Source organism: Cryptomeria japonica, chromosome 9 (assembly GCF_030272615.1).
Source record: "Cryptomeria japonica chromosome 9, Sugi_1.0, whole genome shotgun sequence".
In the NCBI taxonomy this organism is placed as follows: domain Eukaryota; kingdom Viridiplantae; phylum Streptophyta; class Pinopsida; order Cupressales; family Cupressaceae; genus Cryptomeria; species Cryptomeria japonica.
The window spans coordinates 738995903-739140081 of record NC_081413.1 but is presented as its reverse complement, the minus strand read 5'-3'; the positions used below and the strand labels follow the sequence as shown (position 1 = coordinate 739140081).

General features: G+C 38.1%; 3 protein-coding genes across 6 annotated transcripts; all 3 read left to right on the top strand.

The window, feature by feature from the left end:
- Window positions 1–39000: 39000 nt before the first annotated feature.
- On the top strand, window positions 39001–39570 carry LOC131858620 (secreted RxLR effector protein 161-like). The gene has a single exon (XM_059211917.1). It carries the CDS (start codon window positions 39001–39003, stop codon window positions 39568–39570), a length of 570 nt encoding a protein of 189 aa, XP_059067900.1.
- A 2874-nt stretch (window positions 39571–42444) lies between these two features.
- LOC131038652 (F-box protein At3g58530) lies at window positions 42445–115425 on the top strand. 4 transcript variants are annotated; one of them, XR_009358864.1, is made up of 11 exons: window positions 42445–42594; window positions 42706–42827; window positions 43021–43096; window positions 46510–46580; window positions 111835–111921; window positions 112013–112085; window positions 112274–112341; window positions 112456–112524; window positions 112635–112740; window positions 112874–112993; window positions 115093–115425. XR_009358864.1 is itself a non-coding variant. In XM_059210961.1 (10 exons), exons 1-10 carry the CDS (start codon window positions 42592–42594, stop codon window positions 112937–112939), a joined length of 741 nt encoding a protein of 246 aa, XP_059066944.1. In that variant the 5' UTR covers window positions 42445–42591; the 3' UTR covers window positions 112940–113210. The 4 variants fall into 4 exon arrangements, 2 of the variants coding, with proteins under 2 accessions (XP_059066944.1, XP_059066946.1); XR_009358865.1 differs by lacking the exon at window positions 115093–115425 and adding an exon at window positions 113319–113702; XM_059210961.1 differs by lacking the exon at window positions 115093–115425 and having other exon boundaries at window positions 112874–113210.
- A 20394-nt stretch (window positions 115426–135819) lies between these two features.
- LOC131858619 (uncharacterized) lies at window positions 135820–136245 on the top strand. The gene has a single exon (XM_059211916.1). It carries the CDS (start codon window positions 135820–135822, stop codon window positions 136243–136245), a length of 426 nt encoding a protein of 141 aa, XP_059067899.1.
- The last annotated feature ends 7934 nt before the right edge of the window (window positions 136246–144179 follow it).

The following is a 144179-nucleotide window of genomic DNA, read 5'->3' as shown; positions in this document are numbered from 1 at the left end:
CCAAAGAGGCATCTCATGGAGACCCAACCTTGGGCATGATCAAACCTCCTAAAAAGTAGGAACTGCCTCCTAGAAACAAGGAATGTCTCCCAATTGATCAATAACTGCTAGAACACCAAGTCTCCGACACTGAATAACCATACCGGGTCTCTGTCCAACCCTGTCAGCCTACACGACCCCATAATAAGCTGACTCACATGTCTCTGCTAGACAGAGCTAAAGAGGGGACATGACATATTACAATGTCGGTTTTCATCAACAAAAAACGGCAAAAAATTTTTTCTCGGGGGTGGCCGCCCCCGAACCCCGGCGAGTATACGTGTTGAGTGTACAGTACTTTGCCGATCAGTCGCCACATTTCAACAATCTCCCACTTGGAGACTAATCAAGCTCCACACCCAACAATCTCCCACTTGGAGACTGATACTACACAACACCACTGTACATGCAACATCCGCTGGATAAAACACTAGGACTTGACTGGTATAAATTCCACAATTATCAATCAAGAAGACCAACAGAAACTGATGAAGAAATCAGCTTCTCCTGTGGAACTGCTTTTGTGAACATATCGGCAGGATTCTCACTTGTGTGAATCTTCTCAAGCCGTAACTGACCCTCCTCTAAAATAGTCCGGATGAAGTGGTACCTGAGCTGAATGTGCTTTGTCCTTGAATGAAAAGCAGAGTTCTTCACAAGATGAATGGCACTCTGGCTATCAGTATACAATGGGCTATGCTCTTGTGTCTGACCCAATTCCTTCAGAAAACATTGCAACCAAATCATCTCCTTGCTGGCTTCTGTAGCAGCAACATACTCAGCTTCAGTGGTTGAAAGTGCAACAATTTTTTGCAGCCTAGAAATCCAACTGACTGCAGTTCCCCCTATAGTAAAAACATACCCTGTAGTACTCCTCCGTGAATCAATATCACCCGCTAAATCAGAGTCAACAAATCCACTCAGAGCAGCATTAGATCCTTTGAAACATAATGCCTTCGTAGTAGTTCCTTTCAAATATCGAAGAATCCATTTCACAGCATTCCAATGTTCCATACCCGGATTACTCATAAACCTGCTCACAACTCCCACTGCATGTGCAATATCTGGCCTTGTGCATACCATTGCATACATCAGACTGCCAACAGCTGATGAATACGGGATGTTAGACATTTTATTAACCTCTTCCTGTGCCTTTGGGCACATCTCCTTAGTCAATTTGAAATGACTAGCCAAAGGTGTACTAACTGCTTTTGCATCCTACATGTTAAATCTTTTCAACACCTTCTTTATATACTCATTTTGGGACAAATTCAAGGTTCTATTTTTCTTGTCCCGTGTAATCCTCATACCGAGAATTTGCTTAGCTGCACCCAAATCCTTCATAGCAAATGACCTGGCTAATTTCTGTTTAAGATCATTTATATGTTGCATGTTAGACCCAGCAATAAGCATGTCATCAACATAAAGCAACAGGATAATATAACTGCCATTATCAAATCTCTTAAAATATACACAATGATCAGAATGACATCTATGATAACCGTGTTCAGCCATGAAACTATCAAATTTTAAATACCATTGTCGGGGTGCTTGCTTTAGGCCATACAAACTTTTCTTCAACCTGCACACCAAGTTCTCCTTACCTTTGACCTCATATCCCTGTGGTTGCAACATGTAAATTTTTTCCTCCAAATCTCCATGGAGAAAAGTTGTTTTGACATCTAATTGTTCAAGATGTAAATCATCTGCATCCACAAGATTTAGTACAGTTCTAATTGAAGTCATTTTTACAAATGGAGAAAATATTTCATCATGATCTATACTCTTTTTCTGTGCAAAACCTTTTACCACAAGTCTAGCTTTATATCTTTTCTGACCTCCTTCCTCCTCCTTCAGCCTATAAACCCATTTGTTAGGTAAAGCTCTTTTTTCTACAGGTAAAGGGACTAAGTCCCAAGTCTTATTTTTCATCAAGGAGTCCATCTCCTCTTTCATGCCTAGCTCCCACTGTTGTTTGGCATCTACCTGCATTGCTTCTTCATATTCTTCTGGTTCACCAGAATTCGTTAATAAAATAGAATACAAAGAAGGAGAAAATCTTTCAGGGGGTCTACTTGTCCTCGTAGAACGTCTAACACTTGCAGGAGTTTGTGGGACAATCTGTTGTTGCTGAGCATCAGGTACCTGTGGCATTTCATTTTCAGGAATCTCATCCAACACCACATATTCTTGTTTTTCCTGTTCATTTTTCTTTTCCTGCATCTGTTCTTTATACATAACCTTCTCATTGAATATAACATTTCTACTTCTAATTATTTTCTTATTTTCAAAATCCCATAACCGATAGCCATATTCATCTATCCCATATCCAATGAAGGTACATTTCTGAGATTTAGCATCAAGCTTGGTTCTGTTTTCTTTATCAACATGGACAAAAGCTTCGCAACCAAAAGTTTTTAGAAAAAAATAATTTTCCTTTTTACCAGTCCATGCATCCTCTGGAATACCACCATCCAAAGGGGTTGAAGGTCCTCTATTTATCAAATAGACAACAGTATGTACAACATCTGCCCAAAAATGTAAGGGCAATCCAGCATGCAATCTCATGCTCCTCGCACGTTCCATGATAGTCCTATTCATTCTCTCTGACACACCATTTTCCTGTGGAGTTCTTGGAACTGTCTTCTGCTTTCGAATCCCATTTAAGGAGCAGTAATCTTCAAATGCTTTGCTGCAATACTTACCTCCATTATCTGATCTGAGACACATCAACCTTTTTCCTGTCTCATTCTCAACCAAAGCTTTCCATTTCTTAAAAGTTTCAAAAACATCTGATTTTTGCTTTAGGAAATATACCCATGTTTTTCTGGTTGAGTTATCAATAAAAATAACATAATAACAAGAGCCACCAAGAGATGATACCTGAGCCGGTCCCCATACATTTGAATGTACAAGCTCTAACTTCTCACTCTTCTTCTCTTTCCCAACCTTGAGAAATCTGACTCTTTTCTGTTTACCATAAACACAGTTTTCACAGAACTCTAAATCAATCTTTTTGAGTCTTGGCAATAGATTTTTGGAGTGAAGGATTTTCATCCCTTTCTCACTCATGTGCCCAAGCCTATGGTGCCACATTATCGAATCTATTCTTGCAACATTTATTGTTGTTGTTCCTGCAGTAACTTTATCTATAGCAGTTAAGGTAGAGTAAGTGTTACCAGTACACAGATATAATGTGCCTACCTTTGCACCTTTAGCTACTACTAATGATCCTTTAGTGACCTTCCACATACTATCTGAGAAGGTAACTATGTAGCCTTCACTACCTAATTGCCCTGTAGAAATTAAATTTCTTCTTAAATTAAGAACATGTCTTACCTCCTGCAGAAACTAGTCATTACCATTCTGCAACTTGATCTTTATCTTTCCTTTTCCAACAATTTGACAGGGCTCATCATCACCCAAATATACCTGTCGAAAATCACCTTGAACATAATCTAGAAAATATTTTCTATGGGGTATAGCATGAAATAAAGCCCCAGAATCTATTACCCAGGAATCATTAACATTATCCAAACATAAGATTAAAGCATCTTGTAAAGTATTACTTGCAATATTAGCTTCCTTACTGTCATTTTCATTTTTGTCTCCTTCTTTGTTTTTCCGAGACGAACAGTCTTTCTTTAGATGACCAGGCTTTCCGCAGTACCAGCAATCTTTCTTTCCTCTAGACTGAGAGCGTCCTTTCTTTGACTTCCCTCGTGACTTCTCATTCCCAGGGCCTTTTCCTCTTTCCTTTGATCTTCCTCTATTCTCCACATTCAAAACACTACCCGATGATGTTGGAGTCTCACCTGTGCTTTTCCTTCACATTTCCTCGCTTAGGATAACACCAACAATATCATCAAATACCAAAGTATTTTTACCAGAGACAGAGTTACTTACAGCCATAACCAAGCTATTCCAGCTTTTTGGCAAAGAACATAAAATCAAGGGAGCCCTAACCTCTTCTGCAAAGGTAATTTTTACCGAAGACAATTGACTGGTAATTGTATTAAATTCATTTAAGTGCTCCGCTATAGATCCTCCCTCACTCATTTTCAAATTAAACAAACGCTTCATAAGAAATACCTTATTCGAAGCCGAGGGTTTCTCATACAGCTTAGCCAATGTTGCCATCAAATCTATAGTCGTTTTTGCATCCTTTTGATACAGGTAATCCTCCATCTGCATTTTCCATAACTGATAATTATGGCCGTTAGACTTTTTGACCTTGAATTTGAAATCCTCCATTGCTCCCAGTCAAATCTGAAAGTCCTGCCAATTTACAGAAAACCTCGCTCTGATACCAATTGTTAGGGTTTCAAGCAGATCCGAAGCAAATATGAACTAACAATTATATGCAGATTTAAATACAAAAAGATAAAGAAATAAAACAGGACACAGATAACACAGAGATTTAACGTGGTTCACCCAGAATGGGTTACGTCCACCATACACAACCGTCCAATCTTTCTTATTGTCCAGCAAAAATAGTACATCAACCTTACAATGCCTTAAGCATCCCAGCCGCTTATAACATGCATTTTTAGGGCAACAAACAAAGTCGGCCTTTTTAGGGTTTTATTACAATGTCGGTTTTCATCAACAAAAAACGGCAAAATTTTTTTTCTCGGGGGCTGCCGCCCCCAAATCCCTGCCCGGCCCTTGACCCCGGATAGGATACGTGCTGAGTGTACAGTACTTTGCCGATCAGTCGCCACATTTCAACATTTATGTGGAGAATTTAGATTATATATATATCAAAAAATCTGTATATTGAGATAATATAATAGACAATTCAAGAATATAGTTTGGAGCATTAAAGTAAATTGTATGTATATATAGAGAATATTTGATAAAGCATTTGCAATGATATTCATGTGATTTTGGGGCAAACTTATGCAGAAATTGAAGAGGTACATGTGCAAATGAAGAGAAGGTATTATGAGGACTGGCTGCAGATTATACAAGGAAATTGTGAGAGTTGGTAGAAGTGAATTTGATATATTCTTTGATTTTATGTGTTTTGCAGGTTTGATAAGAGGATTTAGAGAAAAACCGCTCTCATGAAGGAGCACTTGAAGTTGTTTTTCGCTCTTAGAGAGGAGCACTTGAAGTTCGCTCCAAACTTAGTCCAATTCTGCCCTTCATCACTTCAGGTCTGAATATTTTGCCCTTAATGCAAGTGGAGGCATCAAATTAACTTGGAAGAAGGCTCTACAAGCAATTTCGCTCCAAGGTGGTGTTGATGTATTTTTCATGCACATGCAAACACATAATAAAATACCCAAAAAATATCTTATCTTGTCTTGAACAAAGTTGCTCAAATGCTGAAGATTAGCTTAAGGATCACTTGAGATAACTCCAAGGTTCTGGTATGTCAGGTCACGATGTGTGGATAAGCTCATTGGTTTGATGTGATTATGCTGGAATCGGAAAGGGGACTTACGTTGAATTGTTGAATGCTTGAATCGTTGGAACTTAGATCCTAACTACTTGCTTGGAGAATCAAAAAGGGCAAAAGAGAAGGGTTGAGGAACTCGATCTTAATCCTAAGAACGCAAGAAAATGGGTGAATGATTCAATGGAATCCTATTGAGCAAGGTCTCACCATCAAACTAAACAATTTGACACAAGCTCAGTGCAATCTTCTAAGGACATTTCAATGATGTTCAAATCATTACCATCAAACATTGATCACCATTCAAGTTAATGTATAAACAATGGACGCATAACAATTTGAAGTTAAGCTCATATCATTCGAATTGACAACGCAAGGCACACTTACAATCAGCAAGAGGCTAGTGGTATGGACTAAACAGATTCAACATAAATGCATTCAACAATTTCCTCCATCGAATCTAATCAACATGAAAATAAATTGAGAAGCAAAGATCATGCAAGTTATTGAAGCAACAAATCAAATTCACTTTAACTTCAATGAAATCAATTGTTCTTTACAACAAGGTTTGGCAACGATCTTTGCCTTTTCCTAATCTAACTTCTATTCTATTACTATTCTCCTAACTATTTATTAACTATTCCCCTTTGCAAATGAAGAGCTTGAGCTTTATCTAGAGAGCTCATTACAATGAACGATCAGGATCAAATCTCCATCAACGACCAAGATTTTACAATGAAAACCCTAATTAGGGTTTATTACAACAAACTCAACTCTAGCCAATGAAATAATTACAACACTTTGACACATGTCATCTCTGGAATATTCGACCAATGGATAACTGGGGTAGGTGCCTCGAAGTTTGTGCCATCATGGATGAGTCAAGTTCATTGCATCTAGATGTGCTGAGGTGAAACTTCTTTGATTGGTGGAGGCAGTGACTGGGATGATGACTAGGAAGCCACTTCAACTTGCACTTGTAAACTTGGTTCATCACCATGAAAGGATGTTGAGAAATATCTCTTGATATTCAACCTTTCAAGCTCGCTCAAAGTAGTGGTGATGGGAAACATTGAGGTAGCTGAGTCCTTCCTTCATCCTCGCCTGCTTGCCTTGGGGTGATTGTATAACTTCTCCTTCGCGCTCCTTTGATCTCTTCATTTCTCCATAGTGCGATGGGAATTGAGATTCTTAGTTCCTTGGTACCCTTGTGCTTGCTGATGAAGTTTTCTTCTTGAACTTGCATGGTGGTGTAGATTTTGCAATTTCCTTTCTCCCATTCTTTCAAGGTGCTGCTTTGCAATTTGTATCATCCTCCTTTTATATCTGCAAAACAAAACAAGTATGGTATCAAACACTTATGACATATAGCTTTTACACACCTTAATATAATTTCTGATTTCTCTTGTGTTGTAGGTCTAATAGGTGGATTTGGAGAGAGTTCATTCTCATGAAGGAGCGATTGAAGTGTTTTTGCTCCTAGAGAAAAGCACTTGAAGTCCTCCCAAACTTAGTCCAATTCTGCCCTTAATCACTTCAGGTTTGAATATTTTGCCCTTCATGCAGGTGGAGGCATCAAATTAATTTGGAAGAAGGCTCTACAAGCAATTTCGCTCCAAGATGGGAGCACATGAAGTTCGCTCCAACCTTGGTGCTCATGAAGTTCACTCTCCTTGCCTTGGACACGAAGTTCGCTCTCCTTGCCTTGGACATGAAGTTCGCTCCCCTAGGCTTGTAGATGAAGTTCGCTCTCCTTGCCTTGGACATGAAGTTCGCTCTCGTTGCCTTGAACATGAAGTTCGCTCCAAGATGGGGGCACATGAAGTAACCTTCTATCTTGCCTATTCATCTTCTTAACTCAAAATCATTCCTTCCAAGCATTAAATCGGTTCAAAGCAATGTTCTCATAAACAATCTTGCAAATTTGCTCTTGATCACATGCACATGAAGTTCACTCCCCTTGGCCTGGACATGAAGTTCGCTCCCCTAGGCTTGGACATGAAGTTCGCTCTCCTTGGCTTGAACATGAAGTTTTCTCTTGAGGCTAAGCACATGAAGTTCACTCCTGAAGCTAAGCATATGAAGTGAATTTCAAATCGGAACTCTGACTCACCTTTGCTCACTTTCACTCACTCTCTCAACTCTAATGCGTGATGCCATGTCCAACATGAATTCTTAGGATGAATTTTGCTTCAAGGGAAGAGCAGAGGAAGTTGGTTCCACAAGAGGTACACATGAAATGAAGTTAGCTCCAAAGTGAATGCACATGAAGTGAAGTCCAAATCAATGTGGATGCACTTGAAGTTTGCTCCAAAACTCATGCACCCGTAGTGGATTGAAACTTGACACTTAGTGTTTTCTTGCTCCCCTCTTCCATTCCATTGATTCAAGCATGTTGAAACAAGGTTCATGGTGCGTTCTAGGGGCACTTTGCTCTCATCTAAGGGCGCTTGAAATGAATTTCGCTCCTCAAGAGGACTTGAAGCTTTTTCACCATCAACCTCAATCACTTGAAGTTTGTGAAAATGTACTCTTAAGTTGCATCTCACTACTTCATTCCTTAGTTCATGTTTCTATATACTATAGGACCTTAAAAATCACCTTAAATGTGACTTTGCCTTCAACCTGATGCAATGAGAGTGAAATTCACTCTGGGAGAGGGGCACTTGAAGTGAATTTCGCTTCAAAAGAGGAGTACTTGAGGCATCCCTAACTAGCAATCTCTCATTCATTCTTCGTTTGAACCCATGATAGGCTTTACTCCTCATGTGATCTAGACGTTATTGGAGGCTAACAAACTCATTCATTTCACACCTCACACAAGGCTATCCACCGGGCTCCTGGCCTCTTAACCAACTATACCCCTCTAATGCAAAGGCTAATAGCTAAGGACTTTAAAGCCATCCTAGAAAGCAGAAAAAAGTGGGGGTCACAACAGGTGGGAGCACATGAAGTTCGCTCCAAGATGGGAACACATGAAGTTCGCTCCAACCTTGGTGCTCATGAAGTTCTCTCTCCTTGCCTTGGACATGAAGTTCTCTCTCCTTGGGTTGGACATGAAGTTTGCTCTCCTTGCCTTGGACATGAAGTTCGCTCCCCTTGCCTTGGACATGAAGTTCGTTCTCCTTGCCTTGGACATGAAGTTCGCTCTCCTTTCTCAGCACATGAAGTTCGCTCTTCAAGGCAAGCACATGAAGTGAATTTCAAACTAAAACAAACTTTTCTTCAATCACTTCATTGTTTCATCAACTCAATCCTTAGGTTTCTCAGACTTTCATTCACAAAAATATGTCAAATTTACCTCATGAAGGCCTAAAAGGGAAATTTGCTCCTATTAAAGAGCACATGAAGTGGAATTCGCTCCAAAGAAGGAGCACTTGAAGTGAATTTCAAAATCAACATTTGTACGCTCTAATTCACACTCAAACAAAGCTCCTAGGGGAAATTCACTCCAAAAGTGATGGTCATGAAGTGGATTGAATTTCAAGACTTAGTGCTTGCTTGCTCATTCTCCTTCATTCCATTCATTCAAGCTTGTTGAAACTAGGCTCATGGTGTGTTGTAGGAACAACTTCGCTCTCAACTAAGAGCATGTGAAATTTTCTCCTCAAGAGGAGCACTTGAAGTTGCCTACGTACTTGACCCAATTGATGTTTCCTTGCATTGCTTGATTGGGCTTGATTCTTGAAGAGTTCCTCCATCAGGCCTCTTTCTCTTTATGTTCATTTTGACTTCATTTCACTCCCAAAAGAAGAGCTATCCTCCTGACTCCTGGATCCTTGACCATCTATACCTCTTCAATGCAAAGGCTAATAGCCAAGGACTCTAACACTACCCAGAAAGTAGGAAAAAAACTGGGGGTCCCCATTCGCAATGGGGCAATGTGTGAATACCTCACAACATCTAGTGCCACCTCGAATAAATGTTCCTGAACGTTTCAAAGATAAAGATCCAATCCATACTTAGAGCCTCCGGAAAATTCAACCCAACCTATCAAGAGACTAGAAAGTGTACTCAAAGTGGAAGAAGAATCCCAAACCGGATCAAGGCACCTCGTCTTTGATTACCCATGTGTGTGCAAGTGTATTCATTCCCCTCAACAAGAACACTATGACTTCCAAGTTCCGTCATGATTAGCTACATAGTTTGTCTAAACTTCATAAGCATCTTGGATAGAGCCTCGTTGCCAACGTTTATAGCCTCGACGAGGTTATTGTTGTAATCTCATGAATATTGCTCCATTGCCAGCCGAGCGTCCATAGCCCCAATGGAGTTACTCGCATGTTCCCATAACCAATTTTGATATTTCATTTCATTCTACTTTTTATTTTCTCTTGATTTTTTCTTTTTTTTTTATGTTCTCATTTTCTCTCTTTTGATATTGCTTTCTTTTCTTTTATTCCATCAATTCCTTTGGCTCGTAAGCAATGAAGCTCACTTGGGTTTGATGATTACAGTGGCGTTGAAGCTAGACTTTGGAATTTTTGCTAATCATAGCTTCGCTTGAAAAGCCACAATGACTCTGAGTTTATTAGTGTGTAAAATACAGTAATCAAAAGATGTCGGTATCAAGACACAAAAAGTGATTCTCTTCCAAGTCAAGTACAAGCCCTAACCAAATGATAGAGCTAAAGGAATAACCTCGGATTCAAAGCACTTCATGAATAGATATCTAAGAAATGGACCGAACATAAGATCCACAATGTTGCTAGTGTGTGAGAAAACAACACAAACACCTTTCTCTCAAGTGAAGGCTCCCACTTAGGACACCTAAACTAAGCAAATGATTGACTTGAGAGCAAACTAAACCCGAACCAAATAATAAGCTAAAGCGAACAAAAGCAAACTAAACTAAGCTAAACCAAAAGAAAACGAACCAAAGAAAGCAAACAACTAAACTATCCGAGCCACTTAAAAATCATGAGTCAAATGACTCAAGGCAAATCAACACATGGCTTAATAAGACCTCTAACTAAAACACACGAAAGGAAAACCTACTCTAAAGCTATATACAAGACTCCTAGACTTGACACGACTCAAAGAAGAGAAATATATACATGACTTTACATGATTTCTCAAGTTGTACAACAAGAGCGTAGTAAAGGTGATGGTTCGCAATCGAGCAAATTCATCCTTAAATATGGAAAAGCAAGCTCTCACCATGCATCTCTCATATTCAAGCAAGGTTTCGTGTAAGATAATCAATTGAGGCAACTCATTAGGACCGTGATCTATCCAAATGCAAGTTGTTTTTCCTAACCCCCCACAATCAAATTCATAGTATTCAAAATTGAGAGCCAGGAAAGAGACAACCTAGTGTCGTTCATGTTCAAATGGGAGTGCTTGCTCGAATGGAAGTGCTTGCTTGCCATTCAGTGCATTGTTGGAAGCGAGATCATCAACTGCTTCAGGAGGTCACCACTGGTGATGTACCATTCCACGAGCATTCACAACATGTTGATCCCCACTTGCAAGTTCTTGAAATAAACTTAGCGCCCCTTTGAATAGCTCAACCTTCTTTGTTTTTACCATGACATCTTGCTCATCTCTATGCATAAATCCCACATCTTTATGAAATTCCATGAGCATATCTTCGAAAATTAGGGACTCCTTGATAGATTGAGCTTCAAAAGTTTCCTCTAGTTGATCAAATACAATCTTTGGTGGTATTTCCTGCTCAAGCATTATCTTGGGATTTGTTGATGTGTTTTAAAACACATGCTAACACAGAATAAAATACCCAAAAGTATCTTATCCTCTCTTGAACAAAGTTTCTCAAATGCTGAAGATTGGCTTAAGGATCATTTGAGATAACTCCAAGGTTCTTGTATGTTAGGTCACGACGGGTGGATAAGCTCGTTGGTTTGATGTGATTATACTGGAATCACGAGGGGACTTACGTTGAATTGTTGAATGCTTGAATCGTTGGAACTTAGATCCTAACTACTTGCTTGGGTTGAAAAAAAGGGCAAAAGAAAAGGGTTGAGAGAGTTTATTCTAAGACCTAGAATGCAAGAAGATGGGTGAATGATTAGATGGAATCCTACTGGGCGAGGTCTCACCATCAAATTGAACAATTTGACACAAGCTCAGTGCAATCTTCTAAGGGCATTCCAAAGATGTTCAAATCATTATCATCAAAGATTGATCACCATTGAAGTTAATGTATAAACAATGGATGCATAACAATTCGAGGTTAAGCTCTGTTGTGACGTTTTCACACATCGCCCCATTGCAAATGGGGACCCCTGTTTTTTGCTTTTTAGGGTTTTTTTTTTTTAGGTCTTTTAGGGTTTTGTCAGTTGGCTTTTGCATTTTTGAGTACTGTCGGGGAGATCAATAGGATAGCAGGTCTTGCTGGAGTGAAGTCCTGATCCTGAAAATTTGGCTAAGTCTGGAAGTCCTAATCCTGAAATTTGGCTAAGTCTGGAATGTCCTGATCCTGAAATTTGACTAAGTCTGGAAACTGAAAAACCTCAAAAAACTAGATTTTGCAATACAACTCCTGGAGGTCTGAAACCACTCTCAAACATCCTGAAAGTATATATGGAATATAACTTAAAGTATAAGTGACATTTCCTTTCTTATACTTAAATGTTATATTCCATAAAAATTATCCTGATAGAGAGTTCAAAAAGTCAAATTTCGCTCCTGTCCTTCACTGAGGATCCAGAGCGAATTTCGCTCCTGTCCCTCTCCAAGGGACCAAGGCAAAGCGCTCCTATCCCTCACCAAGGGTCCAGGGCGAAAAGGCTTATTTGAGTCATTCCTGACCTTGTTTGGTCAAATTGGAACATCAAAGGCATGGTGGAGGACGAAAGAGAGCATCCAGATTTGATTAAAAACAATGAAATGATGAAGTTTTTGCTTAGAAGGTCAAAAGTGCTCCTGTCCCTCACTGAAGGACTACAGCGCTTTTCTTTATTTGCACAATTTTAGACCTTTTTTGGACATTAACTTTTATTCATAGCATGAAGTAAGGTGAAATCTTCCCTAGCAAAGGAATTTCGAGATGAAAAGTGAAAAGATTTGGCCTAGAGGGCAAAATTCGCTCTTGTCCCTTGCTGAAGGACCGGAGCTTGAATTTCAAAATTTGCATTATCCTTGCAAGATTAAAGTGATTTTATGATTTGAAGAGGTCAAGGGAGGCGTGTTTTGTTCGTTGAATATAACTTGAGTGGACCACAAAGGAGGGAATCAACCCAAAAGGCAATGATCGCTCCTGTCCTTCATTGGAGGACCAGGGCGAAAATCTTGGGAGAGCCTATTTTGCCTTGAGGAAACGAGTTAAGCATGCATAGAATGAACAATGGGGATCATTGCTTACCCCCACAACATGAATTGGCAATTTAAAAGATAAAGATCAAGGACAAAAGTAGAAAATCGCTCCTGTCTCTTACTAAGGGACCAGGGCGAAAATGTCCTAAGGCACACTCCTCCTAAAGATCAAGTGAATTAAACTCAAAGTTCCAAATAACAATGCCATTTTGGACGCCAAGGATGAGGTTTTGAGCGTGAAAGCAAGGAATACAAGGTTTAAAATGCAAGAGCGCTCCTGTCCCTCTCCAAGGGACCAGAGCGAGGTTATTGACATTCGTTATTTTTTACCATGCTTGGGCGTTAATATCCTCCAAATCGCATTAGATGCCAAGTTCGCTAAAAACTTCGAAATATTTTAAAAATTTTAATTAAATTGGCATTTAATAAAGGTGCATGGGTATTTAATAATTAATTTGAGCCTTAGAAAATCGATTTTTTTTATTATTAAGTGAGGCATTTGAAATTAATTATTATTAAATTAAAATTAAAAGATAGAGCGCTTGAGGTATCATTTTAATATTTTGTCAAGTCGGCCTTCTTCTTTTATTAATTTTTGTTTATTTTGGGTTCTATTTTACCAAGTCGGCCTATGGAAAATGAAGTAGTAAGCGCCTATATAGTAGGGGTGTTTTGAGCAATTTTAATCAATCATTCATTCATTACTTCAAGCGCGATTTGGAAGAGCAAGAAAGAAGTGCGAAAACTGGTCTAGTTGGAGCGAATTTTGTTGGAGGCTAGAGGTGGTGGAATTGATGCTTGTGAAGACTAGAGGAAGTACATTTTGCTAAAGGGAGGACTTCGATCTATCTTTCGCCTAGCAAATTCTCCTATTTTTGCGTCATTTCTTAGAATTAATTCTCAAGTGGAGGTATGGCGAGATCATCCTAGTCCCAATGTTGAAATTTTGAATTTTGAACTTCAAGTTTTGAAAATTGCGTAGTTAATTAGGAAATGATAACTCAAGATTTATCATGAAGTTTCCTAATTAAAATCTTGAATCTTCCTTTTAAAGTTTATTTTTTAGATTTCAAGATATATTACTAATTTTGAAATGTTGTGTAGGTATCAAGATGGCGACTCTGTTAATGCATGGTAGCTTATGCAAGATAAGATCTTCCTAACCTTCCTTGTTCTGTTATTTACATGCTTCATGTCAGATTTATATTGCATATGATTATCGGATTGTACAAACATCACTTATCATTATGCTATCGGGCTAACAACCCGATAGCATATTAATGTCAATTATTAATTGGCATTAATATGCTATTGGGGTATTAACCCGATAGCATATTAAATGCTATAAGTCATCGGGTTATTAGCCGATACATACTTGCTATCGGGTGCATAACCATTGGCACCGGTTCACATCTGTTATCAGGCGTAATTATATCGGGCATATTTGTTATCGGGTTTAATGAATACACCGCTTCATTTGGAATTAACATTAGTTAACAACTGCACCGGTTGGATTACATACATCGTGCACTTTGAATCATCGGTGTTTATATGAACCGATTCATTACATTGATCAGTCATTATATTATGATATTACAATATGCTATCGGGTGTTTTGAACCGATAATCAGCATTGTGTTAATGGTATAATTACAAAGGCACCGATCAATGGGTGCATTGATCGGTCATGCCTAAAAGGCATGACCGGTCAATACACCAATTGACCGGTTGCCTAAATGATATATATGCCAATTGAATTCATTTGGAGTAGACATAGAAAAATTAAATGATCTCTCTCCTTCAGACCTGCAGATAAAATCAGAATTATCAGACATTGACATAATTCCTCATATCCATTTATAGCATACATAGTTCATAACTTGTTCTTTAATTGAAATTGAAATAACTTTACAGACTCCAAAGCCTGGAGGATCTACAAGTCGGCAGGTTCTCATCAAGGACGATCAAGCAAGGACAAGGGCAACCTCCTCCAGCCTAGCATCGACAAGGACAACCTTCTTTGGACTAACGTCATCAAGGGCGACTTCTCCAATCTAATATTCCAAGGCGAGGTACATCAATCATCCTGCACATCAAGGACACAAGAAGTTAGAACAAGGGTTTGTTGAAGAAGCAGATAGTTCCAGATGAATTAATTAAAGCTAGCTTCTCAACAACATCAAGTTGAATATTTACCAAGTTACAAGTGTCAGACGAGGTTGCATCCTAGTCATCACTTCTCCAGTCAGTGTGGTCCACCTCAACATTTTCAGATTCAATGTACCTAATTCATGGAAGGTGGCACAAACTCCGATGTACCTACCCCAGCTATCCATTGGTGGAATTTTCTAGAGAGGACATGTGTCCAAGTAATACAATTTTATCATTGGTCAAGCATTAAATGTTATGTAATGGTTGTAACAAACCCTAATTAGGGTTTTCATTGTTGAATCTTGGCCATTGATCTCGAATTGATCTAAGCCATCGAATTGTATTGAGGGCACTATATAAGCCCTAGCATTTCATTTTGTAAAGGCAGTTGGGATATATAGAAGCAGTTAATAGAAGATAGATAGAGAGTAATTAGAAGGTGATTAGCTAGTTGATAGAATAGCAATTAGAGTAGAGTAGAGAGAGAAGGCAATGATTGTTGCCAAGATGTTGTTGTAAAAGACTTGTAACTTCATTGAAGAAATGGTGAAATTTATGGGTCGATTCGACAATTTGCATGGTCTTTATACTTCTCATATTTGATTTCATGTTATTAGATGAGTGGAAGAAATGTGCTTGATTGATGGTGGAATTCGTACATCCATACTACTAGCAGTTTGTTGATTGCAGACTTGCCTTGCGTAGTCAACTGGAATCGTTCAGCTTAAGCCTAACTTCAATTATCGCTTCTTCATTGATATGCATCAACTTGATGGTCTCTATGCCTGCAGTGATGATTTGAACATCATAAAGCTTTCCTTCGAAGATCGCACTAACCTTGTGGAGATGTTCCTGTGATGTCAAAACAAGACTTAGTTGGAATTTCATCAAAGATCATTCATTGCTCTTACATTCTTAGTGTTAGGATTAGATTCTTTCCTCGCCCTCATCTTTTTTCCTTTTTTTCAAGTTAAAGCTAGTAAGAGCCTGTGTTCCAACAATATTCAAAGCAAATCAGAAGTTCACTCATCAAGTGTAAGTCCCCTTGTGATTCCAGCAAATCACATCATACCACAGAGAGCTTATCCACCTGTAGAGACCCTACATACAAGAACCTTGAAGTCATCCTGATTGAACTTTTTCGCGACATCTTCAGCATTCGGAGGCTTTATTCGAGAGAGGATAAGGTACCCTTGGGTATTTTATTCTGTGTTTGATAGTGTACAAAATACACGTCAACAAGCTCATATCATTCTAGTTGACCACGCAAGGCACTCTTACAATCAACAAGCGGCTAGTGGTATGGACTAAACGGATTCCACAAAAATACATTCAACAAATTCTTCCATTCAATTTAATCAACATGAAAGTAAATTGAGAAGTAAAGACCATGCAAGTTGTTGAAGTAACAAATCAAAGTCACCATAACTTCAATGAGATCAATTGCTCTTTACAACAAGGTTTGGCAACAATCTTTGCCTTTTCCTAATCTAACTTCTATTCTAATTGCTATTCTCCTAACTATCTATTAACTATTCACTATTCTATTTACTAACTATTAACCTTTACAAATGAAGAACTTGAGCCTTATATAGAGAGCTCATTACAATGAATGGCCGAGATTGAATCTCCATCAATGGCCAAGATTCTACAATGAAAACCCTAATTAGGGTTTGTTACAACAAACTCTTTTCTGGCCAATGAAATAATTGCAATATTTGGACACATGTCCTCTTTGGAATATTTGACCAATGGATAATAGGGGTAGGTGCCTTGAAGTTTGTGCCATCATGGATGAGTCAAATTCATTGTATCTAGACGTGCTGAGGTGGAACTTGTTTGATTGGTGGAATGTCGATTGGGATGATGACTAGGATGCCTCTTCAATTTGCACTTGTAGACTTGATTCATCACCATGAAGGGATGTTGAGAGATATGAGATATCTCTTAATACTTAACATTTCAAGCTCGCTCAAACTAGTGGTGATGGGAAGCATTGATGTAGCTGAGTCATTCCTCCATCCTCGCTTGCTTGCCTTGGGGTGATTGTATGACTTCTCCTTCGCACTCCTTTGATCTTTTCATGTCGTTAGTGTTGTGGATCATGTCTTTGTGTAAGTGAATGCTTCTTGTGTAATCACCTTCTTGTGCTTGTTTATGAAGTTTGCATCTCCCTTGTATCTTGACCTTGATGTTGAAATTTCCTCCTTGAGATACTTGTTCCAATCTTCATCCAACCTGGTCCTTTTGATTTCTTTCTTCACCTTGCAAAACAAACAAATGAGCATCAAACACACATGATATATACCTTTTGTATAACTTCCTAATTTGATATAATTTCTGATTTTGTGTAGTCTGCAAGTCTGATAAGAAGAGGTCACTGTCTTTGTGATGAAGTTTGCTGCTATCCCTTGATGAATTTCGCTACTTTGCTGATCAGATTCGCTGGCAAGAGGAATGAAGTGCTTTGAGATAATGTTTGAAATGAATGCTTGAATATCCTCTTATAGGCGATTATGGAAAGGTTGTGTCTTTTCCTATGAAAACCGACCTGACTTAATAAAATTAAGTTTGCTTTACCCTTGGTGGCCGACTTGATACAATTAAACACATTTTGATTCAAATTTGAATTTTGTTTTTGGTGCCGAAGTAGTGTTTGATTAATCTTTGAAAGTGCATTGAAACATAAGGGATTTTGCTCTCTAAACAAGGATCTCATGAAGTTCGCTCCTAATGATGTGCACATGAAGTTCGCTTCTAAACCATTGCTCATGAAGTTCGCTCCCCTTGGGGGGCACATGAAGTTCGCTCCCCTTGGCTTGTACATGAAGTTCGCTCTCCAACCTCAGCACATGAAGTTACTTTTAAATTTCACCTTTCATCTTCGCTTTGACTCAAAATCATTCTTTTCAAGCATCACATTAGCTCAAAGCAATGGTCTTTTAAGCAATCTTGCAAATTCGCTCTTGATCCCATACACATGAAGTTCGCTCCTAGAGGCCATCACATGAAGGTCGCTCCATTTGCCCAACACATGAAGTTCGCTCTTGGAGGCCATCACATGAAGTTCACTCCATTTGCCCAGCGCATGAAGTTCGCTCCTGAAGGTGTGCACCTGTAGTTGATTTCAAAGTGACACTTAACACTTACTTGTTCACTCTTTTTCATTCCATCCATTCAAGTGCTTCATATTATACTTAATGTGCAGTGTGGGAACAAATTCGCTCTCAATAAGTAGCACCTGAAGTGGAATTCGCTCCAAAAGTGGAGCACCTGAAGTGAATCAAAATCAAAATCATGCTCACTATCTTTCCTTCATGGCAACTCAAATGCGCTAACTCAGATTCATTCAAAGAGACTTCTAAGGCAAATTCGCTCTAAAGGAAAAGCACATGAAGTGAATTTCTCATGAAGATTGTTCAAATTCTGAGGCAAGGAATGCTTTTCAAGAGGAAATCGCTCAAATTTACCATCTCCAGCAGCTTTTTAATCAAAATATCCATTAATTCGATCCCTTTAAATGGCTATCTCCAGCCTGCTCTCATCAATACCTTCCTTGATTCAATCTTCAGTCCAGCCCTTATGCCAATTGTTCATGTCTATGAGCAAAGGAAAGGTTGTATTTGCATCAAGGCAAAGAAACCTTTCAGGAGTCTTAATTGGCATTTAGTCCTTCAATTGCCTTCATCAAACAGATCAGGTTATTGAATTTTGTTTGCACAAGAGAAAAAGTGTCCAACATATTACCTATATCCTCTAACATTAATACTATGATTGAGAATCGATGATTTTATCTTCATTTGTATTCTTTACCAAGACTGATCGGTATTTTGTGTTCATTTGTACAAAGTCAAAGTATTCTTATCCTTACATAAACAAAATCTTCACTCCCAGATAGGTGATCAGAGCTTCATTTGTATTTGAGGATTTGATCAATCAAATTTTGCTTGCCTTCACCTTTCGAACCCTGCTTGATTTGGGGTTGCTGCCTTCTATCTCCTGCAATTCAACACCTTAAGTTACAGTATCAACATTTAAACCAAAAATGAAGGGTAATTAGATTCTGGAAATCAGAGAATTAATATAAAATCTGATAACTATTCTTATTTCCAGCCTTGACTCATACCATAGCCCTTTATTAAACTCAGATTCTACTTGATAGTGACCATGTCAACACAATTTCATCAACAAAAACAAAATTTGATAATTAAAAGCCCAAAAATGAATCATCCTGTTGACGTGGCTAAAGTCAGATTACCAACTCCATCCGGTCAACGCAAAATAGAATGTTCTTGCTGAGTATTCTATCCTCTCTTGTATAAGGAATCCCTAATGCTGTTTTAGTTGATCAAAGGGGACAACCTCAAGGTTCCAAATGTCAGTTCATGACTGTAGGATAGCTCAACGGTTTGATGTGTTTTGTTGGTAACACAAGGGGCCTTACGTTTACAACAAGCTGTTTTGCATCTAACGATGCTGCGTTTCTCAGACTGCGAAATAAAATCAAAAGGGAAGGGTTTAGGAATCCTAAGGACAATGATGATAACAACTAATGTAACGGGTAGATAGATTTCGATAAACCAGTTCTTGTTTTGCTAGAGACACCCTCACAAGTCGACAAGAATGGTGCAAGCTCGAAAGGATAAATGGATTTTCAGACTATTGGGATTCATCTAGGCACCCAACTTTGGCGCAACCTAAAACGAATACTTACAGTTGAACTAAGCACAGTTTTGGGTTCAGACTAACCATGCACAGTGACCTATAATCAACAGGTCCCCAATGATATGAACCTGAAATGCATCAAATACCCCCCACAATTTGCCATTAAAACCATTGAACTCTAACTAACCAATTGAAGGGAAACCATACAAATAGAAGAAAACAAAGACAACAAACACCATATTTCAATGTTCATATATTTGCTTTCGCTGCCATTACAACAATTTCTTCAGCAATTCTATGCTACTAATCTGAAAACTGCAACTACTATTCTAACTGTCTAAAAATCTAACTACTAAAATCTAACTATCTAACCCTTTACAATGAGAGGCATCCTGCCTTTTATAGATTTTACAAATTGAACTAGAGGCCAGGATTGACTGCATCCAGGGCCCTGATCTGCCTTCTAGAACTTGGCAGCTTTAACCCATGTCTAGTTATTCTTTAGTTATTCTCCCAACCATATTCTCAACTACCTACCACCGTTTGGCATCAATTTAGTTCAATCTGGTAGTTGGAAATAACTGACCTGTGTCCCTTCATTTTAAATACATTAGACGGGGCCCACACGTAGTTCTTTCTTCATTTAAATAGTTCAGTTTTGGAAACTGACTTTCTGGAATTAATTTCAGCTGTGTATTTCTGAGTTTGCACATTTTGAGTGTTCTTTTATCTTCAATCTTGCTAGTTCAAGCGGTGGCACGCTTCGTTGTGCTTCATTTTATGCTCAGCGGTGCGTTCTTCATTGGCAGCGCCTGGGATCGTCTTTTTGATCTTGCACTTTGTGTCTTCGCTTTCGACGTCGATCGCGATCCCATCTTCTCGATGTCATCGATCTGCAAACAATCAATTTCAACCCGGATTAATCATTTGAAAAATTAAATAAATTAATTTAACAAATATTAAATTTTAGGCGATGTTGGGTTTTGTTGAGGAAACTTGGCTTTATGAGTGAAAATGCGAACTTTAAGTGACTCGACCCTTTGGGCAAAGTGTGAACTTTAAATTTCTCACAAAAGCAATAAAAATGCCGATTTTCCTAGGCGATTCTTTTCTTTTTACTTTGCCTCGCCATTTTATAGAAATGTGCAAACTTTATGCCAAGCTTTGTTGTTTTAGGTGCTTTTCCATTTGGTAGTCAAATTCGGCATTTTCAACTAAAATGCACGATTTTTCATTTCATTCCTTTCGCCCAATAAAAAGGGGATGAGTTGGCTTTCATCCAAAATTTGGCGATTTTTTGGTTTAACTGAGCGGACTTCATGCTTTATTCCCCTCTTTGCAAATGGAACTCGGCCATCTTGGATGTATTGTGCGATTTTATGCTCCGGATTTCATGCAAAATGAGCAATTTTACATGACTCGACTCTGGGATGCAAAGACTAGTGCTTCGTTTCCCCTTTCCAAGTAATTTCGGGTTTGCAAGGGAAAATGTGCGATTTTATTGAAGGCGTTTTTGACTTGCGATTTTATTTGTTCTTTCCTTGTAAAAGGGGGGGAAATCGTCGAACTTAAACCTCTTTATGTGCTCCAAATGAAATTCGGCTACTTTGTTAAAATGGTGCGATTTTGCTTGCTTTTTAAATGCATCTTACCATTGGAGAAAACTCGGCCTTTTTTAGGCATTTTGTAAAAAGTCGCTTGTCATTTCAAAACCCCACTCTCTATTTTCTTTTAACTCAACATTCAACACTTTAAAGGATAAAATTCGGCCCTTTCATACCAAATGCATGACCTCTCTCTAGGCAAATACTTGAGCTACTTAAAAGAAATGTGAGGATGCCCTCATCACAAAAACTCGCAACCTTTTGCTCATGAGAATTCGGGCTTTTGTACATAAATATGCGAATTTCTTTTAAACCCCACTCCTTTGTACTTTGCAAAATTTGTCCATTCAAAGGAAAATGCACGATTGTCATTGGCATCTTGCAAAACAAACAAAAATGCCAAACTTCCCCTTTCCATGGCGTTGACTTGGGATTTTTACGGGATTAGAAGGCCAGATTTCACTTGAAATTGAAACACAAAGCCCTTTATTCGGGATTTTGTGGAGTTTTCGGGTTTGAAAGGTATTTTGTGCGAAATGGGGGACAAATTCGGCAATTCGAAGGATTCTAAAAACATTGGAAGGCTTCATCGTGCTACCTTCGGCATTGGGAGGCGTTTTGACCGGCATTTTGAGAGGAATGCGCAAATTGCCTTTAAACACACGAACCTCAATACTTTGCATCGACCCACTGATATTGAACATGGCCTTTGCTTGGGATTTTTCTAGTGATTTTGGACATGATAGCGACCTACGATTTTGCCATCCTTCATCTCTATGATTTGCGACTTCGAGCCTACTTTCAAGCTTAGACTATACTCAGCAAATATCAGGCGATTGTAGGGAGTTTTGCCAGTATTTGCAGACACAGTTTCAAACATGGGGCTCTATCTCATGGAGCGGATTGAGTGCAAAAAGGGGGGTCCCCGTCACAGACGGGGTGGGTTTGCATAACGCACAACACATCCCAAGGCCATTATAATGTTCAAGACTCAACATATGTCTGATCCCAAACCTGCATTAAAGAGGTTAACTTAATTTAAGCTGAGATTTAATGAAAATATCTTAGAAATCACAGCAAATGATGCTTCCAGGTCTGAGATTGCTCATAAATTCATTTAAATTCACCTTAATGCTTCTGCTTTCTGCTTTCTGTTTTCTCTTCTTATGATCTGATAGGCAGATATTTGTCCTTGCTTAGGCCTGCAATACTGGCTCCAATGTTTGACAAGACCCCTTTTTATGTCTGATTTTGCCTTATGCTGAATTAAATATCTAGTGTTTTATTTATGTGACACATCTTTGCTCAAAGGCCAGCTCCCTATCTTTTTAGAGCCACACCTTGCCTTATGGTTCAACGTGGACTAAAGGGGCTTAGGCATGTGATGAGGATGCTGAGGTGGATTCTCTCCCTTTAAAAAAAATAAAATGTCTGAAAAACTTTTTCCTTCACCTTAGAGTTTGGTGGGGCCCAATCAAGGCTACGGTAGTAAAGGAAGTCAAAGGATATACTATGCCTTAAAACAAGCTTTTAAAATCTCCATTTCAGATTTTGTGTGGCCTAGCATGTGTGAGAGGAATGTGAGGGAAGTGGTAAGGGAAGCTGCTACGTGGGGAAAGAAGAGGAATGGTATGTTGGAGGAAAGGGAGACATAAGGGTCTGGATGATGAAGGTAGGAGATACATGGGGTAAGGAGGTTTAGGATGTGTGAGGTAAAAGTGGTTCGTGAAAGGAGTTAAGATATATGCGAAGTAAAATGGAGCGGGAGGTATAAGGGGTAATAAAAGGGTAAGGGGGTAGGGTGGTAGTTAACGGAAAGGGTAGGAAATGGAAGGTGGGTTAGGATAGGACAGGGGTAGGAGGTAGAGTGGTAGGTAAAGGGGAAGGGTAGGCTAAGGGAAGTAGAAGGGTAAGGGGCATGAGATGGAGGGTAGAAGATGTAGGTGTGAGTGTAGGTGAAGGGTAGGGAGGTATAGGTAAGTGTAACTGTAGGTGAAGGGTACTGGATGAGTATGCTAGAATGAGAAGAGTGTTAGGTAGGTGAGGGTATAGGTGAAGGTAGGGAGATGAATGAGATGGAAGGGGTAGTGGAGCTAAAGGTAAAGGTAGTGGTAGGGGTCGGTTAAGGATGTGGGATGGCTAGGAAATATAAGGTAGGTTATGCAGGTGAAGTGGGTTAGGATATGGGGATGGGTCGAAGGAAGGGTAGATGGAGTATAGAAAAAGGCATGTGGGTAGAGGATATTGAGCGAAATGGAAGGCAGCAAGGAGAAGTGAAAATGGTGGTGGCAACGGTGAGGAATGGAAATGAGAGTGATCGGGTTTGGTCACCCACTGACAGGACTTGGAGAAGTGGAAGGGATTATGCCTTGGCTGGGCAAAGGGAGTGTTGAACCTCACTTCATCTCAAAGAGAGAGACTTGGCCAACTTCTGAGCAACTACAAACAAAAAGTTAATAGCAAAGACTCGACAACAACTAACAACTAAGCTAAGACGACTTGCAATGTTCCTAGACCGTACGGTGGTGTGACAACCGTAAGAGGGAGTGGTCGTACGATGGCGTGAGGGTGAGTGGCCGTATGGTGGAGAAGTTGTACGGTGGTGTGTAGGGGAGCTGTATGACGTACGGTGGTGGGAAGAGGAATTGGCTGTATGGTGGAGAAACTGTACGGTGGTGTAAAGGGGAAAGGTCGTACGAAGGGGAAGATGTACGGTGGTGTAACCGTACTATGGATTTCAGTCACCGTGTGGTGAAGGAGATGGTAGCCGTATGGTGGTTCAGTGGACTATCTTCAGTTTCAAGGGTTGATCTTCCGCATGCATATCAAGTTGTGAGCTCTTAATTAACACACATTTATACCAGATTACCAGATATGAAACTAGAAGTAAAATTTGATTCAATAATGATGAGGTTCTAGATTTGCCAGATCCGGAACAAGTACACAGAGCAGAATAGGGTGTGGGATGAATCCCACTGAAACTGCGGATACCAAGTAGGGAGGGTCTTCCACCTCTGAAATGGCCGACCACGAAACTCCAACTGGAATTCACACAAACAAAGAAAAATACCAAATTCGCATACCTACAACAATGACTAACTCGGCCATATATATGGGCTCCAGGAAGTTTACCGAAGGGTTACAAACAGGTCGACACCAAAATGTTTATAACTAATTAATAAAAAGGGCCCAAAATATATTATGAAGTATGGGGCTGTACAATAAATTATTTAAATTGACTATTTAATTATATCAGGGACATTACAGTCCTCCCAACCCCAAAATTGCTTGCCCTCAAGCAATTGCAGACTCCGATGCTCCCTGATTTGTTCATTCTCCGAGACGATGTCATCATGTTTGAAGATTGCGTCCATCCGTCTGGCCGAAATTTCCCTTAGTACCACCTTCTTGCCATCCACTTCGAATGAGAATTCCATCCTCTTGAAGCTTTGTGTGTACTGGTCAAGGGTCTCCACCCATTGAATGCCCAAGATGACATCTGTATCATCCAAATCAATCACGAAAAAATCGTCTGTCACTGTGTAGTTTCCCATGGTGATGCTGAGTTGTGGAACCAGATGAGTACATGACAATAGATTTCCTCCCGCTACCTTGACTTCGAACCCCTCATGCTCCTCTATATGCAAACCCCTCTTGGTGACGATTGATGAGTTGATAGAGTTGAGAGTGGGCCCACTTTCCAACATGACTATGACCCGTTGCCCTTGGAGTGTACCGCGAACCCAAAACACACTGCACTCTGGAGTGTTGGTCAGAGCGGTAATGGCACTTCCCCTACGGACTAGTGTGGAAATTCTCTCTACACGATCTATGTTTTCTTTAGCCTCCCCCGTGCTTTGTTGACCATCTTCCTCATTCTCTTCTTCGTTGTTGGACACCACTTCAATGGCTAAGCATCGGTGCCTTGGTCCCCACGACTTCTTGCAGGTAAAGCAGAGGCTCCTTCTCTTGAGTTCTTGCCTTGTGGCTTCATCTAATGATGGCTTCTTTAGGGCTAGGGGTGGTTTGTCATGCGAGTAACTCTCGGAGGAAGAAGATGAAGTCGCCATGTCACGCGTCTTCTTAATCGCTTTAGAGAGTGTGTTGGGATTGAACCCTTTTACCCGACCCTTCAGTGGTTCCATCAATCCGTCCATGAATAGAACCACCAATCTCCTCTCCGAGATATCTGTTACCAACACGGACTATCTCTGGAATTCTGCAATGTGACTGTCCACAAGCCCAAATTGCTTTATTTGAGCCAGTTCCTTGAAGTTGAGTTCTAGGTCATTTCCGTCAAAACGGTCTATAAGCCTCTCTGTGAATTCGGCATATGAAGTTATTTGATCGTGGCCGAGGGTGACCATTCCATGATGCCACCATTCGTGAGCGACTCCTTCCAGGTGAAGTGTTGCAAATTTGATAGCTTCATCTTCAGGCATTGGGTTGAGTTGGAAGTAGGTATCTGCTTTTTCTACCCAAGCTCGTGCCGAGGTTGCTCCGATCCCATCAAAGGATGACAAATTAATCTTACCAACCTTCTGTTTGATATCATAATTGTAGTAGCCATGACTTCTACTGCTCGATTATTTCATCCGGAGTTCAACATAATCCTTGAAGGATATGTCTCCCTTGAGATTTGCATCCTTCCAATCTTGATTCAACTGTTCTTGCAAATCCTGGAAAGTGGCCTCTTGCTCCCTGCGGGGTGCTTCTGTTCTCTGGGGAAATGTCGGCATCAGTGGCCGGAAATGGGAGTGCTATGGGTTTGACCTTCCAGTGACCGAATTATCGCCATGATCTCCATTTGTTTTACCTACGGCCAATTGTCGCAATGTATCCTCCGTGATTTTTTGTTGTTGTTCCCCTCTGATCATTGTTTCATTGAGCTGAGCTTGGCTTCTAGTTAGCTCCCTTAACAGTGCCATAACTTCCTTGGTAGGATCCTGTGGTTCCCCCATTCTATTGGCAGAACGGATCCCTCCTTTTGGTGTACACTTGCATCCACTACCCAACAGATTGACAAGATCACTAGCTCTAATACCATTGTAATTTTCCCAAACCGTATGGTGGTGTGACAACCGTAGCAGGGAGTGGTCGTACGGTGGTGTGTAGGGGAGCTGTACGGCGTATGGTGGTGGGAAGAGGAATTGGCCGTATGGTGGTGTAAAGGGGAAAGGTCGTACGGAGGGGAAGCTATACGGTGGTGTAACCGTATTGTGGATTTCAGTTGCCATGTGGTGAAGGAGATGGTAGCCGTATGGTGGTTCAGTGGACTGCCTTCGGTTTCAAGGGTTGATCTTCCACATGCATATCAAGTAGTGAGCTCCTAATTAACACGCCTGTATACCAGATTACCAGATACGAAACTAGAAGTAAAATTTGATTCAATAATGATGAGGTTCCAGATTTGCCAGATCCGGAACAAGTACATAGAGCAGAATAGGGTGAGGGATGAATCCCACCGAAACTGTAGATACCAAGTAGGGAGGGTCTTCCACCTCCGAAATGGCTGACCACGGAACTCCAACTGGAATTCACACAAACAAAGAAAAATACCAAATTCGCATACCTACAACAATGACTAACTCGGCCATATATATGGGCTCCAAGAAGTTTTCCGAAGGGTTACAAACGGGCCGATACCAAAAAGTTTATTACTAACTAATTAATAAAACGGGCCCAAAATATATTATGAAGTACAGGGCCATACAATAAATTATTTAAATTGACTATTTAATTATATCGGGGACATTACATGACTAACCTAGAAAGCGAAAAAGTGAGGGTCCCTGTTATGAGGTATTCACACATCCCTCCATTGCAAATGGGGACCCCCACTTTTTTCTGCGTCCTAGGTTGTGCTAGGGTCTTTGCTATTAATCTTTGCATTGAAGGGATAGAGTTTCTCAAGTAGCTAGAGGGTCATCAAGTCAGGTTGGTCTCCTTAGGGTGGAGTGAAGATAGTCGGTTGTGAGCATGAAAGTAGATCTAGGATTCCTTTGTATCATGCCTAGGTTTCTTGTGTTATCTGATCATATTTCTAGTTGTAAGAACAAGCCTTTGTTGTTTGAATGGTGTCCTTGAATTTCATTTAGGCCCTGTACCTTGCCTCAAACTTGGAGCAAACTTGCCTTAGACCCCGTCATGTACCTTACTCAAGATTTACAGCCGATTTTTTGAAAGTGTTTACCTCACAAAGGTCCTATAGCGAATGTCCTTGCAAAGGACATAGAGCGAATTTCTCCAAGTGAAGATCAAGAGCAAATTTATCCAAGGGAAGATTGAGAGTGAATTTTGAAGTCTTCAAGAGATCTTAGAGCGAATTTTGTCCAAAATCAAGTATGTACCTTGCTAAGGGTCCAAAGCAAATCCTTCACCAAATGATGTACCTTGATGAGGTCATAGAGCGAATTTTATCATCTTGACCTTGTCAAGGACATTGAGCGAATTTCTTATTTAGCTCCCGTACCTTGCCAAGGGTCAAGAGCGAAAATTTCACCAAGGGCATGTACCTTCCAAAGGACCAAGAGCGAAATTTTTATCAAGTCATGTACCTCACAAAGGTCTTAGATCAAATTTCTTCCAAAGGACATAGAGCGAAATTTTATCAAGATTATGTCCTTGGAGAGGTCCTCGAGCGAAAATTTCACCAAGGTCGTGTACCTCCGAAAGGTCCTAGAGCGAATTATGAATTGATGTCCTTGCTAAGGACATGGAGCGAATTTCTTACTTGGACCCTATCCTTGCCAAGGACATGGATCAAATTTCTTATTTGGACCATGTTCCTTGCTAAGGTCTTAGAGCGAACTTTTTCATGTCCTTGCTAAGGTCCTAGAGCGAACTTTTTCATGTCCTTCCAAAGGGCCAAGAGTGAAATTTTTATCAAGTCATGTACTTCTTAAAGGTCCTAGAGCGAATTACCTAAAGGCAAGTATTTTGGCGCCAAATTGATTCAAAATTCGAATTGCTAAAAGGGAGAGCTTTAGTGTATTAAGTCGGCCAGCATTAAGGAAGGCAATTTATTATTTTGGTTTTGTCAAAACAAGTTGGCCTTATACTCAAGAGTCATGACTTTGCCCTAAAGTGCCTATAAAGGAAGGGTCAAGACATTCATTTTAACCATCAATTCAAACATATTCTTCTCTCCAAGTGCGAATTTCAGAGTAGACTGAGCGAACTTCTTCAGCAAGGTAGCAAATTTTATCCATACATGAGCAAATTTCATTTAAACATAAGTGAATTGGTCCAGCATAGGGGCAAAATCAGACTTTGAAGGTGCAAACCTAATGATCAAGGAAGACAAATTTCATCATTAGACAGCCCAGATTTGCCCTAGGACATTAAGTTTACCTTCCAGATAGTGAATTCAGTTATCAAAAGGAGCAATCCTATAGAAACACATATCAGACCTGCAACATATAGAATAAGAGATCAAGTCAAAATGGGAGTGTGTGAAGGTTATATATCATATGAGATTGATGCCCATTTGTTTGTTTTGGAGGAGTCAAGGAAAGAAATCAAAAGGATCAGGTTGGAGGAAGATTGGAGTAAGGGTATCAAGGAGAAAATTTCAACACCAAGAACAAGATACAAGGAGGACCTCTTTAAGAAGCTTCATCAACATCAAGAACACCTCAAGTGCATGAAGAATACTCAAAGTGCTACTAGGTTGAAAAACTTCAAATATTCAACGGCTGCAAGCAGTAGAGCAGGATATACAAGCAAGGATAGAAGGAATGACTTGACCATGACAAATACTTCCTATCACCACTATTCAGGATCAAGAGGAGACTTCATCAACAAACACAAGAACATCAAGGAAGAGAAGATCTCAAAGTGTTTGAAGGTTCTCACCACATCATGGAAGCATGAGGATATCACAGACTGTAAAGAAAGATCGTTCAACTACCTCGAGGCCGTGGTACATGAAGAAAAGATAACCTACATGATGGAAGAATGTTTGACAATCTTGAATTCCCTTCGTGAATCCAAGAATCAAATTCAGTACATTGAAGAGTTACATTCAATCAGGTGCACCATTCGTCAAATGTATCAAGAGCAAGGGAGGAACAACCAAAGTCATCACAAGACCTACATCGAACATGATTAAAGAAGCAAATAGTTTCAGAAGAGTTAATCAAAGTTTGCTTTTCATCATCATCATCACTTTAAACAAACAGGATAATGTTGAGTATCAAGAGATATCTCTCAACATCCCTTCATGATGAATCAAATCAATTCTACAATGTACAAGATTGAGGTGGCATCCCAGTCGCTATTCCACTAATCAATGGAGTCCACATCAACGCGTCTAAGTTCAATGATCCAAGCTTACCCATGGATGCACGAACTCCGATGTACCTACCCTTGACATCTATTGGTCCACGCTCATTGGATGTAATTTTCTCATTGGCTAAGGAGAATTTGTTGTAACAAACCCTAATTAGGGTTTTCATTGTAAAATCTTGGCCATTGATGGAGAATCAATCCTGGCCGTTCATTGTAAATGAGCTCTCTATATAAAGCTTTAAGTTCTTCATTTGTAAAGGTTAATAGTTAATAGTCAGTAAATAGTGAATAGAGAAATAGATAGTTAGTGAATAGAATAGCATAGAATAGAAATTAGATTAGGAGAAGACAAAGATTGTTGATAAACCTTGTTGTAGAGAACAATTGATTTCATTGAAGTTATGGTGAATTTAATTTGTTGCTTCAACAACCCGAATGGTCTTTACTTCTCAATTTACTTTCATGTTGATTAGTTTGAATGTATTTGTATGGAATTTGTTAGTCCATACCACTAGCCTCTTGCTGATTGTAAAGTGTGCCTTGCATAGTCAACTGGAATGCTGTAAGAACCCAACTTGGCTCTCCTCTGCTGACTGTTTCTTTTGAATGCAATAGATTTGAATTTGTTTTGGTTTTTGAATGTTTATAGATTTTTTTGTGTTTTTTTTGGTAATAATGAGCAATGAAACAATACTGGAATAAACTCCTATGCTTAAAATAATACTGGAACAATAATATTACCGCTGGAATTAATTTACGAAACTATCAAGGGAATGTTTGTTCTGTTTTATGGCCAATATGCCTGGAAAACAAATTCATTACAATGTAAGATAAAAACCTGATTTTTGCTGTCCCAGTAGTTGAAAAAAATCTGCCAACTGCAAATTTTAATTTTTTTGAAAAAATTACTGTTCACGCGGTACTGTAGCAATCCGTACGGCGGCACTATTCACGCGGCACTGTAGCAGTCCGTACGGCGGTACTGTAGCGTTTACTGTAGCGCGGGTACTGTAGCAGCAATTGTATTTTGAAATGATTGCTTCAATTCTGATTTTTAATGGCTGCCAAATGAAACTGTAGGTCTGCAATTAATATATATTCGAAAATCTGCATACCCTAGATGACTTCCCTTCTTTTTAAAGCCCAAATAGAACTCCAGAATGAAGCTCTCCTGAAATGCCAAATTTAGTGGATATTTCACCACCTCAAATGGTTGCAACACTGAAGAATTGTCGCTCTCCAATGGCTGACTGAATCAGAAACCCTTGGCTTCTTCTCCCAAGTTCATAACAAACAAATATCAATTCTCTAGATGGATGATATAAAATGAGCTCTTAAGTCCCTTCTTATTCTTTCTTATGAGAGCTCGAACACTTTCTTGGCCAATGTGGGATTAAAGACATATTCACACATTATAATATTAAAGTGACTTTATTATTATAAAGTTACTTTATAACTTTATAATAACATTAAAATATTTAAATAAATCACTTAAGTCACTTTTAATTAAATTAATTAAATATAAAGTCACCTTTTTTAATTTTATTTTATTTAATGACTTAATAAGAAATTAATTTAATCAATTTCTCCTTATTTCTCCACTTAGCCTTCGGAGAATGTAAAGGCTAAGAACTCCAATGAGATGCTAAAAAGGTGGGGACATTACAAATGCTATGAGCTTAACTTCAAATTGTTATCTGTTCATTGTTTATGCATTAACTTGAATGGTGATCAATGTTTGATGGTAATGATTTGAACATCTTTGAAATGTCCTTAGAAGATTGCACTGAGCTTGTGTCAAATTGTTCAGTTTGATGGTGAGACCTCGCTCGGTAGGATTCCATCTAATCATTCATCCATCTTCTCACATTCTAGGCTTTAGAATAGACTCTCTTAACCCTTCATCTTTTGCCATTTTTTTAAAACTCGAGCTAGTTTAGGATCAAAAAGCATCACCAGATTGTAACATCAGATGATCTAAGTTCCAGCAAATCAAGCATTCAGGATTCAAATGTAAGTTCCCTTATGATTCCAGCATAATCACATGAAACCAACGAGCTTATCCACACGTAGCGACCCTACATTCATGAACCTTGGAGTCTTCTCAAGTGATCCTTAAGCTAATCTTGAGCATTTGAGACATTTTGTTCTAGAGAGGATAAGATACCTTGGTATTTTATTCTGTGTTTGCATGTGCATAAAAAACACATCAACAGTCCCCATTTGCAATGGGGCGATGTGTGAATACCTCACAACATTATGTAGAAGTTGAAGAGGTACAAATGCAAATGAAGAGAAGGTATTATGAGGACTGGCTGCAGATTATACAAGGAGATTGGGAGAGTTTGTAGAAATGAATTTGAAGGAGATATATGAGAGAAGCATTATCGTAGACTTTGGAAGAGACTTTTGTGGCAAATTTATTGTCATAGCAGATTGGAAAAAAGAGTTACAGCAGAATTTGTCAAGAAGAAGATTGTCCATCATTCGTTAGAGAAGCAACATTGAGATGGAAATTAGAATGAGGGGTTGGTGCCTCTAACTGAATTGTGGGGATTGGTGTCTCTAGTGGGTTGGTGCTTCCAGTGGGTTGTTGCTCACGAATCAAGTTAGGGGTTGGTGCCTACAAATATTGTAAAAGAACAATTATATAAAAAGCATTTAATGCTGTGGTTTTCTCCCATTTGGGTTTCCACGTATATATCTTGTGTTCTATTTATGTTCATAATAGTTAGATCGCATGTGAATGTTGGTATGCAATGAATATGGTTAGGAGATAAGATATATGCTTCTGATTAAAGTTCAAAAAGTAAGTTTGTTAATATGCTGATTCACACCCCTCCCCTCCCCTTCTCAGTATATTCTTGTGCTCTTCAATTGGTATCAGAGCCTGGGTCACGGGTTTGAGTCTCCCATCAGTGGGTGCTGAAGGCTCAGTTGATGCTGGGGGGAGATTGTTGACTTGGTGGTGAACACCTCCTTGGGGACTTGTGAAATGGCTTAACCGTCTCTCGTGGGTCGGGTTAAATTTGGCGATTGTTTCGAGCATTGATAGTTCGAACTTTTGGCGAAACGACAAACGATTCCACTAGATTATCTATGACTCACAAAAATCCACGACCCTCCAAAATCCATGACCAGCAAGAATCCACGCCCAAAGCAAATCTCGTCTTTGGCAGATCAGACCTTAAAACATTACAAAATCAGACATGGAAATCAGAGATCAAGTCACCATTTTACCATCATTTAGGATGCATATTAGATTGAGGGTTGGTCAAATCTGTATATCATATTTTTTTGATGCTATCCTTGTTTGTTTTGCAGGCGACTAAGGAAGAGGGTGAAGGAGCAGCTTGCAAGCATTTCAAGGAAACATTGCAACAAAGAAGGAAAGCTCTTCACGACATTTCATTAAGGCAGAGGAGGAACATCCAGAGATAACTTCATCAGTGAACAGCAGATTGCAAGGAGAGAAGCACGGGATGATTGAATGATGGTGAAGAAGGACATCTCAGCACCTTGCAGAGGTCAAGGTTCAAGGAAGGATATCAGCATAGTCAATGAAGAGGTGCAGCTCATGATCGGATGCAAGACTCAACAAGATGGTGAAGGGGTCAAGATTCACAAGCATGAAGGATGAGATGTGCAAGATACAATATCATCTATCTTCACGGACAATAGGGAGAGAACTTCACAATGATGCAATGGAAGATTGACTACAACCAGATAGACTAGTACACCATGGAGATATCCCTACATCAATATAAGGATCAAGGTCAAGAGCAGTCATGATGAAGAATTCCAAGGTTGAAAGGTGAAACACATCATAAGACGAATTCTCAAGTATGAAGAAGGATAAGTGAAAGTGATCAAATCAGATAAGATGATGCAATTTGGGAATATCTTCCACTATTATAATATTCATCGAGGAGCAATTTGAAATGTTGAGTATCAAGAGATATTGCTCAACCACAAACACTTGTGATGAGTTACAAGGTGCGCGAGTGGTTGAGGTGGCGACAATTCACCTTCATTCATCAATCAAGGTCAACACATCCAGATATATTGAACTTGATGCATCCAAGAGTGGAGCAAGTGACACATGTCACTTCATCATTCTTGTTTATCTTACCTAACCTCGATTCCTATTGGTTAGAATATAATGTTGGACATGTATCCAAAATATGTAATCAAATCATTGGTCAAGTATTAAATGCAATGCAAAGTTAGTAATAACTAACCCTCATTAGGGTTTTATCTTGTAATCTTGGCCATTGATTTGGATTTGATATTGGCCATTCATTTGTAAAGGGAAGTCTATAAAAGGCTTGCTCTCCTCATTTGTAAAGGGTTAATAGTGGATCAATAGACATTAGATAGCAAGTAGCTAGAGGTAGAGTAGGAGGAGAAGGCAAAAGTTGTTGCCAAGGCATGTAAATAATCTTACTTTTCATTGAATTTATGGTGGATAGTGGCGTTTCTTCTACATATTGCATGGTTTCTTGTTATATCCTCAAATTAGATAATGTTCATTGATTATTATGGAGAAGTGTGATGATATTTGATGAATCCTTCGATTCATACCATTTACATCTTGTTGATTGCAAGTTGTAGTGCATGGTTAGTCTGAACCTAATCATTTTCGTGACTGAGTTCGATTGTGTATACTTCATTTGGATTGCACCAATATTGGGTATTTGAATGGATTGTTTATAGTATGAATATATTTCACTACCTTAAGAGATTGCACTCTTTCTATGGCATTGTGAGCTATCTCTGGTTAAGTAGAAAGTAGTTTCATGAAGGATTTGTCTATCAAAACATCATTCATTATCATTATTGTCCTAAGGAATTAAGAGTTAACATAGAATCTCTAAACCCTTTCCCCCTTTTGTCATTTTTTCATTTGAGTTAGAATTAATTTAGGAGAAGCATCACATGATTGATACATTTGATGTTCATGTTCCAATTGTAATTCAATTATGTAAGTCCGCTTGGATTACCAACATATACATTTCCAAATAAGTCTATCCACACGTCAAGACCTGATAGTATAAACCTTGGAGTCATCTCAATTGATCACTTAGCTCAACATTTGGGAAGATTTTGTTCAAGAGAGGACAGAGTACTCAATACTTTATTCTGTGTTGTAAGGTGTCATAAAACACACATTGACAAAAACCTTATATGCAATGTGATTAAGGCAGGCTACCCCAAGGTTTCTCTAGTTAGGTCTTGATATGTAAATTTATAGACTCAGTTGAAATGATGTGATATGCTAGTATCACAAAGGGACTTACGCAATTGTTCTATGCTTGATCAACTCTTTCACAAGGAAAACTCTAGCAATTTTAAGCTCTAGGACTTGAATGGCTTTATAATTTTTGCAATAACGTTCTTGAAACTAATCCTAATAAAGTCTTTGAAATAAAATGCAAAGAAAATGAAGGTTTAGAAATCTAAGCTATTCCTAACAATGCAAGAGATTACTATTGACTTGTGAAACCAAACCATACTTTGCTTCACCATGGGATAACAACTACAAAAAGATGATGTGATTTTCTAGGGTATATTAATGATTCTTAGATCACTTTTGCGCATCAACCATATGAAGAATGAGCATAAAGCTATCGAAGTTGAGCTTTGAAATAAGTTTAGACTAACCATGCACTGCAACTTGCAATCAACAAATTACAAATGGTATGAACATAAGAGGTTTCACCATAGATCAACACCAATATCTTTCATTCAACTAGAGAACTTTGTTAAAGCTGATCTTAAAATTAACTTGAGAAATAGGAAACCATGCTAACATTCAAAACAACACATAGGCTCACCAAGCTTCAATTAGTTTGTAGTTATTTTCGCAATATCTTAGCAATGATTCCACAAAAGTCTCTTGCTACTGTTAGAGTAAATGGTTCTTTTCTATTCCACTCTTGACTTAAGTTTACTTAGGTGAACTTATTTATTAGGAGGATATTATTTATTTAGATATTATTTTAAGAGGATATTGTTGAGTTCTACTTTGACTCTAACTCCTTCTAGGACATAGTTGAGTCCTACTTGAACTCTAACTCCTCCTATGATATGGTTGAGTCCAATTTGGACTCTCACTCTTCTAGAGGATGTTGTTGAGTTCTATTAGGACTCTACTTCTTCCAGGTTGAGACACTTGTCTCAACCATTGTCCATGCTTCCTATCAGCTCTTGCCTATATAAACAGGCTAGATTGCATGTATTTTATATATTGGAAATATTGGGATATTGCATATTGAGATTTCCCTTGATGCTATTATGCCTTTGAGCATTTACATCAAGTTTGTCTAATATTGTTATTTTGTCAATTTTATTTCCAATTGTTTGATCGAACTCTTTCATTAGATTCTGGTTTTATATCTGCTTTTCAGATCATAACATGGTATCAGAGCCTATTTTGGAAGATAATTTTTTTTGAAATCTTAGAGAGTAGAGCTATTTTTCGAAGCACATGAGTATGCTCTTCTCTTGCATCTTCGGATGACCTGGAGAATCAGAAAAGTGTGGAGAAAAATCTAGTTTCTGGGGGTGTTCTTATTTTGATTTGTCAGTTGCAGGTTCTTTTGGAGCTTCCCAGAGACTCTCTGAGCTCAAATCTAACTTTCTTCTTGCATTTTATGTATTCTGATCAATCTTTTAGGTTGCAGCATGCCTTTTCATGTCTTAGGTAACCGATTCAGTCTGTGCATGTCGTTTTTTGGTTGCTGGGGTCGTTTTGTGGTGTTAAAATACGTTTTTTTCACTGTGGCCCCATCGTTCGCAAGTGATAATTAAAAACGCTTTCTACGTTTATTTCGCCACTAAAAAAAACCATCTGGGTCGTTTGCAGTTTTTTCATTCAGTCAACAGATCGTGAGAAAATCGAGTCATAAAGCTACAACACACCCCCTCTCCGTTGGAGTTTTGGAAATTGCAGTTCAACTTCTGAAGGCCATAACTTGGGCTTCCAACCTCCAATTTCAAACTTCTTTTTTTGATCTTGGCTACTCTCCATTGGAGTTTTGGAAATTGCAGTTCAACTTCTGAAGGCCATAACTTGTGCTTCCGACCTCCAATTTACAAACTTCTTTTTTTGATCTTGGCTATTTTTTTGTGCTCTACAAGCTGGTGTAGACATTTTCTGATTTCAGTGCGTTGATTTTCCAAAAATCGCAGATTCTCACACTTGATTTTCCATCTTTGTCAACTAATCTCCTATATATCTATCAGATCACTCACACTGGCTCTGGCAAGCGGGTTGAGTTTACTCCAGACACAGTGGTCATTAGTGAGATGAATAATGGGTCTACAATTGCAGTGGCAAAGGCAGATCATCAATGCAAACCGTATCACTTCTCTCACTTTGTTCTTGATTCTCCTTCACTTGCATTACTCACTCACTCAGATGAAGTGAGTCATTTGTGGCATCAGCGGTTTGGCCACTTGAACTACCGCTACTTACAATAGCTCAGTCAACATGACATGGTTACAAGATTGCCTTATATTCGATTTTCTAATGGAGTTTGTCAAGGGTGCATTCTTGGCAAGCATCCTGAGGAAAAATTTGATAAAGGTAAAGCATGGAGAGCCACACAACATTTGGAGCTAGTACACAGTGATTTGGCAAGACTATTTCCACATACTTCTTTTAGCAAAGCCAAATATGTCTTAACATTCATTGATGATCTTTCCCGATATACTTTTGTATATTTCCTCAAACAAAAGTCTGAAGTCTTTGAGTATTTTCAAGAATTCAAAGCTTTTGCAGAGAAACAAACAGGGAAACCCATCAAGGTTTTGCGCACCGATAATGGGGGGGAATATGTCAACGAAAGGTTTGAGCAATTTTGTATCTCAGAAGGCATTGATCTTCAACACAGTTCCCTACACTCCACAACAAAATGGAGTTGCAAAACGTAAGAATCGGTCCCTAAAGGAAATGGCCAGCTGTATGATCCACTACAAATCATTGGTACCTCAGTATTGGGCAGAGGCCATCAACTATGCATGTTATATCCAGAATCGGTTCCCTCATCGAGTTGTGATGGGGGTAACTCATTTTCAAGCTTGGACCGGTCGGAAACCCACAGTCAACACTTTCAAGTGTTTGGGACTCCTGCATGGGCTTATATTCCAGCAGAGAAACGCAAGGCTATGGATCCGCAGAGTAGGCCTTGTATGTTTGTTGGGTATCCAGATGGTGTCAAAGGCTACAGGCTTCTCCATCCTACCACACATCAGCTTTTCATTGAGAGGAGTTATCGTTTTGAGGAGGATACCTCCAGTTCCTATTCTATCACTTCTCCATCATTCATTTCTATGCAGATATTGCGATTGCATGATGATAGTTCTTTTGAGGATTTTTATCCTCCTGATCTAGATGAGGAGTCTTCTTCTTCTACTTCAAATAATGATGATGAGGATCCATGTTCCTCCTGTCTTAGCCATCATTCAGAGGATGATGATTCTCCTCCAGATTCTCCACATGCTCCAACTACTGGACCTCTTTGGGCTCGTCAGACATTGGGCTCGTCAGACATTGGAGTCAGCGGGTGATTGGGTTGGTGATCATTCAGAGTAGAGAAGAACAAGGTCACAATTTGAGAAAGCTCCACATCTCTTCATTGCTAAAGCTTCCGATCTACAATCCTTTCGGGAAGCTTATGGTGTTCACGAGTGGGATGTTGCTATGGAAGAGGAGTTTAGTTCCTTAGAGAGGAACCATACTTGGGATTTAGTCCCTCTTCCTAAGGGAAGAAAACTTGTTCGGTGCAAGTGGATCTACTGAACAAAATTTGCTGCAGATGGGTCAATTGATAAGCATAAGGATTCTCCTAGGTTCCTGGAATTGACTACTCTGAGACATTTGCGCTAGTTGCCAAGATGAATTCCATCTGACTTGTCCTTGCCATTGCAATAGCTCACAGATGGGAAGTTCATCAAATGGATGTAAAGAGTGCTTTTCTTCACGGCGACCTTCAAGAGGAGATATATATGGAGCAACCACAAGGGTTCATTCAGGATCCTTTACTTGTTTGTCGCCTTCGAAAGTCCCTCTATGGCCTTAAACAAGCTCCTCGAGCTTGGTATGCCAAGATGGACTCCTTCCTTCTATCAGTTGGGTTCACTCGGTGCCATTTTGATCCAAACGTCTACATTTTGCAGCAGGATGATACTCTCACTTTCCTTGTCCTCTATGTCGATGATTTGTTGATCACAGGGAGTCACTCATCCCACATCATGACAGTCAAAATTGTCCTTCATGATCAATTCTTGATGTCTGACTTAGGCCTTCTCCACTACTTCTTAGGGATTGAGATCTCTCAGTCACCTTCTGGTATATTCATTGGACAACCTAAGTACACTCTTGATATGCTCTCCAGATTTCGCATGGCTGACTGCAAGTCTGCACCGACTCCATTTCTGTCCGGAGTCAAACTTGAGGCTTCTTGTACTTCACCCTTGGTCGATGCCACCTTGTAGTGTCAATTGGTTGGTAGCCTCATATATTTGACTCACACGAGGCCTGATATTTCATATGTTGTGGGCATGGTCTCTCGGTTTATGCAGGAGCCACATGAGTCGCATTGGAAAGTAGCTAAGCTGATACTTCATTATATCCAGGGTACTCATAGCTATGGGATTCATTATGCATCGGATGTGGATATTGACTTGGTAGGATATACAGATTCAGATTGGGTAAGCGACTCTCTAGATCGCAAGTCTACTTCCAAGTATTGCTTCTATCTTGGTTCAGGTCCCATTTCTTGGTCGAGCAAGAAGCAGTCAGCTATTGCTCTCTCATCCACTGAGGGTGAGTATCGAGGAGCAGTTAATGCAGCTATTGAGGCTATTTGGCTTCAAAATATCCTCCCTGAGCTTAACATTACTTTCCGAAAGACAACAGTCCTATTTTGTGATAATCAGAGTGCCATTCAGATTTCTCGCAATCCAGTCCATCATCGGCATACCAAGCACATTGAGATTCACATGCACTACATTCGGGAGTTAATTCAGAGCAGGTCCTTGACCTTCAGTACTGTCAGACATCCAATCAGACTGCAAACATCTTCACCAAACCCTTCACTGAGAGCAAGTTCATTCATTTACGTGCTTTGATTGGGGTGTGACAGGTGTCTCCCACTAGAGTTTTTTAGCCTCTTATTTATTCTCTTTTGGAGAGGAGTTTTGTCCCACTGGGTTTTCTCCTTTTTCTCCACCTTGTGAGAGGTTGCATTTTAGTTCTACATGGGTACCTAACATGGCCTTTGTTGCCAGGACCCATATGCTATGTATTGCATTATTGTACTCCCTAAGTTGCACTTAAGGGGGGTGTTAGAGTTAATGGTTCTTTTCCATTCCATTGTTGACTTAAGTTTACTTAGGTGAACTTATTTATTAGGAGAATATTATTTATTTAGATATTATTTAAAGAGGATATTGTTGAGTCCTACTTTGACTCTAACTCCTCCTAGGATATAGTTGAGTCCTACTTGAACTCTAACTCCTCCTATGATATGGTTGAGTCCAATTTGGACTCTCACTCTTCTAGAGGATGTTGTTGAGTTCTATCAGGACTCTACTTCCTCCAGGTTGAGACACTTGTCTCAACCATTGTCCATGCTTCCTATCAGCTCTTGCCTATATAAACAGGCTAGATTGCATGCATTTTATATATTGGAAAAATTGACGGAATAACAATATCTGCTTTTCAGATCATAACAGCTACAAATGAAATGAGCAAGCCTTATATAGAGCTCTTATTACAAATGAAGGACCATGATTGATTTGAAATTATTAGCCAAGATTAAGACAACAAAACCCTAATCAGCTTCAAATGTGCAACCGATCCATTAAAATTGATGAAAAATACATCAAATTTACTTCATACATCAAAATGAACATATACCTACAAAATTAGTCTTTTGGATTCTTCGAGGAAGATATGAACTCACTAAGAGTTCCTTTAAATTCTTCCTGCAACTAAAAAGGCTATAAAAACCTTTGGCTCTCCAAAACTGCTTATAAAATACAATATATAATCAATTTTGGGCGCTTCTTTGTCATCAATAGGCGTGTGTTGTAATGGTAACACTCGACCTTTATATAGGCAAGGTTGTAGGTTCAAGTCTTGTGTTTGCATAAAATTTTGCTTTATCCAGAAAATAGTGTTTTAAATGTATATCTTTGCTTAGTGAAACATGTCCATAGCATGTGGTGTAGTGGATAAGGATAAGCCTTATTCCAAGGAGGTTGTGGGTTCAAATCTTCACGTGGGTGTCTAAGACTTCATCTCAAAAAACTTGTTTTTATCTGATCCCCACATGAGCAGCTTTTGTTGATTTTTTTTCCAACGCTGGGTTGTATTAAATATAATCTATTTCCATTAATGGTCACAGTTAAATGAATGGCACATTGGTTGAGGCATTGGAATTTGGTGGGGCAGGTCTTGGGATCAAATCCCACCAAATTTGCTTTTTCTTTAAATACAACCTCATCCTTTATCTTGTTTTAAATATAATTTAATTCTTATCTATGCACGTGTAAAGCAAATGGCATGATGGTGAGGCAGTTACACTATTGTGGATAAGTTTTGGGTTCGAATCCCATTGACTGTGATTGTGAATTGACTTTCCATTTATTAGTTTTTGAATGGTCCATGTGGCATCTTTTGATTGGTCCATGTGGTAATATTTGATTGATCCACTTTTTGCCAGGTTTCAAATTTACATTGTACCATGTTTCAACTTCACCTTGCCATGTCATTTTCACCTTGTCATGTGTCATCCTCATTATGCCACGTGTCAAATTGTGAGTGTGCCATGTGTCAATGCATCCATGTCCTTCCCTTAACTTTCAAAGGCCATAACTTTTCCATATGATGTCCATTTAAGCTCGTTCAAAATGAGTTGGAAAGCTCTTGACGAGCTCTACAACATAAAGGACTTTTCATCAACTTTTGACACCATGAATTTGGATCAATTGTGGAAGATCCTCCTGGATCATACAAACTCAATATAATATTTGCAATTATAAAACATGTATTATAATATATAACAATGAAAGAAATGTAAAGAAGTTAAAAAAAAAAAATTCATACTTGAGATAAAACCTTTATTGCAAGATGTCGTAGATAAAAGTAGACCCTTGGCCATGGGTGTACCAACATTTATGAGTGTCTTTCTTGTGCTTTTCTTGAAGAGTGCAAACATCATAATTTCTTGAAGATATAAAGTGGCCAAACTCACCTAAGACATTATTGTATATCTTCATTTGGGAATATTCTTTATATTTCAGAAAAAGCATGGTCAATATGTATCAACATATGCAATCATACTCATAATGGGCTAATTGAAACTCAAAACATTTCCCACACAAGTCCACTACTCATTATCTAGAGTCAATGCTTTGACTTTTTGGACTCTATGTATTTTATTGCCTCTATACTGTCCAATGAGTGTCGATGACCATGCCACTCAATGGCTCTTGCACCTTCACAGGTAATCTCAAGATGATTATGTGTGATATGAATTGAGTCTGCTCTTCTCCATGCTTCATGCACAAACATTAAATATGGAAATGTGGAACACAAGAAAAAAATGCTTGTCAAACTCATCTAGGCCATGTTTAATAAATTTTAGGTGGTGGTTGGCCTTTCAATCTTATCCATATCCTTTAATCTATATGCTGGGTTGAATAATTGAATTTGTAACTGTCATTTGGGTATGCCAAGAAAATATATACCATCTATACTTTCTGTTGGGTCTGTTTCAAAAGCTGAATGTTCACCTGTGATTGTGTGCTCAGCTCACTTTGATATCTGTCTTCTACCTTCGCTTGCTTATAAATTATAGGGTTGTCTGTTTTGTTTGGAATTTTGCTGATCTAATTTGGGCCAGATATCAATTTGTTCTTCCAGTTGCAAATAGTGCTTAGCCTAATACTATTTATGAGAAGACAAGAAATTCTATAAATAGTGTTTTTTGGTCTCACCATTAGATCAGATTCCTTGGTTATAGAATACTGAAGATATTGTAATTTGCCAATGGCTTTCTGCAGTTGAGATACAAGAACGTGGAGGAGATAAACCTTGAATTTGCTCAAGATGTTGAAGACAAGCATCTTCTTTTTCTCAAGGGCATGGTAACTCAGTTTTTTCTGTTGCTTTCCTTGATATTGTGGAAAACTCTTGGAAGTATATCATTTTTTTCAGTTGTTCCATTACTAAGTGTGGCCTCCTAATAAATTGTGTAGTCTTTCCAGGATTTGAAGCATTTTAATTTAAATGGCTGCCAAAAATTCACTGATAATGGAGTGGAGGCCATTGCTCTTGCAAGTCCCAAACTGAAGTATTTGTCTATCTATTGGAATGTAAGGTATTGACAGTTCACTAAGGATTCCCTGCTAACATTCTATCAAGACATTCTGTTGAAGTCTTCTTGCTTTTCATGTATCTCTTCTTATTATTGTTTTTAATTTTTAACTTTATCATGCATAAGTATGGTCCACTCATCTTTGCTTCATTTGGTATAATAGCTACAAATTTGTAATTTATTTTTGATACCTCAGGATCACTGATCAGAGTATCAAGCACTTGGTGAAGAACTGCAATGATATAGTCTCACTGAACTTGAGTGGATGTAAGGTAACTGTCTTTTTTTGTTTGAAAGTTTAACACTTGCTTTCGTCTTTTATATATGATTAGAAATTAAAATGCAAAACTGATCATGAATAAATCTCTTAATATCGCATGCTATAATGATAAGACATATTTATAACCTATAATGTTATAGGTTACTTGGATTCTCTTTAACAAATTTTGGTCCATCTGGCTTCCTTGTGTTGCATTTGTGCTAGATTTTCCTATTGTCTTCTTTGATCTTTTGGCTAAAGCACATTCTTTCCTTGACCTTGTGTATTGTATCTTGACACACATTAAATATTTAGGAAGTTGATGTACATTCTATTTGTCTAGATTATATACATAATGATGTCATATGCGAAGGAATCTCAATCCATACTATTTAGCTGTGTATAATATTGCTTGCATAGCTTATGACATAAGTTCACTTTAAGGGTAGACCACACTCTATGGATACAAGAAAGGAATATCAAGAAACATAGTACAATGAAATTAACTAGAGATGTTACTTGAGGAACTTACAAAATACTAAAAAGAGACATGAAATTACTCCTGCATATGCAATGCCTTCGGCCATAAATTATTTGGCTGTGCATTGGTCATTTGGTGAATTGAAAGAAAAATACCTAGTGGTAATGTGCTGGATGGAATCACCTTCCAATTGTAAATGTCATAATTTTCCTGAATCTCTGAACTAATTAGAGTGTTAAGTAGAATGTATCCTACATATACCATTTTTCAATGTTATTACAAGTCTTAATGATATAGTATCCATGAATTTTTTAAGTTTCTAATAACTAAATGATTTAGTCCTTTGAGGCAAATTTTCGGTCTTGCCTGAGTGACAACTGATTTGCTTGAGTCTTCAATATGTGAGTGAGCTTGTTGTCATATCTTATCTACAAAGCACAGGCTTAGACGTTGTACCTGTTGATGTGTTTTTTACGCACATGCGAACACAAAATAAAATACCTTAAGTATCTTATCCTCTCTTGAACAAAATCTCTCGGATGCTGAAGATTAGCTAAGGGTCATTCGAGAAGAATCCAAGATTAATGAATGTAGGGTCACTACGTGTGGATAAGCTCATTGGTTTGATGTGATTATGCTGGAGTCACAAGGGGACTTACATTTGAATGCTTGAATGCTTGATTCGCTGGACTTAGATCATCTGATGTTACAATATGGTGATGCCCTTCGGTCCTAAACTAGCTAGAGTTTAAAAAAGGGCAAAAAATGAGGGATTGAGAAAGTCTACTCTAAGGCCCAGAATGTAAGAAGATGGATGAATGATTAGGCAGAATCCTACTGAGCGAGGTCTCACCATCAACTTGAACATTTTGACACAAGCTCAATGCAATCTTCTAAGGACATTTCAAAGATGTTCGAATCGATACCATCAAATATTGATCACCATTCAAGTTAATGCATAAGCAATGAGAGTAGAACGATTTGAAGTTAAGCTCATATCATTCCAGTTGACCACACAAGGCACACTTACAATCAGTAAGAGGCTGGTGGTATGGACAGGATTAAATGTATTCAATTGTAGATAAGATCAAGGATTAAGTTCGCTCTATGATCTTTCTAAGGACAAGGCATGATTCTTAAACAAAGTTCGGATCAAGGCACATTCTAGTTCGTTCAACCATCAGCAAAGACAAGGCATGCAGATCGCTCTAGACCCTCAACAAGGACAAGACTGTAAACAATATCGCCCAATGTCCTTTGGAAGGACAGGTCCTATGATGTAGTTTCCGCTCTAAGACCTCCCTAAGGACAAGCTCCAAGAGGTGAATTCGCTCTATGACCTTGGTGAGGACAGGCTTCAAAATATAATTCACTGCATGTCCTTGGTGAGGATAGGTCCTAAAACAGATCTCTCAACGACTTCTCTAAGGGTAAGGTCCAAAAGATGCATTGGTTCCAAGTTAATGCAAGATTAAGTGGAGAAGATTGCTCCATGTCCATGATGAGGATTTCGCTCTATGTCCTTGGTGAGGACAAGACCCAAAGTATAGTTCGCTCACCGTCCTTTGAGAGGACAAGGTCAAGATAGGTGAAATTCGCTCTATGACCCCTCTAAGGACAGGACTTACAATGCATTTCGCTCACCGTCCTTGATAAGGACAAAGCCAAGATGTGAAAATTTCGCTCACCGTCCTTGGTAAGGACAAGGTATGATAGATGAAACTCACTCTATGACCTCCTTAAGGACAGGGCCTATATAACAAGATTTGGCAATTCACCTTATGACTTTTACAAGGACATGAAACTCACTATTCCCTTTCACCTCATCTTAGGTTTGAGCCTTGAGTTTTTCAACCTCTCCATGTGAAATAGGAAAGACTCTTGACTTAGTCCATTCACCTGACTTTGCTCAATCTGTTCAATTTTCAAGTCTATCATCTATGAGTCATTCTTGCAACATGCTTGATAACTTACTTCACTCCACTCAGGAGACCAACCTGACATGATGACTCTCTAGCTACTTGGGAAACTCAATCCCTCCAATGCAAAGATTAACAGCAACAACTCTAAGACGACCTAGAAAGCAAAAGGACTAACCCTAGAAAGCGAAAAGTGGGGGTCCCCATTTGCAATGGGGCGATGTGTGAATACCTCACAACAGTACCCTAAAGAGTTCTTACTAAAGAATTCAACTTATAATGGATGACAATATTTGATGCTTGAAATGGTAGATTCTGAAATATCCAACTCTAAATATTGGCCTTTAAACTTTTTCTTTTTATCATTTGTGCTAGATGACATTTACACCACCAGTATGAACTCTTATTCCAGTCAGTTGCTCCATTTCATCGAATGCATCTAGATCATTCAGAGTCTGAACATTGTTTTCTTTCTTTGTTAATTATGATGTATAGAAATCTGAATTTTGTTTCTTTCTTTCATTTTTTGTATTTTAAAATTTTGTTTTTTTCACTAGTGTCAAGTATATAAATATTCAGTGTTCTCTTTTTATTGTTTGTCCTTCAATGTTGTTGGCTAAAACTTAGAACAAATTGAAACATGTTGTGCATTACGGAGACAAACTAAGATTTAAACATTTTCTTTTGCATTGAGATTGAAGTAATCACATTCTGTCAAGTATACAGGGCTGTATGTTGTGCAAGATATTGTAGATACAGGTCTCAAATGTAAATTACTGTTTTTTGTAACTATTATTGCAACTTCCTTCTCGATCAAAATGAAAGGGGAAAGAAACTAAATAAAAAATCCTTATGTTGTTACAGGAATGATTTTTATGTGTTTTCCAGTTAAAACTAAAATATTTTTATTTATAAGATTGTTTCAAACAAAATTAATGTTTTGGGCATTGCTTCAAAGTTGATAGTTTACTGGTGTTTAACAAATGCAGCCTCCCTAAAGTAGTATTGTTGTCTTGGGTTTTGCAGAATATTACAGACCAAAGTTTGTATCTCCTCGCAAATCATTACAAGGAAATAAAGCATTTGAATTTGACCAGGTAGTTGCAGTTTATTACCTCATCTAAGATTTAAACAGTATTGCGTATTGCTCATTTTTCTTCCTGATTCTCTTTAATGATAAGAATCATTAGGTGGCTTGTATGATGGCATTGAGTGTAATGCCCTCTACTAGGAGGCTGCCTGTTTCTCAATGATTAACATACATTAGCATAGATTGTTATGCTTTGAATCAGATTATTAAACTAGAGAACAATAGATTATTCATAATACAATCAATAATTATTATATTAGGTCCATCCTTACTACTTTCCTAACCCTAATGGAGGATGGGGAATTACTGTCATAGGGCCCTTGGAAACCACCTCCACAAGTAGGCCCAAGGGTTTCATGAACACCCATTAATACCACCACTTGGCCCAAGGGTTTCATGAACACCTGTCAATACCACCTCTTGAGGCTTACCTATTTTGGGATGGAATAACTGTGCCTTTCCCTACACAAACCAACCTATCCTCCTGAAGGCATTAGCGAAAGATCAAGCACTAGGCTATGAATATACTAACTTCTAAAGTATTATGAATATATATGAAATTAAGTATGACTGTCATACATATCGCAGTCAATATTAATATTACTATTAAATTCTGCATAAGAACATTATCAGGCTTCATATATTAAGCATGCATGTTAAACATATCCCCATGCATATTACCACGAACAAGAATGTTACTGCCTGTAACTTAATAACAGTTCTGATCTGATCTGATCGATGGTGATGATATTGGATGCTTTCAATTCCTTTATATCTCTCCATGTGAGGGAGAGGTCACACCTCTTCATCATGTATGCCCTTTGGCAAGAGACACACCCTTTCACCATTAGCACCCTTTGAAAGAGTGCAACTCTCATTATTTTTGCCCTTTGAAAGGGACCCAAACTTTCACAATCAGACCTGCACTTCTGATTCCCCAAATTATCCCCCCTTAAATGAGGTTCTGTTCTCCCTTTTGTATCTCACGTTTGAGGGAGTCACAACTTTTCATTTTTATGTCTTTTGACCATTCATTAACTTAATTAAATTTTAATTATATTTAATTATATTCTTTTATAGTTTAATTTAATTTTTAAAATTTAATTTTATTATTAAATTCTATTTCAAAGTGGGGACGTTACAGTTTGCCCCACCCAAGATTGCTTGTCCTCAAGCAATGATCATGGAGTGTTCAAAATGACTTCCAATATGACATGGATTTGGAAACACATGGAATAAACATGCTGGAAAAATATCAGGCATAAACCAAACATAAAGCATACACATAAAAACACGGAGCATACACATGGATATATGCAAACATGGAGCGTACACGCAAACACATGTATTGTTAGATTTCTTCTTATTGACTAGAATGATTCATTGATTAATGTTTACCATGCAGGATGGCAAGATCAAAGCTCTGATACCAATTGTAGTGCCCCCTACTAGGAGGCTGCCTGTTTCTCAATGATTAACATACATTAGCATACATTGTTATGCTTTAAATCAGATTATTTAACTAGAGAACAATTGATTATTCATGATACAATCAATAATTATTATATTAGGCCCATCCTTACTACTTTCCTAACCCTAATGGAGGACGGAGAATTACTGTCTTAGGGCGCTTGGAAACCACCTCCACAAGTAGGCCCAAGGGTTTCATGAACACTCGTCAATACCACCTCTTGGGGCTCACCTATTTTGGGATGGAATTACTCCACCTTTCCCTACACAAACCAACCTAGGGATGAAAAAATCGCCGATAAATCATACGAGCACATGCTAGAAAATCGCATTTAAAAAGTCATTTCCTTTTTTTATAAAAACCCTAAAAAGGTCGCGCAAAATTTTACTTTGTTTTGACCCCGAAAGAAGGAGAAATTAGGCGCGCGGGAGAAAATGGGCATCAAAATACGTTTAGGCTTAGTCATAGCATTCACTGAATCTCAATTCGGAAATCCGAAATCCGTCGAAATTCATAAAAATCTGAAAAATTTGTCCGCTAAATAAAACCTTCATTTTTTTTATGTTTTTCTCTTCTCTATTAAACTAAGTTATGTTTATAAAACTAAGCGATGTCCTCCAATCTTTGAAATTAAATAATGTGAGTGCAACTTTTAATTAACGGAATAGGTGCCCCCATTTTCCGTTTTTATAAAATTTAATATATTAAAATGTATCAATATTGGTTTATTTTGTTTTTATCTTTTTTAATATATTATAACATTATACATTAAAAATTAATATTTTAAAATATATTTTTTAGAATTTTAATTATTAACAATGTGTATGTGTGTGTTTTTTAAGAATATTTTAAGAAATTATATATTTTCAAATGTTTGATAAATTTGCCGATTTTTTCCCGATTCCTGATATTTTAAAAAAATTCGGCCAAAAGATTTATTGCCGATTAAGAGTTTTTCATCTTTGAACCAACCTATCCTCATGAAGGCATTAGCAAAAGATCAAGGACTAGGCTATGAATATATTAACTTCTCTTGTATTATGAATACATATGTAATTAAGTATGACTGTCATACATATTGCATTCTATATTAATATTACTATTAAATTCTGCATAAGAACATTATCAGGCTTCATATATTAAGCATACATATTAGATGCATCTCTGTGCATATCACCAAGAACAAGATTGTTACTGCCTGTAACTCAATAACAGTTCTGATCTGATCTGATAGATGGTGATGAATTGGATGCTTTTAATTCCTTCCCTTTATATCTCTCAATGTGAGGGAGAGGTCACACCTCTTCATCATGTATGCCCTTTGGCAAGAGACAAACCCTTTCACCATTAGCACCCTTTGAAAGAGTGCAACTCTCATTATTTCTGCCCTTTGAAAGGGACACAAACTTCCACAATCAGATCTGCATTTCTTATTTAAATCAGATCTGCATTTCTTATTTAAATCAGATCTGCATTTCTGATTCCCCAAATTATCCCCCCTCAAATGAGGTTCTCTTCTCCCTTTTATATCTCATGTTTGAGGGAGTCACACCTTTTCATTTTATTTCTTTTGACCATTCATTAACTTAATTACATTTTAATTATATTTAATTATATTCTTTTATATTTTAATTTAATTTTATTATTAAATTATATTTCAAAGTGGGGACTGTTGACGTGTTTTTTATGACAGTGTCAAACACAGAATAAAGTTGCCTAATGGTCACTTCACCCTCTCTTGATCAAAGTACGATTGCATGCTGATATAGTAGGAGAATCGAACAACTGACTCCAAGGTTCCTTTTATGTTGCGGATGTGACTCAGTTGGCTAATGTGATTGCTGGTAATCCAAGGGGCCTTACGTATGTCGAAGAAATTTATGCAAGCTCAAGAATTTACTGACGCGGATGATTTGCAATGAAGCTCAAAGTTTTAGATTTTAGATTTTGAAATATGCGGAAGGTAAATAGAATAGGGCAAAGGGAAATTAAACTAAAGGTAATCTAATCCTAGGAACAAGGAGATGGGATAAACTTGTGCAAAATCCAACCACGCTTCGCTTCGCCAGCTAAGCACAACTTACACGAAGGCGGTGCAATCTTCAGGGGGAGTGATAAAGATTTTAAAATTGTCAAAAGAAACCATCAGATAGAACAATCTCTTCTAACAATCGACGTTGAACATACACATATAATGAGGCTCAGACTAACTTTGCACGGTATGCAACAATCAGCTGCACACCAAAAGTATGAGCACGAATTTGGCAACAAGCGATCCTATCAAATCCAGTTCGTCTAATAGCATGAAAACAAATCTAATCTATGAAGAGAACGAGACCATGCGAGCTCCAAAACAACACAAGAACACACCAACAATTGAACAATGTATTAAGTGTTTGCTTCAAAAACTCCTAGCAACAATCTCTAATGATAGTCTCTCCTGATTACAAATGAGGGGGTCACCCCCTTATGTAGGCCTCAAAGCCCAGATTACATGCAAAACCCTAATTAGGGTTTGCCCTAAAGATCCCCCACTCAAGGTGCAACAAGGTGGGAATCTGCATTTAATAACCCATTATGCCCACTTACAATAAATTTTTAGAAGGGCCTAAAATAGCGCCCATGATGATGATCATGCCTGGAATATAATTGACATCGTCATAAATGCCCATCACCCTCCAAGCGACGACAACATGCAAGAAGAATCCGTCATAAAACCATTATGAGGGGATGACATGCAAGAAGATTCCCTTAGCCCGTGGTGGCATGCGTTGACCGGTCCCGCGCCTAGTGAATGTTCCCTTCAACCATAAATACGCCATTATTGTTCAGTCAAAAGACTTTCGTCCAAAAACGGACGACCATTATCTCTCTCATTAATGGCGTATGCAATGAATCTACTGACGACGACCTCCAATTCTCCGATGGAGACACTTGGCACATTCTCGATGTTGAATTCCATCAAGGCAATCTCCTCTTCACTTCTGGAAAAGAAACTTTCCCACTCCGCCATGGCTTCCTGTGTTTTCTTCATCATACCGGAGAATGAAGAAACATTTGCAAAATGTTCCTTGGGAAACGAACCGACGAAGAAGAAATCATGCAACTGGGATTTCAAAGAATTCACTGTTATTCCCCCGTCGCTGAGTTTCCTTGAAAATAAAGCTTCCATGGCACTGAGGATTTCTTCCTATATCCCTCTGATAGATTCCTTCAAGGTGACGGAATCAATGCTGAATTTATCAAGGGCGTTCTTCCCTGAACAGATGGCATAGAACCATCGGGGAAAGTCATAGGCTTCATTCTCCTGGATTACTTTCCTACCTACCAGTGTTTGCCTTGGGGTCCTCATCAGAGCCCTGAGTCGGGAAATGGTTAAATCTTGGTAGACATCAACATCTTCCCATAGTCCTTCCGCCGTTTCCAACCTACTCAGGAGGGCCACGAATCTCGAATGGTGCTGAGCTAGATCTTCTACAAATTTCCCTACCTCAGCATAAACATCTTCTACCCATTCTCAGGAATTCTGTGCCATTGCCTTTGCAAGTTCTGCATCATCAATTACTTCCTTGGGAAGTAAGGGAGGGGGAGTGGATGAAGGACCTGCTTCCCTGAGGGGTTTCTTGAAACTCCTGACATACTCGCATAGAAGTCCATTTTCCTCCTTCAGCCGCTTACATTTTGCTTTTGACTTCAGCAATTTCTCCTTCATGGCAAAGGAAGAATCGTTGAAATCTCGCATTGCTTGACCGGTGGAAGCATGGCCAAGATCCACCTGTCTGATGACGTAATCTTCTTGCCTAATCTCACTCCTATCCTTATCCACCGCAGGTTCAGCAATGTGCAAGGTCCGGGCTCCGGATTCTTCCTTGACTACCCTGGAAAACTTCCGAGGGGCTTTTCTTTCTGGTGGCTGATCCATCCTCTTCAATAATTCTTCTAATTCCTGAGCAGGATTAGGCTCCCTTCCTGCTTCATTTCCCAATCTGTCTACCAACCAATCTGGCGTGGGGATGGAATGGCTGTAATCCTCTGCATGCTCTCGTTCTTGAGATTCCTCTTCCATTTCGCCAAAGATAGTCTCTATGAAATTATCCTGGCGAACCTCTTCCAGGTGCGGGAAAACTTCTTGTCTCTGACTTCTTGGCTGATGACGGCCCTGTGAAGCATTGATGTTAAGTATATCAGGTGCTGGAACATTCCCTGGAAGTGGGCCCGCGGGATGTGGGAACATTTCTACTTCTTGTACGCTTGCGGAGCTGACTGGTAAATGTTCCCTTCCCATCCTCGTTCTTTTTGTGGAGGCTCCTCCTACTGGGCTTCCTGCTGAACCTCGCGCGAGATTTCCTGTTGGATATCCTTTGTCTTTGTTACCCTTGGCCTCTTTGGGGCACTTTTTCCTTTGTCCACCCGGGCCTCTCTTTCTGCCTGACCGTGTGAAGAGCCTTCAGTTGCCTCACTATGAGAATCCAAATTTCCCATCAGCTAGTATGTCAGATGGACATGGTTTTCTACCAACTTTCTTGTCTGCCTATCAATCCAGTGCTTAGTGAATTTTAGCACTGGTTTGGCCAAAGTGTTCAAATCATCTACCTCCAGCTCCGACCAATCTGGCAACAGGATAAGTTGATCCTTTATCCTTTCGAATTCGGGTTGCATCAAATCTGAGTCTTCCTTCACATGGTCTGGTACCTGATGAATCTCACTTATTCTGATGGTGTCGAGGGGCAGTTTGGAGTGCATTCTTCTCCGGACCTCAAGGTCATCCTCGACTCCTGCCCAGTAATCCTCCAAGTGAAATCTATGTATGAATTTGACATCGGCAACCTTCCTAATCTGGCTGTAAGGATCATATTGGGCCCTGGAAGTGTAAAATGGTAGGCGGTAAAATGCCAGTTCGCTCGCTACACTTTCAGCGGCCTCCAATCCTGGGCATATCTCCATGAAATCCCCCAAGACAATTGGAAATTCAATAGATTGCTTTTTCTTCTTCTTCTGTAGCTGATCGTAGGCAGTTAATTGCCTCATGAGCTCGAGCAATATAAGCTTATCCGACGGATATCTAGGCAATTTGTAAGACTGGAAGGAGAAGCCCTGTGTCCTGATGTAGGTGAACTTGGGGAACTGCAGGAATGCGGCACCATACTTCTGGACCAAAGCATTTGCTTTCGGAGACTACCTCATGTGCAACTTATTTTGCATAAGTCGTGTCAAGTACATGGTGAAGGTGTCATTCGCCAATTTGTTAAAATTCACATTGTGGAGATGTAGCTGAGGATAACATTCATGCACCTTTAGCTGAGCTGGCCCGCAGCCCATGATTCCTCTTGCTGGCAGCCCATCGAATCCACCTCTTCGTGCCAGCATATAGAATAGGTAGGAACACATGAAAAAGGACTGAGGCCTTTTCTCCTGCGGGTTCTTCAATTGTTCGTGCAAGTAGTGGTTGATAAATCTAGCCCAGTCGATCAGTGTATTAGAATTCATGATCTCGCCAATGTAGAAGAACATCCAAGGCTCGAAGTTCACCGAGTGTGAGCATCCCATTACTCTGCTCAGCATCTTTATCATGTCCACATATTCCTGCTTGAACTCGAAGATTGTGAGAGTTTTGGGCATCTTGGAAACGTGTACTCTAGGCTTCAGCAACCATTGCTTGTTGATCAAATTAGCACATCTGGCGGGGCCTGCTTCATAGACTGCTTGAGCTCCGCTGCTGGTCCTGTACGCCATGGAGTAATGTGAAGGGATTCCGAAGGCTTCGCCAAGTGCTTCTGGAGTCAATGTTGCCAGTAACTTGTCGTCTGGCGTTGAGATTGTCTTCCGCTCCAGATTGTAATGTGTTGCACATTCCAAGACTAGATCTGAGCATTGAATGGCGGGAGGAAAGCCAACTGCTGCAACTATTCCACTTCTCACAATTTTGACAGCTGTCGGAGATGGATTGTGTCCTGCAGTTCCGAACATTCTTATCTTGAATGCAGCCCAGTTGAACGTGCCAAAGTTGGTATCACTGATCTCTTCCCATCTTGAATTCAATCGAGAATGGGGAAGGAAACCCTTCATCTCTGCTTTGATCATTGCCTGCCTGGAGATAGTAGCTGTCCTGCTAGGTTCCGCCATCTTGGGAATACTTCGAAATGATGAAATAGAGACTAAGTACAAAAAAACCTTTCACTTCTTTACTCTTTCTTTCTTGAATTTTGCACATGAAAAATGAAATGTTTTTCCCAACTTATATAGAATTCCCAAGAGGCATCAAATTAGTAATTGTATTTATGGCGCGTCATACTTTCCTTAATTACTATGCCATGCAAGGCAATTTCCCATGCGTGTGAGTTCAAATTTAGAACTTTCCTTAAATGCTCCAAGTCATGCGTCATACTTGGAAGATTCCTCTTGCCAACTCGTTGATTTCACACTTTACAATTTTGGAGGGAGATTGCAGGATCTTTCTCGGGATTTGCTCAACTCCACTCCGACTTGTCATCTTGCTTTGTCGAAGGAACTTTCCTGGCTTTTCTTCATATCCCTATTTTTTAGGGATCTTCCTAATTTTTAGGAGTCAGGTTCATTGGATGGGGAATTTCGTCCTGATTCGGAATCTATAAAAATTTCTATATTTGGCCGGGGTTTGATGTCTAAAAATAGCATATTTGAAAATTCGCCCGAGGGGAATTTCTGTTTTTAATCTTCCTTGACTCCTTGGATTCCGTGCCTTAGGCAAAATTTCAAATTCTCTGCTTGGGTGAAATTTTACCTCGCCCAGGATTCATGAATTTTCCACTTGTGAATGTCTTCGTGGATTCAGCGCCCTAGACCAGACCTGGGCGCATTTTTGCTCTGTCCATGGAGAGGAGGAAAATTGCACTTGTCAATCCATCCTTGGTTTCAGCGCCCTAGACCAGACCTTGGTGCATTTTGCACATGTCCATGGAGAGGCGGAAAATTGCACTTGTGAATGCCTCCTCGGTTTCAGCACCCCAGACCAGACCTGGGCGCATTTTTGCTCTGTCCATGGAGAGGCGAAAAATTGCACTTGTGAATCCATCCTTGGTTTCAGCGCCCCAGACCAAACCTGGGCGCATTTTTGCTTTGTCCATGGAGAGGCGGAAAATTGCACTTGTGAATGCCTCCTTGGTTTCAGTGCCCCAGACCAGACCTGGGCGCATTTTTGCTCTGTCCATGGAGAGGTGGATTATTGCACTTGTGAATGGCTTTCAGACTTAGAATATTTTGACCTTCCACTTCAGAGATGATTCTCACATTTAGTCATTTTAGACCCCTGCCTGTTTGCTTTCAACTTTCCAAATTTAGAAGTGATTGTGCATGTTGATTCTCCGCTGTATGCTAGCCTGATCCTGCCATAAATAGATTTTCTCGAAATAGAAACTTTCCAAAATGTCAGAGTTAGAGCCCAAGACAGGATGCCGGATGACTTACTAAAAATAGAAATTTACTAAAAATAGTAAGTTTGATTTTTGGCAAAATGCGACATTTTGGGACTTGGAAAAATCCCTAAAAAATAGGGACTTTCTAAAAATAGAAAGTTGCTCCGTTTGGGCTCAAATTTCACTGGGAGGTCCCTTGAAGGGTCCTGATTCCATTCGTACGCTTAGTTTTCCCGAGACCCTAACAAGAACCCCTAAAATCTAGGACAAAAGGCAAAACCCTAGAAAGAGGACAAAACAGGCCCTAGACCTCACAGAATTTGCTTGACAGAGAAGCAGATCAACCCTAACAGACTCCCAAACACCCATAACGCGGAGAGATTGAAGAGATTGCCACTAACACACACAAAAAACGAAAGCCAAACGACCGGAAGGGCCTAAAGCTAAGGGGGGTCCCTATCTGGGATGGGGTGATGTGTGATTAGGTCACAACAGGGACATTACATTGAGATCTGATATGAGTCCATTTTTGTCAAGGCCTAAAGTAACTTAAGAAAAATAGAAGTTCCAAGAAAGTACTTCTGTTTTTTATTTAATCTTTTAAATAACATGGTTGAACATGGCATAATGTTTCACCACATATAATGAAGGAAATTATCTAGAAGAAATTATGGTTTGTGTATTTCTGAACGAACACAATAATAGAAAAGGAGTGTCATCATTGATATCGTAATTAATTTACATGGTCATTAAATGCATTCAGTACCTAATAGATTTGTTGGTGGAGAACATTATACAGAAAAAAAGAAGTCATACATACAGAAGTGGTGATGGTAATTCTGATGATTAACCACAACAGTTCAGTCGTACCTAAGCAACTTTACTACCCTGAAAGCTAACAAAAATAAGTGCATTACGTGGATGTATGTATTTTGTTATTAGTTGTATCATTCATGGTTATTTACAATGACAACCCTCAAGACAACAAAATCTTACTCTATATCTATTCCCTCTTTAGTTTGGTCGGCATCCTTGACAACATCTAGGTCATTGGGGTTGTGTGAGTAGATGAGGGAGAAGAGGATCTGAATATAGTTAGGAAATGGAACATAAGGGTACTAGATTACATAGCACAGCTGCCAAATTCAAATGCAAGTTGACTTCTGAAACTCTACCCTTCATTGGCTCTTTCTCTCCAGTGTCTGATAAGCTCTGCTAACTTTGTCGGAGGAAAATAAAAATAATAGAAAATCTAATTTGCATATATATTTTAGTTATCTGATTGCTTTGAACTTAAAAGTTAAAATTGTTGGATATTGTTGAGAAGTTTGCTGGAATGTGTTGTCATTGATGTCAACATATTCCTCCATGTTTCAGTGTTGCAGTCAAATTGATTGAGTTGGTTTGGCCAGTGTGTTACAGATGAGTTGTTGTGGATTAAAGGGTTTTGAGATATGTATGTCTAGTTGATTTAGTTGAAGTTTCAGTGGTCCACAGTGATTTGGTCGAGTTATGAGATCCAGTATTGTGGTTGGTTTTTTAGTTGTTCGTGTTGTTTAGTGTTCTGGATTTTGCTCCGCGTTGCAATATCTTGGTTTGTGGATTTGGCAAAGTGTTTGGGACGTTCTGGTGTGTCCTCAATTCAGATGGTTTGTGATTTGGAGGTCTGCAAGTGAATCTTTTAGTTTGCCAGTTAGTTCTGTGTGTTCATGAGGTTCAGTATAATGATGATGGGGATTCTAGTAAGTGGTGATGTTGTCATTGTTGCTGTGGTAATTCATGATGCTTGTGGATGTTTCTAGATCGTGTCCTATCTGTGTTGGTGATCTGTATTGATCGTTGTGCGCGTTATTGATGATTTCTTTGATCCGGTGGTGTTCTTCATGTTCTTGGCCGACATGATGATTGTAGCGTGTTGTGCATGTTCGTGGTGTAATTCTTGGAGGTGTTTCTTTTTTGCGACTGTGATTTAGGTCCATACTATGTCTTAGCCGACATTGTTGTGGTCCGCATGTGTGGTTATATTCTTGTTATTTGTGATGTGGTTGAGCCGACCTTGAAATATAGGTTGATGATTTGTATAAATAAATGTAATATTCATGTGAGAGAGGAATCCCTGTGTGTGCGAATAATGTTTTGATCATTGGTAGCAGTGAATGAGTGCGAAGGAGTGTGAAGAAGTGCGAAGGAGCAATATTTGTGTTATGTGCTTAACCGAAACTATAACCAGGCATGAGTAGATGCTATTTTCTCAGTTCATGATCTTCCAGATGTAATCCGAATGTTTTTGTAAGATTTGTCTTCCTAAGGGTTGTAGCCCTCCTTGTTTTGTGTTTTGAGCAGTGAGCTCCAAGCAATGTGCCTAAATGCATGTGCATTCCCCATTGTAATGTTTCATATACTTCTAATAGGGTATTATCATATTGTGGGTAGGTTCCCACCGTGGTTTTTCCCTTAACCGGGTTTTCCACGTCAAAAATCTTGGTGTTATGTGGGTCATTGATGTGGTGTTGATTTATGCTTTCATTGTTAACTATCAAATCTGAAATTGTGTTTGAGTTGATTAAAGTTTGTGAGCAAACTGATTCATGCCCCCCCCTCTTAGTTTGCTGCCTTGTTGCCAACAAAAATGGCTATTGAGATATACATACTTTTTGTTGGTAAGTTGAGGGTTGTAATGTGTCCCCAACTCAAAGAAATAAAAGTCAAGAATACAATGTGAGACTTTGCGAAATTGCATTCAGTGCCCAAATACCATCAGTTGACTTATCCACAAGCACACAAAGCTAACATCAACCACAATGGCATTATCAACTAATCATCTTTCTACATACCCTTCTTAGTAGAAATACTAAATAGCAAGACTAGCCATGCAAACTCTGGAGAATTTTGTAGAGAAACTTTTTGAAAATTTTAATGTTCACACTTTGTACTTAGGGCTTTTCGAACTTGTACATTTTTAAAAGGATAATAAAGAATGCATTCAATTAGTATGTCTTGAATTCTTTTCTAAGTTATTGTTATCTATTTTTTGTATGTTAAATTGATAATCCCTTTATGTATTTGTGTGATCTATTGGTTTTTAGTTCAAATATATATGTAATTGATGAAACACAATCATACCCTGGTATCTTGGTTTGAATGTGATTTGGTAATTTGTTTCTTTGTATGTCGAAATATGTTTTCTTTCTTTCATCAACATTGCATATCAAAAGTTGTTAATTTTGTAACGTCGGTCGTACTATTTCATGCTTCCGATATATATACATATATATATATATATATATACATATATATTAATTTGATTACATATACTAATATGTTAACGTTAACTAATGATAAATAAAACCAAAGTTAACTTATCGCGTTTGAACCAACGGTTACACCGTTCATGGTATAGGGTGGTAAAGCGATTATCAAACAAGTCGCACTCCTTTCGATCGAGTAAGTAAATGGTGACTAGTTTATATACTGTGGTGAGAGGTACGTAGGGAAGAGATGTGTCTTCCCACGTGGGAAGACATATCTCTTCACTACGTAACCCCTCATCCACTTATATAACATGCTTACATTGAGGAGGATGTACACATTGAAATTGATAAGTGTGGTGCATCTTTAAAACATGCTATAGTAGATAAAATACAACTTTCAGATCATATCTCCTTCTCTTTTGAGCACAGAATTTTGAAAGAACTTAACATGGTATCGGAGCGAAGTTAAGGAAGAACATATTAAAATTCTATAACGATCTCATAAACTTTCACCAAGCTCTTACTAAGATCACATTCCCATAATCCTAATGGCAACCGGAGTTAGGTTTGAAGATAGATTAGATGGAGCATCAAATTTTGTATCTTGGAAATTTAGGATCATGCTTGTTTTGAAAGAAAATAAAATTGACTCCCATGTCAAAAGTGAAATTCCTGAACCCTCTGATGATACAGAGAAAATTCAGTGGAGCAAGGATAGTGAGAAGGCCCTTAAGATAATTGTGGATTCAGTAAGAGACCACATTGTACCAGTTATTTCTAAATATGAGACGGCCTTTCAGATGTTCAAAGCACTAGCTGGCATTTATGAAATCAACAACACTAGCAGGGCTCTCACCCTAAAGAATCAACTACACCATATAAAGATGAATAAAGGAGAAACAGTTACATCCTATTTCTTGAGGATCACTGAGCTTAGGGATCAACTATCCGCCATTGGACATCTAGTAGACAACAAAGAACTTGCTATGATGGCCCTAAATGGACTTCCTACCTCATGGGAATCGTTCATTCAAGGAATCAGTGCTCTTTCTAAATTTCCTAAGTTTGATAGATTGAAAACCAATTGCATTCAAGAGGAATCTCGACTTGTCAGAAGAGGAATAAAACAAAACAATGGTAATGAAGACATTCAAGTTCTAAACTCTAATTCCCATAAGAAAGGAAAGAAGAAGAACTTTAAGAGAAAGAAGGACAACAACTCAAATGGGAAGAGGTCTTCAAAGAAGAAGAGAGACATTTCTGAAGTACAATGTTTCACATGTGACCAATATGGGCACTATGCAATGAAGTGTCAAGACAGGATCAAACAACAAGCTTCAATGAGAGAATTTAAGAAAGGGAGTAATTCCGAGAAGCTAGTCTTCTACTCAGCCCTCTGTAGTCAAGTCACCTCCAGTTTCAACACATGGGTGATTGACAGCGGAGCATCTCGACACATCACTGGATTTCATGAGCGCCTAGATACACTTGTGGAAAGTTCAAATGAAGAAGTGACAATTGGTGATGACTCAAATTATCCAGTTATGGGAATAGGAACCTGCAATATCAAACTAAAGTCAGGCATATCCCTATAGTTGACTGGAGTTCTATTTGTACCTAGTATAAAGAGAAACCTTGTCTCAGTTTCTGCACTTGAAGATAAGGGTTACAGATTAACCTTTATGGAAGGAAAGGTACTTGCTTGGCCAAAGAACTCCACCATCAAGAAAGCCCACACCATTGGAGTAAGACAAGGGAGCCTCTACAGACTTTGCACCACTCCACCTCTAGCCTTGATTCATGAGACTCTAGATTCGAATGAACTTTGGCACAGAAGATTAGGGCACCTTCATTTCCATGCCCTACCTAAGATAGAGAAGATGGTGATCGGCTTACCCAAGCTAAGTAAAAAATCTGAAGGAGCATGCAAAGGGTGTGCCTTGGGAAAGAATACTAAAGGGTCTTTTAATTCTAGCAATAGTAAATCCAAAAATGTATTAGAATTAGTTCATTCTGATTTATGTGGACCCATGTCTGTACCCTCATTAGGGGGATTTTTATATTATGTAATATTTGTAGATGATTATTATAGGAAGACCTGGATATATTTTCTGAGGTACAAAGAGTCTGAAGAAATCCTTTCTAAATTTAAGGAACTCAAAGCTCATGCAGAAAATATGACAGGTAAGAAAATCCAGTGAACCACGGGGACGCGTCCCCCCCCTTTTTGGGCGCGTCCCCCCGTCAGAGACGTCTCAGGGACGCGGGGACGGGGACGCGACGTCCCCCGCCGTCCCGCCACCGCCACCCAAACGCCGCCGGGACGTGGAGACGTCCCCGCGTCTCCGCGTCTCCCAGGGAGACGTGGAGACGTCTGGGCGTCTCCTGGGGGACGTCTGGGCGTCTCCGTGGGAGACGCCTGGGTGTCTCCCCATCCCTCAAGAGACGTCCAGGCGTCTCTCGAGGGACGGGGAGACGCCCAGGCGTCTCCCGCGTTCCCACGCGAAAAAAGACAGTTTTGTTTATTTTTTTAAGTTTTTTTATAACATGTGCTTTTGGGGGGGGGTTAAGGGGTAACCCTAATTGGACGTGGGCCCCACCCTACCCCCCAAAACAACACAAAAGCATGTTTATTTTGGATTTCACTCTCATTTTGCAAAACTGATTTTTTTTCCAGCAGCTTGAAGAGGAGGAAATACTTGAAGAAGATTGATTGAAGGGGTGAGAAAAGTGACTACAAGCGTGATAGGAGCTAGAAGAAGCAAGAAGAAGAGGAAGAAGAAGATTCTTCTACATTTTGGAGAGATTTTTCAAGCACAAGGTAGGGTTTTTCAACTTCTTCTTGGTTTTTTTTTGTTTTACTTTCTGATTTTCATTGTTCTATGTCATTTTTGGTTTTTTTTTCCCTATTCATCTCAAGACTCAAAATGAGATTTGATGTTGAATCTTGAGGGTGCCCTCAAGATTCAACATCAAATCTCATTTTGAGATGAATAGGAAAAAAATTTAAAAATATATTGTTAAACAAGGCTGATTTTATTTTTATTTTTATTTTTATTTTGTGAAATGCAGTGTCAATTTGAAAATTTCACAATGAGCTCCCAAGGCACGAGTGAAGATAACATGGAAATCCATTCTCATAGTGAGAATGATTCAGAATATGAACCTGAAAATGAGGGGGGTGACCATGGGGCTGATCTTGGAGCCCAATCTAGTTCTATGGCAAGTGCAGCAGCTAGTACAGGTTGCCCTTCAGAGTTGTTGGCACCATATGCTAGGGGTCATTTTGATCCTAAGTCTCCTCTAAAACAGTTTGCTTCACAAATATCAGTACAAGGCACTGCATCACATTCAAGTGGGGGAACAAGGAAGTGGAAGTGCAATATTTGTGACAGAGAATGGTTCGGTAGCATTAGCAGGGTGAATGCACACTTTCTATTTTGGAGAGGAAAAGGCGTGAAACATTGTAAGTTTTTGGAGGAACCCAAAAATATACAGTACAAAATTGAGTTTAATAGGCTTTGGGGGGTTCCAGATGACACAAATATTTCAATGCCTACTACTTTGTCTGCTAGGGCATCACTTCACGACAGCCAGAATGTGCCAGTGCCACATACTTCTCATGCTTCGCAGGCGAGAGGAATGATGTTTGGATCTCCATCTACTTCCACTTCTACTGCTGCTAGGGCTGGGAAACGTAGGTTGCATACACCACAGAGCAACCCCATTGCTGATATGTTTAATGTGCAGCTGAGAGATGAGATAGATGAATCCATTGGCAATTTTTTCTTTGCCAATGGCATTCCATTTCATGTTACACGGTCTCCTTATTATAGGAAGATGATGGATATGGTGGCCAAGGGAGGACCATCTTATGTGCCACCAGGGGAGACGAAAATGAGGACCTCGATCTTGGATAAAAGCTATTCCAAGATTAATATTTTGATGGAGAAGATGAAGGCATGTTGGGCGGCATCGGGGTGCAGCATAGTTATGGATGGGTGGACGAACATTAGCCATCGTCCACTCATCAACGTCATGGTCACATGTGCAGAGGGCCCATACTTCCTTAGAGCAGTTGATTGTACACGGCATCGTAAAGATGCTGATTTCCAGTTTCAGGTCCTCAGGGAGGCTATTGAGGAGGTTGGGCCACAAAATGTGGTCCAAGTAGTGACAGATGCAGCCTATGTGTGTAGAGCAGCAGGGAGACTCGTTGAGGCAGCCTATAGACACATTTGGTGGATCCCATGTTGTGTGCATGCCATGAACAATGCACTCAAGGACATGGGGAAGATTGACTGGATTAGAGGAGTGGTCACCGATGCGAGAGATGTGCAGATGTTTATCTGCAACCACCACACTTCACATGCACTCTTCAGGACCTTCGCGAAGAAGGAGTTCTTGAAACCAGTTGAGACTAGATATGCATCCTATTTCATTCTCTTGGAGAGAATGATTGAGTTGCAAGAGGCATTGCAACTCATGGTTATGACTAATGAGTGGAATAGGTGGGCTGAGGCCAAGACAGAGCAGGGGAGAAGGGTGAAGGAGATAGTGAAGAGTGATGTGTTTTGGACTGATGCGAAATACATTGTCTCCATCATTTCTCCAGTATTCCAGGTGATCAGATATGGGGATGGGGATGCACCTAACCTTGGAGAGGTGTATGAGTGCATTGACTCTATGCTTGACCAGATGAGGGCTGCTGTGCGAGTGAAGGACCCCTCTCTAGCATTCTACAATGAGCAAATCCGGCCTATCATTCAGAGTAGATGGGACAAGTTGAACACTCCTTTGCATATGGCTGCCTTTGCCTTGAATCCTAAGTCGTACAAGGCTAGACCAGGTAGAATGACACCGATTGAGGATGATGAGGTGAAGGCGGGTTTCTTTAGGTGCATAGAGAAGATGTTTGATTCCAGAGATGTCGGCACAATGCGCACTGAGTGGGGAAGATTTACCACTCTTAGAGGTTATCCAGATGCGGCAAAGATGGATATAGACACTATGGCACAGGAGGACCCACTTTTGTGGTGGACTTGTCATGGCCCGAAATCTTTGACCACCACTCTAGCCATCCGTCTGCTATCCCAGGTTTCCAGTTCTTCAGCTGCTGAGAGGAACTGGTCTACATATAGCTTCATCCACTCTCTTAAGAGGAACAGACTTACCTCTAAGAGAGCAGAGAAGCTTGTGGCTGTACACAGTGCTTTGCGTCTCATTGACCGCAAGACACTTATGTACAAGGAGAGTCCAGCGGCAAGATGGGATGTAGAGCCAGAGGAGCCTTCACAGATTGATGAGGATGATCCTACCACTTCAGATGCAGGGCTAGTTGGTGTGAGCTTGAGGGACCTTGATCCTCAGGAGTCCAGCAGTTCCAGTGAGGAGGAGTTCGTAGATGATTAGAGGCCTCCATTAGCTACAGTTTGAGTTTTCAGTTTCACTTTTCAGTTTTGTCATTTTGTATTTGACTCGTCTCTTTTGTAATGCTATTGCTACACGTATTTGTATTTGGCTACTCATTGTAATGATGAATCATGTAATCATCTTTATTATTATAAACTTTGCAATGGCATCAGATATTCATATTTTTCGTTTTCCTTTTTCAATATTCATATGATAGAAATGAGAAATCTCCAATTTGACAATTTCATTTGTCAAATTTTATTTACTTTTAGCAATTAGTTACGTATCACTAATCTAAGTAATCTTGGTATTTCCTATAGTTTCATTTGAAATCTAATTCTTATACTGTTATACTGTTATACATCTTTTCAAAACTAGTTTTTCAAGTACTATATGTATATATATGAGCACCACCACCCCGCCACCCCCCCGCCACCGTCCCCCCGCCGTCCCCCCACCGTCCCCAAATTTAGGCCCTTGGTCCCCTCGTCCCGGAAACGCGTCCCCCTCGCCCCCCCGTCCCCCCGTCCCCAACGCCCGTGGAACACTAAGAAAATCATAACCTTAAGAACAGACAATGGGGGGGAATACACTTCTGATATGTTTAAAGATTATTGTATAAATGCTGGGATTAAGAGGGAATTAACTATACCTTATAACCCACAACAAAATGGGGTAGCTGAAAGAAAGAATAGGACTATACTAGAAGTTGCTAGGGCTATGTTGTTTGACCAAAATATAGAAACCTCATTTTGGGATGAAGCATCTAGGACAGCTGTGTACATTCAAAATAGATGTCCTCATTCTCTTCTTGACAATAAAACCCTCGAAGAAGCCTTTACTGGCAACAAATCTGACATAAGTCATTTCCAGATCTTTGGGTGTCCAGTCTATATTCATGTCCGCAAAGAAAAGAGGTCAAAGTTAGAACCTTCTAGAAAGAAAGGAGTATTTGTTGGGTACAATGAAACCTCTAAAGCCTACAGAATATACATACCTGGTCAAAGACAAATTGAACTAAGCATAGATGTCATCTTTGAGGAAGATAGCATTCAGGAGGCCCAAAAGCTCTAATGAATTAGAACACCAAGATCCTCCTACAAGCTTGGATGAGGATTCCACCCCTGAGATTCAGAGGGAGATCCCTGAAGATGCTGAGCATGAAGTTCAAGGCTTACCTTTAGAAGAAAATTATACCGAAACTAGAAAGAGACCACTTTGGGCTAAAAAGATGCTTCAAGAAGCTGAAAATTATGTTGCTCCGAAGGGGACCTTCAGAGAAAGTAAGAGACCTAACCTATTTTCCAGTTATACTGCCTTGATGAGTGAGATCATTGATGCAGAACCTTCCTGTGTTGTAGATGCGCTCAAGCATCAAGTTTGGAAAGATGCTATGTCAGAAGAGTATCAGTCAATTCTGAAAAATGATGTCTCGGATATTGTGCCTAGGCCTAAAGGCAAATTTGTGGTATCTTCTAAATGGCTCTTCAAAATCAAACATGCAGCAGATGGCAGCATTGAGAAGCACAAAGCAAGGTTTGTTGCTAGAGGCTTCTCACAGAAAGAAGGTATTGACTATGAAGAGACATTTGCTCCTGTTGCCAGATACACTTCTATCCAAGCAGTTTTGGCTATTGCAGCATCTAAAGGATGGAAAGTCCATCAAATGGATGTCAAGACTGCTTTTCTGAATGGTAAGATTGAAGAAGTTTATTTGGAGCAACCTGAAGGTTTTGTGATTCATAAGGCTAAATCACATGTTTGTGGATTAAAGAAAACTCTTTATGGACTGAAATAGGCCCCCAGAGCATGGTATGAAAGAATTGATCACTATCTCTTGGAATTAGGGTTTTTCAAGAATGAAGCAGATCCAAATCTCTACTACAAGGTAATCAATGGTGAATTATTAATTCTTATTCTTTATGTCGATGATCTACTAATCACAGGAGAGGATAATTTTATTTCTCGATGTAAGAAAGAATTAGCCTCTGAGTTTGATATGAAAGATTAAGGAATTCTTCACTACCTCCTTGGATTGGAAGTTTGGCAGCAGGTAGATGGTATAATCCTTAATCAAGGAAAATACACCATTGATATACTCAAGAGATTTAGAATGTTGGATTGTAGATCCATGACCACACCTATGGAAACAAATCTGCACAAGCTAAAGGAAACAGCTGCAGAATCAGAGTTTGCATATCCTACACTCTACAGACAGATTATTGGATCTCTGATGTATTTGGTAAACACAAGACTTGATATATGTTATGCTGTAAATGCACCAAGTCAGTTCATGTGTGAACCCAGGGAAATACATCTTGTTGCTGCAAAGCATATTCTGAGATATCTTCGAGGAACTATTGGTTTTGGTTTGAAATATAAACATGTAGAACTTGACGTACATGGATTCACTGATTCCGATTGGGCTGGAAGCATAGTTGACAGGAAAAGCACATCCGGATGTTGCTTCAGTTTAGGACCAGGAATGATCTCATGGATATGTAGAAAACAGTCTTCAGTTGCTCAGAGTTCTACAGAAGCTGAATACATTGCAGCCTCGATGGGAGCAAGAGAAGTTGTATGGCTCCAGAAATTGCTTGTAGGACTGTTCGGTCAGCCCTTAAATCCTACTGTCGTCTACTGTGACAATCAGAGTTGCATCAAGCTTTCAATGAATCGAGTTTGTCATGACAAGTCTAAACTGTTAATGCATTAGTAGCTTCTGCAAGATAAGATTTCCCTAACTCATTAATCTCCTCTATTCTGTTTTGGTTTACTAATCTATGCTATTAGATTATTTGATTTATGCTTTCCAAACTGAATATGTTTATCAGACTGTAACTTTGATCTTGATTATGATATTGATATTGGATAAAGATGGATTAGATCGACAACTTGCTTAACATAGTTAAGCGTCGATCTAAATGCTATCAGGCTAGTAACCCGATAGCATATTAATGTCGATTCATTTATGAATCGGCATTAATATACTATCGGGGTATTAACCCGATAGCATATAATGCTATTAGTTATTGTTATTGTTTATATCGATCCATTATAATCTACTTTAACACCGATTCATTATCAGATATGTTTATATCGATCCATTATAATCTGCTTTAACACCGATTCATTATCGGGTATGTTTATCGATCTATTAACATATACAAATGGCACCGATTAGTTATATCGATAGACAGTCACGACCAAGTGACATCTTGGTCGGACATGTCTAAAAGACCTGTCCGATCAAGGTGCCACTTGATCGTGACTGCCTTGCTATATATACATCATTCAAAAGTAAAGGAATGACATTGAAATCGATACATGTTCATCCTTCAGACCTGCAGAAAAGAAAGACGATATTATTATTGTCATAGTAATAATACAAAAATAGAAAATATACTATCTAACATATAACTTGTTCATTAAATTGAAATTGCAATAACATTTACATGGTATCAGAGCCAAGTTGATCGAACTTGAGGCTATTCAATTTTGTGAATAATTTAAGAACAAGGTTATATACTACATCACATTTCTCCAAGGGCCAATGCTATCAGATTCGAAGACAGACTTGGAGGTGGCGATGATTTTTCAGCTTGGAAGTTCAGAATTTAGATGATCTTAAAGGAAAACAAAGTGGATTTATTTGTTCAAACTAAAAATGATCAACCTGAAAATGAACCTGACAAAACCACATGGATTGAAGGAAATGAAAAAGCCATCAAAATAATAGTTGATGGGGTGAGAAACAACATAATGCCCATCATAAGAAAACATCAGACAGCCTATAAAATGTTCAAAGCACTTGAAAGCGCATTTGAAATATCGAATGCAAGTCGAACTCTGGCATTAAAACGAGAAATAAATCATATCACCATGAACAAGGGGGAGACAATCAACGCCTACTTTATGCGGATATCAACTCTAAGAGATGAACTAGCAACTCTGGATTACAAGATCCAAAGCAAAGAGTTAACACTCATTGCTCTAGATGGGTTGCCTAGTGGATGGAGTACATTCGTCCAAGGCATCAGTGCAAGGTCCAAATATCCTAAGTTTGAAAGATTAAGGGATGATTGTCTCCAAGAAGAATCAAGATTGAACAAGATGGGAATAAAACAAAAGAACATAGATGAAGACTTTCAAGTCCTAAATACTAACACAAATAAGACAACCAAGAAGAAGCAATTTAGGAAGAGGAAGGGTCATCAAGGCAAGAACACTTCAAAGAGAGACCTATCACATATTCAATGCTATAGGTGCGATAAGTTCGGGCACTTTGTTGCAAAATGTCCAGAGAGAGCCAAACAAGCCACATTTGCCAGAGCAAGAAAATCTAAAAGAAAATTAAACTCCCAGAACTATGTCCTCTACTTAGCACTTACAAGCCATGCATCAAATAAGTCACTCCTGGGTGATCGACAGTGGTTCATCCAGACACATTACAGGGTTTAGAAAAGTGCTAGACTCCATGACAGAGGATAATGAAGAGAAAGTAACCATCGGAGATGATTCCTCACATCCAGTTAGAGGAATTGGTTCCTACACCATCAAACTGAAGACAGGCATATCATTGCAACTCGAAGGAGTACTGTATGTCCCCGGCATCAAGAGAAATCTAGTCTCCATATCAGCCCTAGAAGATAACGGATACAGAGTAACTTTCATGGAGAACAAGGTGTTGGCTTGGCCGAAAAATTCTTCCATCAAGAAAGCTAAAGTCATTGGTCAAAGATGAGGCTATTTGTATGAGCTGTGCACAAAGCCCAACCTAGCCCTGATTCACGAAGCAACAAATGCAAATGAGGTCTGGCATAGAAGACTAGGCCACTTGAATTATAGAGCCATGTCATCTATGGGAAACATTGTCACAGGTTTACCTAAGTTGCAGCAATATCATTCAGAGGCATGCAAGGGATGTGCCCTAGGTAAAAATATCAAGGGTGCCTTCCATAATAGTACTAGGAAAACAAGCAAAGTATTAGAGTTAGTTCATTCTGATGTATGTGGACCTATGTCCGCTCCCTCTCTAGGAGGATGTTTGTATTATGTAATATTTGTTGATGACTACTCTAGGAAAACTTGGATCTACTTTTTGAAGTGTAAAGAATCAGAAGAGATCCTTAGTAGGTTTAAAGAGTTTAAATCATTGACAGAGAACTACTTAGGTAATAAAATCAAAACCCTAAGGACTGATAATGGGGGGGAATACACATCAGAATTATTTAGAGATTTTTGTAAAAACTCAAGGATTAAGAGGGAGCTAGCAATACCTTATAATCCTCAACAAAATGTGGTAGCTGAGAGGAAAAATAGGACAATTGTAGAAGCTGCCAAAGCCATGATTCTTGATCAGAATCTAAATATCAATCTTTGGGCAGAAGCAACTAACACTGCTGTGTATATCCAAAACAGATGTCCTCACTCACATCTTGAAGATAAAACTCCTGAGGAAGTATTTACCAAACTAAAGCCAGATATCAGCCACCTTAGGATATTTGGGTGTCCTGTCTATATACATGTACCTAAAGAGAAAATACTAAAACTAGAACCTTTTGGAAAAAGGGGAATACTTGTAGGATAAAGCGAAACATCCAAAGCCTATAGAATATATCTACATGGTCAGAGAAATATTGAACTTAGTAGGGATGTAATCTTTGAAGAAGACTTAGCCTTCAAAAGAGCCCTAAGTACAATAGAGCCTGAAATCTATATCCCCACTCCTAACATAGAAGAAGACCCCACTCCTGAGCCTCAGAGGGAGAATCTTGAGGAAACCATAGGTGAAACTTCAAACACACCTAGAGAAAACCTCAAGAAAAGACCTCTATGGGCCACCAAGACTGTAGCAGAAGCTCAGAAGTTTGTTGCTCCTTTAGGAACCTTCAGGGAAAGCAAAAGACCAAATAAATTCACTAGCTATGTTGCTCTTATGAATGATCTCTCTAAATCTGAACCAAACAATGTATTAGATGCACTTAAACATCAAGAAGGATGCCATGTCTGAAGAGTATCAATCCATTATGAAAAATGATGTTTGGGAGATTGTTCCTAGGCCAACCAAGAAATTTGTGGTTTCATCTAAATGGTTATTCAAAATCAAACATGCTGCAGACGGCAGTATTGAGAAGATTTGTAGCCAGAGGATTCTCACAAAGGGAGGGAATAGACTATGAAGAAACCTTTGCGCCCGTTGCCAGGTATACATTAGTGAGAGCTGTATTAGCCATTGTAGCAACAAAAGGATGGAAGGTACACCAAATGGATGTTAAGACAGCATTTCTAAATGGTGAGATCTCAGAAGAAGTCTACCTAGAGCAACCTGAAGGGTTTGAAATTTATGATGCAGAGTCTCATTTGTGCAGACTCAAGAAAGCTCTCTATGGGCTTAAACAAGCCCCCAGGGCCTAGTATGAAAGAATTGACACCTATCTCTCAGGACTAGGCTTCTATAAAAATGATGCAGATCCTAATCTCTACTACAAAAGAAATAAAGATGATATGCTAATGTTGATTTTATATGTTGATGACTTATCAATCACAGAAAATGATCATCTTATAGATCAATGCAAGAATGATCTATCCAAAGAATTTGATATGGACTTAGGACTCCTTCATTACTTCCTAGGATTGGAAGTATGGCAGAATTCTGACAATATTATACTAAACCCAGGAAAGTATACCTTGGACATTTTGAAGAGATTCGGAATGCATAACTGCAGACCTATGACGTCTCCCATGGAAACAAATTTACATAAACTTAGGGAAGCAGTAGCAAAGTCACAATCCACTGATCCTACACTCTACAGACAGATGATTGGGTCCCTGATGTATCTGGTGAATACAAGGCCAGATATCTGTTATGCTGTCAATGCCTTAAGTCAGTTTATGTGTGAGCCTAAGGAAATTCACTTGATTGCAGTGAAACACATTATGAGATACTTACAAGGTACTCTAAACCTTGGTCTCAAATATGAGAAAGTCAATCTAGACCTACACGGATTTACAGACTCAGATTGGGCTGGGAGTGTGATTGACAGGAAAAGCACTTAAGGGTGTTGCTTCAGTTTAGGATCAGCCATGATATCTTGGATCAGCAGAAAACAGTCTTTTGTAGCTCAGAGTTCCACCGAAGCCGAGTACATTGCAGCTTCCATGGCTGCTCGAGAAGCAGTATGGCTTAGGAAGTTGCTTGTGGGACTATTTGGTGAACCTATGAAATCCATTGTCATCCATTGTGACAACCAGAGCTGCATAAAGCTTTGTATAAATCCAGTATTTCATGACAGATCCAAGTATATTGAGATTCCATACCATTATGTGCGAGACATGGTAGACAAAAATGTGATCAAACTGGAATATGTTAGCACAGGAGATCAGACTGCAGATATTCTGACCAAACCACTTTCCAGAGTGAAGGTTGATCACTTCAGAAAAGGTTTAGGTATGATAGAAAGGTAATCTACTTTGTAAATAAGATGTTTAATGTGTAAACTTCTTTTGTCATGTTGGGACAATCTGGGTTTCACCCCCTATGTTCATATCTAAGAGGTGACAATCTCTCAACATCATAAGGTGACGATCTTATGATTCTCTAAACTAGTTATCATGTTGGATCTTTGGTATGTCATTGATGTGCCATGATGATGTTGTGATAAAATATTTGTAAGAAATGTTTGTGCACATATCACAACCTGGATAAGATGAGAATCTAACCATCCTCATATGTTTATCTTTAGTATTTTGTGTTTAGGCAATACTGATATCACGTGTTTAGGTGATATCTTGTCATAATGAAATGATGAATCTTTTATATCACATGGTTAGGTGATACTCTATGTCACATGCTTAGAGTGATACTTTATATTTTTATATTATGTTCTGATGATACTTCATATCATATGTATAGATGATATATATTCTTGGAGACTAACATTATGGAAAAAGAAATGTGATGCAGGTTACTTTATCTATCTTCGAAAGCTAAGAGGGAGTGTTAATGCATTAGTAGCTTTTGCAAGATAAGATTTCCCTAACTCGTTAATCTCCTCTATTCTATTTTGGTTTACTAATCTATGCTATTAGATTATCGGATTTATGCTTTCCAAACTGAATATGTTTATCAGACTGTAACTTTGATCTTGATTATGATATTGATATTGGATAAAGATGGATTAGATCGACGACCTGCTTAACATAGTTAAGCGTCGATCTAAATGCTATCGGTCTAGTAACCCGATAGCATATTAATGTCGATTCATTTATGAATCGGCATTAATATACTATCGGGGTATTAACCCGATAGCATATAATGCTATTAGTTATTGTTATTGTTTATATCGATCCATTATAATCTGCTTTAACACCGATTCATTATCGGGTATGCTTATATCGATCCATTATAATCTGCTTTAACACTGATTCATTATCAGGTATGTTTATCGATCTGTTAACATATACAAATGGCACCGATTAGTTATATTGATAGACAGTCACGACCAAGTGACATCTTGGTCGGACATGTCTAAAAGGCCTATTCGATCAAGGTGCCACTTGATCGTGACTGCCTTGCTATATATACATCATTCAAAAGAAAAGGAATGACATTGGAATCGATACATGTTCATCCTTCAGACCTGCAGAAAAGAAAGACGATATTATTATTGTCATAGTAATAATACAAAAATAGAAAATACACTATCTAACATATAACTTGTTCATTAAATTGAAATTGCAATAACATTTACATAAACACATTGAGATTCCTTATCACTATGTTCGAGATATGGTGGAAAGGAATGTGATCCGACTGAATTATATTAGTACAGGTGATCAGATTGCAGACATTCTTACCAAGCCTCTCTCTAGGATCAAGATTGAACACTTTAGAGTTAAACTTGGTATGGTTGAAAATGTTATTTAATTTTGAGATAGAGTCTCATTTATTCTGATATACTAATATATTTAAAGATGTTTAGTGTGTAAACTCTTTTATTTGTCATGTGTGTGACTCCATGACTGCATGGGCCTTCTGTGAACATTATTGAAGGGTGAGTACTTTTCAATAATGAACACTTGTTTCAAATTAATATTGTAAGGTGACGATTTTACAATTATCAATTTAACTATCTTGATGTATATCATGTGACTGGATATCTGTGGACATGTCATGATAGCATATATATCTTTGAGACATTATGGTAGATATCTGTTGGTTGATATCATTAAATAAACCATAATTATGATAGAGATCTTCATGGTGAATATTATGAACATAATATTCGTGGACATGCCATGAAATCATTATCAGTATGGTAGGCATCATGTGACTTGATGCCAGTGCACATACCTTACTTGATAACTATGAGTTATGGTGAGTATCATGAAACTTGATATTCATTGTTGAACCATATCTTTGAGTATCACTATGGTGTGATATCTCCTCTCTTCACAATCAATGGATGAATTGTGATGTTTTCTCTAACATGAAATGTGTCCTCCCTAGTTAAGAGGGAGTGTTAATTTTGTAATGTCGGTCGTACTATTTCATGCTTCCGATATATATATATTAATTTGATTACATATACTAATATGTTAACGTTAACTAATGATAAATAAAACCAAAGTTAACTTATCGCGTTTGAACCAACGGTTACACCGTTCATGGTATCGGGTGATAAAGCGATTCCCAAACAAGTTGCACTCCTTCCGATCGAGTAAATAAACGGTGACTAGTTTATATACTGTGGTGAGAGGTACGTAGGGAAGAGATGTGTCTTCCCACGTGGGAAGACATATCTCATCACTACGTAACCCCTCATCCACTTATATAGCATGCTTACATTGAGGAGGATGTACACACCAAAATTGATAAGTGTGGTGCATCTTTAAAACATGCTATAGCAGATAAAATACAACTTTCAGATCATATCTCCATCTCTTCTATTTTGATCACGGAATTTTGAAAGAACTTAACAAAACTTATTTTGAGCGTAAGCCCCACTATAGTCTATTATCATTTGTAAGTCCTATTTGGTATTTGTATGTCTACTATCAGGGTTTTTGTTATCCATTTTCCTTATTTTTGTCTTTTCCCTTTTTGTACTTTCAAGTCAAAAGTACTTAAAAACCATAAATACCCCTCTCATATGAGGGAGCTGCCCCTCTCAAACACAGAGAAAGATTGTTATTTTATAATGATCTCTCCAACTGTTGGAACGTTTGTCACTGCTCTTCAAGCTAACTAGGTCGGATTTGGTGAATCGATCTAGTGACAAATCTATTTACTAACAAATGGTAGGAAATATTCTCTTCCCTTCATGTTCTTGGCCAATTGCTAATGTCAGTATGACATTTTTCAACAATAACTGCCAACCTTAGGTGCCTCATTAGGCTTTGTTCTTTGTATCTTTATCAAGATTTGATAAAATGAAGTAGTAAACCTCTGAGAGAGTATTGTATTATGGCCAAAGTGATAAAGTATATGTATTTAGAAGATGGAAGACTTTTTTCCTAAATTACCAATTTGGGTTGATGTCTTGGGGTTTGTTACGTGGATCCACCAATTGTTTTTGTAGTTGGCTTCCTCCATACAAAAAATATATAAAAATCATAATATATATAGTGTTGCAGATTAAAAATAAAAATTAATTCATAAAGATATTTATTAAATTTAAAATATTATATTTTCTTCATAAAGATATTTATTAAATTTAAAATATTATATTTTATTTATAAATATTGTATTATAAATATTTAGTAGTAAAAATATTGTATTATGTTTTTGATTAATTAAAAACAGGTTTTAAGGGACCCGAAACCCAGATACATAAGAAAGATATTCAAGAAAGCAACAAAATACAACAGCGGCAAAACACCAGCAAAAAGACCAACAACATAGGAAAGGACAGCAAAAGGCCAACAAGAAGTTGGCCCCAAGCCCAGCAAAAAACAAAATTTAGAAATTCTTCATGGTTTCTTCTGCATCCTGTACCAAAAGCATCATTGCATTTGCCGCTTCCCTCAAATCAGTATTTTCCTGAGCAGTCTGGCTTTCTTTCATCTTCATTTCCTTCTCCGCCGTAGTCTGCCTGGTTCTGCGCCTAGGGGTCTGTTGACGTGTATTTTGTACACCATCATACACAGAATAAAATACCTAAGGGCATCTTATCCTCTCTTGAATAAAGCCTCTAACTACTGAAGATTCGCATGAAGGATCAGTTAGGATGACTCCAAGGTTCCTTTTGGTAGGGTCTCTACATGTGGACAAGCTCCAGTGGTATGATGTGATTTGCTGGAATCACAAGGGGACTTACATTTGGTGATTGAATTTCCGATCTACTTTGCTAGAACACAAGCTCTTACTAACTTAGATTAAAAAAATGGAAAAAGGATGGGGGTGAAGAGAGGATCTAATCCTAATACTAAGAATGTAGGAGCAATGATTGATTTTTGATGAAACTCTAACTAGGTCTTGTTTTGACATCAATGGAACATCTACACAAGACTAGTGCGATCTTCTAAGGGAATCTTTATGATGTTCAAATCATCACCGCAGGCATAGATACCATCCAAGTTGATGCATATCAATGAAGAGGCAACAAATTGAAATTGAGCTTAGGTTGAATGATCCAGTTGACTACGCAAGGCAAGTTTGCAATCAACAAACTGCTAGTAGTATGGATGTACGAATTCCACCATTAATCAATCGCATTTCCTCCATTCATCTAATTATCTACCATCTAAGATTGAAGACTCCACAAGAAACCATGCAAATTGCAAGAAAACGACATATTTCACCATTACTTCAATGAAAATGGAGTTTGTTTACAATCAATGGCAACAATTTCTTGCCTTGTCCTCCTATTCTATTCTCTATCTACTAACTACTTTTCAACTATTTACATACTATCTCTAACAATTGCTAATTTATTGCTTTTACAAATGAAATGCCTGGGCTTATATAGTGCCCACAATACAATTTGATGGCTTAGATCAATTCAAGATCAATGGCCAAGATTTTACAATGAAAACCCCAATTAGGGTTTGATACAACCATTACATAACATTTAATGCTTGACCAATGATAAAATTGTATTGCTTGGACACATGTCCCCTCTAGAAAAATCGACCAATGGATAGCCGGGGTAGGTACATCGGAGTTTGTGCCACCTTCCATGAGTTAAGTACATTGAATCTGGACATGCTGAGGTGGACCTCACTGATTGGAGAAATGATGACTAGGACGCCACCTCATTTAACACTTGTAGCTTGCTAGATATTCAATTTGGATGTTGTTGAGAGGCTATCTTTAATTAACTCTTGTCCTAACTCCTTTTGTCCTTGATTTGCAAGATGATGATGTACCTCGCCTTGGAACGCTGGATTGAGAGAGGTCGCCCCTGTCCTGGCTTGATCGTCCCGGCGAAGACCGTCCTTGATCCGGCTTGATTTTCCTTGATGAGATCTCCATTTGATGCCTACACAACATTTCAAAATTAGTACCATGATTTTGCAATAAATAACATAAATTAGAGAGCAAATTTTAGGAAACTTAATGATAAGTCCTTTATTAATCATTTCCTAAAAAAGACTGAGCTAAGGCAAAACAAAATTCCAAAATTTCAAAATCTAAGCTATGACGATCAACAATCAAAATCAAAACAATAAATCCATATCGCCATACCTCACTAGAGAGCTAACTCTAGAATGCAAAATGAGGAATTTGCCTAGGCAAAAATCAAAATTTGAAGCCTTTGACTTGATCTTGAAGGATAATGAACGTCCTCTTTATTAATTCGCCACCCTTGGAATCTTTGATGTGTTCTTCAATGTCCTTGGCAAGTTCGCCTAACTTGAAACTTCAAGTTCGCCTCTCCTTTGGATAGTAGTTTCGCACCACCTTTGATTGAATTCGCTCCTCTTTTGCCTTCTCCAAGTTGCATATGAGAGATGATAAATGATGATGTGAAAATGAAATAAACACCTTCCTTTATAGGCGCTCACCTTCATATTGACCTTAGGCCGACTTTTTGCAAAATATAGCAATTAAAACGATTTTTAAATAAATAATAAAGGCCGACCTCTAAAATACCAAGCGCTCCCTTTTGATTTTTATTAAATTAATAATTAATTATTAAATGCCTTTATTTTTAATTAATAAATTTCGATTTTTTACAAAGGCAAAAATAATTAATAAATACATACCATGCGCTATTTAAATGCTTTTAATTAAATATCGATTTTTTTCTAGCATTTAAATAAATTCAAAAAATGTGTTTGAGCGCCAAATTTTGAAGATGAAGGATACATACCTCATCGCCCTGGTCCCTGACTGGGGGACAGGAGCGATCCATCAATTTGATCATAATTCTTGCATTTTTTACGTCCAAAATCTCCATCTCCACGTTGAATTTGCCATTTTCCTTGGGATCTTCGAACTTGATTGACTTATCCTTGCGATTGAATGTCCTTTTGATTCCCTTGGACACTTGGAACGTGATCAATTTTCAAAATTTAGAGCCTTTATGCAAATTTCGCTCTGGTCCCTCCCTGAGGGACAGGAGCGAACTGGGAATCTTGGTGTAAATTCTTCAATGTTAGCAACCTTTGATACTTTGCGCTTGATTAGGACGCCTTAAAATGTCTTCACCACCTTGTATTCGAACTTGGAGTGTCTTGAACTTAAAGGAACGACATCATACTTATCATATCGCCCTGGTCCCTTGGAGAGGGACAAGAGCGATTTTGCTCTTGTGGGCTTCATCACACTTTATCATCTTCGCAAATTATCTTCAACGGATCCGTTGTACCTCCTTTCATTCATCTATGCCTTGGAATTCACTGTAACTTGGCAAGAAATTTGTCTAAGACAAAAATCGCTCTGGTCCCTTCCTGAGGGACAGGAGCGAACTAGGACATTTGGGTCGCTTGTTGATGTTTGGCAATCTTCAATTTATCTTCAATAGGTTCAACTTGCCCTCTTTCTTGCCTTCAAACATAAAACTTGCTTGATCTTTGCCGAGATCGTACCTTGTGAAGAATTTCGCTCTGGTCCTTTAGTGAGGGACAGGAGCGAATTTGACCCTCTAGGCAAAAACTTCATCATTTCATTGTTTTTGATCAAGTCTGGATGCTCTATCATGCTCATTTCGTCCTTCACCATGCCTTTGATGTCTCGATTCGTCCAAACAAGGTCAGGAATGGCTCAACTAAGCATTTTCGCTCTGGTCCCTTGGTGAGGGACACGAGCGATTCGCCTTGGTCCCTTGGAGAGGGACAGGAGCACTTTTCGCTCTGGACCCTTGGAGAAGGACACGAGCGAAATTTGACTTTTCGCACTCTCTATCAGGATAATTTTTATGGAATATAACATTTAAGTATAAGTGACTTTAAGTTATATTCCATATATACTTTCAGGATGTTTGAGAGTGGTTTCAGACCTCCAGGAGTTATATTGCAAAATCTAGTTTTTGGAGGTTTGTCAGTTTCCAAACTTAGTCAAATTCAGGATCAGGACATTCCAGACTTAGCCAAATTTCAGGATCAGGACCTTACTCAAGCCGGACTTGTTATCCTGTTGATCTCCCCGACAGCACTTCAAGTTATATTCATTTGATAAAATATACCTCTTTGGACCTTTTCACATCGTCAAGACGTTAAAATCCTGCAAGGACAAAGCAAAATTGGATTTGTAGCTCCGGTCCTTCACTGAGGGACAGGAGCGATTTTTCCCCTGGAGGCATTTCTGTGTTCATGAAAATCTTCAATTTATATTCAATGGAAAGATCTTGCCTTTCTCCATCACTTCCAATTCGTAATTCATCTTGACCCTGCAGGAATAGTAAAATATTTGAGAACGAGCTCCCGTCCTTCACTGAGGGACAGGAGCGATTTTGCTCCTACAGGCCAAAATAACATGATTTTACACATTTTAACACTTCACAAGGCGAAAACAAATCATTTGAAATGCCTAGGATCAAAAATCAAAAATGTCAAAATTTGGTCAAAAATATTCAATTGGACAAAAATTCACATTTCATCTTCAACACTTAGACAAATTTAAGCTCTGCATCAACATTCCAATTGAAAATTAGACCATTCTGGCGAATTCATTGCATTCAAAATTTGCATTCTAGAAAAGGAAAATCAAAAAGCTCCCAAAACCGACTGGATTCAAACCAAAACCCTAAAAAGCAAAGCGAGAACGAGCAAAAAACATGGGTCCCCATTTGCAATGGGGCGATGTGTGAAAACGTCACAACAGGGTCTAGTGGCTTAGGTTGGAAGTAGGAGCATCTTCAATAACAACCAGGTTCTTCTCCTAGGTTTTCTTTTCCAGATGATTCACCAGCGCGTTCATGTTCTGGGAGGAGACTTTTAGAACCTAGAGGCTATGATCCATAAGGCTTTTCAGGGCTTTCTCGTTTCTAGCCATCCGGGCATTGACATTGTCCTTATCCTCCTCCAACTGTTCCTTTAGTATTTTAATGACGTCCTCCAGATGTTTCAAGTCGCCTTTAATCAAGTCTTTCTCCAGCCAGTCTTCCATTTCCATTTCTTCCTCCGCTTCACTATTCTCCATCTCCTAATGCTGCTTCCCAGAGTCAGACATGTTGATCAGCTTGTTGATCTTAACTTCCAACTCCCTCTGTTTACCCTGCATGCTGGTAATGTTTTCCACCACCCACTTCTGAAAATTGAAGAACTCAAGGGTGCAATTGCGGGCGGTATCCAGAGTGGTTTCCGCAGAATCCTTGCTCTATTCTGTCTCTTCCGCATTAGGGTTTTCACCTTCCTTAGGCTTCAGAGCCTCTTTCTCAGAATTGCCCCCTTCTTCTCCTTCCCCGTAATTCTCCTCCTTATTGATCTCCATTTCAGAAACTTCTTCATTATTCATTCCCTCTTCTTCCTCACAAAGCACATCCTTTTCTTCTTGCACAATATCAACCTTCCTTTTTTTATGGGTAGGGGTTCTGGTCTCCCCAGTCGAATCAGAGTCTATGCTTTTCTCAGAAATCTGAGCATTGAGAATTAAAGGGTCATCCTTTGTTGCCCTAGTCTTATCCTTCATATATTCATAAATCAGCAGAATGAGACCTTGGTGCGCTAGAGGGTAGGAACTGGGTTTTTTAATATGGTCGGCCATGCTCTCGTTAAGAGAAGAGGCTAAATAGAAGGGCAAAGATATTTTCACCCCATGGTGGAAGTGGTTCAGGATGGCGAAGTGATAATTGTAAATTTTTGTAAACCTACCATCCACAGTTAAATATTCCATTAAAGCCCTAAGAATTTTTTGCCAGAAAGGTTTTACCTGTTGGGGGGTGAAGTATGATATATTGTCCTTCTTCTCTAGGTTGCTCTTCTCGTCCTTCATCTTAGGGAAGTTTTTGAAGGCCTCAGCGGCGTACTTTCTATCCCAATAGAATTTGGTCCCCTCCATCTTGAGCCCTGTTACCTTCAAGATCAGACTTTCATTGATGTGCCAGATTTCCCCAAACAGGGTAGCCCTGTTATTGCTCCATCTTTTTGCAAACCCCTGAGATACAGAGCTTCTACTACCATGGAGCTTCTCCATATAATCCGTGAACCCGTGTCGGTGGAGCCTTCTCCACACCTTTCTTTCGCTCTTCTAGTGCTCACAACCGGACGGTTCATTCCTGTTAAGGTTGCCTCCCATTCTGCTTTCCAAGTCACAATCACCTCTGTTACAACTCTCGGCCGGCAAGTAAAACTCTGTGTTTCTGGTTTCTCCTTGAAGAGAGTCTTTCACAATTTTGAGATTGCCACTCATGTTCATACGAACGTGGCTATTATTACAATTACCTCTCGCACACGTGTTCTTGGTTATGATGCCGAGAAACACTCATCGACTGACAGTTCATCCGCCCCCAAAATCTGTCATTGGTACTTGTTCCCCAGAATTCAATCATAATATTTGCTTGCTCCATTAAGGCGATCAAAATATTATTGTTCCTTAATCTCCCACTTGATGTGATCTTCCCCTATATATTTGACCCCCTTTTCCAAATTAACCCCTTCATTAGCAAGGATATCCGCTACCTTGTTACCCTCTCTAAAAGTATGGGTTAAAATAATGCTAACATAGTTATTAAGGATAGTTTTAGCATTTTTAATAATATTGGCAATATTCCAGGAGACTGAACTAATACCTTTGAGGGCTTGTATAATATTTAAGGAGTCCCCTTCAAGCCAGATTTTTTTAAATTTGAATTCTTGGGCTAACTGGAGGCTCTTAAGCATGGCCATAGCTTCAGCCACATGGTTGTTGTGGGTTCCAAAAGGGGAAGCAAAAGCAGCAATACACCTTCCTTGAGCATTTCTGATAACTCCACCTCCAACAGCCTTTCCAGGGTTCCCTTTGGCGGCCCCATCAAAATTAACCTTTATCCAGTCATAATCAGGGAACCTCCAAACAATGTTATCTCTCTTCTTCTTGTTATCCACTCTGTAGACCTTATGAATCAGGTTCCATTCAGTAATAATGTCTTTTTCCATATCATTCATATTTATAATAGCCCATTGCTGATTATTCTTGTGAGGGATGTTGATGTTCTCCTTTATAGCCTTGCATATTTTTTCAAAGACAACCTAAATGTTACACTTTTCTTCCCTAAATATGCTGTTATTCCTTTCTTTCCAAATGCCCCAGCATATCATGGGGAGGGTCAAGGACCACAGGTTTTTAATAATTTGACATTTGGTAGGATAATTCCATTGCCATATTATATCCTTAATGCTTTTGTTCATGACCCAATTAATTTTCCATTTTTCCCACATTTTACACCAGATTTCCCTAGTGAAGGAACAATGAAAAAATAGGTGATCAACTGATTCCCCCTCCTTCTGACAGAGCTCACATCTGTTAGGGAATTTGAAGCCCCTTCGAATTAAATTATCAATAGTAAGGATACTATTATGAGAAGCAAGCCAAAAGAACATGTTGACTTTAGGGATCAAGATGCTATTCCATACTTTACTCCAAAAAGGATTGCGGATTTGAGAAAAAGTGTTTTTATAGGCAGAAGAAACTGTGAATTCACCTTTAGGGTCACTTTTCCAGAGGAAAACATCATCATAGTTGTTGTTAGGGGAAAAGGACAGCAACTCTTTCTGAATAGAAGAAAAACCAGGATGGATGTCCTCAAGTTTGACCCATCTATTCTCCTTCCAATAGTCACAAACCATCAGCCCAAACCTCCTTTTACATTCTTCAATAACTTGATTGTTGTTTTGATCAAATAGGGCTTCATTCTTCATCCAGGGGTCTTCCCAAAACCTTATTCTGTCACCTTTTCCAAGGACCCATCCAGCTCTAGCTTTTGCAACTTTTATGGCTTTGGTTACACTATTCCAGATGAAGGATCCAACCAGGATATCTTCATCATTGAGGATCCCTTGGATAGTCTAATTCTTAATGTATTTGTCAAACCAAATTTGACTCCAGTCTTTCTTAGTGTCATATGCTCTCCATAATTGCTTGGCAAGAAGAGCTTTGTTAAAAGTTTTAATAATTTTAATCCCCAACCCTCCTGTGTTCTTTGGTCTACACACCTTGTCCCATGCAATCAAAGGTATTCTCTTCTTTTCTTCAACTCTTGACCATAAGAATCTCTTCTGAATTCTTTCCATAGTTTCAGCAATTTTAGCCGGAATACCAAACAAACTGAGGGCATAAACAGGGAGATTTTGAAGAGTTGCTTGGAGGAGCTGCATTTTCCTAGCCTGAGATAACATTGAGCCTTTCCATCCTGCAAGTCTCTTATTAATTTTATCAATGATCATATTCCAGAAAGAATTTGGGGGAGCCATCCCTAAAGGAAGACCCAGGTAGGTAGAAGGCAGCAATTCCACTTTACAACCAATAATATTGGCTATTCTTTGTTGTCTTATGACTGGAGTATTGAGAAAGTACATAGCTGATTTGTCCCAGTTAACTAGTTGACCAGTTGCCAAAGCATAGGAGTTGAGAGCAGTTTTGAAGGCTTCCACCTCCTTGACTGAAGAATATCCCATGATGATAGTATCATCAACAAACTGTTGATGAGTGCAAAACACATTGGCAGAAGAAGGTTGAAGACCTTTGATAGTTTTGCTTTGTTTCAATTTATGAATCATTCTACTCATACTTTCAGCCATAATGGTAAAAAGGATAGGAGATATGGGGTCTCCTTGTCTTGGCCCTCTAGAGTTTTTAAAAAAATTTGTAGGAGATCCATTAACCAAAATAGAGAACATAGGAATAGTGATTAGTTCTCTGATTATTTTGATAACCTTATCATCAAAACCAAAAGCCCCCATGATTTTAAATAGAACATCCCATTCAACTCTATCATAAGCCTTTGCCAAATCCAACTTTATCAAAAAACCTTCTTTCTTTGCAGCGCTGAGAGAGTGAATGTTCTCATGAACAAGAATGATTGAATCAAGAATTTGTCTACCAGGAACAAAGCCTTTTTGCTTTTCAGATATGATGAAGGGAAGAATCGCCAACATTCTAGTCGTCATCACTTTGGATATTATTTTATAGAAAGAGTTGCATAAACTAATAGGCCTAAATTTTCCCATAGAATCTGCCCCAGCAACTTTGGGGATTAAGGCAATAAAAGTGGAATTCAATTCCTTAAGGATTCTTTGGGGATTAAGGCAATAAAAGTGGAATTCAATTCCTTAAGGATTCTTCTGGATCCAAAAGATTTCTTTCACCGCATTAACCGTATCCTTCACCACAATATTCCAAAATTCTTGATAGAAAAACATAGGGAATCCATCAGGGCCCGAAGCTTTATCCCCTTGAAAGGAGAAGATAGCTTTTTTGATTTCTTTAGCAGACGGGATGGCAGCAAGGGTCTTATTCTGAAAAGAGTTTATAATATTAGGAATATTGTTAACCAGATTGAGTTGATGGGTCTGATCAAGATCCTCATTACTAGATAAGAGCTGCTTGAAGAATCTAACAGCTTCATCCCTGATTTCATCCTTATTAATCAGAGTGTTGTTCTCAACAGTTAACTTTGTGATTCTATTTGCTGCCTTATGTTTTAGGAAGTCATATGGAAAAACTTAGTGTTTCTGTCCCCTTCCTTCAGCCATATAGCCCTGGATCTCTGTCTCCAATATATTTCTTCCCTAGAAATTATGGTATGAATGTTGTCAAGGACCTTATCTTCCATGGCTTTGGAATACTTTTTGTAGCCCTCTTTCTGGATGGAGATTTGAATCTGGTCCAGTTCCTCCTTTAACTTTTTCTTTGAATCAAAAATATCACCAAAGACCTTCTTGTTCCAAGTCTTAATGTTGGTTTTGACATATTTAAGTTTTTTGGCAACTTTATACATGGCTGTTCCATTAATATCAAGATTCCACCATTCAGCAATGGACTTTTCAAGATTGGGGTGGGATATCCACATCTTTTCGAAGCGAAAAGGGAATCTCTGATTTTGCTTAGAGTTCTCAGCAACAAAGGAAATGGGATAATGATCTGATCCAATTCTATTAATAACAGAAAGGGAACAACTATGAGAAAGAATCCAAACATTAGAGAGAAGAGCTCTATCAAGTCTTACTTGGATAAGATCATCACCATCTCTTCGGTTTGACCAAGTGTAGGAGGCTCCACTGAGATCCAAATCAATGAGAGCATTGTCATTGATAAAGTCCATCAGGTCGGATCTGCTTTCAGGTTGAGCTTGACTACCTCCAAATTTTTCTCTATCTTGCAGAGGAGTATTGAAATCTCCCATTACGATCCAAATATTCATAGAGAATTTTTTCTTTTTTTGCTGAACTTTTTCCCAAAATTTACTTCTAGCATGTTTGGAATTAGGGGCATAGATATTAGTTATAACAAATTCCTTTTCATCAAAAATATTTCTAGCTTTTAAGGATAGAATATGGCCATCCTCATCCATCATATCTCCAGAGGTTGTGCTTTTATTCCAGAATATAGCAACTCCTCCAGAGGTGCCATTTGAGCTACTGCCACAGACTCCCCCATTTTTAAAAAACTTAAGTTTCTCCACTTTCTCTTTGCTCATTTTAGTTTCCTGAATCAGGATAATATCCGGATTTTGATCTCGAATAAGATTCCTTAATATATCTTGTTTATTGAGACCGTTTAGGCCTCTGATGTTCCATGATATTACTTTCATTTTGAAACCTAGGGGCAGGACTCCTTGATAGTTCTCTGCCTTCCATCAGCTATGTTTTGTTTACTCTCTTGGTCCCTGTGCCATTTCATGGTTTTGCTCCCTGGTGGGGATCTTGATGCCCCAAAATCTGCCTTAGACCTGGTTCTGGTTTTTACTCCATTAGGACCTCCTGTCTTCTTGGTCTTAATTTTCTTTTCATTTTCTATCGTGTTTTCTTCTTGTTGTTCTGCCCTAGATTCATCATCTGCCCTGGATTCATCTTGTATGTTACTCCAAAGCTTTTCTCTTTTCCGGGGTGAAGTGGTCATATTTACTTCTATGTTCTGGAATAAAGCATTTAAGTTTGCTTGTGGCGATCCAAACTTGTTGCTCCTTCTCATTTCTATTTCCTGTTCTTGAAGCTCTTTCCCTAAACAGGGTTCTTCTATCTCTGACATGGGTTCATATCGTTCCTCATGATGAGAGTCAGTGATATCCTCAATCTCACCATCCTCAAGGGTCTCTGTACTGATTTCATTCTCCTTTTTTTGCAACTGAAGGGCTTCAAAGGTATTACCTATTTTGATCTCAAACTCCTTAGTTTCATTCTTCTTGTTCCCCTTCATAGTAGGGTCTTTAGTTAAGTCATTGGATTCATTTTCTTGATTTACTGAAATCAGATTTCCACTTTTTTCTTCTGCCTTATTGCAGACTTTGTTATTTTTTTCTTTCCATACCGGCTTATTAATATTTTTTTCTTTAATCATAGGTCTTTTAGGGTTGCTGGGACAAGCCTTAGCCTAGTGACCTGCTTTTTTGTAAGAAAAGCACACAAAAGGGAGAGATTCAAATTCAATGGCTTGTTCCCATAACCCAAGTTTGGAATTTATATCAATGGTACTTGGGAGATCCATATTCTGTGAAATGTTGACGCAGATGCGTGCATACACTAGTCTCTTGCGAGCTGCAGTCATTGGGTCTATCGCAATAAGCTCCCCAAAGGAATTAGCAATTCCTGAGAAAACATCCTCCACCCAGTACTCCAATGGTAGTCCAAGCAATCTAACCCACACCGGAGCAGATTCAAAAAAGGAATCATTAAGTTCCATGTTAGGGGTCCATTTTCTAATAGAAAGAGATGATTTACCAAACATCCAGGGGCCTCCACTTAGAATTGCTTCCAAATCTTCCCCGCATGAAAAAGAAAACACAAAAAAACCCTATGGCAGGGCAGAAACTTCAGCCTGTCCTTTCATTCTCCATTTTCTTTTAACAAAGGATCTAACATCCTCAATATTAGGTCGGGGTCCGACAAATTTTCCCACCAAAGAAAGAGTCATTAAAGAAATGCTATGGTCAATAACCAAATCAGGACCCTCAATCGCAAGTTTACCTATTCTATTGTCTGATATATCCTTCACAAAGGGGAGAGAAGATTTACCAGTTGGTTTACCAGAGGCATGTCTAGCGAAGAGGCTATTCAGGTATTCACCCCTCCTTGGTAGTTCCTGAATCAACCTGCACCGCCTTGGGGCAAGAATCTTGCATGTTTTCTAATTTTTCAGAATCAGGAGGAGGGTCCCATGTTCATGGGTCCCCATCCTGTCTTCCATCCTCATCATCAGTTGTTTGTCCTCGAGCTGCAGTGGATTCAGTGCCAGAGGACCCAGCATTATTGTTCCCTCCATTTCTCGGATTCAAATTCCCCCCTGCAAACGTTGTTCCCTCCATTTCAAGTATTATGTTATAATTATTAAAATTTAAGTATATTATTTTAAAATTAAAATTCAAGTATATTGCAATTAAAATTTGTTGATTTTTTCACTAATATCATTAGTGAAATGGAGCAAAGAGTAAGAGTTTGTATAGAATGTTCTATACCATGCAAGATTTGGCTGAAGATTGTAGCCACCAAAGTGCTCGGAACTTCTGCGAAAGTACAAAGAGAGGTCAAATATGAGAGAATAAATGCTTCTAACAAAGGATACAAATGATAGATCAAACTAGATTGAATTGATTGAATGAGATTGCAAAGGGAACCCCCTGCTTATATAGGCTAAGGTGAATAGAGGAATGCATAAGATTATGATTTGTTTTAATCTTATGACTTGATACATAAAGTGATAACTATGCTATGTATACCTTGGTAAACTTAAATAACAAGTGTGAATAGGTCCTAGGTGATGAACCAGCTAAGTAAAACACCCCTTTCACACCAACACCCCCTTTAAGTGCAACTAAGGGAGTACACAAATGTAAAGATGATGATTGGTCCTGGCTACTAGGCCATATCAGGTATCCATCTACAAATGCAATCTTTCAAAAATAGAGAAAATGAGAAAACCCGATGGGATTAAACTCCTCCCCAAAAGAGAGAAAAAACAAAATGCTCGCATTGAAGAATGAGAAGAACAAAACCACATGTCCTCCTTTGCCCCCATAAGATAAAAGAAGAGGGACCATGTTGATGTGTTTTTTAGACACCTTGAACACAGAATAAAATACCAAAGTATTCTACCCTCTCTTGAACAAAATCCTCCCAGATGTTGAACTATGTGATCAAATGGGATGACTCCAAGGTTCCTAATGTTAGGTCTTGACTCGTGGATAAGCTCAATTGGGAATGTGTTTGCTAGTAATCCAAGGGGATTTACGTTGTACATGAATGCTTGAATGTTGCTAGAACTTGGTCATCTGATATTGCAATCTTGTGATGCTTCCTCTCCTAAACTAACTTGAATGAAAAAAAGGACAAAAGGGGAAGGGTTTAGGAAGCTAGTCTAATCCGAGGAATGTAAGAAGTAGTGAATGATTAGGTGAGACTCTACTACACTTTGCTTTGACATCAATGAACAACTCCACAAAGATAGTGCGATCTTTTAAGGTAAATATATGATGTTCAAATTACCATCAACAACATAGACACCATCAAGGCATTGCATATCAAGGTGTGAATAGCAATTGAAGTTAAGCTTGAATAAGGATTCAAGTTCACCACACAAGGCAAGTTTACAATCAACAAACTGCTAGTAGTATGGATATACGAATTTCACCATTAATCATCCACAAAATCTTTCATTCAATTAACCAACATTAAAACAAATGAGAAGTAGAGACCATGCAACATGTTGAATCAACGTACGAAATTCACCATAACTTCAATGAAAAAACAATATGTCTCTTGCAACAAGATCTTGGCAACAATCTTTACCTTCTTTCCTAATCTACTTCTACTCTAACTTCTAATTCCTAATTGCCTTAGCAACTATTCTTCTACTCTTCTAACATTAGCCTTTTCAAATGAGAGCACTAAGCCTTATATAGAGGTCTCATTACAATGAATGACTCGGATTGATTCAAGATCAATGGCCAAGATTACAAGATAAAACCCTAATTAGGGTTTGTTACAACCACCATTACATTGGCCAATGAGAGATGATGATAGGTAAGATAAATAATGTTTGATGTAGCACCACGTCACTTGTTCCATCCTTGAATGAATGCTGACTTGGTACCCTTTGATTGAACGAATGGTGACTAGGATGCCACCTTAGCTTGCCTTGTAGACTTAATCAATTTGCCTTGAAAATTCTTCAGGATGTTTGGAATTCCTTGTGATCATGTCTTGGATTTGTCTTTCCCTCATTTGTTCACTATCATAGTGAAGCTTCCTTCATGTTTGAACTAGTCCTCATCTTTGCTTTTTTGAAATCCTCTTCCCATCCTTGAAATGTTGATCTTCCCCATTTGTATTTGTGATGTTGTCCTTGAAAAATGCTTGTAGAGTCCTTTCTCCAAATCATGCCTTTATCTTTTCTTGAATTTGAACCTTGATTCCTCCTCATAGCATTGTTTAAGTTTCTTCATTCTTGCATTTCACTTGCTTGTCCTCTTGGAGTTGATCCTTCATCATTTGTTGCTTTGAAGTGTTGAGCCCTTGGTATCCCTGCAGGTTGCATCCTCTTTCACCTCAAGCCTTGATCATCGTGCTTCCCTTCCTTGTAGCAGACCTACAATACAAACAAATATTGAATCAAACTCCTATGGGATAGATCTTGTTTCAACCTTGGTGGGAAATCAATCCTTGTAGGGACTAATTTAGTCCTTGAGATTCATCACTGTTTTCATGATCATTTTCTCATGATGGAAATTCAAAGGTCATAGGGTCTCCTTGCTCTTAGCAAATTTCACTTCATTTTGATACCTTACCCTTGGAGTGGAGATTCGATCTCCATAGGGACTCCTCATTCCTCATGACTTATGCTCTTCCTTTGTAATTCTGCCCTCAAGTGGAAATCTGACCCTCATCGGGACTCATTCTCCTTGAAAATTTTGTGTTGATTTTATCGTCTTTTGATGGAGTGGAGATTCAAACCTCATCAGGACACTTGCATCTTTTTTTTTGGTGGAAATTCCATGGTCATTGGGACTCTTATGTTTTTTACTTGCAAACTTCCTCCTTTGATTGGAAAATCAAACTTCATCAAGACTCTCCCTTGTTCTTCACTTTTGTCCTCATTCCCAATGGGTAAGTTGATTGTTATTCTTGAGTGGAAAATTGAACCTCATAGGGAGGTTTTGCTGCCAACTTTAATCCCAGATTGTGATAGGTAATTTGAACAATTAATTTTCCAGAATTAACTTAGGTTTTGATTTTTAAATGATTTAAAATCAGAAAATTGAAGCTATGAAACATAATTTTGGAAAATTGAAATGATTGGATCAAAATCTGGAAATTTTGCCTTAAGAAAACCTGATTTTCAGACTTAAGAAAGGTCTGATTTTAGTTTGTAAGTCTGAAAATGCCCTCTCAACTCAGAAAATTGAATATGTTGCAACCCAGTTCGCTGTCCAAGTCTGTTTTCTGAGTATAAAAAGTCCGAAAATATGTGTGAAAATGTCTCAGAAATCAGCTGAAGATCATCCCTTTCATGGTGCAATTCATGTGATTCATGCAATTTGTATACACTTGGTTGGCAATGGTGTGTTTCAGTCTGAGATGATGGCTGGTAATGGTGTTCTCAGCCAGCAATGGCGCCTTTGATAATGCTGCAAATACCTCCAATGGTGGCGCTATTAATGCCTATCACCTTAGGCGATCCTAATCCTCCTCTTTTCCAGCTTGCCCAACCTTGAATCAGAGACTTAATGATATTATATTGCTTGCTGGCTTGTGTTTTTATTCAGCATTTCACCTCTTGTTTTCACCGCACAACGAATGTGGGAGAAATAAAATGTTAAACCAGCAAGGTAGGGAAAAACGATATGCATAGGGACAAATTTATCCTTGAAACACTTACATTGCTTTTGCTCACCCACTTGCATGTTATTCATTCTTACCTCATTTTGTTCCACTTCACAATGAATGTGGGATAAATGTCATATCAGCTTGGTGGACAATCGAGGTCCATTGGGACACTTCATTCCTTGTAAAATTTTTCTTGATTTGTCCTTGAGTGGAGATTCGATGGTCTTAGGAATTAATCAGTACTTGTATTACTTTCACTCATTCACCCACTTGCAAGTTTATTCACTTTTCCTCCACTTCCTACAACATCGTGATGCATGTGGGATAAAATATTGCTTGAAGTGGAAAATCAAAGTCCATAGGGACTTTTAATATTTAAGGTGGAAATTCCGTGGTCATCGGGAGTCTCCACATTCCACCCACTTTACCTCCTTGTAAGCTAAGTCCTTGGAGTGGAAATCTGACCTCCATCGGGACTGTTTATCCTTATGAACTCATTGCTTTGTCCTGAGTAGAAAATCCAAGGTCATCGGGACTCTCCACATTCCACCCACTTTACCTCCTTGTAAGCTAAGTCCTTGGAGTGGAAATCCGACCTCCGTCGGGGCTCTTAATCCTTATGAACTCATTGCTGTCCTGAGTGGAAAATCCAAGGTCATTGGGACTTTCCATCTGAACATCTTCATTCCTCTATTAACTAAGTCCCAGGAGTGGAAAAACATGGGTTATAGGGACTAATGTATTTTTTGCCTTGAAAACTTTCTTTCCAAGTGGAAAAATGACCCTCATCAGGACTAAACATTCCAAACACATGTCCCAAACTCAAAATAGGTAATTTGGTGCTCAAGATGGAGGGGAAAAACGACCTCCATCGGGACTGATTGATTTTACCTCAACTGCTCAGTGGAAAAACGTTTTTCATTGGGACTGTTGATTTTCTGCTTTTAAAGTCCAAACTTACCCAATTTCATCAATTTATGCAGTGGAAATTCTATTTCCATCAGGACTTTGTGAATTTTCCCAAGTTTTCAAGGATGGAAAATCTAAGTCCGTCAGGACTTTGTGCATTTTTGGGTTCATCTCACCTCTTGGGAGTGGAAAAATGACTCCTATAGGTACTTTTAGCATGTTCACACAAAATTTGCATTAGTTTGCAACATTTTCATCATTTTTCGCTCGAATTTAAGGCAAATTGAAACTTAACACTTAGAAAAATAAACTGACAAGCTAAGACAACTTGCCACTTAGGATCATTTCCTTGCAATTTTAACACCCTTTTGCATTTTGACATGACACCCTCTCATAAGCATAGGCAAACACTAGGAAATTATTGCTAAACTAAGACAACCTAAGAAAAACATCTACCCAAAAAAGTGAAAAAGTGGGGGTCCCCATTTGCAATGGGGCAATGTGTGAAAGGTCACAACAGACCATACAGGAGCCCCTCAATGTGTAGTCTCCTAAAATGATGGTTGATGCTCAAAACTAAATGTTGAAGATGATCCAATCTCACCAAGCAACGTTCCTCACCTCAAGAAGAAACAAAACCAAGATTGCATGTAAGATGTTTTCCCTTTTTTGAAAGGAAGATGATGGGTGATGTCGCTAAATCTTGCTCAACTGTCTCCATGTTGATGCTAAAATCCTCCACAATCAAATCAGGCATTCTAGGCTACATTGATGAAGATTACAATACAAAATGTCCTAGAAACAAATGTAGAACATAATCCACAGACAAAGATATCTTCTCTGAATTTAATGATGTCCCCTTCAAATGCTGCTCAAAAGTATCAATTCTTGTGTCAAACTGTGAGGAATGATCATGTGGTGAATGAACAAGAGTGTTTGAATGTTGCCTCAAAATAACTGAAAAAGAATCATCTCCATCAAAGAGAAGATGAATGCAATTAATGGTGTTCCCCAAATCTGAAATGTGGGGCTCTACAAAGAAACCTGCAATGTTTGTCAAATGATCATTCCAAGTAGCCATATTTGGAAGACAATGTATGGCTTTCCGGATTCAATCACAAGAAGCCATAACTTTAGCAACGCAATTATCATCAGAAGCAGCAATAGATGAAGGAGATGGAATATCAGTGCATTTCTCTAGAATATCAATAGATGAATGAACTCCAAGATTCAAATGATCATACTGAATCTCCTCCAAAGTGTCCACACTAGATGCCATAGTGTGTACATTAACCGATGAAACAATAGGAGAAAAATGTGGTGTAGATTGAGATTGATAATCAACCTCCTTGACAACAACTATATCTTTGCTATGCAGATCTCGAATGATGACAGAGTCTAGTGTGAAATGAACACTCCTTCCTGCTCCATTATGTGTGATTTAATGGATAGAAGTGATATTGGTTGATAATGAAAGAACAAAAAGAACATCATTAAATGCTACATCATCCATGTCAATAGGTCCCTTCCCATAATCGTGCTTATATTTGTTGTTAGCCACCAAGAGGTGTGGTGATGAACAAGACTCAAATTAAGAGATCATTCTTTGTGATGAAGTCATATGATGAGAAGCTCCAAAATCAAGCATCCACCTCTCTGGCTCAAAATTTACAACTGCAACAAGAGCTCGCCCTTTATATCTTTTTGATTTTGATGAAGAAGAAGAATATGAACCTCCTGACATTGTTGAAGACAAATTTATTTGATTCTTCTTAAGAAGATGCTTCAACAAATCAAGGTATTTTGAATAACATTAATGTTTATCATACCCTATTTTCTTGCAATATGCACACTTAGACTTCTTAGATGATTCCCCTTTAGAGGGAGAGTATCTAGAAACTTTGCGTAGCTCGTTTTTTTTCTTCTTTTCAAGATTACCTGATTCTTTCTGTAACTTTGGCTCACTTCTCACCAATGTTTGTGGCTTAAAGGACTTAATGATACCCATTTGATTAATTTTGCTTCCTCTAGGATTAGGAGATTTGCAAAGTTGTCACATGGAAATGCACACTATGGGAACTAGGTCAAGCATTCCAGTCACACAATGGAATTAACCTCAAGGTGTGGGACATTGTAAATGAAGGTCAGATCTTTAGAGAGGGCAGACTTCCTCTAATAACACAAACAAGTTAACATAACACAAACATAGAAAGAACAAATTATTCATCCAAAATTGGAGGTAATGAAGGTTACACAACACATCAAAAGGAGAAGAGGTGAAAAATGATAGTTTCATTCATTTGGAGGCATAGAGCCTATTTACAGTTGCAAAAAATGCAGAAAATACATGTATCTGCTACAGAAACTAGGGAATTCCCCTTACAATGAGCACAAAAGAATGCTTTTGTTCAACTGCTAGATGCAAGAAGAAGATAGGGTACATGACTGGGCTGGAAACCCTAGCTTCGAGCACAACCAATCATATGTAGACACGTGTATCTCAAACACTGAGCTGGAGACATGAGAAAACATTCTTGACACTATATCCATGTCATGCCCCATCTTAAACCATCACAGCAATAACAAACCCTAGTCGCAGCAGTGGTAAAACTATAATCACAGCAGTGATAAAACCCTAGTTGCAGCAAACTAATCACAGATTTATATGGATGATTAAATAAATTTAATTATGTATTGTTAAGGCCGATTATGGAAGAAAATAAAATATCATATGGGTTGAAAAGACATTATATGAGCCGACTCTCCATGAAATGGTGAATCCTTTGTGAAGTGCTCTAAAGTAAAATAAAACACATGAAAAGGCTGATTCCCTTGGGAGAATCATGCCTCTCCATGAAAAGGTGCGATGGGGTATTTAAGTAAGGAAAGTTGGAGGGTTCAAAAGGGGGTGGAAAATTCAGATATATCTCCTCCATCTAGAGCAGACTGAAAGCAGAGGAAAAGAGAAGGTAAGAAGGCAGATTCATATATATCAATCTCTCCTAAAGGCAAAGATCCTGAGTACCACAACAGATGCATAAAGATGTTATAAGAAGGTCTAAAAGGGGAAAACAAGGATCGGAACTCATTAGATCCAGTCTGCACTCAATCCAATAAGCAGCAGACAATACAGAAATAAATACTTAAGCCAAGCAACCATTTGGAAGGAACATCGGCATCTTTGAATCACCAAGCAACAATCTCTTGAGAATCATTCATCATCAAATCATCATCAGCAATCATCAAAATCATCATCAGAAATATCAGCATCGAATATCACAAAACAGCAATCAGATCGAATTGCAGGAAGAGTTAGTTCCAAAGGTTGAGCAGAAAGCAAGGAGGAAACAAATATCAACTCGGGTTACAGAAGATCCCCAAGTATCTCAGATCTTGTTATCAAACTAATACTCGGTGGTATATCTATTACGTTTATATCCTTGTTATTTATAATCATTAGATAAATATATGTTGCTTATGCAATATGAATTATACTTGAGCATTTATAAGATGTGTTTGATTGCCAAATATAAATATCAATGCTGCCTATGATGACTAATATGTAAATGCCTGATTGTCTGAAACCCACCTTGTAGGAAGGGCCTGGGGTATAAGAAAAAGGGGTATACAAGGCTAAGTAAGTAGGCCATTCTAGAGTTGACCGTAATGGCTCCTAGGACCAGAGGGCACTAACGTAGAGAGCCAAGTAACCCACTTACGGCCCCCACCCAAATTCCACAAGATGGCAAGTGTCTTTAGGGAGATGAGACATTGATGGGGAAAGAAGATACAAGCTGCCAAGGAAGAGGGCTGTGGTAGACATCCACTCTTGGGCTTGGTGTAGAAATGGCTTTGGGTGGACATACAAGAAACCACATCATATTCATATTTTTGTGTAGTATTGATAATCTATGAATATGATGTGGTTTCTTGTATTGGTTATAATTGATGGGAAACAAGGGGGGAGACACAAAGTGGCAACATTTCTGGCGACCTCTATGGGATGATTTCCTACTAATCATGGGATTTAAGGGGCCTTATCATTTCATTGGGCATAGAGTCACAAGGGGAATTGCAACCTGTTGTGACCATTTCACACATCGCCCCATTGAAAATGGGGACCCCTGCTTTTTGCTTTCTAGGGTTTGTTTTCTAGGTCTTTTAGGGTTTTTTCTATTAACCTTTAGCTTTTGAGTGTCACCGAGGGGATCATCTGGATAGCAGGTTCTGCTTGAGTTAGGTCAAATTGGTGAGTGATGAAGTTTGAAAGTCCTGATCCTAAAATTTGGCTAAGTCTGGAATGTCCTATACCTGAAATTTGACTAAGTCTGGAAAACTAAAGAATCCTCCAACAACTAGATTTTGCAATATAACTCCTGGAGGTCTGAAACCACTCTCAAACATCCTGAAAGTATATATGGAATATAACTTAAAGTATAAGAACTTATACTTAAATGTTATATTCCATAAAATGATCCTGACGGAGAGTTCAAAAAGTCAAATTTCGCTCCTGACCCTTCCAGAGGGTCCAAAGCGAATTTCGCTCCTGACCCTTCCAGAGGGTCCAGAGCGAAAATCAATCTAGGACTCATTTCTTGCCTTATTTGACCAAATTTTGACTTGCAAGGCATTTTGAAGGGAAAATTGGAAATGTTTGAAAACCTTGAAAAAATGATGGATTCTAGCCTGGAAGAGGAATTTCGCTCCTGACCCTTCCCAAGGGTCCAGAGCGAAATTCATCATAAACTTCATTTGCCACCTTGTTTGAGCTTGAAACCTTGTTCCTGGCCTTGAAAATGATCTAATTTTGCCTTGTGAAGTGGTTTGAAACTTAAAAATTGAGCAGTTCAGCCTGGAGTAAAGATTTCACTCCTGACCCTTCCAGAGGGTCCAGAGCGAAAATCTTGTTTAAGCTTATTCGTCACTAATTTTGGCTAACTTTTTTGTGTTCAGGGTCTTTGGGAATGAAGATTGGACGTCATTTGATACATTTGAAGACTTGGAAACATGCAAAATGAAGAATTTTGGACAAGGAAGGCAATTTCGCTCTTGACCCTTCCAGAGGGCCCAGGGCGAAAATCCTAAAACATGACTTTTCCTCCAAAGTTTGAGTGAAGCTAAGCCAAGGAATAGGGTTGAAATGATGTTTGAATTACCTTGAAGTGAAAAAGGATTGTTGAGAGTAAAAGTTTTGAAGGCAATTATGAAAGTCGCTCCTGACCCTTGCAGAAGGCTCAGGGCGAAATTTCTAAATCCTCCTATTTTCTTGCACTTCAAGATGAGATTTTGGTTTTCATGGCTTGGATGGGAGAAGGACGTGATATGTTATGCCTTAGAAGTGATTTGAAGATAAAAGAAAGAAGGAATGTGTTCAAAATTCAAAAGTCGCTCCTGACCCTTGCAGAAGGCCCAGGGCGAAAATCACAAAATCTACCTATTTCTTTGAAGTTTTGCTAAGGCAAGGATGCACTAAGGTAGAAATGGCCTTTAAGACCATGATGAGTAGTGGTTTGCTTCAAAACTTGATGATTCTAGGCTAGGAGAAGAAAAGTCGCTCCTGACCCTTGCAGAAGGCCCAGGGCGAAAATTTGAAAAACCTCCACTTTGCCCTGCAGAAACAAAACAAGTTTGAATGAGTGGATGAGGAAGGACATTACCTAGCGATGAATGAAAGATTCGAGAGAAGTTGATGAAGGAGTAAGCCTAAGGAGAAAAAGTCGCTCCTGACCCTTGGAGAGGGTCCAGGGCAAAAAACACCAAAATCACACTTTTTCTCCTAAGTTGTATAGAACTAAGTCTGGAATTCAGTGAGAAGACCTATTTGAGATGCCTTGAAGAGATTTTGAACTTTGAAAAATGTCAATTTTGAGCCAAATTATGAAAGTCGCTCCTGACCCTTCCAAAGGGTCTAGGGCGAAATTCCTCTAAAAGCATTATTTCCTTCAAGATTTTGATGAAATAACTCAGTGGTGCAAGGAAATGGATCTTGGAAATTGCGTTGGGAGAGTTCAACAATCAAGCTAAGGTGGATTATAGCCTAAAATGAGAAAATCGCTCCTAACCCTTCCAGAGGGTCCAGGGCGAAATCCACATTTCCACCTAAATTCCTCATGCAGAATACCAAAACTTGAAATGCAAGACCTTAACTAGATGTGAATTCACCCTCCAGGAGATTTTAGAGTCAAGGTATGAAATATTCAAGGCTAAATTTGGAAAATCGCTCCTGACCCTTGGAGAGGGTCCATGGCGAAATCATTAGCAAGCTTCATTGAGGCCTTGATCAAAAATTGATATTCTCCAGTTTGCACTAAATCACCAAAATTGCTAAATTTGAGACATTTGGAAAATTAAATTTAAATTCGCATTAATTTAAAAGCATTTTGCATTTAATAAATTAATTTTTGACCTTGAAATAATCAAAAGGGACATCTTGGAGGCATCTAAAATTAATTTTTTGAATTAAAATTTGTTAATGAGCACTCAAGGCATTATTTTGCCTTTATTTGGCAAGTCGGCCCACCTTTTTTTCAAGGTTTTATTTATTTTTTACCCCTTTATTAGCAAGTCGGCCTTGGGGATACAAGAGGTGAGCGCTCTATATAATGGGAGATGTTCTTTAGCAAATTCAAATCATTCTTGCATTATCTCTCATGCGAACTTGAAGAGCATATTTGGAGGTGCAAAATTGAGCAAGCTGGAGGATAATTTCCAGATTTTGGAAGGTGTTTGAAGGCGAAATTTTGCTAAGTGTGGAGACTAAAGAAGGTGAAATTCATTTTGAAGGCTAATGGAGGCATAATTCATCCAAGGGAGGACTATAATCTAAGCCTTGTCCATCAAAATCCGGTCTTCTTTCATCATTTTTCAAGGTTTTATAGTTAGGCTTTCAAAGGAGGAGGTATGAAGAATCATTTTTTTGAAGTTCTTATTCAAGACTTATTGTGATTTCATAACAATTTTGTAAAGTCTAAGTCTTGAAAATCCAATTTCCATTCATTATTAATTTGAAAATGTATAATTCTTGATTTATCATGTCTTTTTCAAATTAATATCTTAAGTTATACCCTTGAAAGGTCCTAAATTCTATGCTTTAAGGTTTGATGCTCAAAGACTAACTTTAATCTTTTGTGTAGGCATCAAATGGTGACCCCGGAGTCGGAAGATCAACTACTTGGCGGACCCTCATCAAAGAAGATCAAGTCAGGACAAGGACGACCTCCTCCCGTCTAACATCGACAAGGACGGCCTTCTTTGGTCAAGCATCGTCAGGAATAACCTCTTCCAATCCAGCATTCCATGGCGAGGTACATCATTATCCTGCACATCAAAGACAAAAGAAGTCAGAGCAAGGGTTTGTTGAAGAAGCAGATAGTTCCAGATGAATTAATTAAAGCTAGCTTCTCAACATCATCGAATTGGATATCTATCAAGTTGCAAGTATCAGACAATTGGCATCCTAGTCATCACTCCTCCAGTCGGGTTGGTCCACCTCAGCATGTCCAGATTCAATGTACCTGACTCATTAAAGGTGGCACAAACTTCGATGTACCTACCCCAGCTATCCATTGGTCGAATTTTCCAGAGAAGACATGTGTCCAATTAATACAATTATTTCATTGGTCAGAATTGAGTTTGTTGTAACAAACCCTAATTAGGGTTTTCATTGTAGAATCTTGGCCATTGATCTCAAATTGATCTTAGCCATTGAATTGTATTAAGGGCACTATATAAGCCTCGACTCTTCATTTGTAAAGGCGAATAGAAAGTAGTTAGTGAATAGTCAGTAGATAGAATAGCAATTAGAGTAGAATAGGAGGACAAGGCAAGAAATTGTTGCCATTGATTGTAAATAAACTCCATTTTCATTGAAGTAATGGTGAAGTGTGTCGTTTCTTGCAATATGCATGGTTTCTTGTTGAATCTTCAATTCTAGATGGTAGATGATTAGATCGAATGAAGGAAATTGTTGAATGCACCTATGTGGAATCCGTCTAATCCAAACCACTAGCCTCTTGCTGATGGTAAGTGCGCCTTGCGTGGTCAACTGGAATAAAATGAGCTTAATCTTAAGTCGTTACACGTCTATTGTTTCATGCATTATCTTGAATGGTGATCAGTGTCAGATGGTGTACGATTTGAACATATTGGAAGCATCCCTTAGAAGATCGCATTGAGTTGGTGTTGAATTGTTCAGCCTGATGGTGAGACCCAACCCAATAGGACTCCACCTAGTCATTCATCCATCTTCTCGCATTCTAGGTAGTAGAGTAGACTTCCTGAACCTTGCATCTTTTGCCATTTGTTTGTCTTCTAGTTAGTAAATAGGACTCGTGATTCCAGCAAATCAGATGTTTAGTCATCAAGTGTAAGTCCCCTTGTGATTCCAGCAAAATCACGTCATACCACAGAGAGCTTATCCACACGTAGAGATCCTACAGAAAAGAACCTTGAAGTCACCCTGATTGATCCTTTTCGCGACATCTTCAGCATTCGGAGACTTTATTCAAGAGAGGATAAGGTACCCTTTAGGTATTTTATTCTGCGTTTGGTCATGTACAAAATACACATCAACACAACCATTGGCCTGCCTCAAAACACACGAGACACAACATGTGCAAGCTTGCACTTGGAGGAAAACACAAACACCTAGATCAATTCCCTCAAGGAGAATGTAGAGTGTAGGAACACCATTAGAAAAGAAACAACTAAGCTAATGCGTACATGACTTTTCACAAACCCCTCTAGAAACAAGGTTCAAGATGAATCCCATTAATTGAGAATGGAAGAGATTCACCATTCAGCCTTGAGAGATGGGATACATTGGCTTCCTTACAATTGGTGATGACATATGGCCCACCCTAAATGGCATCAAATTTGGTATGCCTTCCTACTTTGGCTCTATTTGCATTGTAGTTCAGTACCAAGTCTCTCTTGTGGAATACTCCATTGTCAACTTTCTTGTCAAAACTTCTCTTTAGTTATCCTTGGTGAGTCTCAACGGCATGCATAACCTTGTTCTTGGCTTCTTCTAACTCCATTAGCTCACCCAACCTCACTATCATGGCATTGTTTTTTGCTGATTCCAACTTTTGTGCTCACTCAAGAGAAGGAAACTCTAGTTATTAGGGTAGCCTTTCTTCCCTTTCATAATCCAACATGAAAGGGGAATTGCCAATAGCTCTCTTGGGAGTGATTCTATTGGACCAAAGGGCTGTCTTCAATTTACTTTGCCAAGACCTTTGATTGTCTTATATGGTCCTTTTGATTATCCTGACGAGGTTTCTAATGGATTACTCAACTAAGGCATTACCTTGAGGATAACATGCTGATGAGGTTTTTAAGTATATACCATGCTTAACTACCTAATCATTGATTTGGGTGCTAACAAATGATTTGGCATTATTGAAGATGATGGTGGAAGGGGCACAAAACCTAGTCATAATTCCATCAAGGAATTCCAAAAATGAAACCTCAATGGCATCAGTCCACTTGGTGAAATAATCTATAGTTGCTGAATTTCATTTATGACACTAGATGGTGGATTTATCATACCAATAAAATCCAACACCCATTGTGTAAATGGCTTATTTGCCTGAATGGGATTGTTGACGTGTTTTTTAGGACTACGCCGAACACAGAATAAAGTTTCCAACAGTCACTTCACTCTCTCTTGTTGAAAATTAGACCGTATGCTAAGATTGCAAAGAAAGATCAAACGACTAATCTCAAGGTTCCTTTAGCACGTGGACATGAATCAGTTAGTTGATGGGTTTGTTGTTAACCCAAGGGGCCTTACGTATGCTCATAGAAGATCTTAACAAACTTGCGGGTTCAAGGATTTCTACGTGAATGATTTGCAATGAAAGCTCTATTTTTTGAATTTTTTGAGTTAAGATATGTAGAAAAGTAAATAGGATAGGGTTGAGAAACTATGCTAAGTCTAATCTAGACCTAAGAACGAGGAGACGAGAACACTCATGCAAAGTCAACCATGCTTTGCTTCGCCAACAGAGCACAAGTACGCGAAGGCGGTGCAATCTTCAGAGGGTGTGTAAAGGTTTTTCAAATCATCAACAAAGACCATCAAGCCAAACAATCTTCATTGATAATTGAAGTTAAACACACACATATAATAGGCTCAGGCTAACTTTGCAAAGTATGTAACAATTAACTGCACACAAAAAGTATGAGCTTGGACTCTGCAACAAATAATCCTATCAAATCCAGTTCTTCTAACAACATAAAGAAAAATCTATTCTAATTGAAGAGAGCAAGACCATGCGGATTGCTAAAATAGAACAAGAATACACCATCAAAATCGAACAATATATTAAGTTGGCTACTTCAACAATCTTAATGCGACAATCTCAGAAACAATCTCTCCTCCCTTTACAAATGAGGGGGTCACCCCTTTATATAGGCCTTGGGTCATGAAAACATGCAAACCCTAATTAGGGTTTGTCCCTAAAAGATTCTCCACTCAAGATGCAACAAGGTGGGAATCCATAATTAATGCCCACTAAGCCCATATACAATAAATTCAAATAAACCCAAAAATGGCATCCATTTGTGCATTAAATGCTCCCCATTACATCCACTTTGCCCAAAATACCATGGATAGTCCTCATGCAACCATAAATGCCCATCATTCTTCATGCGATGGCCACATGCAAAAAGAATTTGTCATAAAATCATTAATATGGCAGCTGCATGCAAAGAAGATTCTTCATGCATTCAACATGCATTGACCAGGCCATCACTAAGTCAAAATATCCCAGCAGTAAATGTGTCGCCACTACTCAGTCAAAAGATTCTCGTCCAAGAATGGACGACCATTACCCCGTTCATTAATCGCATACGCAATGAATTTACCGATGACAGCTTCCAGCTCTCCTACGGAGACACTTGGCATGCTTTCAATGTCAAACTCCATCAAGGTGATTTCTTCCTCGCTCTTGGAAAAGAAGTTCTCCCACTCCACCATCATTTCCTACGTTTTCTTCATTGTGCTGGAAAATGAGGAAACATTTGCAAAATGTTCCTTAGTAAACGAACCTATGAAGCAGAATTCGTGCAATTGGGATTTCAAGGAATTCACCATCACTCCATCCTCACTTAGCCTTTTTGCGAACAGTGCTTCAATTCCGTTGATAATTTCCTCCTACACCCTTCTAATCGAGTCTTTCAAAGCTAAGGACTCCATGTTGAATTTCTCAAAGGTATTTCTTCCGGAGCAAACAACGTAGAATCATCGGGAAAAGTCATAAATATCATTCTCTTGAATTACTTTCCCATCAATTAGTGTTTGCTTTGGAATCTTCATTAGAGCCCTAAGTCACGAAATGGTTAAGTCTTGATAAATGTGAACATCTTCCCACAAACCTTCCACTATCTCCAATCTGTTTAGAAGGGCCACAAATCTGGTATGAAGATGAGCCAAATCTTCGATGAACTTTCCAGCCGCAGTAAATACATCTTCCACCCACTCCCCGGAACTCTGGGCCATTTCTCTAATTACTTCGGTGTTGTCAACAACTTCCTTAGGGAGAGAGGAAGGAGGAATGAATGAGGGATCTGCTTCTCTGAGCGGTCGCTTGAGACTTCTAATATGTTCACATAAGGCCCTATTTTCTTCCTTCAGCCTTTTACATTTTGCCTTTGTTTCTGTATCTTTTCTGTCATGGCCAAGAAAGATCCTTCGAAGTCTCCAATTACCTATAATGTTCCCAGTTGGGGATTGGATTATTTGGCGTTCAAGTCCTGCAAACAAACGTTAGTATACAAACAATATGAAAGATAATTAAACATATATATTTATTTGTGCAATTATACAAGAAAGAATGCTATATGTTATTCTACATATTTAACAAATAATGTTAACTGATTTATTGTTATCTATAAAAAAGGATACAATACTCAGTTGGACCTTACCTGGATTGACCCAACCTTCTATTGAGAAATATTTCTCAGTTAGGAGCAACCCAGGATGTCGTCCTCCTAAGGTCTCTATTTGGGATCTCTATTAATGAGTGAAATCATTAATGTTCTCAAAGCTTGGCAGAGATCCCACCCCTGCTCAAGCTTCTCTATTTCTAACATATGCATATGGTTAACCTCTACAATATATATATATTGTCTCTAAGAGATTCCCTATGAATCTCTCTCTGGATTCCTCTTGGAATCTTGGCATTCAATTTTGCCCTCTGGTCTCTATGGCTCCTTTAAAGGGAGCAATCGTCGTAGACATTATCAGGGACTTAAATATAATTCTGCTCTGAAATGCCTCAATGATCCCTAGCTCTGTAAATTACCTCTGAAGCAATCTCTATTTCCTCTATTTTAATTCTGAGTGTATCTCTACAATCTTATGGTAATTGTTATTTAACATCACTAATATATCACTATTATATTATAATCCTGATTGTATCTCTGTCTCTAGAAGTGTCGTTACAATTCTGAGTGCATCTCTATTATGCTAATTCTGAATGTATCTATGCAACATTGATTCTAAATGCATCTCTGATATATTGATTTAGAATGTATCTCTATTATTTACTGGCTATTCTGCTTTAATTTATCTTGCGGTATGATTCGAATTCCATGGCATTATTCATGAAGTGTTTCCTACGGTTTAGGGCAAACCACTTACCGTTCACTTGCCGGTGGTGTATCCTGGATATGCTGGGTACGCTCTACTCCTTCCACAGTTTTTGCTTCCAACGTGGCTATCACTGTTAGCACTATCCCCATGCATACCACCAAGAACACAAATGTTACTGCCTGTAACTTAATAACAATTCTGATCTGATCTGATCAATGGTGATGTCACTAGATGCTTTTGATTCCTTCCCTTTATATCTCTCAATTTGAGGGAGAGGTCACACCTCTTCATCATGTATGCCCTTTGGCAAGAGACACACCCTTTCACCATTAGCACCCTTTGAAAGAGTGCAACTCTTCATTATTTCTACCCTTTGAAAGGGACACAACCTTCCATAATCAGATGTGCACTTATTATTTAAATCAGATCTGCACTTCTCATTTCCAAATTATCCCCCCTCTCAAATGAGGTTCTTTTCTCCCTTTTATATCTCATTGTTGAGGGAGTCGCAACTTTTTCTTTCATGTCTTCTGACTTTTCATTAACTTTATTAAATTTTAATTAATCATATTTAATTATATTATTTAATATTTTAATTTAGTTTTTAATGTTTTAATTTTATTATTATCATTTATTATTAAATTCTATTTCAAAGTCGGGACATTACATTACCTGCCCGGTAGAAGCACGCCCTAGATCATCCCTCACGACCTTGGAGAATTTTTCGGGGAGCCTTCTTTTCTACCGGCTGATCCATTCTTTTTAACAATTCCTATAACTCTCATGCTGGATCGATTTCCTTTTCCGGCTCCTTTCTTAATCTATCCATCAGCCAATCAAGAGCGGGAATGGAGTGACTGTGAATTTCCATCTTCTCTTGCTCCTGCGATACTTCCTCCATTTCCCCAAGGATGGCCTCCACGAAACTATCCTAACGAGTTTCTTCTTGATGAGGAGGAATTTCCTATTCTTGACTTCTTGGCTGACTTGGTCTATGCGAAGCACTGACGCTGAGAATATCTTGTGCTAGAGCACTGTCTAGGATATCGCTTGGAGGTGGATTTACTGGATTTTCCTGTGGAAACATATCTAACTCATGTACACTAGAAGAACTTGCTGGTGACTGCATCCACGCTCTCTTTTGTGGTGGTTCTTCCTGCTGTATTTCCTGTTGAACTTCTTGATGGGCCTCCTGTTGGGTTTCCTGCTGAACATCCTTCTTCCTTGTCGTCCTCGGCCTCTTTGGAGCGCTCTTTCCTTTATCAAACCGAACTTCTCCTTCACCTTGGGCCTGTGAAGATCCTCTCGTAGTCTTGCTATGGGAATCAAGATTTCCCATCAGTTGGAAAGTCAAGCGGACATTTCCCTCTTTCAAACTTCTTATATGTTGATCAACCCAATGTTTAGTAAATTTTAGAACCGGTCTAGCCAAAATATCTAGGTCATCAATTTCCAGCTCTGATCAATTTGGAAGCTGTATAGGTTGATCTTTCACTTTTTCGAATTCTAGTTGCACCAAGTCCGAATCTTCCTTCACCTAATCCGACACCTGCATCACTTCACCTATTGTGATTATTTGCAAGGGCAGCCTGGAAAACATCTTTCTTTTGACATCAAAGTCGTCCCTTGCATCTTCCCAGTGGTCTTCTAGGTGAAACTTGTGTAAGAATTTCACTCCAACAACCTTCCTGATTTTGTGATATGGATCATAGTGAGACCTGGTGGTGTAATATGCTAAGCGATAAAATGCTAATTCTTCATCTGCCTTCTCAGCTACTACCAAGTTCGGGCATACCTCCACATAGTCTCCAAGGACAATTGGGAATGCAAGAGACGACTTCTTTTTCTTCTTCTAAATTTGATCATAAGTTGTCAACTGCCTCATAAGTTCTAACATTATCAGCTTGTCAGATGGATACCGTGGCAGTTTGTATGGCTGAAAGGCGAAGCCTTGGGGAATGCAAGAGACAACTTCTTTTTCTTCTTCTAAATTTGATCATAAGTTGTCAACTGCCTCATAAGTTCTAACATTATCAGCTTGTCAGATGGATACCATGGCAGTTTGTATGGCTGAAAGGCGAAGCCCTGGGGAATGCAAGAGACAACTTCTTTTTCTTCTTCTAAATTTGATCATAAGTTGTCAACTGCCTCATAAGTTCTAACATTATCAGCTTGTCAGATGGATACCGTGGCAGTTTGTATGGCTGAAAGGCGAAGCCCTGGGGAATGCAAGAGACAACTTCTTTTTCTTCTTCTAAATTTGATCATAAGTTGTCAACTGCCTCATAAGTTCTAACATTATCAGCTTGTTAGATGGATACCGTGGCAGTTTGTATGGCTGAAAGGCGAAGCCCTGTGTCCTAATATATGTGAATTTTGGAAATTGCAAGAACGTAGCTCCGAATTGCTGAACCAATGCCCTAGCCTAGGTGACACTCTGGTGTGGAGCTCATTTTGCATGAGTCTTGTCAAGTACATAGTGAGAGTGTCATTCGCCAGCTTGAAAGAATCAGTATTTTGGAGGTGCAGCTGAGGATAATTCTCATGAACTTTCAGTTGTGCTGGTCCGCAGCCCATAACTCCCTTTCCAGGCAAACCATCAAAGCCTGCCATCCTTGCAAGCATGTAAATTACGTAGGAGCTCATGTAGAAAGACTGGGACTTCTTTTCTTTCAAATCCTTTAGCTGCTCATGAACGTAGTGGCTGATTAATCTAGCCCAATCCGCCAACCCATTGGAATTCATAACCTCGCCGATGTAGAAGAACATCCATGGCTTGAAGTTGATGGTATGTGAACACCCCATTATTCTGCTCAACATCATTATTAGGTCCACATATTCCTACTTGAATTCGAAGATAGTGAGCATCTTCAGCATTTTGGAGATGTGCGGTCTAGGCTTCAACAACCAATGTTTGTTGATGGTTTCCGCACATCTATCAGGATCTGCATCATATATAGTCTTTGCGCCATTCATGGTTTGGTAAGTCATCGAGTGATGTGAAGGAATTCTAAAGGCAACAATTCCACTTCTGACTATCTTGGTAGTCGTAGGAGATGGCCTGTGTCCTGTTGTTCCGAACATTCTAATCCTGAAAGTTGTCAAGTTGAAGGTTCCCAAATTTGTATCGTTGATCTCCTACCACCTGGACACCATCTTAGATTTTGGAAGGAACCCCTTTAGCTCTGGCTTTATCTGTGCTTGTCTGGTGATGGTAGCCACCTTGCTTGATTTTGCCATCTTGTAAAAGCTTCTTGAAAATGATGAATTTTTTTTTCTAAATTTGGCTCTCCTTCTCTCCAACTCTTCTTTCTTAAATCTTGCACGTGAGAAATGAAATGCATCCTCACGCTTATATAGAATTTCCTTTTTGTGTTGCTAAGTTGGGAAGCATCTAATTTGGCAATTGCATTCATTATGCGTCATACTTTCCCATTCACCACGGCATGCAAATGGAATTTCCCTTGTAATTGAATTCAAATTTGGAAACTTCTCTTAATGCGTTAAATCATGCGTCATACTTAGAATATTCCTTGCCAACTCATTACTTCCCATTTTTTAAATTTCGGAGGGAAATTGGAAGATTCTTTCAAGATTCGCCTCATTTGTCCACTTGGCTTGACTTTTCTTGCTTCGGAGGGAATTTTCCACTCCTTTTGACGATTTCCTATTTTTTAGGGATTTTCCTAAAATTTAGAACCTAGGTCCAGTAGAGAGAGAAATCTCTCACGAGTTCAAATCTGGAAAAATTTTCAGATTCTGGCGAGATTTGATGCCTAAAAATGGAAATTTCAAAATTTTTATTGAGGGGATTTCTTGCTTTTCCTTTCCTTTCCTTTCCTAACCCTTGGATTTTCATGCCTCAGACAATTTCCTTAGTTTTCCGGCTTGGGTGTGGAATTCACTTTGCATGGTGGAATTTCATAATTTTGCACTTCTTCCATGCCTTAGTCGTTTTGAAGCTCATCTCTGTGGATTTCATTATATCATGGAATTTTGATTTTCTTTGATTCTCCGTGACAATGGAGTTTTAGAGCCTGATTCTTCCCTAGGGTGCAATTCTCCACAAGGCAAGGAATTCATCTTTTTTCATATTTTCCATTCCTACCTCTATTTGGCGCCTTGACTCTCCTATGGGCGTTGAATCCTCTTGGCCATGGAATTCATCAACTTCAAGTTTTTCCATGAGGACCTTAGTTTAGCGCCCACATCTGACCTAGGGCGCTAAACTCACCTTGACAAGGATTTTGAGCATTTTCAACTTTTCCATGTCTTGCCTCATTTGGCACCCTCCTAAGTGCTAGGGCGCATTTTGCACTTGGTCAAGGAATTTTAAAGTTTTCATTATTTCCGAGGCACCCTTTACTTTGGCGCCCTCCTAACACTTTGGGCGCATTTTGGCCTATGTCATGGAATCTTGCACTTTCCACACTCTCCATGGAATCTCCTTTAGCGCCCTAGACATATGTTGGGCACAATTTCTTCATCAGGGAGGAATTCATCATTTGTTCATTTTCCTTGAGCATTCCATTTTGGCGTCCATCCTTGGCTTGGGGCACAAATTTCCACTTGGCAGGGAATTTTGGTGTTTTTTTTTTTTGTGAATTCCAAGACTACTCAATTTTAGCGCCCCCACCTTCTTCCTGGGCGCTATTTTGCATTTGTGAAGAAATTCTCACATTTTGATGCATTCCATGATGCCCTAATTTGATGCCCATACCTGATCTTGGGCGCCAAAATCACCCCAAGGTGGAATTTGACCCTCCTACATCCAGACTTAGAGAATATTGACGCTTCCAAATTCAGGATGCCACTTCAGGGTTGATGGTGAATTTCTCGGACTTGGATGATTTTCCGAGCTTTCCACTTCAGGAATGGATGCCAACACTTAGCCATTTTTAGCTCACTCTATCTACTTTCTGACTTTCCGGATTTAGAAATAGTCGTGAATGCTCAATCTTCAACTTTCCAAGAATAGGAACTTTTCAAAACATCAGTGTTAGACCCCAAAACAGGACGCAGGATGACTTACTATAAATAGAAACTTACTAAAAATAGTAAGTTTGATTTTTGGCAAAATGAAGACATTCCAGGACACAGTAAAATCCCTAAAAATAGGAACTTTCCAAAAATAGAAAGTTGCTCCGATTTCGCTCAAATTTTATTGGGAGGTTCCTCGAAGGGTCCTGGTTCTAGTTCTATGCTCAGTTTTTTCCAAAACCCTAACAGAAACCCCTAAAATCTAGGACTGAAGGCGAAAACCCTAAAACTGATAAAACAAGCCCTAAACTTCACCAAATTCACTCAAACGAAAAGCAGACTTGATCAATAAGACCCCCAAACACTTGCAGAGCAGAGAGACTGACGAGATTGCTACCAAGAGACCCCAAAAACCAAAACAAAACGACCAATAGGGCCTAAAAACTAGGGGGTCGCCATCTAGGATGGGATGATATTAGGTCACAACAGGGATGAAGGAGGGCAGCTAACCCTTGCTTTCCAAAAAATAAAACACATTTTTTACAGGTCTTCACCCATCTGTGAGCATCGTTAAATAGGGTCAGCCAATGATAGTCAGCCTTCGTTATCTTAGTATCAATCATTATCATGTGCCTCATTTTAAAGGTCTTCAAGAGTAATCATGGATTTCTTCCAATAATTTGCTAACCTGATTTTGTCTAATGCATCTTAAGTTTTAACAACTTTCCGTTGAGGTCTTTTCTAAAAAGTATATTATCCACTAGGACATAGAGGATGGATTGCAGTCTGAAGTCTCTTCTTTTAGTTTTATCTAGACCTGGAGGATATCTACCCTCCAGCGTAGTCATATCATTCAACCAGCTATTTTGAGTGTCAATGTTGGCTGGTTGGTCCTTCTATAGCACATGATTAGCTTCTGTAGGAGCTTCAAATGCTAAGCCAAGCTAATCACATAGTCCCTTGCCTCTCACAAAATTGGTGATCTTGATCTCTCTATCATATTCCATGACCTTTGTGATCAACCCAACTCTCTTCTCATTGTTATTCTTGCTCAAAGGAGTTATTTAATGCTAGCATGAGGGACCATCAGCTCAATCCTATTGTCGGGTAGGATATGTCTCAACTTTTTTAGTGCTTTAACAATAGCAAGGACCTGTTTTTCCACATAGCTATATTTAAGTTTATAGTCTTTAAACCCTTCACTTAAAAAGACAATGAGCTGCTCCAAATTATCACTATTCAGTTGTGTTAGGACAGCTGATATACTTGATTCTTTTCCAAGGGTATAGAGGATGAAATCCTTATTGTAATTTGGATCAGCTAGAGTAGAGCCCTGAGAAATCACTTGTTTGATGGCCTCAAAACAATCCTTCCCCTCCTTGGTCAAGTTGAATGCCATGCTCTTCTTTAGCATAGAGGTAAGAGGTTTTACCGTGGTGGCAAGGTTAGGGATGAACCTCCTCATAAAATTGATTCTTCTAGGGAAGCTTTGTAGTCCTTTCTTATGGTTCGGAAGGGGAATGGACAAGATTAGACCCTCTTTAGATATTGTGTCCCAGTAGCTTACCTTGGTCCATGGCAAACAAATATTTAGTAGGGTTCATGCATACACCATACTCCTTGTGTGTCTTGAATACTTGTTCAAGATGGTCAAAACGATCATCTACGTGTTTCAAAAAAATAGCAATGTCTACATGGTGGATGAGCACAAACTTTGCTATCATGCCTTTGAAAGCTATGTCCATTTTCCTCTAGAATGTAGCATTAGCACTGGTTAATCCAAAAGGTATTTTACATTAAGCATATGTACCCCACTTAGTAGTGAATAATGTTTTATGTTGGTCATATTCCTAACTAGAATTTGATTGTAGCTTGAGTAACCATCCAAGAAGGTGAACCTTTCCAAACCACTTTCTGTAGAATTTGTTCAATGGAAGGTAGGGGGGTAATGGTCCCTAAGAGAGGCTCTGTTGAGGTCTCTAAAGTCTACGCACAATCTAATCTCCCCATCCCTTTTCCTCACAGGAACAAGATTGGCTACCCACGAGGAATGCTTAATGGGAAAAATAATGTTAGCTGCGATGAGTTTGGTCAATTCTTTTCTCATTAAGGGCTTGATTTTTGGGTTCACAAGCCTTTGCTTCTGCTGAACATGCTTTGTATTTGGGTTTAACTCAATAGTATGCTGGGCTAGGTTTGGGTCAAATTTCGTCAGATCTTCATAGGTCCATGCAACTATATCATCATTATCTTTGACAAAGCTTAACAAAAGTTTGTTGTTCGGACTTACAGCATACCTTTCCCAAGTTAAAGGATTATCCCTCAGCCACAAAAATGGGTTTGTAATCCCCTTTATTTGCAGCTAGGTTCATCTTCTTATCTTTCAGCTGGTCATCAGAGTTAAATATGCCTTCTAGGGTGATGAGACCCTTAGGCAATTTGTTGGTGTTGAGCTACATGATGATCTCCATATTGGTCTTGCAGCATAGATTGAATTTTGAGCAGAAAAATCTACCTCTTTCTGCAGGAAATTAACAATCTTTTGATTACTATCAAATACTTAACAATTTACCTGATTATTTTCAGGGACAAGTCTTAGGACAATACTGATATGCATTTCTTGTTTGCAACATGTGCTGGTATGTCAAAGTGAGCACTAATTGTTGCAAGTTATCAACATGTTTATTTTGACTTCTAGGGATAGTTTGGATACCAAAGCTCTTAAAGCCTTCAAAAACATCAATACTTTCTATTACATTTATTCCAATATATATTTGCTGACTCTCTTTCTGTGTTTCTATGATGGTTTCAAGGATCTCTCATGTATTCTCTTCTTGGCACAGGTGTGTGAAGCTGACTGATGATGGCTTGATGCAGCTGTTAGACAATTGTCGAAGCATTGAGGATCTGAACCTCTATGCTGATTCAAGGTTCACTGATGTCCTATAACTTGTCAACATGATTAGATTGTGGTCCTTGGTTTCAATACATTCTTATTTTTATGACAATCCCCTCTTGCAGTTTTACTGACAAATCTTATGAAAAGATGTCAAATCTTAGTGAATTGAGGATCTTGGATCTGTGCGGTGCTCAGGTATCTCGCTTTACTTATTAGTTATTTGAATATTGTATATGTTGCTGAGGTGTGTGTGGAAATCAGTTTTCTATATTTGCTCACATCTTGATTGATTGGTATAATATTTTAGCCTAATTTTATATCTGTTCAAAACGCACATGTATAAAACTCAATATTTAAATATCTTGTGTTTTGTATTGTGTCAGTACTTGTCCGATCAAGGTCTTCTATCAATAGCCAAATGCAGGAAGCTGGTATCACTAAATTTAACATGGTAATGCTGTAAAACATTTCCATAATCTGTAATCTCTGTCTCCTTGAGTGCCAGTGGTTGAAATTTTACTTGCAAGTGCTTGAAATATTTTGAGGCTAACTATTGTTGCCACAGGTGTGTCTGTGTTACTGATGTTGGTGTCAAATCAATTGCTCGGAATTGCCCATTCCTAGAGTTTCTTAGGTACAGTTATACAGCTGAATCAGCTAATGTTTAATTACAAGATGCCTTTTTAATCCCTTTAGAGGAAAGAGGCTGATATATAGTAAAATTTGTGCTTGTCTATTTTGTAGCTTGTTTGGAATTTTGGGAGTAAGTGATTCAAGCCTGGAAACTTTTTCCAAGTTCTGTTCAGATAAATTGACAACATTGGATGTCAATGGTTGCATTAACATAAAGGTATTTGACTGCACATTAGCATTTATCTTTTTGGTATGCTAGTATTCAATTTGCCTTAGTAACATGTTTTCTTACGTTAAGAAGTTTCTAATTTAAAGATCTTCTAAGCACTGATTTCCTCTATTTTCTGCAGAGGCGATCAAAAAGTGAACTTTTGGAGCTTTTTCCCAAGCTTACTTGTTTCAAAGTACATAGCTAATCATTATCAAGCATTGCTCTTAGAGATGCCCTCTTAATACAAGTGCTTTGCAAAGTATACCACTATATCCTTGCTTCACCGCTTATGAGAGTTTTCATTTGACTTTTTCATAATTAAGTTTACTTTCAATATCTTGATACTCAAATTTTCTATATGGGGATGGTATTCTTCAACTTCCTTCTGTATTTTGTAAGAGAAGTTATGCTATTACTTACACTGTCCATCTAGGCCAAAAAAAGTTACGAAACTGGGCTACTTTACACCCTCATGATGTTTTATTTGGTAATCTGTGAAAGCATTTGGGTCAAACGTTTTTGGCAGCATTTGGAGAGCCTGGGAGAGTGAATCGTTTTATTAATAACAAAGAATCTTTTTCCAGGGAAGAGAATGTTTTTATAGCCTATAGATCCATTTGGTGGAATTTCGAAAGAAAAAATAAGGTGCTTGCTACCCACTGAAGGGTGTTTTGCTAGGTAGTGGGCTTCGAAAAGTATTAAAGATTGTAAAGATATTTTTCAGAATGGGTCATTGAAAGAGTGAGTTTTGTTGAAAAATGAATTTGGCAGAAAAAAATACTAAAATAAGAACATTCTTTGTTTTGAAAAGGGCTGTACATGGTGTGAATTTTCGCTGTAAAATTCGACATTGAGATTCTGAGTAATATTTCATGGAAGGATGGTACTGTTTTTGACAAAATGACTGTTAAAAAGATGTATGGAATGCTAGCTGACTAACAAACTTAATGATAATTCGAATCTCGTGGTTGGTGTATACCTGGTCTAGTGTGTTAAGCATTTTGTGGTCTTCATTTTGAACCTAAAAAAAACTTGTTTTAGATGGCTCCTCATTCTTAAGAAGCTTGCTGTTAATAGTAAACTTCTTTAGGCATTCTTGTTAGTGTTTGTTCTGTTTGTGATAAAACTGAGATTTTTTAGCACTTTTTTTTAATCTTCCTATGCTTTTCAGATGTGATCTTCATTTTTGGGTAACAATTTTGGTTGGGATGCTAGAAATATTTCACTTGGTATGGAATTCTTTTTGGCTATGTTTGTATTTTTCCTAAAGAGCTTAATAGATTTTGTCTGTGTCGACTAATGAGGTTTTATGGCGTACCTGAAATGTTAGGAATGATAATAAACAATTTTGTTTAAGAGTAGTTTTATTATTTATGTTAATAAGAATTGAGATTAGGGTTGAACTAGAGTTAGAATTTAAATTAAGGTAATAATTATTTTTGCATAAATTTGATTTAAATACTATAAGTTTACAATAATAATAATTAACAATTATGTTTGTGAGCAATATAATTATTTACAATTAGAATTAGGATTAACAGTATTATTATTGTATCAAAATAAAATTAGAGTTATAATTAAAATTAGGGTTGCAAGTGGGATAGAATTAGGGTAACTTTAGGGTTAGACTAAAATTAGGGTTATAATTATTTCTACAACTACAATTAGGCTTATGGTTACAATCAAGGTTATAACTACAATTATGACTGGTGTTAGAATTGAGGTTATACGTAGGGATAGGGTTGGGCTAGATTAAAATTTGGATTCCATTTACAATATTAGAGTTAGGATTAGAATTAGGGTTAGTGTTAGAATTGGCATTATGATTACAATTAGGGATAAAGTTATAGTCAGGGTACAATTGGAACTAGGGTTAGGATGAAGGTTATTAAGCATTGGATTAAGATAATGATGGAGCTTAGGGTTAGAAATAGAGTTAGTGTAAGGACTAGCTATAGAGTTAGAAGTAAATTTAGAGATACAAGTACAATTAAGTAAATTTAGTATTAGAATTGGAGATTTAGTAAGGGTTAGGGTTAGAATTAGGATAAGGGTAAAGTTTAGGGTTAGAGGGTAAGAGTGGACTCAAGGGAAGTCATATCATGGATGAAAAATTAATAGGCATGTTGAGATAAGAAATGTTGAATAAGTTGGCTTATTTTGGCCTCATGAAAGATATTAGAAGCAACTTGAATGAAAAAGAGTTGCAAACCTTGAAGAATTATAGATTTTGTCTGTATTGACTAATGAGGTTTTATGGCGTACTTGAAATGCTAGGAATGAAAAGGTCTTCTAAGGGAAAAGTAAATATTTATTGGTTCACTTTGGGAACTCACACTATTTTCTATTTTGGTGTAGGTATCTATGATTTTGGTTTATAGAAAAGAGGTTAAGCCAGCCTATTTTGGCCTCATGAAAGATATTAGAAGCAACTTGAATGAAAAAGAGTTATAAACCTTGAAGAATTATTTATGGATGAACACAAAATTGACAAGTGAGACTGCAGGATAAAATTGAGAAATTGAACGAGTTAACAATCAATGTTTGGTCACTAAAGATTGCAATGTTGATTTTGCTAATGAAAGGAATTTTCTATTTAAGCTCATTTGGCCACTTAATTGGCTAGTAAATATGTAAGTTATCTTGATTCCTATATGGTGTTGATTATTTTTTGTATGTTTGCTAGTCAAATATTGTGTGTGTATTGCTTTACCTTTGATTTCGATGCATTGGATTTATGACATGTTTTCTACTTTTCCGTAATTGCATGTTGTGATGGCATGTGTCAAATTTTCCTACTTGTCCTTAATTGCATGCAATGATGTCATGAGATGTAAGATTTATGCCATAAGTGAAATAAATCTAGCCTATGAACAATTTTTATTTAAAGCAAATAACTATCTAGTGCAAGAAAAGACGTGCAAAGAAAAAAAAATTGAATCAACATAGCACAATATTACTCATCAATAATTGATCACTACAAAATACATGATATGGGCAACTCAATTTCCTTGAATAGCAAGATTCTCATAAAACAATTAGAGATAATACATATCTTAGAACATCTAAAATATCTAGCGATAATTGATATATTATCTAAACTAAATGAGCATAAACCAAGTATAATTATTGACTATACCATTTTTTAAACACAATTTATGTGGGTGAAAATGATGGATCTTCGCGATTAAAAATTGAATCCTACCAAAAGGGGGAAGGACTACATTCCTTCCTCTCAATGAAGATAAACAACACTAAATATTGATGAGGTCCATTTGTATCAAATAACAATCCTCCTTTTGTGAATCGATATAATGTCTTCCCAATTGAACACCCTCTCTCAGGAAAGTATATAACTAAAGATGTATGCTAAAAGCTCATCCATTCCCCAAAAAAATGTTTAAGGAAAGAAACGAGAAAATGTTTGTAATTGATTCATGCTTATGTAAAAGTGACAACAAAGACATTTTGAACACAATTTATGAAAAAATTATCATCGAAGAACCATGTCGCAACCCCTCTTTTAAAAATAGTATAATTTTATGATTATTTGTCAATATAATTATAAAAATATTTATTAATTTATAATAACAAAAAAATTGATACAATAATAAAATTTAAACTATAAATTAAATTTAACTAACATAATGATTTAAAATAATAATAAAAAATTTAGACTGAGATTTGAAAGGAAAAATAATTATGTATCAAACACATCAATATTACATGTTTTTTTATTAAAATTAGGAATATGTTCGAAAGAAATTTAGAGAACATTGATGCTAGTGTCAAGCATGTAGGCAATTCTAATTTTTATTTTATTTTTTTAAAGAGAATTGTGATGATGAATTTATAAAATGAACAAGACGAAAAGTTAGTTTTCCTTTGTTTGTTTCTTAGGTATACAAGCTATTGTCATTTCAAAGCTTATAAGGCTTTATTTAAAGATCCTAACTCATTGCACATCAAATTACAATTTAATGTATGCATGTATGTATGTATGTATGTATGTATGAGATAGTGATGGTCATGTAGTTCAAATTATAATATTAGAGGTTCATAATATTTTTATTTTAGAAAGCTTCTCAATTAGAATTTTTTTAGTGTATTTGAATTATAAATTATTTGGTATTAATTGATTAATAAAATATTTATGTATTCAAATACTTTATATAAGATAATTATATTAAATATTATAAATCTAATTTTAAATAAGTTTTGGAGTCATTTTAGAAATTTATTTTTTATTTAAAATTGATATTTGATTATCAAAAAGATGTAGTCTACTTATAAGAAATGACAAGGTTAGTCACCTTAGGTAGCCCCAATCAAGCTATACATCGGATAGAAACAAAAAACAGCTACGGATTAGTTCATAGATACAAGAAAGCTAGCTTTAAACAAATATATATTCTTCCACTATGTGATGACCCCTACTGTATCACCTAATGTACACTTTATTTAATACACGAATAATAATAGCATATATTATGGGGTCCATTAGAAATATATAATATGAAGGAGCAATTATTAAAATAATGTTAATAGATTTAATAATGTTAATATATTGCAAAAAGAAATAAATCATTAAATATTGTTGATATATTAAATAAGGTTATTATAAATAATTGATTAAACCATGTAATGTATTTAATATATTTAATAATGAAGAAATGTGTTGTCAAGGGAATAATGTAAATGCAATTAAGATGTATAAGGGACTGCGAATACATTCTGGTTACACCCCCCCGCTGGAAGTGGTGGGACGGTAGTCGCAGCCTGGGCTGCGACCATCGTCACACCTCTTCCCATGGAAGGGACCCGTGGAGGGACGTAACCCTTCCCCTCCATGGGGTATAAGGTAGGCGTCCACGGCAAGAGAGTGCCACAAAAGGAGGAAGATGGGAGGACTGCAAGTGGCAACTGCGGGCTACGAACTGCAACTACGGGCTACGGACTGCGAACAGGTAAGAGGTATTTACTGGCCACATGGGTATATATGTGTGTGGATGTGTGTGCCACACACACACATCTATATTACCGAATATTTTGTCATACATAGTAATATACCCAGTCCTTTAGCAAAGCTATAGTAGGATAGCAATATTATCTTATGTGTATGTAGCAATGAATATAGGTATGTATGCAAAATATTTATATGTATGTAGGATCAATAATGGGAATTAAGGAATATGTAAATGTAGGCTTAAATTATGGATTGAAAAATGATAATGAATTGTAGAATGTTATATGAATAATGTGGCTATATGATGGAGGCTATTGGGAGGAAATTCCCTTAGCCTAATTCAGGGATTATGATAATCCCTAGTAGGCAGTATATACTGAGTATTTATATGCATATATGTTATGGCTTGGGTGTCAAAAGCTCATCCAAGAAGAGACGGATCTGGCCAGTCCTCTCTAGCAGACTTGGATGCTGAGATGCATCATCCAAGGCAAGGAATTAATCATATATGATGGTCTTCCTTGGTAGGCTTGGATGTAAGATGTTACATCCAAGACATGAATCAAATTATCCATCGATTTCCTGGTATGGCTTAGAAAGAAGATGGGTTCCAAGAATGCGAGCATCACAACTGCCTAAGGACATGTCCCAGTACTACACTCGTATCCTTTTTATTAAATAAGAATTGAGATTAGTTTTAATTAAATAATTGAAATTTAATTGCAAATTAGATTAGTTACATATATATTTGTTTCATTCTAACAGTTTGTTTTGCAGGACAGTGATCTCTAACTAGTAGGGACATTACAGTGGTATCTGAGCATAATCCTGCCAACCTGTGGGAAGGAGTCTTAGTTTATGATCACATATTAGAGAAAGAAAGGCACAAAAGCAATGGCCGATCAATTAGCCAAACAACTTCAGACTTTCATGGAATAAACCAATGAGAAATTCGAAAGAATGAGCCAATTAATCCTCCAAAGTACAAACAACAACAACAGAGATATTCCAAACCCTATAAGAGAGACACACTCTAATCACACCGATAACGAACGATCTCCTCAAAGTTCTAGACAAACAATTCCCGAATTTCTTCCTGGAGAAGAACATGTGGGAGATGAAGAGGAGCAAGCCACACTTGGGGTGGAAGAAATCGCCAAAATTTATGCTAGATTAGAGCCAGAAGTTCAGAGGGTGGTTTCCTTCAGGGATTTCTGTGTGTCCAAGACTAATGAAGGTAGAAGGAGAAAGCCTATGGGTAAAGACCTCAAAGATAAAGTTAACAAAATGTCCCTACCATACTTTGATGGGCCAGGAAAGGATATCGCCCAAGCTTGGGTCCAAAAACTAGATACATACCTTTCATACAACCCCATCACCGAAGGAGATGCTATAAAATTTGCCATACTCCATTTAACTGGAGCAACCCATAATTGGTGGCATAACGGTCTCATTACCCTAGGTCACAAAAATGTCTCCACCTATAATGAGTTTACTCAAATACTCATCAGCCGGTTTAACCAGAAAGACTCAGAATGGTACTTCCAAGAGTTAACACACCTTAAGCAATTAGGAACCATTGAAGACTATATCGACCAATTCCAAAACCTATCAGTGATGGTCCCCGACCTATCCCAGAGAAGGCTTACTTACATGTTTTTAGAAGGCTTAAAAGACTATTAAAATTTTTGTAAAACCCTTGGAACTACAAAATTTAGTAGAGGCCATTAAGAAAACTAGGATGGTTGAATTTAGTGCCCCCAAGAACATCTCAGCCAAAACACCACATAGGAATGAGGAACCCCAGAGGGACCACCGGGAGAGGGCCTGCCACTTTTGCAAGAAGCCTGGGAGTTTGAATCACCGATGTAAGGAGAGAGAGAGGAACTCATGGAGAAAGAGTTATGTTTCAAATGCAAGGCCCCATGGGGGAAAAGGCCATGAATGTAAAAGAGGACATTTAAATAACACAGAAGAAATATGGGATGAGGAAAGACCCTATAAAAGGGTCAGGTTTGAAAGCAACGAGCCTGGTACCTTGGTAGTCATCACTCAAGGAAGTGAGAATAGATGCTTCAAACTCAAAGGGATAATCAAAGGACAGAAAGTAATCGCTTTGGTAGGCACAGGAGCCTCACATGATTTCATTAGCAAACACTTAGCAGCAAAGAGAAGGTTAAAAACTCAAGAGTTTGAAGGATTTGAAGTGATCATGGGCAACAGAGTCATAAACAGGTGCACTAAAATTATACCTCAATTGGAAGTCACCCTGGGGGGACTTACAATTAAGAGGAACTTCTTTGTGGTGAACTTAGAGAATGACATCATTTTGGGGATGCCATGGGTAAACTCATTGGGTCGGTTCACCATGGACAGTCCAAATCGGGAGATTGCTTCTAACGTGAAGGGAAGGAGATAACATTAAAAGGAATTCTCGATGGCTCTCCAAAGATAGTATCATGTAACAAAATGGAGAAAATCCTTAGGCACGATCAAGGAGAGTGGGTCACCCAATGTATGGTCTTGGATAAATCTCCAACCGAAGGTCAAACCGTTCATAGTGATATACAACCCATCCTTAGGAGACACAAAAAAGTCTTTGGAGACATCCCCCCGGGCTTACCCCCATAAAGGGGATTTGAACACTCCATTGAATTAGAAGGAGCAAAACCCGTCATTACCACTCCTTATTGCCACCCCCACAAATTCAAAGAGGAGATTGAAAAAACCATAAAAGAGTTATTAGAAATGGGGCACATCCAACCAAGCAGCAACCCCTTTGCTTCATCAGTGGTATTGGTCAAGAAGAAAGACAGAACGATGAGAATGTGCATAGATTACATAGCCTTGAATAAAAAGCCTATAAAAAACCGATACCTCATTCTGAGAATTGACGAATTAATGGATGAACTACACGGAGCAAGATATTTCTCAAAAAATGATCTAAGGTCAGGATACCATCAAATTAGAATGAGGGAAGAGGATATTCCCAAAACAACATTCAGATGTCACTATGTGAATTTCGAGTTTTTGGTCCTACCATTTGGTTTCACAAATGCCTCGACCACCTTCCAGTCATGCATGAATCATATGTTTAGGCAACAATCTTAGGGAATTTCTTCTAATATTCTTTGATGATATACTTATTTACAGCAAGACATGGGAGGAACATCTCTGGCACATTGAGGAGGTATTAAATATCCTTGAGTCTGAATCATTATATGCCAAAGTCTCCAAGTGCGAATTTGGGATGAAAGAAATCATCTACCTAGGACACAAAATTAGTGAGGCCGGAGTAAGTGTTGATAAAGAAAAGATCAAGGCCAACAAGGAATGGCCCACCCCTAGAACCTTAACACAATTAAGGGGATTTGTGCAACTATGCAACTACTATAGACATTTTGTAAAAGGGTTCTCCAAGATTGCAGCACCCCTTACTGACCTAACTAAAAAAGGGGCTTTCACATGGAATGACCAAGCCCAAAAGGCTTTTGAACAACTTAAAATAACCATGAGCTCATGTCCAGTATTGACCATTCCCGACTTCTCTATACCTTTTGAACTACAATGTGATGCATCCAGGGAGGGAATAGGGGCAGTCCTCATGCAAAAGAAACACCCCCTAGCCTTTGAGAGTCGTAAACTTACCGAAGCAGAAAGACACTACTCTATTTATGACAAAGAAATGCTAGCCATAATGCATGCCTTGGCCAAATTTCGCCAATACCTTGTCTCTGGAAAGTTTAGTGTGAAAACCGATCATAACAGCCTACGCTTCTTCTTGAGCCAAAAGGATCTTAATGATAGGAAACAAAAATGGGTGAGCAAAATACAAGCCTATGACTTGATATAGAATATGTAAAAGGGGTAAATAACGAGGCAGCAAATGCGTTATCCCGAAGAGCCCACCTCAATACCCTCACCAGCATTTCAAAGGACTGGAAGGAAGAAATCCTTAATGAATATGACCTAGATCCACAAGCAAGGGAAATTTTGAAGGGAAACCCTCCCAATGAAGATTTTAAAGTTAGGGGAGATCTCATCTTGTACAAGGGAAGGGTATACTTGACCCCTCAGACCAGATTCAAAAGCAACATCCTAAAATAATTCCATGATAAACCCCTGGCAGGAAATCAAGGATACTATAAAACTTATAAACACATTAGGGAAAAGTATGCATGGAAAGACCAAAAAAGAGATGTCCAAAAATATGTACAAGAGTGCCTAACCTGTCAACACAATAAAACTGAACTCATCCACCCAGTTGGTTTACTTCAACCATTACCTATTCCCAATCAAAAATGGGAGAGCATCTCTATGGATTTCATAACAGGGTTGCCAAGCGCACAAGGAAAGGATAGCATTTTTGTGGTAGTAGACAGACTCACGAAGTATGCCCATTTCCTGGCAGTTTCCAAAGAATACAAAGCCCACCAAATAGCAGATCTATTCTTCAAGGAAATTTTCAAACTCCACAGACTCCCTCAAAATATTGTCAGTGACAGAGATAGCAAGTTTATTAGCCAATTCTGACAGGAACTCTTCAGAATGGCAGGAACAGTCTTGACCCCTAGTATTAGTTACCATCCTCAAACCGATGGGCAAACTAAAATAGTGAACAAATGGATAGAGGGCTACCTAAGAAATTATGTTATGGGGCAACAGACTGCTTGGGCTAAGTGGCTACACCTAGGAGAACATTGTTACAACACGACACACCACATGTCAATAGGGATGAGTCCTTTCCAAGCCTTGTATGGCTATGAGGCCACAAGCTTTGGGGAGTTAATAACCCAAGAAAGTAAAGTACCAAGAGCACAATATTTTGTTCAACAGAGTATGGACATCATGAAGACCTTGAAAGAGAATTTACAACAAACCCAAAATCAATAAAAGATCTATGCAGACAAGAAGCGTACAGAAAGGTCGTTCGAGGCCGGAGATCTAGTGTTTTTAAGGCTACAACCATATAAACAATCTTCCCTCAAGAAGAATGGGGTTGAAAAGTTGAAACCCCGGTTCTATGGACCCTACAAAGTAATTCGAAGGATTGGGGAAGTATCTTATGAAATAGAGCTCCCCAAAGACAGTAAAATACATAATGTGTTTCATGTCTCCCGACTTAAAAAGGTTCTCGAGCAACACTTGGTGCCATGCAGTGAACTACCTCCCCTAGATGATGAAGGGAAACTCACTTTGTACCCTGAGGTCATTCTGGATACGCGAAAAAAAGAGCTTAGGAACTGAACCATTATTGAATACCTGATTAAATGGAGGAATCTCCCAAATGAGGATGCTACTTGGGAGAAAGAGGAAGACCTAAATATGCTCGAGGACAAGCAAAATTGAGATGAAGCGACTGTGATGACCCCTACTGTATCACCTAATGTACACTTTATTTAACACACGAATAATAATAGCATATATTATGGGGTCCAGTAGAAATATATAATATGAAGGAGCAATTATTAAAATAATGTTAATAGATTGCAAAAAGAAATAAATCATTAAATATTGTTGATATATTAAATAAGGTTATTATAAATAATTGATTAAACCATGTAATGTATTTAATATATTTAATAATGAAGAAATGTATTGTCAAGGGAATAATGTAAATGCAATTAAGATGTATAAGGGACTGCGAATACATCCCGGTTACACCCCCCCGCGGGAAGTGGTGGGACAATAGTCGCAACCTGGGTTGCGACCACCATCACACCCCTTCCCACGAAAGGGACCCATGGAGGGACGCAACCCTTCCCCTCCACGGTGTATAAGGTAGGTGTCCATGGCAAGAGAGTGCCACGGAAGGAGGAAGACGAGAGGACTACAAGCGGCAACTCCAGATTACGAACTGCAACTGCAGGTTGCGGACTGCGAACAGGTAAGAGGTATTTACTGGCCATAGGGGTATATATGTGTGTGGACGTGTGTGCCACACACACACATATATATTACCGAATATTCTGTCATACATAGTAATATACCTAGTCCTTTAGCAGAGCTATAGTAGGATAGCGATATTATCTTATGTGTATGTAGCAATGAATATAGGTATGTATGCATAATATTTATATGTATGTAGGATCAATAATGGGAATTAAGGAATATGTAAATGTAGGCTTAAATTATGGATTGAAAATGATAATGAATTGTAGAATGTTATATGAATAATGTGGCTATATGATGGAGGCTATTGGGAGGAAATTCCCTTAGCCTAATACATGGATTATGATAATCCCTGGTAGGCAGTATATACTAAGTATTTATATGCATATATGTTATGGCTTGGGTGTCAAAATCTCATCCAAGAAGAGACAGATCTGGCCGGTCCTCTGTGGTAGACTTGTATGATGAGATGCATCATCCAAGGCAAGGAATTGATCATATATGATGGTCTTCCTTGGTAGGCTTGGATGTAAGATGTTACATCCAAGACATGAATCAAATTATCCATCGATTTCCTAGTATGGCTTGGAACCAAGATGGGTTCCAAGAAGGCAAGCATCACAGCCGCCTAAGGACATGTCCTAGTACTGCACTTGTATCCTTTTTATTAAATAAGAATTGAGATTAGTTTTAATTAAATAATTGAAGTTTAATTGCAAATTAGATTAGTTACATATATATCTGTTGCATTCTAACAGTTTGTTTTGCAGGACAGTGATCTCTAACTAGTATGGACATTACACACTATTTAGCACTTGGAATCACATCTTGAATATTCCTTCTTATTAGGACTTCCCATGGTTCAGTGCCAACCATAGCTTTCAAAATCCATTTGGATGCCAAGGAAATACCTTGGAATTTCAAATCCCTAAGTCCCATGTCATCATTATCCTTACTAAGACAACACGATTCTTATTTTACAACATGTTTCTTGCTACTTCCTTTCTTATCAAACCATATAAATTGCTTGATTAATTTTTGAACATTGTTCACTTTGTAGCTTGCAAAAAACCATACATAAGCATAATATATAGAATAGGAGGCTAAGGTCTTTTGACAAAGTTGTCCTTTGTTTGCAAGTGAAAGATAATTACTATTCCAACCATAAAAAAATTTTAATCTTGGCAAACATCCAATTCCACATATTCTTTAGAGAAGGCTTAATAGAAAATGGAATGCCTAAGTATCTAAATTTATTATTAGGGTCAACCCACTGCCACCTAATTTTTGAAAACCAAGAAGCGGAATGATTAGACAAACTCAACATAATAAATTTAGATTGGGAGATTTTGGATCCAAAGGCTGTTAGAGTAATTGGGTCTTTACTTGATTAATTAAACAACATTTGTTTAATTATTTAAGTTCCCTTTATCTCTTTTACACTTAAGCTAAAATTAGGTGCATAATAATTATTTTATTAATTATTATGTGCAAGCCTAGGTTTTCCCTTTTAGGGTTTCTTGACCTATTAGAGGTTAATTTTTTTTTCTTTGTATCATTATTACATTACACATTTTTGGTGAATATTAAGCTCTCATCTTTTTGAGCATTCTATTGTGTATTTGGTTTTTCTTTATTGCTTCCTTGCTTCTCCTTGTAATAGGTTTATTTCAGCTTGCAGAGATCATTTGGGCTCCTGTGGTGTTGTATTTCTCAACTCTCACATGGTATCAGAGGTTCAGGTCTGCGGCTACCTATTCTTGTTTTTGAGTTTTTTGCATTGGAAGCAGATTTGAGGTTTTTCAGAAGTTTTTTTATGCACTTAGGGATAGGCCTTTTTTTAGCACTTTGGGCCTAAACAAACCTCGCCATCATGCTCAGAAGGGCCAAAAACCTATATGGTCGTATAAAACTTGACATTTTTTGACTCCTGAGCCTCTGGGGGTATTTTTTCTTCAGTACCAGGTCGTATGGCCTTGGCACGTAGTTTGAGAAAAAAATTCAAAAAATGATTTGCCTTTTTACGGCATGCAGGCCGAATTTTAATTTTTTTACAAAAAAATTAAAAAAACATCAATTTCAAAAGTTTTTTGGCAAAAACATCTTTCAAAAATCACAAAACTTTTTTTGGGGTTTGCACGGCCTGACAGTCCGACCCCCGCCAGCCCTGTCAAAGTAGGCCCCGCCCGTCGGCCTCTAGCCCCTGTTCCCCGCCATCGGCCACCGTCGTCCCATCCGCCCAGCCACTGTCATGCCGCACGCTCGCTACCACCACCGAGCTCTAACACTCCACCACCAGAGCGCCGCCCACAGCCCACCTCCACCCGGACCTGCCACCAGACCGCCTCCCTCTTGCCTTTTTAGGGGGGATTGGTTTTTTCATCATATCTTGAGCATACGGAGTCATTTTTTCAAAAACGAATAGGCATCGGAAAGCTAGTTCCAAGACAAACCTCGTGGTGTTGGAAATTTTTTCCAATTTTGTTGTTTGACTGTACTTTTTCCAGTCAAAGTGGGGTCTCTTTTTGCACTTCCAGGGTTGTAGAATGGGCAAATAGACTCCGTTTTTCGAAAATAAATAGGCGTTGGAAATTTCTCAACATGTTCTATTAAGATATCTAATCTTGTTTCTCATATTTTTCATCAGGTACATGAAATTTCAGTTTGAAGTTTTTTTGCTTATGCACTACTTCCATCTCATCAATATGTACTAAGGTTTGGGTTTATCTCTTGCGGGGGGTGTTTTTTTTCTCACTTTCTGTCATTTATATCAGAAATCTAGAACACCAAAACTCTCAAAACAAATAGACCCTTCTACATCTTCTGTCTGTTCTAAAAGATCACATAATAAAAAAAACCACAAGTAGGTGCAAGTGCAAAGTTTCATGGCAGATCCTTCAGTTGAGTTGTTGACATCACACAACTATCACACCTAGAAGCCTTGCATCATGAGGCTTCTCTGACCACGAGGGTTGTGGTCTTGTTTGGATGAGGTTCAACCTCTGTTACAACGTCCTTATGAACTTCTTCAGCACAAAAACAAGATGGATGAGGCCATGGGTTTTCTCTCTTTACATGTTTTCGACAGTCTTTTGTTTCACCTTGATGAGTTGCTCACTCCTCACGCTATGTGGTTGAAATTTGAGTCTCTCTTCGAGAGGGTTAATGAGATCCAGGCATTACAAATTGAGGCAGAGTTGGTTTCCCTATCACCTGATTCCTTCCCCACCATTGAGGATTTTTTGAACAAATTCAAGACTACCAAATCTGTTCTCCAGGGGTGTGGAAAGATCAAGACAGGCACAAAGTGCATTCACTTGATCCTTTCGAAGCTTCATGGTCATTTTCAGTTTTTTGCATTTGCTTCCTACTCCACCATGGATGGCTTGGGTGCTCGTTTCACCATGCCTACCTTTGATGTGTTTTGTGAGCGTTTGTCTCATGAGCAGTCTCACCTTTCTCAACTGGACACGCTCTCAGGGTCCAAGAGCAAAGCATTGGTTGCTCAGTCCTCTAAGGAGAAGCAAAAGCAGAAACTAAAGCCAAAGAAGAATTTTGTAGGCAGTGAGCATTCCTCCAAGCCACCTCCTAAGTCTAATTCTAAACCACCATTTCCTCTTAAACATGGGAAATCTTCACAGTCTGGTGAGTCTTCCTCCAAGACTAAGAAGAAATCAGGAGACACTTGCAGTTTTTGTGGCAAGGAAGGACATCCAGTTTCCAGGTGTTGGAAACGCTTAGAGGCTTTAGAGGAAGCCATGCAACAACATCACATCTCCTCACCTCAAGCATCTTCTCCTTCCACAGGGAAAGGTCATGTTGTCACTGCTCGAGTTTTGACCTATGGGTCCACTTGGATTTTAGATTTTGGCTCTTCTCACCATATGATTCATGCTCAACAATTGGTTACTTCTCTTGCCTCTTGTGGTACTTCACAGATTGCAGTGGGTGACTCAGTTCAACTTTCAGTCTTGGGTTCAGGTTATGTCTCTTTAGATGAGGGTACTCTGCAGGATGTTCTGGTTGTCCTTGACATCTCGATGAACCTCCTATCCATTTATCAGATTTGCCATTCTGGCTCTGGTAAGATAGTTGAGTTCTCGCCACATGATGTGGTTATTCGGGACCTCCATGACTCTGATTTGGTTGTGGCTACAGGGAGTGTTGATATTGCATCTCATCTTTACAGATTTGATGGATTTGAGCCCTCAGCGAGTGCAGGTTCATCTCTTATAGCACATGTAGATTCAGTGAGTGAGCTTTGGCATGAGCGCTTGGGCCATGTCAATTACAGATATCTTCAGCAGATGAGTATAAAGGCACTTGTTCTTGGGCTCCCACAGATTTCCTGCACTGATGGTGTTTGTCATGGTTGTGTGCTTGGCAAGCATCACAGGGATCCCTTTCCGAAGGGAAGAGCCCCTCGTGCTTTGGCACCTTTGGAGTTGATTCACAATGACCTCATGTCATTCCCTACTCCTTCTTTTTCTGGGGCCAAGTATGTACTCACTTTTATTGATGACTTCTCCAGACGCATATGGGTGTACTTACTTAAGTACAAGTCTGATGTCTTTGATTCATTTTGAATCTTCAAGATATTTGTCGAGAAGCAGTTTGGTTGTTCTATTCAGTAGATACGTATAGATAATAGGGGGAGTATGTGAATCAGGCTTTCAAAGATTTTTGCACTGAGCATGGTTTGCAGCATCAGTTTACTGTTCCCTACACCCCTCAGTAGAATGGTGTCGCTGAGCGAAAGAACAGAACTTTACGGGAGATGGCGAATTGTATGATTCAATCCAGGTCCATGGATTCGTCTTTTTGGGCTGAGGCAATCAATTGTGCCAACTACATTCAGAATCGGATACATCACAAGGTGATTCGACATATGACTCCTGAGGAGGCTTGGTCTCATGACAAGCCTGATATTTCTTTTTTCCGAGTATTTGGCAGTGAGGCATGGGCATTTATTCCTAATGCTCTGAGGAAAGCAATGGAGCGGAAGAGCCGACCCCTCATTTTTGTTGGCTATTGTGAGGATGTTAAGGTTTACAGGTTGTTTGATCTTGATTCCAGAGAGGTCATGTTTCGACGGGATGTTCAGTTTGATGAGCGCCTTCCCACAATGGATACCCTGTCTCCAGTGTCTACTCCTCTGCCTACTCCTCCCACTGCATCTCTTCAGGATTATTTTGAGGATGATTCTGATGATGTTGTTGATGATCCACCATCCCCACCTACACTTGCTCCACCTCAGATGCCCAAGTAGGCTCAATTTAATGTTGAGGTGACAGGATCTATGGCCGGTGATCCTTCAGATACTCGTCACACCCGTTCTCATACTGTGGGTTCTAGTCTTTTGAGTCATGCCATTTCAGATGATCCTCATAAGTTTTCAGAGGCTGTAGGACACCCTGAGTGGGATTGTGCTATGGAGGAGGAGTATTCTTCTTTGATGAGGAATAATACTTGGGATCTTTGTCCTCTTCCTGAGGGCAGAAAGATGGTTTGGTGTCACTGGTTGTATCGCACTAAGTATGTTGCTGATGGTTTGATTCATAAGTACAAAGCATGTCTTATTGCAAAGGGTTTCTCGCAGGTTGAGGGTATTAATTACTCCGAGACATTTGCCCTTGTCGCCAAGATGAATTCTATTCACTTTGTACTCTCCTTTGCAGCTTGTAGGGGATGGCTCATTTTTCATATGGATGTGAAGAGTGCTTTCTTGCATGGGGACCTATAGGAGGAAATCTATATGGAGCAACCTCAAGGATTTGTGTAGGATTGTTCTTTGGTTTGCAAACTTCGGCATTCATTGTATGGTCTCAAACATGCCCCTCTGGCTTGGTATGAGAATATGGACTCTTTCTTGCTCTCCACTGGTTTCACCTGCTATCATTTCGATCACATGGTGTACATTCAACTTCTTGAAGGTGAGATCCTGATTCTTGTGCTATATGTTGATGATCTCCTCATCACAGGTAGCTCATCCTCTATGATTCAACATGTTCAGTGAGCTCTGATGGATAAATTTGAGATGACAGATCTCGGTCTTCTGCACTATTTTCTTGGTCTTCAGGTGATTCAGTCTTCCGATGGGATCTGCATTTACCAGCAGAAGTATGCTCTTGACATGCTTCAATGATTTGGCATGCTTGATTGCAAGCTTGCTCCCACTCCCTTTTAGTCAGGGGTTGTTTTGATTACTTCTTGCTCCACTTCTTTAGTAGATTCTACACTTAACAGGCAGTTGGTTGGCAGTTTGTTGTACCTGACGCACACTCATCTTGATCTTTCCTTTGTGGTTGGCCTTGTCTCTCGATTCTCCCATGATCCTCATGAGAGTCATTAGCAAGCTGCCAAACGTATTTTGCGGTACATTTGGGGCACTATTTCTCATGGCATTCACTACACATCAGGGGAACCTCACATTGTTAGCTACACTGACTCAGATTGGGGTGGTGATGTCACTGATCGGAAGTCTACTTCTAGCTTTGTTTTCTGTCTTGGCTCTGGTCCTATCACATGGTCTTGCGAGAAGCAGGTTGTTCATGCATTATTATCTACAGAGGCTGAGTACCGAGCTACTGTGCTCGCCAGTCAGGAGATCTTATGGCTTCGACAGTTGATGACTGAGTTTGGTTTTCATCCTAATAGTCCCACTATTTTTTGGTGTGACAATCGGTGCTATTCATATTTCTCGCAACTCGGTAGAGCATTAGTGGATGAATCACATTGAGCTTCACATGCATTTCATCTGCCAGTTGATTCAAGATGGTTCTCTCATTCTGGAGTACATTCCCATTGCCGAGCAGGTTGCAGACATCTTCACGAAACCTTTTGCATCACTGTGCTATCTTCAGTTGTGCTCTATGCTTTGGGTGAAGGAAGTTGTCCTTGGGGGGTCTTTATGAGGCCTTCCTTCCTTCTTATTTCTTTCAGCATGTTCTTTTATCTCTTTTTGGAGAGGAGTTTTTTCCCACTAGGTTTTCTCCTTTTTCTCTATTTCATAGAGATTTCATTGTATTTGGGTACCTGATCAGGCCTTGTTGACGGGACCCATCTTTCCTACTTTCAGTAGTTGTTCTAGGTTTTAGCTTCTCCCTAAGTCTAGCTTAAGGGGGGGTGTTAGAGTAATCGGGTCTTTACTTGATTAACTAAACAACATTTGTTTAATTATTTAAATTCCCTTTATCTCTTTTACACTTAAGCTAACATTAGGTGCATAATAATTAATTCTTTTATTAATTATTATGTGCAAGCCTAGGTTTTCCCTTTTAGGGTTTCTTGACCTATTAGAGGTTAATTTCTTTTCTTTGTATCATTATTACATCACATTTTTGGTGAATATTGAGCTCTCATCTTTTTGAGCATTCTTCTGTGTATTTGGTTTTTCTTTATTGCTTCCTTGCTTCTCCTTGTAACAGGTTTATTTTAGCTTGCAGAGATCATTTGGGCTCCTGTGGTGTTGTATTTCTCAACTCTCACAAAGGCTTAGCAAAAGAATTGAAATATCCTTGCAAGGTTCTCTAAACTAGTTTTCAATTAAAATTGGGAAAATGCATTGTCATCTACAAATTGAATATTAACAAGAGAAGAGCAATCTGGTAGCACAACACCATGCAATTTTGGACTAATCAGACTAGATCTAAGGCCATAAAAAAGATCTTAAGAGGCTATAACAAATAGGGAAAGAGCTAAGGGACAACCCTACTTGATTAATCTTCCTCAACGAAAGGGATTAGTTATAGATCGATTAATTCTACCTAAGTATTGGTATCTTTGAACAAGACTTTAACCATATTACAAAATGCATTAGCAAAACTAATTGCTTCTAGAATAGTAATCATAAAATACCATTCCACTCTATCATATGCCTTTTCAAAATCAAGTAGAAGAATACCAACATCTTGGAAATTCCTTTTAGCCCAATCCAAAGATTCCCAACAAGATATTAGATTTCTAAGATTATATCTACCTTTAGTGAACCTAGTTTAGGCTTCATTGACAATCACATGAAGTATATTAGTTAATCTCAATGCAAGCATTTTAGCAAAGATTTTGTAAAACACATTCAGAAGAGTAATATGCCTCCAGTTTTTATTGTTAATTTTATCATAATCCTTAGTTAGAAACTTAATAATTCTTTTGTTAATGTTTTTACCTAAGGATCATTTTTCAACAACTTCTTCATAGAACTCAAACATATCACCCACAACCCACTCCAAATTTTCTTGTAAAATTCAATTTGTAAGCCATTTGCCCTAGGAAACTTCCCATTTTTAAATGAGAGGATTGCATTAGTAATTTCATTCTTTGAAATCATTCTTTCCAACTCAAAGCTATCTCCTAAATAACGCTATTAGGAATTATTTTCCTACACAATTCTTGTGCTTGAAGGTAGCCTTTGGTTTTATCTTCAATAGTGAAAAGTTGTTTATAAAAGTTCAAAAAAGTCTTTTTAATGTCCTCATTGTCATGAAGCCATGTGTCCTAAAGTTTGATTGGTACATAAGACTTTAGAGCATGTTTATCCCGTAACAAATTGAAAAGGTACTTAGTACCCTTATCTCCCTCCATCTTTGACCCAATTAGCCTTGGCTCTAACTCTAGCCCCTTGTGCTCTCCTTATCTAAAACTTCCTCATTTTATGTTGTATGTCTTTCAAATTTTACACCAAAACCTCATTCCCCAAGACATTATATAGTCAAATTCTATTTTCAAAAGCTCCTATAGAGAGCATTCCACCTTTTTTCTCTCAATAATATCTTTTTCCCTATGGTGCTCAATATGACCTTAAGGTTCTCAACTAGCCTATCCCAATACTCTACCATTTTTTTGTTAATTTTCCTTATAGTAGCAATACCATCCAAACAATCAATTAACTTTAACACCTCAATACTAATCTTATACAAGCTTTTTTTCTTACAAAAAAAATTATGACCACTTGATTTAACTATTATTCTTGCCTCTATAGGGCAGTGATCAAATAATACTTTGGGTTCCACTTGAACATAGTTTGAGTTATCCCTATTGTCAAAACATATTGTGTCCTTTTAAGCATAGAACCTATCTAGTCTATAATAGATACTCTTACCATCACTTTGGTTGTTACACAAAATATACTAGATTCTCTCGCTATCCTTTTTCTTCCCTTCAAGAGGATTCAACAATTTTAACATTCTCTTTAACCTAAACCAATAAAATCGCTCATTACCTTTCCATGCCCAAGAAGTTCCTCCAGTTTTATTTACTTTATTTTCCTACATATTAAAGTCACCACCAATGATCTAGGGAACTTCAAGCAAGTTAGAAACTACCCATTTTCATAAATCTATTCTTCCCTTATGATCATTAGGTGCATAAATCGAGCAAATTCTAAATTTGTTATTTCTATCAAACAAGACCCACAAACATCTATTACATTGTGAGCATCCAAAGTTGGTGACAGAATTTCCCCTTTGTGACAAACAAGGATGACAATACCACCTTTTCCCTTAACATGATTAATATGGAAAGTCATTGAGTTCCTCCAAAAAAATGTTAGTATTGTCTAATTGAAAACCAACAACTTTTACCTCCTAAACCAACAAGCAATCCAAATTTTTAGAACTATTGCGAAGAGCTCTTAAAACATATTTTCTATTAGTGGATTCAAATACCCTAATGTTCTAACTAATATAACTCAACATCATTTATGGGAGGAGGGTTAAGATCCTTTCTAATTTTTATATAACCTACCAAAACAATTAGGGATATTCTCCCCTTTTCCTTTCCTCCTAGGTTTTTATGAACTATTGCTTCTACTAACATTTTTCCTTTTTTTCCTCCTATTTATGAACATCTTTTTCTTCGACACTCAAATTAATTCTTGTATCTTAAAAAAGAGGATTAAAACAAATCATATGTCTTCTTTCACCCTTTAAATCATAGTCAAATGGAATCCCTTCAGAATCTACTAAATTTCTAGTCTCAAGAAATTCTAAGGGATTATCTTTCCTTCCTTTCCTTCTCTCTTTAATATGTTCTTTCAATTTGTCTAAAACTAATTCTCAAATATTCTTCTTGTGGGACAAATTTTCCTTAGGCTTCACAATGTTAAATGAATCATTATCCTTAGCATACTCTACTCTATTTTCAACCCTACAAACTAGATCTTGATTAGAATGCTCATTTTCCTTAAAGAAAGTGTCAGAAACAACTTGTTCAATTTTAGGCACCGAATCCTCCCTAAGAAAAGGTTTAGTGGCCATAATTGTTGAATCCTCCAATAGAATGATTAATAAAAATCACTTTCTTCTCTCTAAAAACTTTATGTATGCATTTCATCTTCAATAGTAAATGATTCATGGTTAAATTGGAAGCCTAAAAAATTAGCAATATTTCACCATTCACAATAATCCATCTTAAATCTTAATCTTGATATCAAAAGAAATATGCAAAAATTGATACAAAAAAGTATATTGAGGACATGCATTGTTCATAAAAACCAACAAAAAAATCAAATTATATATTTTTTATTTAGATTCATCCAAATCAATCTTCATGATGCATACATATTGCCCTCCACTACAAATTTGCAAGATTGTAATGTTGGCTTAAACTTATGAGCTTCTAACAAAGGCTTAATTTGATGACTGTATAGTTGTATTTGAACACTTATTATGATTATAATATACAATGAAATAATTCAATAGTTGCATGGTACAAATGTGTTAGTTTGGGTAGATAATAAAAAACATGAGCAATCATAATAAGAATAAAATGAATGTTTAACTTCCTTTCTTTATTATGAACAATTTCAAGAACAATGCTAAGAAGATAAACTGCCATAAGAAGTTTACCTAATAGGAAGAGTCAACTAAAAACTACTTCTAATGGATAGTATCTTACACATGGAAATCAAAACCTCTCCAAAATCAAATGATCTAAATCTCAAAAGAAAAAGCAATAATATAATATATATTATTATACAATAGGCTTTAAATTCCACACCTCGGACTATCAAAGAAATCACCAAGTCGTAAGTGTCTAAAATCGTTCATAACCATAATCATTCATAACAAACACACAACCAAAGCCTCACCAAAGAAAATTTGCACATTGGCAAGTGATAAATGCCTATCTAAGAGGCACTTTAATACCATAAATCAATGCATTATTAGAAATATTGCACAAAACTAAAACTAAAAAAACTAAAAGCAAAAAAGTGTGCAAGTGGGAGGATATCTTATGAGACAATTTATTATTTAATATTTTAAAGAAAAATCCTTTTTTTGGAAGGATATTTTTCAATAGCATTCTTATGCTTTTTTAATACAACATAGTTTTTTTAATATTGATAAAATATTTACAATTTATAAATGAGAAATTTAATTTAAAATAAAGAGATGAGTAAAATTATATATATATATATATATATATATATATATATATATATATTGGGGATGACCCTTTGGTGAAATGGTGGGGCTTCTTGCCTGTAGTGCCTACAACCTAGGTTCAAACCCCCACGGGTTAGTCTCTATCGTGTTAAAAATGGAGTACCCTTACCCTGGGGAGAACCTTCGAGAAATATTGGGGCTTGTTGCCTGTAGTGCTTACATCCTTGGTTCAAACCATTATTTTAGGGGATGACCCTTTGGTGAAATGGTGGAGCTTCTTGCCTGTAGTGCCTACAACCTAGGTTCAAACCCCCATGGGTTAGTCTCTACCGTGTTAAAAATGGAGTACCCTTACCCGGGGGAGAACCTTGGAGAAATAGTGGGGCTTGTTGCCCGTAGTGCTTATATCCTTGGTTCAAACCATTAATAATAGGTTCAAACCCCCACGGATTAGTCTCTACTATGTTAAAAATGAAGTACCCTTACCTTGGGGAGAACCTTGGAGAAATAGTGGGGCTTGTTGCCTATAGTGCTTACATCCTTGGTTCAAACCATTATTTTGGGGGGATGACCCTTTGGTGAAATGGTGGGGCTTCTTGCCTGTAGTGCCTACAACCTAGGTTCAAACCCCCACGGGTTAGTCTCTACTGTGTTAAAAATGGAGTACCCTTACCCTGGGGAGAACCTTGGAGAAATAGTGGGGCTTGTTGCCTGTAGTGCTTACATCCTTGGTTCAAACCATTAAGAAACCCATTAATGGGTCTCTGCGGGTTAATAACCCTCTAGAAAAAGAGGAGTTTAAATGGGAATCACCAACTAAGGAGTGGATAAAAATAAACTTTGATGGGGCATCTAGAGGAAACCCGGGAACATCAGGATTTGGGAGTAGTCGCGAGAAATGATAAAGGTGACATCCTCTTCAAGGGTGCACGACAGTTGCAGGATGGAACAAATAACGAAGTAGAGATACAGACAGCACTAATGGCAACTGAATTGGCTATAAACATGAAAATTCCAAAGTTACACCTGGAAGGAGACTCACAAGTGATCATCAATGCAATTGCTAAGGGCAACACCCCATCATGGAAATTATCCCATTGGGTGGAGATCATTCGAGAAAAACTGAACCTCTTTGAGGAGTTTCAGGTCTCCCATGTCAGGCGAGGTGCCAATGTAGTGGCGGACCTCCTCTCCAACATCGGATGTAACATGACAAGCCAATTGGCCAAGTGGTGGAAGGGAGATGGCAGAGTGTGGAAGTGGAGTTAATGCAGTCCTAGAAGCATGAAATAATCAACAAGCACGCAAGGCAGCCCGTAAAGACAAGTACGCTCTATCAACGACAATGCAATTAATGAGACAGTTTCCAAGTGCAGTGTATCGGTTCAAGACAATGGTGGAGGGTAGTAAATCTGATGCGATATTTTTTCCCTTCATATCAATGATCATGCATTTATGACCCGTCGCAAATGACAACGAAGGAATTACTATTTTGGTTTATGAGAAAAGTATTATCAAATAACTAGATTAATGTGAGTTTTATGTCATTTGCATTATAGTGTTTGGAGTTAACAAGTTTTGTGCAGGTTCAATGGAGGCAAATTTCACTCTAAGAACTGAGAAGAAATTGGTTCCTTTTCTGGGGACGGTGTCGGATAAAAGAATACAGGGACTCTTCAAATACAAAGAAGAGAAACTATAGAGTGCAGCGCGTCTAATGATGGGGGAGGAGTTGGTGCACATTCATTTTCGGTATAGGACGAATATGGAGGTCTATTCCTTGATTATGGTCTGGGCTTGCGAATTCGAACCAGAGGTGGAGAAAATAAAGCTCATGATGACAAAGTTGATTGATGGGGATTATTTGATAAACCTAGACTCCATTTTGGAATGGGTTAGCCCTAAAACTAGAATCCGCATTCGGGAAGGAGATGTCGAGGAGGAGATATTACCCTTTGTTCTAGGGCCGAAAAACCGAATAAAGGAGCAATGCCAGGAGCGAGCACACATGGGCTGGGAATCCATGAAGCTATGTGTCAAACTAATAAGAACAGATGAAGTGTTGAAAGCCCTCAAGGTGGTGGCATGTATGGAGGTGGGGAGAGAACTGAGAGATCAATTTGAGGAAGGGCAAGCGGTCCAGTTTTTAGCAAGTCTAGAAGGAGACCTTGATTTCGGGAATTTGGATTGCATCCCGAAAATGAAGACCGAAGCAGCAAAAGGAAAAGCACTGGCAGACATTGCAGATGAGGAGGAGAAGCAGACGAACTGGAGCGACACCGAATGAGAGGCAACGTGCTTAAAAAATTCTTTTTTTTTTTGCTTTACAAATACTGTTGGTTTTTAAAAAAACAATATTTTATGGATGATTGTAATATTTTAGTGCAGAGATGCACAGTACTGGTGTTTTATTTCCTCTTTTTAGTTTGAATGCCCTACTTAGTAGACTAGGACTGTTAGTTTTGTGGGTCGATGTTGAAAACTGGTATGGCCTCGGATTAATGTATTTCTTTTTTGGAAATCAATATAATACAAAAATTACCGATCAAAAAAAATAAAATTATATATATATATATATATATATATATATATATATATATATATATATATATATATATATATATATATAATGCAAATTAGTGTATGGAAAAAAAATCCATTTTTTTTGAAAGATATTTTTATCTATATCATTCTCATAAAATTTGATATAATATAGTTTTTTAATATTGATAAAATAATAAAAAAGACTTAATTAGTATGATATTTTACAAATTACTGTTACCAAAGGAACATGTAGGAACAACTACTATATAGATATACATCACAAACTTGCTATTAAAACAGTTAAATAGATATTCTAGATAGCATACTACTTTGGGTATCCACTTTGATTTATTTCGAGGGACATCTGCTGGAGTTTTAATGCCATCTGTTGATGTTTTCTATATTCTAATGTCTCTATGTCAATTTTAAGTTGGCCAACTTTACGTGGCTACCTAGCAAACTGTGAACTCCTTATGCTATAAAACTTCAGGGCAAGGGAGGATGGTTTATATGAATCTCCCTCTCCCACTCTTGTTGTTGTAGCTTGGATTTTACCCTTACTAAGGATAATGTCCAGGAGCATAAACAAGAGTCGGAGGACTGAGGTTTTATGGCAAGAAGGACCTCTTGGCAACTCTGCTCTATCCTAAGCATATCTGGTACTTAAAATTCTGTCTCTAAAATTTACTATTTTCTAAAAATTTAGGAGATATGTATTCTTTGGAAATAATTTTAGGTTTTATCAGGCAATAAACTAACGACTGATTTTACCCTTACTATTTTCTTTGGAAATAATTTTAGGTTTTATCAGGCAATAATACTAACATAATTGTCAAGTTGTGGAACAACTGACATTGCAGGTCAAACAGGTTGTTACTAACAAATTTGCCGAGTGTATGAATAACTATTATTGCAGGCTACCAGGTGATCTTGGGCAATCTTGGAGCAACTCTGAATCACTATAGAACAACTACAACATTAAAGAGGAGAGGGAGCATTTGGCTAATGAAAACATTTCTTTCTGGGCTTGTAAGGGAAGGAAATATTAAAAACCTTCCCACCTGATAACCCTGGCTTGGGGTTTTTTTTCATGTATCAAAACTGGAATTTATCTAGAAATATGTCGGACTTTGGTCCCGAGCTAGGCCGGAGGTTTTCTCGACTCCACTCTTCCCTACTGGCGCCCGCATGAGTGGAGTTATGTATAATTTCATAAATAAATAATAAAATATCTGGCTTCGGCCTTTTACCGATCAAAATATATATATATATTGATAAAATAATATAACATAGTTTTTTATTATTAATAAAATATTTACAATTTAAAAATAAATAAAAAATAAATAGATAACTAAAATTATTTATATATATAAAGAATAGACATAAAAAAACTAAAATTTAATTAAAAATAAATAAATAATTAAAATTATTTATATAAAAAAACTATTTACATCTCTCGATATAATTATTATTATGTATTTATATTATTTCTTTTATATTTAATTTAAAAATATTTTATCATCCAATTTTTTAATTTTTTTTAACTCTTTCTATATACTTCATTATCATTATATTACACCCATAAACATAATCAATTTAATTTACTGATAGAATCACACCGTATGGCTTTATCCACGTATTAATAAGAAAAAGAAGAATAAAAATTAATTTAAACCAAAAAAAATCTCTAAAATAATTGGCTAAAATATTTATGCAATTAAAAAATAATTCATGTGCCACAAAAGTTGAAGTGACGTAACATGAAAGTATGAGTGTCAATGTGTACTTTCATGCTTTACAAGATTTTCCAAAAGACTAAAAAATAATAAATTAATTAAAAATAGTAAAAATTAATACACTTGGGCGAGGATTTCTTTTTGAATAAAATTAAAAAAACAAGCGTCAATTTCTTCATATTGCACCTACTTATTCATGTTCAATTTTCTCGATTAAAACTCCAATTCTCAACATAAGCTCAAAAAAATATTCAACAATATGAAAAAAACTCATACATTGCATAGCTTAAAACTCCAAATTCTATCATTAACACCTAACCCAATCTCTTGCAAGTAATAATATTAAAAGACATCATTGATATTCTCAACAATACTCAAGAAAATGTGTGAAGAAATGTTTTTTTATTATTATAAAAAGCAAACATCACAAAGAAAATGAGTGACACTACATAAGGTCTCTTCATGATTTTTTTTACTATAAAGATGAAGAAAACACATAATCTAGATGGAATTAATTTCTCCTCTTTTGTTGTGTGTTAGTTCACTTCATATCTTCAAATTGTTTACTCTGGAGAGAATCAACATCGTTTTGAATGTCATAGACTTGTTGAGGAAGATTGTATTGTTATGATGGTGGAGTTTGTCTGAAGCTCTTATGAATTTATGAAATTAATTTGGGTGTGGTTATAAATGGATGGTGTTAAGAAGTGTTTTACCGAAATGTGTGAATTTCATTTGAAAATTAGTTAGTTTATATCATCAAATTAGTTAGTTTATATTGATGATGAATAAGGTTAGAAGATATGTCATATAAATATATGAAGGTACATAGATGATAAGTTGATGTATAGTGTTTGTGATCCATATATCATTATATACTTTGATTTTATATATGATGTAATGCATGTAGAATTTGATCTATTTTATCAAAATTAATAACTTATGGTGTTTCTTAAATACAAGATCACAGACCATCAAGTTGAATTGTTTGGTATGAAACTCAATAGGTAACAATCATATTCTCTAAAAGGGTCAACTGGAGAAATTGGGAATTTAATTTCAAATGGGAGGACAACACTGCATGAGTAGTTTTGTCCAATGGATACATTCTCCCCTATGGTCTATTCGAAGGTAACATAAACTTACAAAAATGAACTGACCTATCCTATAGCAATGTTTAAGCATCACATAGAGTAGGTTTAGAATTATGGTCAGCTTACACACAAAACAATCGAAATTAAGCATTTGGACAATGTGAAATTACAAATGAATTTCATTTAAAATCTTGGAAAGGTTAATTCCAATTGTCGTTTAAGTGAACTTCTTAGAAAGCCTTGTTACAAGTGTATTGCATGATGTTGTATAAGAAAGTTATATTTAACAATTAGTAATGAAGGGGAAAGGAAATTGTGTTTTATTTTCCTTTGTGGATGTGATTGCCTAGTTATGAGTGTGTTGTGCTATGAAAACCTCATACATGATTTGTTTATCCTTAGGCTTGTGATATTTAGTATCCATCATTAGACTTTGAGCATCATTGCTAGTATGGTGGAGTCATGATTATGGAAGATTTGGGAACTTATGGTGTCATGTTTCTACTTAGCCTAGAGTGGCCCTTAGTTAGCATACCTTCCTATGCAAAAGTATTGACCATTTATCCTAATTGATTAGGCCATTAAGTAGTTCATAGCACTAGCCTCTCTTACCTTGTTGTCCTAATGATACTATCGGCATCCAACATGCGATTTTGGACATGGTTGGTGTAAGCATAAGTTTTGGCTCTTGGTCCTAGTTATTTGCTACATGTTTGCTCTTACTCTTAGTACATTATAGTAAACTTTTAGGATGTGTTGGATAATATTGGCATTACGATAGAGTATATCCATACACATGCACATAGATGATGCCACATTATAGATATGATGGGCATGTTACTAGGTAATATGAAGGCACTACATATATTGTTTAAATATAAGGTCATAAGTACACTAATATTTTGACATTATTTAGGGAATGATTCCACATTATTATATATGTTGTCATGTTAATTATAACTAATTTCTTGATGTGATCTATTGGCCTCTTTAAATTGATATAATAAAGACGAGTGCCTCATGATCACCATGACTACCCAAGGGGTAAGGAAGGTAAACATGAGAAAACCTCATTACATTTTGTCAATTGTGATGGATGAAACCATTTTACTATAACTACCCAAGGACTAGGGATGGTAGTGTAGACACTCAAAATTGTTCCATTATTGATATCACTAATTACTCTTCTATGTCAATTATATAATTTTAATTATTTAATTAATCTAATGTATTCTTTTGAATTAATATTCATCTCTTTCATCACAAATTAATTATTCAATTTCTATTCAAATCATTTAATCAATCAACCCTTTCCTCTTTAAATTAATTAAATATTTTATTATTATTTAATTAATCTTGAGTATTTAATTTCATTAAATGATCTTTATTGTTTATTTAAATTCAATTTTTATTTTCACATAATTCAATTATTATTTTTAATTATTTAATTATCTAATTATGTCCTCCAATTGAAATAAATTTCATAAATGTATTTAATCCAATTTCAAATTAACCAAATTTCCTTTAAATTTGAATTCATTTCATTTCACATTTTCGAAAAATTAAATTCAAATCAAATGACATTTCATTTTGATTTCCTACACCACATGTCAAATTTCTTAATTGCCACTGACTTCTAGTCAACTCCCGATCAACTTTTCTAGTTGTTCAATCAATTTAGTCTTCTAATCGGTCAAATCAGTTAACTCCTTAATCAGTCCAATTGATCTCTCAATCAGATCCAGTCAAGATGAGTAATTCTCTCCCACCAATTTGTCACATTGAATCTCAACCATTGATTAATTTTGTTTTCAAATCGATCTCAATTGTTTAACCAATCCTTTCAAAATCTATAAATTCTGCATCAACATTATTTATTCAACAACCACTATCTTTGAATTCTTCTATCAACATATTGCATGGTTTCATTGCACAACTCTAATAGACAATTTCCCACAAGGGGTAGAAGAACAATAGGAGTCCCAATCCTCACAATGAACAATGGGGTGTTTGTGTTTTGTTTAATTTAATTGTTGATTTTAGTAGTATAATCTTATTGGTTTGTATCTTGGAATTTCATGATAGAGCTAGGTTTTGTGGTTGCTTGGCATTAATCTATTGCAATTATGATTTCCCCTGATTTTTCAAGTGCATACATGTAGCATATTGGAGTGCCCATAATTTTATTATTTCGATCGTGAATACTCTCCTTCCTTATTAGCAACGTAATGATTTTTTAGACAATGTGTGATTTTAAAATTTGTGAAAATTTATTTTGATTATTGGTGATCCTTTTCATCTTTCTTGTAAGGGCCAACAATACTATTTTATCTTCTCTAAAAGTAGTTTAGCCGAAAATCTTTAGCATGTTCATTTTCACATCACTCTTGTGGTTACACTTGATTTATTGTTGAAATTGATAGAATTTATTTGTCTCATTATAGGAATTAAAATTTCGTTTCTTTTGACATTTTTTAAATTGTAGCGGTTAAGCTAGATTATTTCTATTTGCAAGTGCTAGTCTAGTGTTGCAATTCTCTTCTTGTCATGTCTTTAAAGAGTGACTTTTGACAAAGTGTATATAAGGAAGTAGGCATTAGGAACTTTTGAAGATAGAAGTAAATTTGGACTAGTGTGGGATAATCATAATCCATTTATGTTCCAAGTAATGTATGTTCTCTTTGGAAGATTTCTCTTGGAAGCTAATCCCCTTAAACAAAAAAGACTAATATTTAGTCTATAAATTCATGTGTTTGTGGCATTGAGAGCATTCTTCCAATTAATTCTTTGATCTTGGTTATTTGGGATTGGTTCTTGGTTACTTGGTTACTTCATACTATTATGTGGCCATGGAGTCCCCATGGACTATTAGTGTGAACCATGTGTTGTTATCCCTATGATGTGGATGAGTGAAAATATGTTTTATGATGAAAATTTTGTATTCAGTGTATTTGCATGTGTTTTTGACATTGTTCAAAGATATATTAGAATGCGTAAATTCGTGTGTACATGTGAAAATAACTAATGAAATTATGTATTTCTACTATGTTTTATATCTATTGAATTTATTTATATCGTGTGTGTTGTCTTGTGATGGTTCCAACTTATGATTAGTTGTTATTTTGCTTCCCTTATATGATGATGTAGAAAGATTGAAGATAAATCCAAATCCCACAAGTACAAACACAAACTCTTTCCAAACAACAACAAAAATCCCATTTCATTTAATCATTCAATGTGTAAAGTGGAAAAATCGAACCCTAGTTGTTCTCCCCTCCCCAACTCCGAGGAGAGAGAAGGGAGAGTCACTAGGGTTGATGGTTTTCACTTAGGAGAGACTTTACATTCAAAAGAGGGGTTGAAACCCACAAGATCCAATCCCACGCAATGCAAGATTGGATTCTAAATGAGTTTCAAGGGTTAAGACATCAAGGATACCCTCTTTTGTAAAGAAATGTGGAAAGAATGATTGAACTAGGAATGCATGTAAAGTAGGAAAGATTCGCTTATAAACAGAGATAGGGATATGGGATGAAGCTGCGGACCTGGAATTAGCAGTAAAATGTCGGGACGGTGCTGTTCTGCAAATTTGAGCGAAAGTTGACGGGACGATGGCGCCCGGCGTGCACACGGTCCTCCGAAAAATCCGCGAAACGAAGGTGGATCTGTTCGTCTCTGCACAAGGATTCCAGATCTTCAATTACAGCCGCGTACCTGCAACCTACACACAGAAAAGCGAAGACGATTGGGGGGTTAGGGATTAGGGGTTTGCCCTTAGGTCAAACCCCAGTTTTGGAATTAACCAAGAAATGAGAAATGTTGTAAATGT

Coding starts and splice junctions, on each gene's coding strand:
- LOC131858619 (XM_059211916.1), top strand. CDS start 135,820: ATGGGGCATCTAGAGGAAACCCGGGAACATCAGGATTTGGGAGTAGTC.
- LOC131858620 (XM_059211917.1), top strand. CDS start 39,001: ATGGTCTCTCGGTTTATGCAGGAGCCACATGAGTCGCATTGGAAAGTA.
- LOC131038652 (XM_059210961.1), top strand. Junction 111,922..112,012: donor AACCTCTATGCTGATTCAAG/GTTCACTGATGT, acceptor CCCCTCTTGCAG/TTTTACTGACAAATCTTATG. Junction 112,086..112,273: donor TGGATCTGTGCGGTGCTCAG/GTATCTCGCTTT, acceptor GTATTGTGTCAG/TACTTGTCCGATCAAGGTCT.